At 51.4% G+C, this 128,582-nt stretch overlaps 5 protein-coding genes across 20 annotated transcripts; 3 read left to right on the forward strand and 2 right to left on the reverse strand.

The window, feature by feature from the left end:
• The first annotated feature begins 7,776 nt into the window (after positions 1-7,776).
• On the forward strand, positions 7,777-17,376 carry GIPC1 (GIPC PDZ domain containing family member 1). 6 transcript variants are annotated; one of them, XM_081133977.1, is made up of 10 exons: positions 7,955-8,040; positions 10,255-10,309; positions 11,110-11,201; positions 11,757-11,845; positions 13,753-14,073; positions 14,752-14,937; positions 15,008-15,188; positions 15,945-16,057; positions 16,393-16,474; positions 16,590-17,376. In XM_081133977.1, exons 5-10 carry the CDS (start codon positions 13,786-13,788, stop codon positions 16,739-16,741), a joined length of 1,002 nt encoding a protein of 333 aa, XP_080990103.1. In that variant the 5' UTR covers positions 7,955-8,040; positions 10,255-10,309; positions 11,110-11,201; positions 11,757-11,845; positions 13,753-13,785; the 3' UTR covers positions 16,742-17,376. The 6 variants fall into 6 exon arrangements, with proteins under 6 accessions (XP_080990100.1, XP_080990103.1, XP_080990105.1 ...); XM_081133975.1 differs by lacking the exon at positions 11,110-11,201 and adding an exon at positions 8,289-8,464 and having other exon boundaries at positions 7,985-8,040; XM_081133974.1 differs by lacking the exon at positions 11,110-11,201 and having other exon boundaries at positions 7,777-8,040.
• A 1,853-nt stretch (positions 17,377-19,229) lies between these two features.
• Positions 19,230-22,392, forward strand: PTGER1 (prostaglandin E receptor 1). Of its 2 annotated transcripts, XM_081133980.1 has the most exons (3): positions 19,230-19,596; positions 20,494-21,446; positions 22,023-22,392. In XM_081133980.1, the coding sequence occupies exons 2-3, from the start codon at positions 20,514-20,516 to the stop codon at positions 22,287-22,289; spliced, it is 1,200 nt and encodes a 399-aa protein (XP_080990106.1). In that variant the 5' UTR covers positions 19,230-19,596; positions 20,494-20,513; the 3' UTR covers positions 22,290-22,392. The 2 variants fall into 2 exon arrangements, with proteins under 2 accessions (XP_080990106.1, XP_080990107.1); XM_081133981.1 differs by lacking the exon at positions 19,230-19,596 and having other exon boundaries at positions 20,406-21,446; positions 22,023-22,389.
• Positions 22,393-22,886: 494 nt separating this feature from the next.
• On the reverse strand, positions 22,887-46,121 carry PKN1 (protein kinase N1). Of its 5 annotated transcripts, none has more exons than XM_081135071.1 (23): positions 45,890-46,121; positions 45,330-45,536; positions 41,464-41,767; positions 39,975-40,126; positions 38,398-38,533; positions 35,610-35,755; positions 35,069-35,282; positions 34,136-34,330; positions 31,693-31,802; positions 31,459-31,602; positions 29,372-29,447; positions 29,149-29,290; positions 28,968-29,061; positions 26,755-26,834; positions 26,603-26,678; positions 26,417-26,508; positions 24,819-24,995; positions 24,570-24,632; positions 24,373-24,449; positions 24,063-24,205; positions 23,685-23,792; positions 23,514-23,594; positions 22,887-23,164 (listed from the first exon to the last, which is right to left on the reverse strand). In XM_081135071.1, exons 4-23 carry the CDS (start codon positions 40,005-40,007, stop codon positions 22,961-22,963), a joined length of 2,391 nt encoding a protein of 796 aa, XP_080991197.1. In that variant the 5' UTR covers positions 40,008-40,126; positions 41,464-41,767; positions 45,330-45,536; positions 45,890-46,121; the 3' UTR covers positions 22,887-22,960. The 5 variants fall into 5 exon arrangements, with proteins under 5 accessions (XP_080991197.1, XP_080991198.1, XP_080991194.1 ...); XM_081135072.1 differs by having other exon boundaries at positions 45,269-45,536; positions 45,890-46,117; XM_081135068.1 differs by lacking the exon at positions 45,890-46,121 and adding an exon at positions 44,800-44,864 and having other exon boundaries at positions 45,269-45,357.
• A 9,119-nt stretch (positions 46,122-55,240) lies between these two features.
• DDX39A (DExD-box helicase 39A) lies at positions 55,241-63,150 on the forward strand. 2 transcript variants are annotated; one of them, XM_081137254.1, is made up of 11 exons: positions 55,241-55,344; positions 59,211-59,422; positions 59,519-59,646; positions 60,267-60,359; positions 60,724-60,907; positions 61,592-61,710; positions 62,057-62,188; positions 62,284-62,393; positions 62,496-62,640; positions 62,766-62,913; positions 63,000-63,150. In XM_081137254.1, exons 2-11 carry the CDS (start codon positions 59,215-59,217, stop codon positions 63,014-63,016), a joined length of 1,284 nt encoding a protein of 427 aa, XP_080993380.1. In that variant the 5' UTR covers positions 55,241-55,344; positions 59,211-59,214; the 3' UTR covers positions 63,017-63,150. The 2 variants fall into 2 exon arrangements, with proteins under 2 accessions (XP_080993380.1, XP_080993381.1); XM_081137255.1 differs by having other exon boundaries at positions 55,275-55,398.
• ADGRE5 (adhesion G protein-coupled receptor E5) lies at positions 63,124-79,737 on the reverse strand. Of its 5 annotated transcripts, XM_081137249.1 has the most exons (20): positions 79,241-79,731; positions 76,055-76,105; positions 75,747-75,878; positions 75,105-75,260; positions 71,840-71,968; positions 71,139-71,285; positions 70,421-70,567; positions 69,831-69,874; positions 69,651-69,728; positions 67,589-67,766; positions 67,400-67,507; positions 66,969-67,192; positions 66,214-66,390; positions 65,286-65,477; positions 64,780-65,006; positions 64,573-64,639; positions 64,357-64,448; positions 64,113-64,281; positions 63,914-64,012; positions 63,124-63,827 (listed from the first exon to the last, which is right to left on the reverse strand). In XM_081137249.1, the coding sequence occupies exons 1-20, from the start codon at positions 79,278-79,280 to the stop codon at positions 63,798-63,800; spliced, it is 2,487 nt and encodes an 828-aa protein (XP_080993375.1). In that variant the 5' UTR covers positions 79,281-79,731; the 3' UTR covers positions 63,124-63,797. The 5 variants fall into 5 exon arrangements, with proteins under 5 accessions (XP_080993375.1, XP_080993376.1, XP_080993377.1 ...); XM_081137250.1 differs by lacking the exon at positions 71,840-71,968 and having other exon boundaries at positions 63,128-63,827; XM_081137251.1 differs by lacking the exon at positions 70,421-70,567 and having other exon boundaries at positions 63,128-63,827.
• Between the last annotated feature and the right edge of the window lie 48,845 nt (positions 79,738-128,582).

Consider the following 128,582-nt stretch of genomic DNA (forward strand, 5'->3'; position numbering starts at 1 on the left):
TCCTGTGTTTGCAGAGCTAACAAGTCGGGGGGGGGAGGGATAATTAAGAGTAAATAAAGCATTAAATATGCTAGATAGTGATGAGAGTGATGAAGAAGTATAAAACAAGTGGTTAGAGAATGTTGTTATAATTTTAAGTAACAAAGTCAGCAAATACCTCACTGAGAAGGTGACATTTGAGCAGAGACTTGAAGGAGGTAAGGGGGAAAGCCAGGTGGAGAGTGAGGGAATAGCATTCCAGGCAGAGGGAGCAGCTTGTGCAAAGGTCCTGAGGTAGGAGCCTGCCTGAGTTGTATAAGAAACAGCCAGGAGCCCAGTGAGACCACAGCAGAGTGAATGAGGAGAGAGTGAGAGGAGGGGACATGGGAGGAGAGAACAGTGGGGGTGATTGGGCAAATGGTGTAGAGGGGGCTGGGGCTGTAGGGAGAACTTTGGCTTTTCCTCTGAGTGAGGAAGGTTTTAAGATTGCGAGGTTTTGGCTTTTTGTTTTGACTTAATTTTTCTTTGCTGGGGGTGAGGAGGTGGAGTGTTATTTAATTGTAAGATAACTTCAAGTCCCTGAAATATGTCATCATCAGTCTCTTGAAATTTCAGTGTACCAACCTTCCATCTTAAAATAGCACAACATGAACATTAGGCATCTATATTTTCTATTAGAATCTAGCCCTTAAAGTGCAGGGACTCCTGTTCCCTCCCACAGACCTGAGAACACTTTCACAGTCTGCTGATTCCATACTTGTCCAAGATGGGGTGGGGAAGGGAGACTGAAACTCTGTGATTATTCAGTCAGACATCTCTTTTTTTTTTTTTCCTCTAAATATGTTCTTGTTGATTTTTAGAGAGAGAGGAAGGGGGAGAAGGAGAGAGAGAAACTTCAATAAGAGAGAGAAACATCCATCAGCTGCCTCCTGCCCACTCCCTACAGGGGATTGAGCCCAAAACCCAGGCATATGCCCTGATGGGAATCAGTGGGTAGGATGATGCTCCATCAACTGAGCCACACTGGCCAGAGCAGACATCATTCCCTTTTTGTCATGAGGGGAAGAGGGACAATCCTGGAACACTCAAGAAGGTCCCCCTCCAGAGCCAAGTTTCCTTGAGGTCACCACAATCTTTGCATCCCCAGTGCCCAAAGTGACACCTGGCCCAGAAGTGACCCTCTGAGTGTTTGTTGAATGAGTCATTGAGTGACAAAGTGATTCAGACAAGAGGATCTGCAACATTTGTTCTATGACCACTCACATCAGGGAGTATGCAGAGGAAGGACAACCCAGGCTGGGGCTCTGCTGGGGTTCCCCAGGAAGGGCCTCCCCCTCCAGCTCCTTCAACCCCTACCTGGGAGGAGTGGATGTTCTCTTTGGCTCCAGAAAAGCCCCTCTTTCCTGGGCCCTGCGCCTACTTCATGAGTCATGTATTCGTCATTGGGTACAGCTCCTGAGGGCCAGCTCAACACTAGGCGGAGGGGATCCAGTGAGCAACAAACGCAGCAATCTGGGGTACCTTGTGAAACTCAGTCTTCTGGGAAATACAGACCTCACTATAACAGAGGTTTTAGTGTCCTGAGGCTGTCATAACAAAGCATCACAAACTGGGGAAACTAATACAAGAGGAATGTATTCTCTCACGGTTCTGGAGGCCAGAAGTCCAAACCCAAGGTGTGGGCAGGGTGGGTTCTTTCTGGAAGCTCTGAAGGAGAATCTGTCTCAGGCCTCTCTCCCAGCTCCAGGTGACCGCGGGCCATCCTTGGTGTTCCTTGGCTTGTAGCTGTTTGCTCCAATCTTTGCCTCTGTCTTCACATGGCCCTCCCCTCTACTTGTCTCTGTGTTCTCTCTATTACAGGAACATGTGTCACTGGATTCAGGGCCCACCCTAACCCAGAATAATCTCATCTCAAGATCTTTCATTATGTCTGCAAAGATCCTTATTCTAACTAAGGTCACTCTCCCAGGTTTGGGGACAGGAAGGAATCATTTTGGGGAGGAGCATCATTCAGCACATTACACTGAGCAAGGAACTTTTTCTATGGCCAGGAGCTTGGAGGGCAGAGGCCCAACAGGCCGTGGACACACAGGCCAGGGGACAGGAGCTTGTTAGGGCTCAGGGATGAGCCATCAGAGCTGAAGTCAGATGGAGGAGGCCCCTTGGCAGAAGAAGGGTGTGGACCCAGCAAGCCTGGGGAGCTTGAGGCCTGGTGTGGTCTGAAGAGAAAGCAGGAGAGAGTAGGGTGGGGCATGCCTAGGATTAAGACAGGCCAGGTGTCTGGGCCCTGCTGAGACAGGCCTGGGTGCCCCAGGCAGAGAAGCCAGTTGAAAGAGTTTGAGTCAGGAGGCAGCATGATTTCCTTTTGCCCAGAAGTTGGCGCTGGGACCTGGGTTGTTTGTCTCACTGGGAGCCCAACTTTCTTTGGGAAGATTACGCTAGATGTCAACATGGCCAGGCCTGGCTCCAGATGAAATACTGCAGCAAAGTGTGTTTTTCAGGGCACATGGTCTCATGGTCGGGGGTGATTAGCAGAGTAGGGGAGCAGAGGCGGGGGGATCTGATTTGAGTGCTCACAGGAGCGCTCTGGCTGCTATGAGGGAAACAGACTTTGGGTGCAGTGAGGAAAGAGCCTGGAAACCAGAGAGTCAATTGCTGGAGATGATGAGGCTGGACCAGATGGGGCCAAGGTGGTGAGAAATAGTTAGGGATGTATTTTGAAAGGAGATCTGCCCATCCAGAAAATGGCACTGCTGCTAGGTTTTATCGTGTCTTCCTAAAATCCAGTAGCCAAAGGCAGGTGCCCAAGCCAGGGCTGAGACCTGAGGCCACAGGACCTAGCCTAGTCAGGGCCACCTCTTCTGCTTCCCCTCCAGGCCTGTTCTGCTCAGTCCAGTCCTGCCAGGCTTTAAAGGGAGTCCAACCTACAGGCCACTAAGAGCCAGGCAATCAAACTTGGAGATCAGTCTGTCAGGGCAATATGCTTTAGCACCATTCTTCCTCAGTCTGCCCTGTCCCCACATCTTAGAGTCAGGTTCAAATTGAGGAAGATGAAACTCACACCCCAAGACGGGTGTCACGTGTGCTGGGGTTGGAGCTGAACCAGTGGCTCCCCCTCTCTGAGCCTCAGTCTCCTCCTCTGTAGAATGGGAACAATATCCAGTGGCATTACTCCTAAAAAGCTGCCAGCACAGTGCCTGGCACACAGTAAGAGCTTAATAAAGGTTTCTACTTCTATCACGTTTCTATTATGACTATAGTGTTTATTCATTCCTGTATCCTCAATGCAGTTTAATAACAGCAGCGAGCTGAGCGCTTACTACCTGCCAGGCACCACTGTGGACATATGACACAGAATAGCTCATTTCATCCTAATATAATTGTAACAACTTTATTTTATTTTTTTAATATATCTTTATTGATTTCAGAGAGAGGAAAGGAGAGGGAGAGAGAGATAGAAACATCAATGAGAAAGTTGTCATTGATCAACTGCCTCCTGCACGCTCCCCACTGGGGATCGAGCCCGCAGCCCGGGCATGTGCCCTGACGGGAATCGAACCCCAATCACCTGGATCCTAGGTCGATGCTCAACCGCTGAGCCACGCCCGGCCAGGCAATTGTAACAACTTTAGAATGATCATACCCATAGATTGAGGCACATAGGGGAAGGGGCTCGCACAGGGTCGCATAGCTGGTGAGCAATGCGGGTTAAGGAGAAATATGACTGTATCCTGCCTGACAACCCAAGGGGGATTAGAGACGGAATAAAGACACAGGAAAAGTAAAAGCAGAGAATGAATAGAAGAAAATGAAGAATACCTTTGTGATTTAAAAGTAGAAAGGGCTTCTTTAATCAAATTTTACAGGCGCAAACCACAAAATAGATAAGTTCTATTACATTGAAATTAAGAATTTTCTTCTAATGAAGTGTATCAAGGGTTAAGCAGATCATCACATGATGAAATGGGAGAATATATTTGCAAAGTTGAACACTGTAGCTATCTCATAGGGTCGTTAGGAGAGTTAAATGGTTTAATAAATATAAAATTCTTAGAATAGTGTCTGGCTCTATCTAAACATTATCTATCATTATCGAAACTGACAAGAGCTCTATATCCCAGTTCTATTCAGTAAAACTACACAAGCACATATGGAATTTTAAATTTTCTAGTAGCCACATTAAAATAGTAAAAAAAAAAAAAAAAAAGTAAAAGCGAAATTAACTTGAATAATACATTTACTTTAGCCCAATACATCCACATTATTATGATGACATGTAATCAGTATAAAAAAGCAGTTAATGAGATGTGATATTTTACAGCCTCTTTTCTTTCCACTAAGTCTCAGAAGTCCAGTGTGCATTTCACACAGCATATCTCAATTTTTATTAGCCACATTTCAAGTCCTCGTGTTAGACAGCTCAGATTGGACAATGTAGATTGAGACTCTGTGAGGAACTCATGCAAACGGACAAGAAAAGATAGGAAGGTCAAGTGCAAACAGGGCAAAAGTTATGAACAGATAATTTACAGAAGAGGAGAACCAGAAGGCCATCAAGCAAATGAGGACATGCTCAAAATTAGAGAAATATAAAGTAAAGCAAATGAGATATCACTTTACAGTGAGTCAGAGTGGCAAAAATTAGTAAGCTGGGAAATACCAGCAGCTGGCGGAAATGTGGGGACCTGGGACACTCCTGTACTGCCAGTGGCTGTGATGGGGGCAGCTAGTCTGAGGGGCCACATAGCAATTGAGTGTGCCCTGTGACCCAGCATCTCTGCATCCAGGTCTCTCTCCTAGGGAGATTTTTCCAGGCCCCTAAAGGGGTATGTCCATGGCTGTCCATACCCCTTTGTGGTATGGGGAGCTGGAGGCTGCCTGGTTACCATCCTTGGGGGATAAACGAGTAAGATATGAGGGATGCATGCCCAGCTGGTGTGGCTCACTTGGTTGAGCATTGTCCGGTGCACTAAGAAGTCACTGGTTAGATTCACAGTCAGGACACATGCCCAGGGTTGCCCACTAGATCCCCAACAGGGGGTGTGCAAAAGGCAGCTGGTTGATGTTTCTCTATTTCCCTTTCCCTTCCTCTCTTTCTAAAATCAATAAAAGCAAATTAAAAAAAAAAAAAGATATTAAGGATGCATCTCATGGAGCATCAAGCATGAGTGTCCTTGACCCAACATCAAACCCGTGACCCTTTGGTGCACAGGATGAGCCACGCAGGCCAGGGTTAAAAGATGCACATTAAATGCATTGGAAGTTTGCCTCTGGGGATGGGAGACAAATGGGGGTATTTTCCCACAATGTTTATTTTGAAAATTTCAAAGCTATAGAAAACTTACAAGAATAAAATGAATACCCATATAGAAGTACCGCTCTCCTGGATTTAGTAGCAGTTGTTACTATTTTGCCACATTTGCTTTCTCTCTCTCTCTCTCTCTCTCTCTGTATATGTATTAATACTGTTTCTCTATCTCCCTCTCCCTTCCTCTCTCTAAAATCAATAAAAACATATTTTTTAAAAAGATATTACAGATATTAAAAGCAGTATGTGCTTATAGGTATTCACTTTATTCTAGAATACATATTATGATACTGCATATAAAATACTATATACATATTTTTAGGCAGGACAAAGTATTTTGCAGGTAATGTTGTGTCCTTCACAGGACATTACAGCAGGGGGCACATGAGCATTGCCTGTCCCATCACTGGTGACGTTAACTTTGATCACTTGGTTAAGGTGGTGACTCCTAGGTTTCCCCACTGGCACCTTTTCCCCATTATAATTAACAAGTAATCTGTGGGCTGGTCCTTTGAAACTGAATATCGACTTTCTCATCTTTGAGCCTTGCCTGAATCATTTATTTTTTTATATTTTATTGTTTTAATCTTTATTGTTGAAAATATTACAGATGCCCCCTTTTTACCCCCATTGATCCCCTCCACCCCATACCCACCCTACCCCCAGGCCTTCCCCATACCAATGTCTGTGTCTATGGGTTATGCTTACTGAATCATTTATTCATCTACTGGCTGCGAAATGGTGATTTTTCTAATTCAACCTTTCCTTCTGCATGCAATAGTTGGCAATCCAGAATTTTTTTTTTTTCTTCCCAAAGTGACTTAAGTAACATTCAAATCTGAGCTCCTCACCAGCTGGGTCTCCCAGCCTCAGTTTTCAGGCATGCCTCTTGAGCTCTAAGAGGGTAGGAGGTGCTAGGCACTGCTTTGTGCCCTTGGTCAACTCCCTTACCCTTCTCTGGACGCTTCCTCATTAGTCAACAGATGGATTCAGGTGGACTCTGGCTCAGGGCAAAACTGTTCCTTTGGCCCTACATCCTGCCCTGTCCAGGTGTGTAGGGGGCAACTCAGATGCCAGGTGCAACCAGGGCAGTGGGCACAGTCCCACAGAAGGCACTGGGCCAGCCAAGACAACCAGTTGCTCAGTGGGAGTGGCAGAGGTCAGCAGAACAGGAAGAAGAGGACAATAGCTGAACCTGTTGCCATGGCAATCTCGGTGCTTGCCAGCTGGGTGGGGCCCGCCCGGCAGCCCTCAGCAGCTAAGCCCAGGGCCCACTCTCACCTTTCACTTTGCTCCTCTGCTGGGTCCTGGGATGCACAGCAGCTCACTCTGGGGACTGCAAAGACCCAGTCATTTAATGAGGCTTGAGCATGGTTGTAGCAATTAGAGGCCTCCAAGGAACTACAGTTTCCAAGAACACACAGTGAGCTCCTGGTCTAGCCCCAGCTGCGTTAGTGGCCGGCTTTGAAGTAGAACAAGGAAATAGCTTACCTGTCCTGGGAACTGAGCGTCCTGGCCTTTGCTAGGTGCGTTTGTGTCTTTGTTTCTCTGATCTCCCACCTGAGCAACCCTGGTTATAGGCCAAACCTGGAGATGGTGAGATTACCTGGTCCTTTCATACACACATGTGTGCTCTGTACCGCGTGGGGTGGCAGGTTGTTCACAATCAGATGGAGGAAACTGAATCATTGAAAGGTCAGTCTCTGAGGGCAGGGGCTTGGGTTGCCTGGGTACCATTTGTACGCCAGCACCTAGTATGTGCTCTATAAATGTTTGCTGGTCTAATCAACAAGTGAACAGGCCATCTCGCCCTGTCTTCCATTCCATTACATCCTTTCACACTGCTTTGCTAGCTCCTACGATATTGCACTATCCTAATGGGCTTTATCTCTCTGTCTGGTCTCCAGGTCATTGTACACGCTGTTCCCTCTACCAGGAGCACATTCAGCTTACTCGTGTGTGTGTCCGTAGAGATAGGACAGAGCCTGGCACCGAGCAGGGGCACATTAAATATTTGATGAGTGAATGAGTGAATGAATGAATGCCCTTGTCCATTGTACACCGCAGGAAGCAGAGACACTCAGGACCCTCCCTATTCATCTCAGTCCTCCGCCCGCCAGCCTGGAATGAATGCATCTTTTTATCCGCTCCGAGGATGGCCGGGCTGGGGCAAGGGCAGGCTAGGCGGAGAACTGAATTGGGGGGCTGCCCTCGGGCCCCTTCCCAGGCCTCCTAACGGGTCCGCGTTTCCGGACGTTGTTTCCCTTCTCTCCCCAAAATTCAACCTCGGTCACCTGGCTCCCACCGCCAGTCCCCTTCCGGTTACCACACAGTACCCGCCAGAAAGACGGACACTCAGCCCGCAGCGCATGGCCCAGGGCCCCCAGCTTCCCATTGGTCGCTCGTCTCTTTCCTTCCCCTCGATTCACCGGGACCCAGCTTCAGCTCCCCCCTCCGCGGTCCTGCGGTGGTATAGCCCGCCGCGGCTTAGGCGGGGCGGGAAGGTCCACTGCGCTGCAGCGCGGGGGAGTCGGGAAGAGCCGGCCGAGGCGGAGGGATTCCTCTGGAATGTTTCCGTAAGATCTACCAGACTCGTTGAGGCGCGGCATGGATTGGCCGCGGGCTCCTGGAGGCCACTTCTGATTGGTCGAGAGCGGCCACTGGCCCCGCCCCCTATTCGAGGTTGCGGGAGAGGCCCCGGCCCGAGTTTGCAGTGGGCAGAGCTGGGCGCGCGCAGGGAGGCGGCGGCGCAGGTGAGTGATCCCCTCTGGCGGGTCAAGGCGCTGCAGCTCCGGGGACCCTATCGTGATCCTGCAGGAATCGGGCTGATTGTATGGGGTGGGGGCGGCCTCATGGGCGCGGCCCGAGTCGGCTGGGCAGGCAGGGGGATGCCTGAGGCCCCTTCCCAGCCGGGAGCCTCCCTTCCCTCTTGGGGCAGGGGCCAACGCCTCCGGCCGCTGGGATGAGGTCTCCAGCCACACCCCTGCACCCCTCTACACAGCCCCCGCCCAGGCACGAACGGACGCGGGATCGGTATTTCTGAGCTCTACCCAGGCACCTCCCGGAGCTGGCGGCGGCTCAGTCCTCCAGGGCCCAGGGGGGCTTGAGAAGTACTGAGGTCCCGATAATAATAATGAAAAAAATCACCCTAGCGTTGATTGAACACTTCCGTGTCAGGTATTTACCGTGCAGATCATTGAATTTAAACACTTCATAGAAGGCCCTCTTACTCCTTTTAGTAGTGAAGCAGCAGACCCAGAGAGGTGGAATGACTTGCCCAAGGTCACACAGCTAGTAAGTGGCAGATCTGGGACTCAAACCCATACCTCAGAGGCCAGAACTGGAGTCTCAACAACTATACTACATGTCCAGTGGCCCCATGGCTCAGATGTTCCTGAGCAGCTCCTCCACCTGCTGCTGTTCCCCCCCCCCCCACACACACACACAAACACTATACATACTATCTGGGCCACACCTGCTGTTCTTTGCTTTTCTCACACTCCCACCTCCCCCCTAGAGGTCACCAGACACCAGCTCCTTAAGCAATAAGCTGCACCCATGCCCCTTCTTCCCTGAGTTGGAAGACAAGGCTGGAGTACCTGGGTCCTGAGAATAGAGTGACATCTTCAGGGAAGATAGGCAGGGGGCCAGGATGCTGGGGTCCCATGCCTGCTGGGTCCCCCTGGGAAGCCTGGGCCCATGCCAGGGCAGTAAGCATTCTCCCCGGAAACACCCAGGAGCTGGTTTTTCAAGACTGAATCAGAGGCCTCCCGCCCTCCTCTCCAAAGCAATATCCTGCTGGACAGGGGAACCTGGGTGTGGTACCCGCCACTAGCTTGTGTGAGCTCCTAGGAACCCCCTTCCCCCGCTTCCTGCCCCCCATTATGATTCTGTGTGGCTGTGGGGTTGCTAAGTTTCAGGCCTTTCACAGGGAAGAGAGGGTGCGGATGCTGGAATTCCAGCTAACCCAATCTGTGCCAGGGCTGAAACTCTTCTCAGGCCCTATGTTCAGGTTTGAGGGGAGCCTAAGAACAAGGGGACAGGGTGGCAGTTCTCCACGGCAGACTTGTTCTGAGGATTTAGGGGCTCAGAGAGCACTCAGAATGAAGATATAAGATACTTTCATTTATTGTACAAATATTGAGCACCTACTCTGTGCCAGGTACTGTTCTTGGTACAGAGGATTCAACAGTAAACAAGACAAAAATCTTTGCTCTTGGGGAGCTGTCATTCTAGTAGGGGAAACAGGCAACAAACAAGCTAACAGGTAAATAAAGAAGATACCTACAGATGATGTGCTATGAATAAAATATGAGGGGCTGGCATGCTAGAGACTCTGGGCAAGGGGGGTTCTCAGAGGAGGTGACTTTGGAGCTGAAGCCTGAATGACAAAAAAGGAACCAGCCCTGCAAAGATCAGGCAGAGGGCACAGCCAGGGCAAAGGCTCTGAGGCTGGACCAAGCTTGGAATACAGTGGCTGGAGCAGGAGATGCAGTCACAGTGGCAATTCTGCGAGTCAAGGGTCATATTAAGGAGTTTGGAGCTTTTTCTCTGTGAGGTGGGAAACTGTTGTAAGATTTGAGGCAGGAGAGTAACATGATCTGGTTTACATTTTAAAATAGAGACACGGAGTTAAATAACAGCCTAAGACTGGAAGACAAGAGTTCTGCCAGGGCAACATGTAATTAAGTTCATGGGCCTGAGCCGTCTGGACCCTAGGGGTGATTCTAAGATGGTGGGGCAAGCTGGGGAGGCTGCTAGGAGGAGGTGGCCTGGAGTAGGCCTTGGCAGGCAGAGAGGACTGGGATGTTCCTGGGCAGGATGGGGAGGAGGCAATATAATAATGACAATAACAATAACAGCTTCCTTAAATTGAATGTTAGGCAAAGTGCTAAGCAGGTTACATGCATAATCTCTTTGAATCCCCACAAGCACTCTGAGAGACTGGAATTCTGTTCATTTTTCAGATGAGGAAACTGAGGCCCTGGCAAGTGAAGTGAGTTGCCTACGGCCACACAGTTGGTAAGTGGTAAGGGTGGGATTTGAACCCAGACCACCCTGCCTCTTCTGGCCTGGGAGGCAAATTCATTAATGACCCACTTTCTTCACCACTGTGATTCCCCCTTGCAGGTGAGGACATGGCTACCAGCCTGAACCAGGGCACTGAGTGTGAGCAGAGAGAATAAGGAGCTTAGGAATTGGTGAATAGAATGTGGGGTCCTGAGGAAAAGAGGACATTTGAATCTTCTGTTTATAGATGGAAATAGTAATAATCACCAATCTTTATAGAACCCTTATATTGTGTGCCAGGAACTGTTCCAGGCACATGTATGATTTCCTTAGAACTCAGAGAGCTTGAGACACTTGCCCAAGGTCACACAGTTACTAAGTGGGGAAGCCAGATTTCAGACTCAAATTCTTAGCATTCTACCTTCCACTGTAGGGTGGGGGAGGGGAATCAGGGGAGGTGATGATGAGGGTTTTGTTGTTTTTTTAAATCATTGAGTGTAATGGAATAACTTGGGGAGGCAGTACTGGTTTATTCATTCAGAATTTATTTTTTGTCAAATATTCAGTTAGTGCCTAATGTGTGCTAGATCCAATGATGGGTACTATCATTGAAAGTAACCAATAAAAGACTAGTCTTCAGAATATATAGTGTTACTATCCAGAATATATAGAGTTCCCACAAATCAATGAGACAAGTTGTGTAATTATTTTTAAATGGGAAAAGACTTAAACAGACAAGTCACAAAAGGGAAAATCTAAATGGTTGATGAATGTATTAAAAGGTATTCAGCATCATTGTCTCTCACAAAAAGGTAGAGAGACAATAACTGTCTCCATGGATAGATGAAGCACCTGCCCTGTGCCCAGCTCTATGCTGAGAAGCAAGGGATAGGGGACCACAGAGGTGAGGCTTGTGTTTTTGCTGGGGAGACAAGACCCTCTTGAGGGCAGAGATTACACCCTGTGCCCCTTTGTCTCCCCAGAGCCAGGCATTGGGTCTGGTGGGCTGGTGAATATTAGGATAAATCATTCAACAAATATTTATTGAGCACCTATTATGTGCCAGGCACTGTTCTCTGCACTGAGAGTGTAGAGATTAATAAGACAGACAGAATTCCGTGCCCTTTCAGAAAACAGACAATGAACAAGATAAATGAATGAAATATATTTTCCACTTGAAAGACGTGAGAGTGAGTTGTATGGATACCAGGGAGCACAGTCAGTGCGAGGCCCTGAGGCTGGACTATGCCTAATGTGTTGGGATGAGGCCTATGTGACTGGAGGAAGTGAACGAGGTGGAGAGTGGGAGGAGATGAGGGCAGGGAGGTCACGGGAGGGGGAGCAGATCTTTAGGGACCCGTGGGCTGAGGGGAGGACATTGGCTTTTACTCTGAGTGAGTTAGGAGCCCTGGAAGGGTTCAGAGCACAGGATAGATGTGATATGGCGTATGTTTTACAGGATCACTCTGGCTGCTGTGTTGACAAGACACTGTGGGGGGGCAAGGGTAGAAGCTGGAAGACCCGGAGGAGGCAACTGCATTACTCTAGGTGAGTGGTGATGGGTCTGGACCAGGTGATACTAGAGGAGGTGTTGGAGAATAGATGGATGGATGAATGAATAAACGGATGAATGAATGAGGACAGGTGCTGCCCACTGGGCTCGACTGAATCTAGCACAGCTCGTGGAATAGGCAATCTAAAGGGAGGGAACATGAAGTCTTTTACACAGAAAAATATAAATTGGTATAATTTGACCCTCATCGCAACCTGGCCAGGGATAAAATGTCCCCATCTGCAGGCCAAGCATCTGAGGCCTAGGAAGATTGAGTCACTTAGGGGACAGGCTATTAATTGGGCTTGTGAGTCAGACATGAGGATGCAGCCGGTTTCTATGACTTTGGACATGTCACTGAAAAATAAAATCTGAACTCTCCCAGTCTATAAGGCCCTGCAAAATTCCCTAATGTCGCCTCTTTTACCGTCCCTCTTCACACCCTCCCAGTGCTTACTCCACTTCATCTACTCTGGTCTCTGGCCGATCTGTGACCTGAGTCTGTGAATCTGCTCAGAACCCTCCATGGCTGCCACCTCATGCAGAGCAAAAGCCCAGGTCCTCCCTGCAGCGCACAAGGCCCTGCTATATCTGCCTGTCACCTCCCCACAATCTCCTCCTGCTGTCCGCCTTACTCACTCTTCCAGCTACATGGGCTCCTCGCTTCTCAAACATGCCAAGCACCTCAGGGACTTTATACTGGCCGTTCCCTCTGCCTGGAACGTTCTTGCCTTACATCCTCATGTGGTTGCTTCTTCCCATCAGTCAAGTCTCAGGTTCAGCTTCACCTGCTCAGAGAGGCCCTCCCTGACCTTGTCTATTGAACTTTTCTTGTTTTATTGTCTTCATGGGACTATTAGAAGTTACATTAGATATTTATACCTCCTCCTCTGAATTGCATGCTTCTGGACAGTATGACAGGGCCCTATCTAGCCAATATAGCACGTAGGAGTGAATTAGGAAAAAGCAGCCCTTCCTCCCAGCATACACATCACGCCAGGGTCTGGTGCTTTTGCACAGTGAACAAACTGTGTAACTGCACATGGTGGCCCCAGCCAGGGACCTTCCTTATTGAAGGCAGTATCTAAAATGGTGAATGGAATATTTTAAATACCCAAAAAAATGTTTGTTGGAAGGGAGGGAGGGAGTAAGAAAGAAAGAAACAGAGGATTGGGGAAGAGAGGAAAGAAAACTAGTGTATCAGTCAGGACAGGTTGTGCTGCAGTAACAAACAACTTAGTGGCCAAACAAAAATCTTAGTGGCCAAACTCAACAAAGGTTTAATTTTTATTCCACGTCTATTGCAGCTTGTCAGGAACTTCCATTCACTATAGTTACTTAGGGCCTGGCCTGATGGAGCCACCACCATATCAATTGTGGCTGGTCACCCTGCCAGGGAGAAATAGACCTCTGAAGGCTCTCCCTCTAGTAATTAAATGCTTCAGCCAGAAATGTCATGTGTTACTTTCTCTCACAACTCATTGGCCAGGACTAGTGACATGTCTGCCCAGTCATAAGGAGGTCTGTAAGTGCCATCTGCCTATGTGCTTTGAAGGGAGAATTGGAAATTTTTTGCACAGCACTAATGACTGCAACTTCTAGAAAAATAAAGAGAAATTTAACTACTCCATTTTCTCATCCTTTAAATGGGTGTAATTATCACATAATATGAGCCCTACAACATGATGTGGTGTAACAATTAAATAAGGTCATGGAGCAGTTAGCATGGGTTGTAATAGATATTAGCTGCTAATATTATGTATGAGTGTAAAAGTGCTAGAATGGGGATTGGAACTGAGGCCATCTATTCTCTGACTATGTCATTGGGCCATTAGGGTGCTAATGGGGGGGAGTGGGCCTGGGGCCACTACCCAAGCCCTAAACCTACTTTGCCACCCTGCAGATCTTTTGGGCGTGCCCCCTCTTCCCGCTGCTCATGCCACTGGGACTGGGGCGGCGGAAAAAGGCGCCACCTCTGGTGGAAAATGAAGAAGCTGAGCCAGGCCGTGGTGGGCTGGGCGTGGAGGAGCCAGGACCCCTGGGTGGAGGTGGGGCAGGAGGCCCCCAAATGGGCTTGCCTCCCCCTCCCCCGGCCTTGCGGCCCCGCCTTGTGTTTCACACCCAGCTGGCCCATGGCAGTCCCACTGGTCGCATCGAGGGTTTTACCAACGTCAAGGAACTGTATGGCAAGATTGCCGAGGCCTTCCGGCTGCCAGCTGCCGAGGTACACACCAGGGAGCCCCAGGAGTCCCCATGGTGGGCTAGAGGCCTGGACATGCATTCTGGTCCTGAACTGTGGCTCAGGTGCCCAAGCTGCAGATGCTAAGGTGCACCACACTGAATTATGGGGATTGGAGGTCAGGGTTGGATGCTGAGTTTCCATCAAGTATTGGGAAACCTGTGCCTCAGTGGATTATGGGAACTGATGTCCAGGACTGAATGCTCCATTCCCATGACACATTGAGAGGCTTCTACCCCAGTGGATTGTGGGGATCTGGTGCAAGATATACTTCTCCATGATGCATAGGGAGGCCTGACCCCAAGGACTTTGGGCTCGAGGAAAGAGAGGACAGGAGGTATTGAGCAAGAAATAGCTACAGGGATCTTAGTAGGTTGGGTGGGTGTCTATGCTCTTCATTCCTTCCACAAGCACTTACTAAGCACCCACAGTGGGCCAGGCTCTGTGCCCTGGAATCAACAGGGAGGTTTTGCAAAGACAGAAATTCCAACCCTAGACGAGCTTGACATCCCAGTAGGGGCCCTGCCCTGGCTTGGGGAGGGGGGCGGTCAGGCACTGGGGTGGGAACCCCCAGGCCTTTCCAGACTCTCCTCCCTTCTTCAGGTTGGGGTTGCAAAGGATGAGGGAGGGAAGGTGAGAGTCGAGTGTCTCCTACCTCTGCAGGTGATGTTCTGCACCCTCAACACCCACAAAGTGGACATGGATAAGCTCCTGGGAGGCCAGATTGGGCTGGAGGACTTCATCTTTGCCCATGTCAAGGGGCAGCGTAAGGAGGTGGAGGTGTTCAAGTCGGAAGAGGCGCTGGGGCTCACTATCACGGACAACGGGGCTGGCTACGCCTTCATCAAGGTGCCTGAGGTTAGGGCGGGCCATAGGTCCCAGGGGCGGAGCCACAGGGCTGACACCCCTCTCTCCTCAGCGCATCAAGGAGGGCAGCGTCATCGACCACATCCAGCTCATTAGCGTGGGCGACATGATCGAGGCCATCAACGGGCAGAGCCTGCTGGGCTGTCGGCACTACGAGGTGGCCCGGCTGCTCAAGGAGCTGCCCCGAGGACGCACCTTTACACTGAAGCTCACGGAGCCCCGCAAGGCCTTTGGTGAGGGGCTGCCGCCTGGACCACCAATATACTCCCTGTTCACTTGGGCCCGGGTTGCAGTGCCACGAGCCACCAGAAGGTGGCGCCCCAAGCCCAGCAGGCCGAAAAGGAAAGCGTGACAGCCCGCCCTGCCTTGGGGAGGGGATGCTGGCTCTCAGCCTAGCCTGGGAGGAAGGTGGGGACGACGAGGAAGTTGCCCCCACACCCAGCTTCCAGGAGCCATTAGCCCAGCCAAGTGCCCCCAACCCTGGCCAGTTCCCCCCCCCAAGCCCAGATAAGCCAGGCTTGGCTGCCCTGTGCCAACCCCCTCTACTTTTCAGTCTGGCTTCACTAACTCTCAGGAATGGGCTCCAGGCCCCTAGGGTGGGGGTGGGGGACTCTGAAACACTTCCCCAGGCAGCTAGGGCTGGTCCGAGGCCCAGCAGCTGTATCCCCATGGCCCTGGGGAGAACAGCTAGAGATCAAGGCCCCACCCCCTTCCTGACCCTCAAGCCCTAGTAGTAGATGTGGCTTCCTTTAGTGTCCCCTTCAGCCTTTCCCATTCCCAGCCCCTGGCTGCCCCTCTCCTATCCATGCCAAGCCTGAGTCAGGAATCCTGCCCTCCTGGGATCAACCTCAGCCCCCAGCTGCCCCTGGAGCCTGCAGGAGCTTGGAGAAGGTAGAGGGGGGTGTCTAAGACCAGGATGTCTGGGTTTCTGTCCAGAACATGCTGGAATTGGGCTTCCTCCACTCTCACACCTCCCCTGCCTCCCACAGACATGATCAGCATGCGTTCAGGGGGTGGCCGTCCTGGGTCCGGCCCCCAGCTGGGCACTGGCCGAGGGACTCTCCGGCTCCGATCCCGAGGCCCTGCTACAGTAGAGGATCTGGTGAGTGTTCCAGCTGGACCCCAGGCCCCCTTCCCTGCACAGTCATAGGTAGCAGTATCACCTTTTAGCTGAGGGGCTCCAGGCACTGGATTCAAACCCACCTCTGCCTCCTCCCAGCTCTAGGACCTTTCTTGGGTAAGTGGGCCTTATTAGTTTCCGTGTCTGTAAAATGGGGGGTAATAATACTAATAATGTCGGGGTTGTCTTGAGAATGAACTGTGGGTTAATATACATAGTTAATAAAGTGGAAAAAGGGGCGTGACACTTAGAAATACAATTAGAGTTATATTTACATTATTATGATGCCATTTTCCCTCCTCCCACCCCACCTCCAGCCCTCTGCCTTTGAGGAGAAAGCAATTGAAAAAGTAGATGACCTGCTGGAGAGTTACATGGGCATCAGGGACACAGAGTTGGGTAAGTGGTTGGCACTTGAATCTGTAGGGGTGGGAGGCTTCCAGATCCTGTGGACTGAGTCTGCCCTGAGCACCTCTGCTATCTGTACCTCCACTCTGCTCCTCCCACCCCACAGCAGCCACCATGGTAGAGCTTGGGAAGGACAAGAGGAACCCAGATGAGCTGGCCGAGGCCCTGGATGAGCGGCTTGGTGACTTTGCCTTCCCTGATGAGTTTGTCTTTGACGTCTGGGGTGCCATTGGGGACGCCAAGGTTGGCCGATACTAGACCTCCCACTGGACCTTGCAATGACCTGAGCCTGGGCTGGTGGGAGCCCCTGGAGGGGGGACACCACAGCCCAGGCTTCAGCATCCGGCTTAGCCTGGCCCTGGCCCAGCAGTCTCAGGATGATGTGGCGCGGAGGTGGAGCCGAGCCCCTGCCCCACTCCAATCGGTACCACCTCCTCCCTAGTTTCCAACCTGGCTGGGGTCCCCAGCTAACCCCCCCATTCCCACCCTGTTCCCCACCTACCTCAGCCAGGTCAGGCTCTGTGAGGGACCAGCCAGATTGGGCAGCCAGACCCCGCCCGCAGCACTTTCCACAACAGCTGCCAAACTGGTCCCTCTGTCTCCCTGGGGCCTCGGGTTCTGTTGGGGGGTCCTGACTTCCCTGGTTTCCTGACACAGGGAATCCAAAAGTGGGGGGCATCCCCCCTCAACAAATGCAATAATCCCCCTTTCCACCATCCCTCCAGAGGAGCTCCCTACCTCCACATTTGAAACTCGAGTCTGCTGTGAACCCCCCATCTCCCCACCCCACTCGTTTGTCTCCCTTGGCCCAGCCCCAGATGGACGGCATGAGGAACAATGGCGGTGGGCTTTTGTATCTGAACTTACTGTTGAACATAAAGACTCTGCTGTTAGACCTGTCTGGTGGCCTTGGGGTGGGAGTGTGGGGTGGGCCCAGGCTGGGAAAAATGTAGCAGCTGAAATCCATCCTCTTCGGGCTCCAAATGGAATTAGGAGCTGGCCCTGGCTGCCCGCCCCCTCCCACCCGTTCCGCCTGATGAGGCTCCTGGCTGTGGGCCACCAGGCTTCCAGGCAAGGCCTGAGCTTTTTGGCCTACTGAGGGTTCAGGTCCTGCTCCCTTTTGAACAATGCCTCCTGCCACCCCAGCCTGATGTGCACAGTGGGCACCAGGCTGCTGGCTACAGCCCAGGGCAGTGGGGAGCACCAGGGCCAGGAGGTGTGGAGGCCTGGCTTGGAAAAAGGAAGATGGGCGGTAGGGGGTTCAAACGGAGCCTTGGGCCTGCTGGGGCAAGTGCTATGGGGAGGAGCCCACCCCTGAAGCTGGGGGAACAGTCATGGTGCTCCCACACACCACGTGACTGGACGTGCAGGGTCTGTGGGTGTCCATGGCAGGCTGTGCTGTGCACTGGACATAAACCCGGCCTGCTTGTTTTGACAGCCCACTTCATCCTTGAGGATTGAAAGGGGATCAAGGAAGGGGGGGACCCCGGCCAGACCAGGAGGGAAGAGCCAGGATTGAAGGGAGGGGAGCCAGCTAGGCTGGAGGTCCCTGCACGAATGTTTAGGGGGTGAGCCAAGAGGGGAAACGAGCCCAGTCCACTCTGTTTCCACTGGGTGGGCAACTGGCCCCCTGGGTGGGGGGGTGGGGGCACAGCTGGGCTGGGCGTAGTGTCTCTCGGGGTTACTCCATGCATTCCTGGGCACCTGTGGGTGTTTCATGTGTCTGTGCCAGTAGGAGCCTTCTACTGAAAGGGTGTGGTGTGTCCCAGTGTGGAAAGTAGCACTGGGTGTATCAGAACGTTGACTTGTGACCATATTGAGGGTGTCTGGGTATAACTGGCAGTGTCTACATGAAGTGTGGCTGTGTGACTAAAACTGTGAGCATGTGTGTGTCTGGATATTCCTGTTTCTAGGGTAGGGGGTGACCAGAAAGTTCTCAGGGTTGCCACTCCTTGTGTCTCGGGTGGGGAGTGTGCTCATGGAACTTGTCTTGGACTATTAGGGGGTATCTCTGGGTGATATGGATATGGCTAGGGGGCTGTATTAGCGGTAAGGGTCTCAGGAGGCAGCATTTCAGAAAATGCTGAAAAAAGTGGCCAGTGATAGAGTCAGTAACTATGGGGATATCTCTGGTGCTGGGGGGTGCAAATGTCTTAGTGAGTTCAGGGTTATGATGATGGCTGACCTCAAGGCTCTGAGGAATGTGGTTGGCTGGGGACAGGCTGAGATGCTGGCTGGTCTCAGGGTGTTAGGGGATATGATAGTGTCTTTAGGTGTGAGACTGTGTGTGTGTCCCTACTTCTCGGCGCAGGAGGTGAGGCTGCAGCTATGTATCCACAGGTGTATCCCAGGTGTCCCTCACCATATCCTGAAGCAGGATCTAGGAGAGTACCCTGGTCACTGGGCCTCCCCCCCCCCCTTCCAGGGGTATGACTCTCTGCTGCACTGGCCTGGGCTTTAAGTCCCTGTGTAAATAGTGGGTGGATCTCCTGGCCTGGCTGGGCCTGACCCAAACTGGTCCACCTAAGGCATTGCCCACCACCACCACCCACCCAACATCCATGAAGGCTCTGGTAGGGCAAAGAAGTGCTGCTGCCCCCATAAGGGCTAGCCCCTCAACCTCAATCCCTGTGGATGCAGCGGCACCCCCTGCAGCCGCCCCAGCCAGCCCCTGGTGACGCTCACATTTTCCAGTGTTTAGATTTTATCCGCTTTATTAATGAGGCAGGCAAAAGGCCCAAGCCTGGAGGGAAGGGGGGTGCTCCTACCCTACCAAGGGGAAGGGGTCACGGGGGGGGGGCAGGACAACTCCCTGGGAGCCCCCGTTCATCATAGGGGGAGAGTGGCCCCTATCCATTGCCAGGAGTACGGGGGGGGTTGTCTCTGCCACCCCAGGTCCCCCACAGGCTGGTCCTGGGTGGAGCGGCCCCTGGAGGCCTGAGTGGACAGCAAGAGGAGGCAGGGAGCCGAGGAGGCAGGGAGCCGAGGAGCCGCCCCTGTAGGAAGGGAGGGAGGGAGCGGCCTGCTGGAAAGCTGGAGTGCAGCGGGTGGTGCAGCGGGCAGCAGGGACTGAGAAGCAGGCAATGGGGACCCAGTGTCGCAGGCACCACCAGGTAAGAAGGCTGGGGTGCAAGGGTCTCAGGTGGGACTGGAGGGCACAGAAGGATGGGGCCATTGTTCCCTTTGCCTATCCATCCTGTGTTCCTTGACTCTCAGCTCTATCTATCTATCTATCTATTCCTATCACTCTTATCTGTCCCTTCTCCTTTCCCTTCTGAATCATGGGGCAGTTCTGCCCTCTCAGCCCTCACCACCAGGTACTAAGGGATGGGTGATCCTGGGTCAGCCTGGAGGCCGCTGGGGCAGGGACATGGAGCTGGCAGGAGTGAAACCCTGGGGTATCCAGGGTGAGGCAGCTGTGGTCAGGGGGTAAGGCCTAAGGGAGAGAGAGACGACAATGGAGCTTAGAGATGGGAATGTGGGGGACGGATGGGGCTGTGGGGGACAGAGATGCGGTCACGGGGACAGAAATGGGACCATGGGGACAGAGACAGTGCAATGGAGAAAGATGGGCCCACAGTGGCAGAGGTGGAGCTGTGTGCACCGAGGACAAGACTGGAGTAAAGGTGACATGACTGTCAGAGATGGGGTAGTGGGGTCATGTGGAGCCCTGGGATCAGAAATGGATCAGTGAGTATCAGATGGGGCCAGGGATCAGGAATTTGCTATGGTGTAAATGGGAGGTGGGTCTGTGAGGCCCAGAGGCTAAAACAGACAGGAGGGCTGGAGCCAGGGGAGCCACAGTGAACAGAGAAGTAGGCAGTGAGGGCAGAGTGAGTCGGAGCAAGAGCTGGGATGGTAAGAGGCCAAAGAGAAGTCAGGAAACTTTGGAGTTGCCATGGGGTCATGTGGGCCCTAATGCTCCAAGAAGGGACCATCAGCTGGCTTCAGCCCAACAGTGAGCGCTGTGCCCTGGGCTAGCCTCAACTTGCCTTCCTCTTCCCCCCCAGCCCCACCCCCGGGACCTGACATGAACCTCTACCGGCCCCTCAACCTGAGCCTGGCAGGCGAGGCGACAACGTGTACGACGCCTGGGGCCCCCAATGCGTCTGCTGGGCCACCCTACGGCCTCGGGGGCGCATCACCGGCGCTGCCCATCTTCTCCATGACACTGGGCGCGGTGTCCAATGTGCTGGCACTGGCGCTGCTAGCGCAGGCCTCGGGCCGCTTGCGGCGCCGCCGCTCGGCTGCCACCTTCCTGCTGTTCGTCGCCAGCCTGCTGGCCACTGACCTGGCTGGCCACGTGATCCCGGGCGCGCTGGTGCTGCGCCTGTACGCGGCCGGGCGCTCGCCGGCCGGAGGAGCCTGCCACTTTCTGGGCGGCTGCATGGTCTTCTTTGGCCTATGCCCACTGCTGCTGGGCTGTGGCATGGCCGTAGAGCGCTGGGTGGGGGTCACGCGGCCCCTGCTGCACGCGGCGCGGGTCTCGGTGGCCCGCGCGCGCCTTGCGCTGGCTGCGCTGGCTGCCGTGGCCTTGTCTGTGGCTCTGCTGCCGCTGGTGCGTGTGGGCCGCTACGAACTGCAGTACCCCGGCACGTGGTGCTTCATCGGCCTGGGCCCGGCGGGCGGCTGGGGCCAGGCAATGCTCGCTGGCCTTTTCGCCGGCCTCGGCCTGGCTGCGCTGCTCGCCGCGCTCGTGTGCAACACGCTCAGCGGCCTGGCCCTGCTGCGCGCCCGCTGGCGCCGCCGCTCGCGATCGCCAGCCCCGACCCCAGGCCCCGACAGCCGCCGGCGCTGGGGCGCGCGCGGCCTCCGCTCGGCCTCCGCCTCCTCGGTCGCTTCGGCCTCCCGCGGCGTCCTGGGCCGTGGCTCAGCGCGTAGAGCCCGCGCCCATGACGTGGAGATGGTGGGCCAGCTCGTAGGCATCATGGTGGTGTCGTGCATCTGCTGGAGCCCGCTGCTGGTGAGGGGCACACCGGCCCCTCCAGCAAACCTTTTCCTGCTCCCGCCTCGGCCCTTACTACCTTTTCCATCGGAGGATATTTGGGTCCCGCCCCCTTCAAGCCCCACCTGTCAGGAAAGCCCGCCCTTTGCCCCCTCTCTCTGACGTCTACCCCTCTTCCAGAGTCCTTATCTTACTCCTTCTTGGGGTCTTGTTGCTCACCCCAACCCACACAAGCGTCCTCCCCAGCTCCACACCTCTAGGCCCTGAAACTTCATTCTCTGGCCCTCTTCCACCTTCCCCCACCACCGTTTTACTTCTCCACTTCAGTCCCCTGCCCTTTGGAACACCCGGGACTTATCTCCTTTCTAGCTGGAGCCTCCACCCAATTAAGGCCTTTGCTTCCTTTAGGGCCCCGCTTCTTCACGATCTTTCCATAGCTCTTTTCCACAGAGACACCCATTTACCCCTGTGATGCTCTGCCCCTCTTCACAACCCCCTTATCTTCCAGTCATGCTCCCATCCATCCCAGCCCCACCTTTCGCTGGTCCCCTTCTCTTGCACCCACCCCACCGCTCACGCCGGCTTCTCCCGCAGGTGTTGGTGGTGTTGGCCGTCGGGGGCTGGGGCTCCAGCTCCCTGCAGCGGCCGCTGTTTATGGCCGTGCGCCTCGCCTCATGGAACCAGATCCTGGACCCGTGGGTGTATATCCTGCTGCGCCAAGCCGTGCTGCGCCAACTGCTTCGCCTCCTGCCCCCAAGGGCCCGCGCCAAGGGCAGCCCCGTGGGGCTGGGCCTAACCCGGAGCGCCTGGGAGGCCAGCTCCCTGCGCAGCTCCCGGCACAGTGGCCTCAGCCACTTCTAGGCACACCCGGAGGCCCAGCAACTAAGCCAGACCACTCCAGGCCGGGCAAGGACCGCAGCGCGTAGCCTTCGGGGAATAAAGGCATTTTGCAGACCAGCCCAGGGCGGTGTGTCCCGTTGGTGCCGCAGCACGCCTGTGACCGCGCGGGGGCAGAGGCACAGGGTGCTCCCATGGAGGTGCAGTTCCCGGACTTGCCACGCGGGGGCCCAGGGCTGCCAGACGCGGAGCCCGAGCCGAAGGAGCATGCGCAGATTGGAAGCCGAGCGAGAGGGTCGCGGAGTGCTTTTTGCCCCTGCGGCTGCCAGGGGGGGGGACTCCGGTAGCCATTCACCCATTGCGGCTCTGAGCTCCCCCAACACAGCCCGAAGACCGTACCCCATCACAGCCTCTAACTCCCGACCTCCCTCAACATAGTCCTGAAACCCTCCCTGCGAGGCGTGTCCGTGCTCCCTACCATAGTGAGGTCCCCAAGTCCCCACCCTCCCCTGACCCCTTTCAAATCACGCCCCACTATAACCCAAGACTCTCCCCATTATGTCTCCCCACCTCTGATTATGCCCCTCCCTTCTCATTACTGTGAACAAGAAGAGCCGGGGATGCATGGAGGGGACAAACCCCAAAGGCATATTTAAAAACTAACAGCTGGGTGGGAGCAAGGGCAGGGGAGCGGGCTAGCAACCCCCAGCCACGAAGTCGAAGTCCCGGAAGGCCGCCTGCTCTGTGGCAGTGAGAGGCCTCGAGTCTCGGGGCGGGCTCAGCGTGGGGGCCTCCCCGGTGAATTCCTCGTCGAAGTTGCTGACATCCGTACGGCCTGACAGCGTGGGCACGAAGGGCGGCGGTAGGCGCCGGGCCAGCAGGGCGTCCCAGCCCAGGGTCTGCAGGGTGAGTGGGGGAAAGTCAGTGTGGGGGGCTGAGGCGCATAAGGCATGAAGGGCCAGCCCTTGCGCCCCATCCAACTCTGGATCTGTTGAGGTTCATCTAATGAGTCAAAAGATTGAGGGGAAGAGTAAGAAGGACTGAGAGCTCGGGAAGGATCACTTGATCAGTGGAAGAGCCTGGACTCATACACAGGGCAGTGGTTCCCACCAGGCCAGCCTGAAGTAGGTTTAGGAGGGTCAGTGAGGGTGAGGGAGGAGGAAAGAAAGGGGGCGACAATGTTGGAGGTGAAGCCATCAGGTCTTAGGGGGAAAGGGCCTTGCCCTTGGTGGAAGGTGGGTTCCTCACCCTGAAGAAGGGCTGTTTCTTCACATCCTCTGCATCCCTCTCGCTGGATCCCAGCCTCCGCTCTGGATTCCTCCGCAGCAGCTGGGTGGGTGGGGGAAGCATTGTATCAGTCCTCCCCTTCTGGACCTCGGAGCCCCTCCCTAGTCCCACCACAACTTAGAGGGTCCTCACCCTGCGCATGATGCCAATGGCTTCAGCTGACAGGAATCGGGGGTAGCGAACCTCATCGTTGACGATGCTATCGAATACTTCTTCCTCATCGTCCCCTGGAAAAGGGGACTGGGGACAGGGAGAATAGGGTGAATGAATTAAGCACCTCCTCTGGCCATGCCATGCCCAGCCCCACCAAAGCCCTCTGCTCTGGCTGTACCTCCACACAAAAGGTAAGTATCCCATTTTACAATTTGGAAACTAAGGCCAGGAAGAAGCCACCTGCCCCAAATCACACAACACATGGTGGAGGCAGATTCTGATTCCACCCCTGTGGGCACACACAGGTTCCAGTGCCATCCCAGGGACAAGCAGGGTGGGGGCAGCCTATGGCCTCACCTCGCCAACCAGCATCTCATAGAGCAGCACGCCCAGCCCCCACCAGTCCACCGCCCGTGTGTACGATGTATCTGTCAGCACCTCGGGGGCCAGGAACTCCGGGGTTCCACAGAATGTGCTGGTCCGGTCCCCATAGCCCATCCCTGGGGCAGCAGGGACATGTGAGGTTATTGGGGGGATAGAGGGGGTCCAGCCAGCCCTGTCCCAGGATCAAGGGTGGGGTTGTGAGATACCCTGGGTAGGGTTGGGGACTCCATTCCTTCCCCCTCCATTCTGTCTAATGCCCTCAGATCCCAGCCCCGCCCCTCACCCTCCTTGCAGAGGCCAAAGTCTGCGATCTTGACATAGCCCTCGGTGTCCAGGAGCAAATTGTCCAACTTCAGGTCCCTGTGAGGGGTTGGGGGGTATAAAGAGGAATGAGTGGGAATAGGGGCTCTGCCTGAAGCCTGAGTCCCCCCCAGTGGGCAGAACATGCATGCACGAGCATGTGCACACACATGCACACACCTGTAGACAATCTTGTGTTCATGGAGAAACTGAAGCCCCAGCACCACACAGGCTGAATAGAAGCTGCAGAGAGAGGTTGGTATGAGGGAGCCAGGCCTCCCAAGGAAGATCATATAAACCTGGCTGCCACATCCTCAAAAGGGACCCCCCTCAGGTTCCCCCAGACTCCAGGAGGTGGGGGGAGGTGGGGTCTATAAAGGAAGGAGTGAGAAGGGGGCTGAGGCATGGGGTGCAGGAGGCCAGGCTCACATGGCTCGGGGTTCGGAGAAGACATCACTGTGGATGTGCAGCATCAGGTCCCCACCAGCCGTGTACTCCATCACAAAGCACACATGCTCCGGTGTCTGGAAACAGCCAAACAGGTTCACCAGGAAGGGGTGTCCTGCACTGGTCACTGCTGCCAAGATCCGCTTCTCACACATCAGGCTGGGCAGGGTGGGGACAGGGGTCAGAGAGCACAGTAGCTCCCTACTCCCAACTCTCACACTCCCTAGAGTCTTCAAGCATTGGATATTTGTTGAAGGCCTCTTATGCCTGTGCAACCTTGGGAAAACTGCTTAACATCTCTGAACCTTGGCAGCCTCATCTGCTAAACAGGCACCTAGAATCCACCTGTCATCCTAGTAACAGTCCCCCAACTTCTCTTTGGGGAGATGGCAGGGGTGGGCTTATAGGAATTTTTTTTAAAATATGTTTTTATTGATTTCAGAGAGGAGGGGAGGGAAAGAGAGATAGAAACATCAATCAGCTGCCTTCAGCACGTCCCCTACTAGGGATTTAAGTCACAACTAAGGCATGTACTCTGACTGGGATCTGCTGGAATTTTTAAGGAAGAAGGGCTCAAGTTGGGGTGGAGGGAATCTCTGCCCTTGTAAGGGGACTGCAAAGCCCATATACAGGAAAATAGAACTGAGAGACATCATCTGAGCACCTGGATACAGCCACAGCCATGCCTGAAGGCAGCCACCCCTGGACATTTCTGATCCGAGCAATAAATTCCTCTATTTGCTTAAGCCTGCCTGAATTGGGTTCCTGATTAACAAAAGGATGTCAAGAAGACAGGGGACAATCTCAGTGTTTCTACCAAGCATTTACAGGGAGCCAGGCATTGTACAGAATGCTCTAGATTCAGTCTCTCATTTAATCCACCCGATTACTCTGCAAGAAAGGCATTAGTATTCCCCTTTTGTAGATGGGGAGGCTGAGGTTCAGAAGGGTCTCCCCAAGATCTCTAAGCATGTCTGTGGCAGAGATGGGACTTGACCTCAGGGCCCTGACCCCAAAGCAGAGGCAATGCAATGGCACCATTAAGAGCACAGGCTTCAGCCCAGGCATCAGTGGCTCAGTGGTTGAGCATCGACCTAGGATCCAGGAGATCATGGTTCGATTCCCGGTCAGGACACACACCCAGGTTGGGGGCTGGGTCCCCAGTCAGGGGCGTGCAGGAGGCAGCCGATCAATGATTCATCATTGATGTTTCTCTCTTTCTCTCTCCCTTCCTCTCTCTGGAATCAATAAAGATATACTTTAAAAAAAAAAAAAGAGCACAGGGTTCAGAGCCTGAGTCCCTAGGTTTGAATCCTGGACCTGCTGCTTACTGGCTGTGACCTCAGGCAACTTTCTTAACTTCTCTCTGCCATCACCAGACTGGGAACAATAACAGTATTTACCCCCTAGGGCTGCTGTGAGGAACAAATGAGTTACTGAATATAAAGTGCAGAGTGGATGTTTTCTAAGAGTTAGAAAAGTTAAGTACTAGCTCAATAAGTGTGAGAAAGGACTGCTCTGTCTCCCATTTCCCAGAAGAGAAGACTGATGTTCTCAGAGTGCCTGAGCAGGGTCCCCACCTCTCCACCTCATCTCGGGCCACAATGTCCCCTTTCTTCAGAGCCTTGATGGCAAACAGCTCCCCACTGGGCCGGAATTCAGAAAGCAGCACCTGGAACCATAGTGGGCAGGGGTAGCCTTAGCAACCAGCCCAGGGACCCAGGGGTATAGACTCCCAGCTCTTCAACCTCTTGCCCCCATCTCACCTTCCCAAAGTGGCCCCGGCCCAGCACTGCTAGGAACTTGAAATCCTCAAGGGTCAGGGGTGACTTCCTGAGAGGACTGTGGAGAGAGGATACTGGTGGGAACTGGGACAGTGGGCAGTGGTGGTAGGTGGTGGACAGGGGAGGGGTGTCACCTGCATAGGGTGGGGCCTGGGGTCTCCTGGGTCTCCGAAGGCAGTTCAGAAGTGGCGGTTGTATCCTGGATTGGCGAACTCTGTAGCAGAGAGAGGGGGTCAGATAGAGGGAGGCCAGAGACACCCCATAACCACAACAGCCACCAAGGCTCCTGTCACGTCTCTGACCTCACCTCTCCTCCCACTTGCCCCCTTGTTCACTCCCCTCTAGCCACAAGTCCCTCTCACTGTGCCCTAATAGACCAGGCATGTTTCCACCCTAGTACCTTTGCACGGACTGTTCCCTCTGCCTAGAACTCTCTTTTCCAGAAACCTGCACAGCTCCTTCCTCATCTCCTTCAGGCCTTTACTCAACTGTCACCTTTGTAGGTGAGTCAGCTGACCACTCTATTAAATAAGTAACAGAACCCCAACACAAACACTCTCTATTCCCCCTTTTCTGCTTTATTGTTTGCCCCAGCACATTTCAGGCTGTAAATGTATTTTATCATTTATCTACTTATTCCCTTTATTGGTATTAGCCCTCCAGAGCCACTTAATTCTTTATACCACATCTATATGTAACTTTGAAAAGAATCAAAATTAATATTTTTATGCGAAAAATTACCTACCGGTCCATCATCCTCCACAATAGATACATTTCCAAAAATTTAATCAGTACAAAAAGGTTCAACACGGTCCTTTCCTGCTTCAGCTGCCCTCCCTAGAGCCAGCTGCTATTAATGATTTCCTTGGTATCTTTCTAAATATATTTCATACCCACATGAGCAAAAGTGCTCGCACAGGCTCCATTTTTCTTGTACCCACTACTGACAATATTCTAATCTTGCCTCTCCCACTGTACAATCTGTCTTGGAAATCATTCTACGCCTGCACACCAGACTGGTATCATTTATCACAACTGTGTACTACTCCACTTTGTCATTTATTTAGCACTGGTTCCTCTGGATGGACCCTGGGGTTGTTTCTACTTTTTTGCCCTCACAAAGCTGTTATAGTGAGCATCCTGGTGGTGTATATGTGAAGGTCCAGGGTAGATGTCCAGGAGTGGGGTTTCTGGGTCAAGACAGTGCCCATTTCTAACTCAGCCAGCTAGACCCTCCCAAGTGGATGTAGCAATTGGCACGCCTCCCATGGGCTGCCTGTTTTCCTGCATCTTTCCCAGCCATTGGTGTTATTAACTTTTGGATTTTTTTTATTTTTGCCAAACTCATCTCATCTAATATAATGAGATATCTCATTTAATTCAATGCCATGAAGCATATATTATTTTCTTTTTTAATCCTCACCCAAAGATATGTTTTTAAATTGATTTTTAGAAAGAGAAGAAGGGAGAAAGAGAGAAAAAGAAACATCGATGTGAGAGAGAAACATCAATCGGCTGCCTCCTGTACACGCCCCAACTGGGGATCAAACACGCAACCTAGGTATGTGCCCTGACAGGGGAATCGGACTCACAACCTTTTGGTGTGCAGACAACACTCCAACCAGCTGAGGCACCTGGCCAGGGATTTTTTTTTTTTTAATGAGATATAAAATGTACTCAGTGAGGTAGGTAAAGGGACCAGATGTCATATTAGTTACCTTCCGCATGTGTCTCGACCTGGGTCCCCATGCCTAGACCAGGGCGGGCAAATGCTGTTTTTTCTATGGTTTGTCAGCTAATGATGGTGTTTATGTACATATATATATTATACATAAGTTTTTGAATTTTTATAAGAGTTTATTTGAGCCAAAACTGAAGACAATTACTGGGAAGCAAGATCTCAAATGCTCTCTAAAAATCAATGGAGCCTGGCCAGTGTTGTTCAGTGGTTGAATGTCAACCCATGAACCTGGAGGTCATGGTTCGATTCCCAGTCAGGGCACATGCCCAGATTTTGGGCTCAATCCCGAGTAGGGGGCATGCCGGAGGCAGCTGATCGATGTTTCTCTCTCATCACTGATGTTTCTATCTCTCTCTCCCCCTCTTTCTTCCTCTCTCTGAAATCAATAAAAACATATTTAAATAAATAAATAAATACATACATAAAAATCAATGAAAAAAATATCCTTGGTTCAAGGTTAACAACAACAACAAAGAACTGGACCTAGGTTCTGACAGAGAAGTGCTGTGTGACCCAGGGAAATTCCTGGTAGCCTCTGGGCCTTAAGCTCAGAAGGAGGCCCCTGATGCTGCCTAGCCGGGCTTAGGGGAGGAGAGAGATGCTCACCAGGCTTGATGGGCTGGAAGGAGGGCCCAGAGGGCTCTTCTGGGGGGAGCTGTCCAAATCAGCCCCGAGGTTCAGCTTCTCCATGGATATGTTGCTATAGTACAAAAAAGGAGAGTATATCTGAGACCCAGCACCCTGGAAAGCAACTGGAACAGCCGGGACCTCCAGAGCCTGTTCTTACCCTGTGGATCGGGCCTCAGGTACGGGAGAAGCCCCTGGGCTGAAGGTGCCTGTGGCTGTGGCACTGGGAATGAACCTTCGAAGCAGCCGCACCCAGGTGGCAACGTCGATGTTCATCTGCCTAGCACGTTGGAATGCCTTCCCTGGGGTGACAGGGGCAGTGTCACCCTCCATGACACTCTCGGGACTCCTGGCCTCTCCCCTGCCCCAACCTATCCACTCACCTTGCTGCTTGGAGAAGATTTTCTTCTGCCGTCGAAGCCGGGGTATCCTCTCAATGACAGGGTTGCGGAAGGTGACCTGGGGAGAGGAGACAATGGGTGAGGACCCTTGCCCACCTCCAGGCGGCTTAGTGGAGAAGCCCTTAGGAGCAGAGGTGTGCACATCCATGTTTTTTAGGGTCCAATCCCTGTGGCATCACATCATATTAAGGGGTTACAAACCAATCCACCACTTGGCAGGGCCACTTCCTAAAGTGCTATCTTGGAAACACAAGAAGCAGGCACCCAGGCCTTCCTCCAGGGGTGGGGAGGGAGTCTGACCCAACAAAATGCACATTCAACTCCAGCAAACAGGTCCTACATCATTTAGTGCCCCGATTCCCACGGGTGGTCCCAGACCTGCAAATCAGCATTACTGGGTAAGGTGCTAGAAATGCAGATCCTTGAGTCCCCCACCTAGACTCACTGATTCAGAAACACCAGGGGTGGGGCCCAGCGGTCTATTTCAATAAGCCCTCCAGGTGATACTGGTGCCCACCCAGGTGGGGCAACCACTGGTGTAGTTGAATTCTCCAAACTCCAACACATCTTCTAGAAAGTGCTAAAGTCCCAGAACTGTGTCACTTTATGTTCAATACAGTAGCCACTAGCCACATGTAGCTATTTAAAAGAAATAAAATTTAAAGTAACATTAACATTTCAGTTCCCCAGTCACACTAGCCACACTTCAAGTGGCTACTAGGCTGGCAGTTACTATACTGGATGCAGACATAAAACATTTTCTCCCACAATAGAATGCGATTATTGTTGGCTCATCGACAGAACTACAGAACGTTCTACTGGATGGCATTTTGAGGAAGCATAAAACAAAATCAAATGCTATAAACCTTGAAGACTTCAGAATTTGCCCCTGGGGCCACCCCCCACCATTCTCGCTTGGTTTTAGACAGTTCCTAACAGAAGGAACTGCCCTGCCACTGAAGTCAGCCCCTCTCTTGTTTCTTTCAGTGGTCCTGGATTATGAGATCACGTAAGAATTTTCACATGGGGATAAAGATATGGGAGGTATGTATGCATACATAAAACAGGGCACATAGATATGTTAGAGGCAAATTTTAAAAAATTTTAGGATAATTTTGGCCAAATGAAGGGGCCAGGGACTTTCCTTCTCTGTGCCTCAGTTTCTTCCTCTTTCAGCTGTGAATTGGGTTGTTGTGAGGATTAATGATTTAAAGTCAGCAAAGTAATTGGGACAAGGCTTGGCTCATACTACAAGGGGTCAGCTAGGAATGTTATTTAGGCCATGGCCTCTTGACCAGGGAATACTGGAAATGTCTGGAGACACTGTGGCTGCCACAACTGGGTGGTTGCTACTGGCATCCTGGGGGTGGAAACCAGGATGCTGCTCAATACCCTACCAGGGTACCCGATGGTCCCTGCAACTGAGAATGATCCAGCCCCCAATGTCTATAGCGCTAAGGGTGGGATACTGACTTGAACCCTAACACCACTGCAGAGGGAATCTCTCTCTAATCGACTATGGCTCTAGTAGCACATGTTGCCATGGGCCATGATATGTTGCCAAGTTTTGTTTTCTTTTCTGTCTTGACAAAATTCTGTGATTTAAATTTTTAAAAAAATCCTCACCAGAGGATATTTTTCCAATGGTTTTCAGAGAGAGTAGAAGGGAGGAAGGGGGGGGAGGGGGGGAGAGAGAGAGAGAAACATCAGTGTGAGAGAGAGACATCGATTGGTTGCCACCCACACGTGCCCTGACCAGGGCAGGGGACTGAGCCTGCAATGGAGGTACATGCCCTTGGCTAGAATCAAACTCAGGACCCTTGGGTCTGTGGGCTGACACTCTAATTACTGAGCCAAATCAATTAGGGCTGTGATTTAAATTTTTTTTTTTTTAAATCTTGCCTCAAAACAAAACCAACCCGAGCTTAGGTCATGTCACTGATGTGACTAATTAGATGTATTATTCTATCAAGGTTCTGAGATCAATTGAAAACATATATTCCCTTTCTAGAAAACTGGGAGCTGGAAATGCAGGAAGTATTTTCTCAGGGTCAGGGGTCCGGCTGTACCTCAGCCACCAGGCAGCCCTGGGGTTCCATGTCCAGCTGGACCTCATGCCTCTCGTTGTCCAAGAAATCCTCCAACTTCAAGAATTTGAGGGCGCACAAGCCCCGCTGGTCCCGCCAGAACACAGCCAATTCCAGTTCCCGTGCCTCAAGGGAAAGAAAGAGGGCCATCATTTGGGGTGCCCAAGGCCCAGAACCCTCCTCCTTCAGGCTCCATTTTCCCCCAACTTAGCTCACCCTCTCCAGCTCCAGCGTGAAGATCTGGTCCCAGGTGTTGGGGCCACATGGCTTCCAGGATGTCTGTCCCACCACTGTATTATCCAGCTTGAGCACAGTACTAACCTCACCTGGAATGGGGGAAGCGGGGTGGGGAGTGGGGGGAATGAAAGGGTCAGGAAATGCTGGAGCAGGGATATAGCTCTATATCTTATTAAATATATATGCATTTTTTTAATCCTCACCCAAAGATACTTTTTCCATTGCTTCTCAGAGAGAATGGAAGGGAAAGAGACAGAGAAACATCTATGTGAAAGACACACATCGATTGGTAACCTCCTGCATGAGCCCCAACCAGCTGGGGATTAAGCCTGCAACCAAGGTACGTGCCATTGGCTGGAATCAAACCTGAGACCCATCAGTCTGCAGGCTGATGCTCTAACCACTGAGAAAACTGGCTAGGGCTTATTATATATTTTAAAAATATTTTTATAATATTTCCTATCATAATATTCTGCTATGCTATCTTGACAAAACTTTACTGTTCTACCTTTCATATTAAGGCCTTTAATCCACCTCCAGGTGGATTTTTGTGTACGATGTGAGGTAGGATCCAAATTCACTCTTATTCTATGTGCACAATCCAGCAATATACTCCTAAATATTTACCCTAGAAAAATACATGCAGATATGCATCAGGAGATGCATAAATATAATAGCCCTAAACTAGAAACATCTCCCTGTCCACTAACAGAAGAACTGATATACAGGGTATCTCCCCCAAATGTATACACACTTTAACAGCTGATGGCTCAATTTAGAAAAATGAAATGTATTTTAATAACCACTACCTTTATAATTATTCAGTGTGTATATATTTTTTTGGGACACCCTATATAAATGACAATGTAGTCTTATTAGCTAAATCATGATACTGCTGATACTCAACTATTTTTTACCTAAAAAAATCCATGAGCCCTGGATGGTGTGGCTCAGTTGGTTGAGCATCTTCACAAGCACCAAAAGGTTGCCAGTTCAATTCCCAGTCAGGGCACATGCCTGGGTTTCAGGCTCGATCCCTCAATAGGGGCGTGCAGGAGGCCGAAGATTGCTGTTTCTCTTTCCTCTCCCTTCCTCTCTCTCTCTTAAAAAAAAATCAATTAAAAGCACATATATATGTAAAAAAAAAATTTGTTTTAAAAAATAACAAAAAGACATCAATTTGTTGTGTGCTCAGTTTAAAGACAATGCACTATTAAACAGGAGTAAAAATGAATGAATGAACTAGAATTCCACACCAATATGGATCTGTCTCCCAAACAATGTTGAATGAAAGAAGCCACTGCTATGGAATACATTCTGTATGCTTCCACATATGAAGTCCAAATATCAGGCAAAATTAAATTATGTTTTGAGATGTATACATGGGCGCTAAAACTACAAAGGAAAGAAAAAATAAAAAGAACCATAAAGTCAGAAGAGTAGCTACCTCTAGGACAGAGGAAGGGGCTAGAATTGGGGACCAGACCTGAGGGGGCTTCCAGAGAGCTCTATTTCTTGACCTGGGTGGTGGATACGTGTTTGCCCTACTGTTATCCTTTCTTAATACACACTTTATATATATATACACACACATACATATATATGTGTACACACACACACACACACACTAGGTGTTTTTTTTAAATTGTGGTAAAATTCACATAAAAGTTAGCATCATTTTTAGGTTGTTGTATGACCATCACCACCACTCATTTCCAGAACTCTCTCATATGCCCAAACTGAAACTCTGTCCCCATTAAACATTAACTCCCTCTCCTCCTCCCCCAGTCACTGGGAACCACCATTCTTTCCATCTCTATGAATTGTACTACTCTAGATACCTCACATAAGTGGAATCAAGATAGCATTTGTCTTTTTGTGACTGGCTTATTTCACTCAGCATAATGTCCTCAAGTTCATCCATGTTGCAGCATCTGTCAGCATTCCCTTCCTTTTTAAGGATGAATAATATTCCATCATATTGTTATACCACATTGTGTTTATCCATTCATTCATCAATGGACATTTGGGTTGCTTCTACCTTTTGGCTATTGTTGAGTCATCCTGCTATGAACACAGGTGTACAAACATCTCTTCAAGACCCTGCTTTCAACTCTTTTAGGCATACACTCAGAGGCAGGATTGCTGGGTCACATGGTAATTCCATGTTTAATTTTTTGAGAATCTGTCATGCTGTTTTCCACAGTGGCTGCACCATTTTACATTCTCACCAACTGTGCACAAGGGTTCCAATTTCTCCACGTCCTCCATAACACCTATTTTGTTTTGTTTTGTTTTGTTTTATAGTATCCATCTTAATGAATGTGATGTACTCATTAAGAGTGTTAGAGTGTTACAAATGTGGGGCATCCCAGGACCCCCCACCCCACCTCATCCCTCCAGGCTCTTGATGCCCACTCACTGGTGTTCTCGGCTTCTGCTTTGAGACTGCTCCGGCCACTAAGGCTTCCACTTCGGCTGTAAAGGCCCCGAGCTGGGCGGCCCAGGAAGGGAGTACGGCTGTCCAGGGTGCCAGGCCCTCCCGTTGAGGGTGAGGGGTTCCAGGGGATGGTCTCTGGAAGGTCCCTGCAGCCCACCACACGCACCTCCAGGGTCCCTAAGGGAGGGTCAGGCTCAGGGGGGGACTACAGTTGGGGCAGGTCGAAGGGAGGGGACCCCAGGACATACACAGAAATAGCCAACATACAAGTAGAAGTTGGTGAGGGACAACCAAAGTGGGGCAGGGGGTCTGATACAGGATGGCTGTGCCAGAAGTAAGAAATATGGGACCAGGGGGAGCAGGGGAGGCTGCAGCAGGCCAGGCTGGGGAGGGGCTCTGGATACCGGGGTTTAAGGACAGAAAAGGATGTAGCTTGCAAGTCCAGGCAAGGAGAAGCAGAACAGAACTAAGCTATGATTCAGACAGCTGATTTGAGGTCTGTGGCAGGGGCTGAGGCCTACAGTAGGGTTGGTCTGGTGAGGTAGTGGGGCTGGGATGGGGTCAGAGGTTCAGGGCTGAGGGTTCTGAGAGTGAATGGCTGGACTAGGGGGACTATGGCTGCAGGAAAAGACAGGGCTAGGTGGGGAAAGTGAGAATGGGAGTATGGGAGACAAGAGTCCAGGATCAGAGGACAAGGGGGGGGCAGGAAGTCCAGGGTGCATGGGGCTGTCTGGCTTAAAGAAATGGGGCCCAGGCTAGAGGGTTGGGGTGAATGGAAAAGCGAGGGAACAGTAAGATGGGAGTCTGGATCTCTGGGTGGGGGATGAGGGGTGGGAGTCTTGGGGTTGGGGACAATGAGGGTTCGGGAGTCCAGGGCTGTGGGGGTGGGTTCTGGTATGAGAGGTTGGGACCCACCTGTAAGCGGTGCGGGCTTGCATAGGGTGCTATAGTGCATGGCAGGGAAGGGCCCGGCCAGGCGGGCACTGAAGGCTGCAGACGAGGCTGCAACAAGTTCCTCACGCAGCAGCTGCCCCTTGGGGTGGTCGGCGGGCAGCTCCCCGAGTCGCCGCTCCAGCGCCTCTCGAAGGAGCCCCAGCTTCTGGTTAGACTCCGTCAGCTTCTCCTGGGCCTGCAGGAGGAGCTGGGTTGGGCTGGGGACGCAGCTGGGCTGGGAGTGCCCTTCTCCAAGCTCAGGCCCACGCTCCTCCCTTCAACTAAGTCCTACTTAGGGCTCCTTGTCCCTGGAGACCCCAAACCCAAACCTTCTTGGTCCTACCCCTGAGCTTCCAGAAAAGTAGGCGCCGTCCACGGAGTCACCGCCCCTTGATGAAGCCCCACCCCTTACCGTGGCGCTCCCAAGCCAAGGCCCCGCCCCTTTCCTGCAGCCCCACCCCTCACCGAAGCCCTACCCTCACTGAAGGCCCCGCCCTTCTCCCGCGGAGGCCGGGCAGCTCACCTCACTGACGGCCTTGCGGTCAGGGGCCTTAGCGGCGCTGAGCAGGCGCAGCACATTCTTGGCGCCCTCGGCCACCGCGTGCTCAACTCGGAAGTGGTGCCGCAGCTCCTCAATGCGCAGCTCCACAGCCCCCAGGTCCGGACTCCCTGTGGGCACAGGACACAGGGCAATGAGGCCAGCTTGGGACCCAGGTCTAACCATCCTTGTCCCAGACACAGTCGTCTGCAAGAACAGGTACTGGCCCCAGACATACTACCATCAACATGCATTAAGTTTCATCCAAGGGGCTGTCAGGCTCTTTTATCCAAATGCTGTCACTCAGACGGATGGTTCCAGGGACAGGGGCTGTCACACTGGGGCAGTCATATACACAGGCTTAGGGACAGAAACATTGTCAGAATCCCACTTCATCCCCAGGGACTGTCATGGGGACATCATGGGCAACTGGACAGCCACAAGAATACAGTCACACAAACACAAGGACTTTTTTTTTTTAAAGTAACTTTTATTCATTGCTGATGGGAATACAAGTTTCCTTCCCATGGAGGCAGTTTGGCCATGTCTATCAAAATCACAGCCCGGCCGGGCATGGCTCAGCTGTTGAGCGTTGACCTAGGATCCAGGCGATCGGGGTTCGATTCCCGGTCAGGGCACATGCCCGGTTGTGGGCTCGATCAATGACTCTCTCATCATTGATGTTTCTCTCTCTCTCTCCCCCTCTCCTTTCCTCTCTCTGAAATCAATAAAGATATATCTAAAAAAAAAAAAAAAAAAAAATCACAAATGTATTTACTCTTTAATTCAACAATCCCAATTCAGGGACTGTGTCCCATAGAAACACCTCTGCACTTGACAAAGGTACACAGTTATTCATGGCAGCCTTCTTTCTTAAGAGCAAAAGGCTGGAAACAACTCAATTTTGGCAAAGGGACATTGTCACAGGGGCAGATGGACAAGATCACAACACCCTTAAGAGACACGGTCCCACCATGGCAGAACTCCCAGGACTCTAACTCCAGCCCAGGGAAAATCACAAGAACATAATCACACTGCCACATAGATAAGGCATAGAGATAGGCAAAGAAATGCCATCACACTGTCACACAGGCACAACAGTGTCACTAATCCCCACAGACATAGAGACCCAATATCAAAAAGGCTGGTTGTCACACCCAGTGTGAAGTCACTGGAACGCAGTCATAGCCTGATACAGGACACAGCCAATTACCCAATGCACAGGAACAGGCACAAGTACATACTGACAAACAGGTGTAGGAAACTTGTCACCCAGAGGCACAAGGTCATGGTCACACTTATCCATGGCTGTGGGGGACAGTCTCACTGTCCTGTATAATGACCCAGACTCAGACCCTGGAACTCAGTCACAGGGAGTCATACTGTTACCCACAGGTGTATGACACTCATCTAGACACCAATAACACAGACAGTGTTACAGAAACCCTGACATTTATAGGCATGTCATCCTACAAACAGTCACACTCTTGCTTCTAGGCCTGATGTCTCATGGCACTCAGACAATCACTGAGACTGTTACACTTACAGGGGCAAAGTCATGCTGTCACCAAGGTGATATCACCCAGAGGCATATGGCCATGATCATACCATCACACACTATCACTAAGAAGACCACAAGGGTATTCACAATACAGATGGATAATCACAAGGACAGTCACACTAACCCCCCCCAAAGACACACAAATTGTCATCTGAGTTATAAGTCCTACTGCTATAGTCTGAATGTTTGTGTCACCCCAGAATTCCTATGTTGAAACCCAGTCCTGATGAGGCAGTATTAGGAAGTGGGTCCTTTGGAAGGTGATTAGATCACAAAGGTGGAGCCCTCATAAGTGGGATTAGTGCCCTTCTAAAAGAGACCCCAAAGGGATCCCTCACCCCTTTTTGCCACATGAAGATAGCTAGAAGACACTGTCTATGAACCAGGAAGTAGGCCTCACCAGACACCAGAATTGCCAGTACATTGATCTTGGACTTCTAGCCTCCAGAACTGTGAGCAATACATTTCTACTGTTTATTAGCCACCAAGTCTATGGTTCTGTAATAGCAGCCCAAACACCCTGACACCCACCAACAGCTGACACTCTATCTGTCATGGTGACACACAAACTATCATAGTTACTAGGACATACACTCAACTGCTGGTCCCCACAGTCTGTGTCACATGAATACTGACATACATCAGTAGCACAGACACAGTCACACAATACATCAAGACCCTGTCACAAGTTCAGGTTGACAATCAGGTTGTAACACCCCTCAAACATTCATTGACAGAGACACACATGCTGTGGAAACCCACAGTTCTACACAATAGGAACCAACATGACAAGGCAACCACTTAGTCCAAGTGTCTGCAATTTTTTCTATAAAGAGCCAGGGAGTAAATATTTTTTACTTTGCAGACCACACAGGCTCCATGGCCACTACTCAGCTCTGTTATCCCAGTGCAAAATTGACCTTAGATCATTGTAAATGAATGGGCATGGCTGTGTGCCAATAAAATTTAAAAAAAAAAAGGCAATAGCAGATTTGGCCTGTGGGCTATAGTTTCCCAATACCTGATCTAGTGTAAACCTTGAGTGGGACAAAATGGGAAAATGAAGCCCAGAAAGGGTTGGGAATGGGTTCTAGTCACAGAGTCAGTGACAGCACTCACCTCTCTGCCAAAGAAAGGAATCCCTCTCAGGGCTGGGAGCTGAGTTCTGCAAGTCTAAATGCAGGCTAGGTTGTCTCAAGGCAAGGGGCTCACCTTGGGCCTCATCTGGGGCTGCCTGGCTTTCCAGCTGGCAGGCCTGCAGTGCCCGGCGGAGCTGCATGCGGATGATGTCAATTTTGGTCTTACTGTCCTGTAGCATCTGCTGGGCTGTCAACAGTAGCTTCCGGTCCTGGGGTCAGAGGTGGTCTGTGAGAAGATGGCTGGACAGCTGGGGTCCAACCACCCACCCTACTGTCCACACAGTGCAGGCCTGGGGTGACCGTGAGACAGAGTGTTTGTGTCTGTGTGTTCCTGGATATAGAGGGGTGATGCAGCCCATGCGGCCTGAATCCTGGCTGTGCCACAGCTGTGTGACTTCAGGCAAGCCACTTAACCTTGTTTTTAATCTGGGCTTGTTCTTCAATCTGCAGGAATAGGATCATTACTAAGAGCACTGATCCCCACTGGGCTGAGGATTAAAGGAGCTGATCTGTATGAAGAACTCAGGGCTGTGCCTGGCACCAGCAGGCACTGTATTCATGTCAGCTGTTAGCCTGCTCTTAGCACACATGAACATCCCCGTGGCAGGTGTAGCCCTAACTGTAGCCACATGGGTGAGTCTCCAAGGATGACTGGGAGGGTGTATGAGGCAGTCTGCTATAAATGGGGCCCCAAGTGTTTGTGTGTGCAGTTTAAGGTATGGCAGTGACTGGGCATAGCCCAGGACCCTGTGTGCATACAAGTGCTGGAAACTGGTTGTGGATTTTTTCATCCACTTTGTGCTGTGTTTCAAAACCAGGCAAAGTTAACCTGTAGTGATGAAAGTATGGGTATTGACTGAAGGGGGCAGGAGGTAGCTTTCTGGGTGACTGGAAATGTTCTGGATTTTGATGGGGTGATGTATACACAGGTAAAAATTAATCAGGCTGTACACTTAAGTTTCCTACATGTTATGTCTGTATGTTACACCTTAAGTAGAAAAAAAAAATCTGTGTGGTCTATGTCCTTGCATTTGTGTTTGAGTGTACACATGAGCATGGGTGAGCAAGTGTCTCTAGCAGCGTGTCTCACTGTTCTTGTCTGTGTGAGCATCTCTGGGTATTGGTACAGACTTGTGACAGTGTCCCCTGTGTTGGTATGACTGGAGGGGTGTGTGTGTCTGTGTGACAACTCTGGTCTCTGGGTGTGAATTTAATGGTGTTATCTGTGGGTCTAGGTGGTTTCTCTACATGTTATGATGGTGTGTGTGTCTAGGCATTGCTGACTCTTACTCTAGATGTTATGACATGGGTATGGCTCTGTGTGTCTCTGGATGTTAGGATGATGACATGTGTGCATCCAGGTGTTGACTGTGTGGACATGTGTCAGAGAGATGCCACTGGCAGTGGGCTGTGTGTTGACCTGACCATGGGCACCCTCAAGTCTATGGGAGAAGACTAAGTGTGGGAGGACAGTCTCTGCCATGTATCTGTCTTGACATCACACAAGTCACCCAATTTCCCATATGCCCCTAGGAACTGTCTGCACCCCAGTCCTGCCTCCCAGCCACCCGTCAGCCTCTGCCCCCCGCCCCCCACCCACGACCTGTTTGTGGGCATACATGCACATGGGGGTGCCTGCTTCTGCCCCACCTTGGTGCTGCCGTTGCTGTACGTCTGGATCATGTTCTCCGCCCCCTGCTTCACCTTCAGCTCGATGGCCAGCTGCTTCTCCAGGCCAGCCACACGGCTCAGGTTGGTGGCTGAGCAGGCCGGGCCACCCTCACCAGGGGACTGGGGGGCATCTGGAGAGGGTGAGTATGATAGAGTCACCAGGACCCTCACCTCCATCTGCTTGGGAGGTTTGGCCCAGCTGAAAGGATCTGCCCTCTGTCCAGCCTGGATTCCATCCCCGGGCCAGGGCCCTGAGGATCCAACCACCCCAGACCTTTCAGGGAACTCCCTCAGGGCTGGGGTGGGACCAGCATGAATGAGCATGGGCAAGTGTCCAGGTGTGCCTGAGTCCTCAGTGTTGGTGGGGCTGTGAATAGAAATCCCTGATTCTTTATACAGCTGTGTGGAGTCCATGGGTGTGGGTGTGGTTACGTCTGTAACGCATAGGGTGTTGGCATGACGAAGCGAGTGTGTGTCTCCCTAGGCACTTGTGTAACTGTTAGATAGCAGGTGTTAAAAAGACTGCGAGATTCTGGATGCTGGGGCAACCCTATACATGTGTTTCCAACTGTTGGCACAACTATATGTTCAGATCTCAGGCTGGTACGACTGTGTCTGAGTGTCCTGGTGTGGGTACAGCCAGATATTCATGTCTCTGGATGCTGGCATGGCTCTATGTGACTCTCTGTAGAATGGTGTGACTGTGGGGGTGACTCCAGGGGCCGATGTGACCATATGAGATTCTGAGTGTTGACCTAACTCTCTCACTGTCTCAGAGTGTTGACATGTCAGTGTGGGTCCCTAGCTGTTGATATGCCTATCGTATGGAAAGGCTGGGTGTTGGTGTAAGTGGTGTTGAGTCTTCGGGTCTTGTCCCATTGTGCATGTAAGCCTCTGGCTGTTGATGGGACAGTATACATCTGGAAGGGCTGGACAGCTGTGTGTATGCAAATCTGTGGGGGTTGGTGTGACCATGTGTAAATCTCTGGGTGTTCGTTTGTGTGTTGGTGAGACTCTGTGCATCTGTTTGGGTGTTGGGTGGCAGTATGGAAGTCTCTGGACACTATGGTGACTCAGAGCCTTTCTGGGTATTCACATGATAGTGTCTAGGTCCTTGGGTGTTGTCTGGGTGTTGGTGTGACTGTGTGAGTCTAGATACTAGTATGATACCATGTAGGTCCTTTGGTATTGTCCAGGTGTTGCTGTGACTATGTGTGTCTTTGGGTACTTGTGTGACACTAAGTTTCTGGATGTTGTTCAGGTGTTGGTGTGACCACATATACCTTTCTCTGGGTGTTGGTCTTGATGTTGGCTCTAACTATATTTTGAGGCTGGAGGCTGTTGTGACCGAGTGTGTCTCCCTGGGGGTCAGTGGAGGTGGGGCTAGCCTAGCTCTGGGAACCTGAAGCTGAGCCCCTGGCAGTGGTACCCCTAAAGTCCTGCCTCCTCTGGGCAAGGCCCTGCTTACCATGGGTGGCAGCCACAGGGTCAGGCAGTACCACATGAGCGTGCAGCTCCTGCAGCTGCTGGTGCAGCAGGTCGAGCCGGCGTGAGGAGCCCCGCAGCAGCAGCTCCACAGGCCCAAGGCTGCGACCCAAGTCGGTGGTGGCCCGCCGCAGGTTCTCGGCACCTTCCTTCAGCTTTAGTTCCTTGCGGATCTCTCGCCGCAGCCGCTCCCGCTCTAGTTCCAGCTGCTGTTGCACTCCAGGAGCTGCCAGGTCTGCGCCTGCCAGGCCCAGCTGCTCCAGCAGGGACCAGCTGCGCAACTCACTCTGTGGAGGACAGAGCAGGGTCAGCGGGGCCAGGAGAATGCGGGGTAGACTGTCTTCAGCTAGCCAGGAGCCCCTCCTCCCGGCCTGGGGCTCCTATGACAGGGTCTGCTCGACATCCTCTGACCCCCAAAACTGGGAGGTGAGACAAGGCCCTGTCTCAGGGAACCCATAGGTACAGTCCTATCTTCCTTCATCTGTTTCTTACACAGTGGGATTCTGGAGGACAGGCCCCATTGCCCCACCACTGTGCTCCCCAAACTAGTGGGGGTCTCCTAGGACAGGCCCTATTTCCCTTACATCATCCTCCCAAACTAGGAGGCCCCAAGGATAGGCCTTGTCTCCCTTTCATTTCCCCTCAAATGACAAGGTCCTGAGGGTAGATCCCTTTCTCCTCTTTGCTGTCCCTCCAGACTAGGAGGTTCCTAAGAGTAGGCCCCATCTTCCTTCTGCTGCCCCCCAATCAAGGCAATATCAAAGGGCAGGCTTCTGCTGTCCCCCAAAGCTATGAGGTTGGGGTCCGGAGAACAGGCTCTTTCTCCCCTTTGTTATGCCTCAAACTAGTAAGTGCCAAGAACAGACCTCATCTTCCCTATGCGGTAACCCCAAACTAGGAGGTCCCAAGGAAAGGCCCCATTTCCCCTCCTCTCATCCTCTACAACCAGGACCCTAAGGAGCAGAGCCCTGTCTCCTTCTTCCTCTATCTCCCTGATGTGGGAGCCCCAGAGCCTCAGAGAGTTTCATTACAAACAGAAAACTCCAACCTATTTCCTCCTCCCCTCCGTCCAAAACTGACAGGTTCCAAGAGCAGGGCCTCTGGCCTATGCCGCTTGGGGTCCTCTTCTGCCCTCCTCCCACAGGGACCCCAGTCCCCACCTCCAGCTCCTGGTCCAAAGGGGGATCGGCCTCCGCCATCCTGGGTCCCGGCTGAGGGCCCTGCCCTCTTCCTGAACCTCAGCCCTGCCAAGCAGGGCCTCTCACTGGCCACTTCCTCTTTCCTGCTAGCTCCCAGCAACCCCTGCGCTGGGCCAGCTCCGGAGCTCTGGTGCATCTAGGGAACCTTTCCCCAAGGCCACCATCTGATGGAACTTGAAGGCAGGCTCCCCCAAGTGTATACAGGCTCCTGGAGCTGACTTGGGGTATGCACGCTCTCATATAACTACAGGCATGTGCACAGACCATAAATGTACACCAATATGCAAATACCCATGAATGTTTACATGAGCCAGCCCCTGCCTGCAGATACAGGCCGTTACAACTTCCGGCTTCCTCTCTGGGTGCCCACTGCTGCTGACTACAGCTTGGAGGCTAGAGGGCCTGGCTCGGCCAGGGGCACCTCCCTGAGATCTACATCATGAGAAAACGGCACTGGAGGGGTGGGGTGAATGTACCCCAAACCAGCAACCCTCTGAAGCTCAAGTATGATTTTAGTAATAATAATAGTAATAATAACATTAGTTAAGACAGGCTGCACCCTGGTCAACTAGTGAAGTCCGTGAGGCAAGTGCTATTATCGCCCCATTTTCAAGATGAAGAAGCTGAAGCCCAGGATGGTAACATAACTTGCCCCAAGGTCTCACAGCTAGCAAGAGACAGAACCAGGATTTAAAACAGAAATGCCCAGAATCCTAGTACAGGCTAGGTTGTCAGGTGCTCTTCTCCCACTGAGAACCCATTTCACAGATGAAGAAAGTCTTCCTTGGCTCCTGATTAAGCTTGAGGGCAGCTGCCCCCAGGGAGGGTTTAGGCAGACCAAGGGCCTCATTCCAATAATCCTACCAATCACTCACATTAATCCTGAGCAGCTACTATTATTCTCCCCCACTTTACAGGTGAGGAAACTGAGGCTCAGAGAGATGACAGAACAGTTCTCAATGTGAAGGGGGTAGGATGGGGATTTTGCACATTTGCACATCCACCTCTGGGGGCATTTGACATCATCCAGAAACATTTTGGTTGTCACAACTGGGGTTGGCGAGGGGGTGATACTGGCATCTAGTGGTTTGAGAGTAGGGTTGCTGCTCAACACCCTACAGTGCACAAAACAGTCCCCACCTCAAAGAATGATTCAGCCCCAAATGTCAATAGTGCTGAGGATGAGAAACCGTGGGTTAAAGGACACAGACTGACACCCTGGGCTGCTGACCATGACTGCCAGTAAGGATTTCATAGGAGCCCCACCTGCAGAGTGCTGGTCTATGTCTCTCCCAACCATGAACACCCTCTTAGTCCCATTTTTCTAATAGCAGAACTAATGCTAAGAGAGACAAAGACACCTGGCCCAGGACACACAGCAAGGAAGTGACAGCGCGGGAATTTAAACCCAGGGTCATCTAATACTACCCACTCCCAACCAGGCCGTGCCCACTGCCCATCCGCCCTCCTTCCCCCAGCAGGCAGAGCAGGGGTACAGCCAGGAGCAGAACCATCTCAAATGGGGTTCCAGGCAGAGAGGAGCAGGTGCCCTCTGGCAGCTGACGCCTGAGAATATGCAGAGCAGGGAGGGAGGAAGGCCCCTACCCAGAAGGCAGGAGTCACCAGAGGGCCAGCAGGGTGAACCCACGAATCAGGGGCCTGGCCCAGCCTTAGAGAATCCTGGCTCCCCCACCTCTCACTGAAAAGCAGGAGACTCCAGGTTCAGAGGGCCCACCTCCCAGATCTTCCCCTCTTCCAAGACCAACCAGGGACCTAGACCTCCACGTCCGGAGATTTCAATGCTTTGGGCGTTTCCGGAATCTGGACAGGACATCCGTTTGCCGGACACAGAACAGACAGGCAAAGTTAGGACAGACAGAGGGACAGGGTGGCAGGTCCAAGCAGCCACGAGAAAAGGAACAGGAGGGGGGTAAAAGCAGGCAAGAGATGGGAAGGGGAACCAGGGCACAGGTCCAGCCTCATTCCAGGAAGCACAGCCTCCATCCAGGTCATGTTTGGTACACACCAAGCACATGCATGTGATGGGGATTCCTAAACAACCCTCCCAGGGCCAGGGGGAGAGACAGGGACCCTGGCCCTCCCCAGCCCCAAGGTCTGACCTTGTGTGATCTGCAACACCATATACGCCCAGCTCCTCGGCAAGGCTGGCAGGCCATCAGCAGGACTGGGGTGGGGGACACAGGGTGACATGGGGGAGACACAGAGGGGATGGAGGGCAGGTGCAGAAGGAGACGAGAACCTGGTTACACAGCACCACAGGATGACTGTGGGATGGTGAGGCACTAAGGGGTCACAGGACACGTCTCAGATTTGGGTCACTAAACCAAAGGTCAGAAGTCACCCTGGCCCTGCTTGTCAAAGGTGGGGAAGGTGAGTTCAGGGCTGTCATGCCCACAAGGTGGCACAGGGAGTACATGGCTGGGCAGTAGGTTGGTGCCAGTCACCTGTCTGTGTGTGTGTATACATTTGTGTGTTGGGGGTGGGACGGTGACCCATATCTGCTCCCCATGCCCAAGTAGGATTCCGGGTATGAGAGAATCCCCAGCTTGTTGATCCAGGTATTCCTACCTGGGATCAGGTTCCACCTGGCAGCCCAGAGGGTGGCCCTGTGGATTCCCATTCCCCCCACCTAATGAGGTGACTCGGGCACTTCTGCCAACAGGTGCCAATCGTAGTGGCGTCGGGAACCTCGTAAAGCTCAGTCCGAAGGCGGGGGCCGCTGGAGCTTTGTTGTTCGGGGGAAGGGCACGAGCAGGGCCGGGTGGCCTCCTCCTCTCCCGAGGCGCCATGCCAAACACCTGCCCCAGGTGAAGCGGCACCTGCCAGGAATCAAACCCTGAGGGGAAGGGGGGCGAGTGATGGGGGCGACAAGCACTAGGACGCACAGCTAGCCTCAGACAACCGAAGTCGCACCTCCGTGGTGCCCCCTCAAATTCTCGGGGAAGGGTGGAGCTTAGGGTGCTGCAAGGGCCTCCGGGATCTCCTCGCTCCCCCCTCCCCCCCGTGCGTACCTCCACCTGCCAAGCAGGGGGCCGTGCTGGCTCCACAGGAAGGGCCCAGGGAGGGGACCCCAGGCGCTCGAGAGTTTCCCGCCCTGGCCACCCTGGTCTCGGGGATCCCGGCAGCTCGCGGGCGGGGGTGTCCGGCGCCGGGCGGCCGCAGGGCAGCGGCGGATGCAGGTGCGCCTACCTGCACAGCGTCGCTGGCCATGTCCTCCCGCCGCCCGCCAGGGGTCTCGGTGCCGAGGGAGGGGTGGTGGGGGAAGCGCGCGTGCGCCCAGCCCGGGGTGTGAAGGGCGTGGAGGGGGCGGGCACAGCGGGACCCAGGCCCAGCGCGAGGCCCGCTCCGGCCTGCTCCGCTCGGGCCGGCTCGGCCAGGCCGCGGCGTCCGCGCGCCGCGCCCTCCGGCCCTCACTGCGGCCGGAGCCGTCACGTGACCGCCGAGGTCGGCGCCCGGGGAGGGGGCGGGGCCGAGGGGCGGGGCTCCCGGCGGCCCCTGGGGCTGCCGGCGCGCGGTGCTGGGCGCCCCCTGACTGCACCACTTCGTCTGCCCCCGGGGCTTTTCTGGATCTGCGCTCTGCTCAGGGGTCCTCCATTTGAGTGCGCGGAAACCCGAAAAGAGTGAGCCCCGTCAAAGCAGGGAGTGGCGGAGGCCTTTGGCCTCCCTGGACCCCTCAAAAAACAAGTAATTCATCTCCCCGTGTTCGCAAACTCAGGCCTGGACCCATTCGGCCTACCAGGAATTCAAGTTCAAGTGCATGGGAGCTCCTCTCCCATTGCCTGCAGACAAGCTCTGGGCAGATCTGGGTTCAAGTCCCAGCGCCCCGTGCCCGGGGGGCGGGGGTGAGCCCCAAACTCCTAAGAGCGCCTCATCTGTGAAACGGGATTTACCCACCCATCTCTTGGGTGTTGATAAAATGAAATAGTGCGGGCCAAGTGCTGAGAACACAGTAAGCACTCCATAAGTGCTGCTGTCATTTTTGTTATTTCCGTTGTTATGAAGAGGATTTGAATCCCAACTGCGTCACTGCCTCGCTGTGCGCCGTGTGGATCCTGTGGCTGCCAAGCCTGTTTTCTCCGCTCTTCCAGGCTGCTGTACGCAGTTGGCACTCCATAAATGCATACTCGTGCCCAGGGGGAGGCGGAGGGTGGAGGCTTCTGCAGAACTTCCCCAAGGTCTTCTGGAGTCTCTGGAGAGTGCATCTTGGCTCATAGCCCGCCCCGCACTCCCTTTATTACCTACCGGCTCTGAGCCAAACTGCGTTCCCTGGAGTGCGAGGCGGGGAGCGCTCCCTTGCGGCTGTGCCCGCAGTGATGCCCTCCCGGGACCCGCCTATGCGTGGAGCGCTTCGGGTACCTTGGTGACTGCTGTGCGTGGTTTGCGTCGTCCCAGAGACCGTGGCGCGATGTTTTCTCTCTCTTTCTCCTTTTTCTCTTTGGGAAAGAAAAAGAAAGAGGAGAAGAAATTCTACCAATCCAGAATCCGCCCACTTCTCTCCCCTCCAAAGGTCCCCACCGGGTCCAGTTTCCCTCCATCTTCCCTCACATACCAGAGTCGTCTCCTTTCAGGTCTTTCAGCTCCGCCTATCACCTCATAGTCTTTTCCCCCCTTAACAGGCCAAGGGTGTCTTCCAACAACTGTCAACTCACATCCCTCTTCTGCTTAGATCCCTTTATTGCTCCCACCTTTTCAGAGTAAAAGCCAAAGTCCTAACCACAGCCCACAAGGCACTGCACAGTCTGCCCCTCTGCCCTGTCACCTTGTCACCTTCCCTCTCTCCTCCCCCCCCCCCACGTTCCACTGTTCACTCCTTCCAGCCACAGTGGTCTCCTGGCTCTTCCTTAAATATTTATCAATTCAATGAAAGAACCCTTTGAGCTAGTTCCTTTGCTCCAGATTTGCAGATGAGAAAACTGAGGCTCAGAGAGAAGCCCCTCATCCAAATTATGAACCCAAGATGTTTATGGCCCTTGCCCTGAGGAGCAGGATGTCTCTCTAATTCTCCAACCCACCCATTTTACAGATGGGGAGGATGTGGCAGAGTAAGATTCCCAGCCACCCTGACTAGGAATGGGCCTCCTGCTGCCTGCCAGTTTCCAGGCTGCCTCCCCAGATGTCCCAAATTCTCACTTCAACCATCCAGCATTGGTTTACTCAGTGATTATTTATCTATGCCTGTGGGGGACTTTAGTGACACTGGAAATAGTTGCACTCCAGGCTTGAAACTTGAGGACCAAGAACTAATTGTACAATTTTGACCAAATATGATAACTGCAGCTGCTCTGGCCCCTCTCCAATCAGCTCTGGGGCCTTGGAAACCATAAATCACACCTCACCCCCATTCCTGCCTGCTGGAAAACCTGTTCCAATCTCTCTTGAGCTCATAGGAAAAACTTCCACCCCTCACCTGGTCTACAAGGTGGTTCTATCAGGCCTCTCCCCACCTGGCTAGCTACATCCCCCCTTCACACTCCCTCACCCCACCCAGCAACACTGACCTCCTCTCTGTTCTTCAAATATTTTCAACTTACTTCCAATCTCAGGACCTTTGCGTTGGTTGTTCCCTGGTCTGAAATGCCCTTCCATCATATGTCCTTAAGGCTGGCCTCTTATGATCATTTAGGTCTCTGTTTAAATGTCATCTCCTCTCAGAGACCTTCCCAGATTACCTCCATTCCCTGTCACATATGGCCCATGGCCCTGTTTTATTTATTTTAAATGTCGCTCCTTTCTAAAATTGCCCAGTGTCTGGCTTATGCTCACTTAATCTTCGTGGAGTGAGTGATTGGATGCAGTGTGAAGGGAAAGGTATTCCAGGCCTGTGGAGGCTTTGAGGAAGCAGTCATCCCACTGTGGAGAAGGCAGAAAGGCTGGCACTGAAGTTGAGTTGTGAAGAACAAATTAGGAATTCGCAAAGTAGATAAAAAGGAAAAGGGTATCTGGTGGAAGGAACAGCAGGAGCAAAGGTTAAAGGTGGGTGAGGGAGAACCTGGCATGCCCTGATTCCTCGGCCCTCCCCTGCCCTCGCTCATTCTACTCTGGCTTCACAGCCTCTTCACTGCTCCTCAAACATCAGGACTTTCACACTACCTGTCCCCTCTGCTTGCAGTGCTTTTCCTTCTCATCTTGGCATTCTCTCTTCCTCACTTCATTTCCATTTTTGCTCACTTTCTTAGAGAAGTCTTCCCAAACTACATCCCCACCTAAAACAAGCCCCATGCTCTCCCTACCAAATTCTACCCCTCACATAGCTTGATTTTTCTTCCTTACAAATTTCAATAAATTTCACTCTACTCTTTTCTTTCTTGTCTGTCTTGGCCAGGAAGATATCAGTTCCCCCAAGACTGGAATCATTGCCTTTCTTATTCACTGCTGGGTCCCTGGTTCCTAGAACAGGGTTTAGCACAGAGAAGATGCTCAGTAAGTAGCTGCTGGATGTATAGATGGATGAACAAACATAGGGGCATGACTAGGGTGTGTAGTGCTGATGAAACTGGAGCGGGGGGGCAGGCTCCAGATGTTGCAGATGGTGGGGGTGGAGTTCAGACTTGACCCTAAGAACTGTGGGAGCCAGATAGATTCTTAGCAGGGGAGGAACTGAATGAGAATTGTTTCTCTACAGATAAGGCTCTTTGCTAACCAACTCTCCACCAGTAAGGACCAGAGAAAGAAATGGATGTAGATTTATCTAACAGCAGAAGAACTAAATGTGTCAACAAGGCTAAGGTCAAAAACAACTCCTTGAGAGGGGATAAAAAAGCAAGTAGGGCCCTGGCCGGTGTGGCTCAGTGGTTAGAGCATCATTGGCCTGTGCACCGAAGGGTCTCAGGTCCAATTCCTGGTTAAGGGCATGTACTGGGGAGGTTGCTGTATCTCTTTCACATTGATGTTTCTTTCCTTCTCTCTCTCCCTCCCTTCCTCCCTTCCACTCTCTGAAAAAGCAATAGAGAAAATACACTTTGGTGAGGATTAACCAAAAAAAAAAAAAAAAAAGCAAGTAGGAAAAAAATGATACCATTTGATACTGTTGATATCATTAATAGAAAAAGTCAGAAAGTAAAGCTATATATCAAGTTTGTGGATAAGTATGGATTAGTATGCTTATAGTGTGCCTTGCATCCTGGCTGAGGAGGATCAGGCTACTTGGGTTCAAATCCTGACACCATCACACACTAACAGTGAGACTCAGAACAAGTTACTTCACTGCTCTGTGCCTCAATGTGTTTATCTGTAAAAGGGGACGATAGTAACAGCGCCTACCTCATAGGGTTGCTGGGAAGCTTAAATGAATTGATTCTTGTAAAGCACAGAAGAGGGGTGTGGTCATTGTTCAGTCTCATTATTTTTATTGGGGATATTTCTGCAATGCAGGGAGGGGAATGGAGTTAGGGAGGTGAAGATAAGTGACTTCCACTTTAACTGTAATGTGTTATGTCATTTATTTTTAATTATAAATTATTTTGATTGAGGTGCAATTTACAGATGGTAAAGTACACAGATCTTTTGGTGCACAGCTCTGTGAATTCTTATATATGTATACACTCCTGTGGTCAATACCCAGTCCACTACCCTGATGCGTAGATTTTACACGTGTCCTTTCCCAAGCAACCTCGTCCTATAGATTCTATCATCATAGATTAATTTTGCCTCTTCTTAAACTTTGTACTGCATGGAATCATTTCATGATTTTTTTTTTTATGTCTGGATTTTTATGTCTGGATTCTCTCAACATGTTTTGTTTCTATTGAAATAAAATTCACATACCATATAATTCACTCTTTTTAAGTGTGAATTCTAGTGATTTTTAGTTGTTATACAAAGTGCTGAGATCCCAGAAAACCTCAATGTATTGTTCTTGGATTCCCAAAGAAATAACCCAGAGGACTGGCTGTGAAAGACATGGGTTTCTTATGACTTATATGTGCACCAGTGGTGGCTGACCTATGAAGTTGAACCAAGTCCCATCTGGCTGGAGGGTGGGTGTGGAAGTGGCAGCCTGCCAGTGCTTTCCCACCACAAGGTTTTATAGAGTACAGAAAACAGAGAAAAACAGGGCATGCAGGGGGAGGGGGATGTGTTTTCTCAAAAGCTGTGTGAGTTCAAAACTGCTATCTGTTTTCTTGACTGAGGAGCTGGCGAGGCTCCCAAGGTCTCACAGGCTGCTTACTGATGGACTTGAGCATGGGAAGGGGCCTCTGTTCCCATTTACATTAGTATATTCACAATGAACATGTTTTTGACATTCATTGATAATGTCATGAGTATCGATAGCTCATTCCTTTTATTTCTAAAGGTATTCCATGATGTAGAATGAAGTTTCTTTCTTCATTCACTTGTTGATGGACATTTGGGTTGTTTGCAGTTTGGGGCTATTATGCATAAATAATGTTCATTGTTGGTTATCTTTTTGTGGGCAAAAAGTATTTCATGTACTGTTATAGCTTTACCTAAGAGGGTTGTTTAATCATGAGGTAGGTGCCTGTTTAACCCAATGGGTCTCATCTGGGCTGATTTTGTCCCCTCCCCCAAGAAGAACATTAGCAATGTCTGGAGATGTGAGAGATTTTGGGTTGTCGCCATTGGAGGTGGGGTGGTTGCTATGCATCTGCTGGTCAAGACCAGGGATGCTGCTGAATACCCTACAATGGGACAGTCCCCACCACAAAGAATGATCTGGCCCAAACAGCAAGAGTGCTGAGGTTGAGAAACCTGCTTAACCTTATTACAAACTGCCGAATCATTTTCCAAAGTGACTTTCTCATTTTACGTGCCCACCAGAGTCTCTCCAGCCCCTGGCACTGTCAGTCTTTTTAGCTATTTGGGCAGGTGTGTTTTAAATCTTTTATATCTTAAAATAATTCTGAATTGATCAAGCTAATATGAAAAATGTTAATGTTTGTTAATCTTGGGTGGTTGTAGTGGGTATACCTTAGGAGGCTCTAATCTTTTCCTTTTCTGGATATATAGTTTGGGAGAGGTGATTGTTTTTTGAATCACCTGGCTTCCCCTGGCTGCATGGATGGTGGGCGTACTGGAGTGTTTTCGTTTTCCCAGACTTCTCAACTGGACTCAGCTCACTTCAGCGACCTCCTCCACAACTCATCTCAGATGATCTAATTACTCCCAAGCTTGCCTCCCACCTGCTTTCCTGGGGCACCTCCTCTATCCCCAGGGGAAATGGTTTTCTCCAGGCTTTGGTCTCTCTACTTTCACAGGATGCTGGCCAAGTCTAATGGAGGGAGATGGCCTAGACTTAAATCCCTGGCAGCCTTGGGCCTTGGGAGATTAACCTTCTCTGGACCTCAGGTCACCTACCTGACAATGAATATGCTAAAACACACCCCTCTTCGTAGGGTGCGGATTCAATCTGTGTATATATAGGGTGTCCTAAAAAGTGTATACACACACTGAATAATTATAAAGGCAGTATGTATTAAAATACATTTCATTTTCAAAATTGAGCTATCAGCTGTTACAGTGTGTATCCATTTTGGGGGGACACACTGTATTTAGATTTCTCAGGACAAGGCTGAGTACTAGGGCAGGGCCTAGGGTGAGGAGAGTGAAGTCATTTCCTCAGGTACAAAATTTAAGGGGGTGCCAAAAAACTCATGATACATGTTTTAATGCAATAATTTTAAAAATTTAATGCAAAAAGTTCAAATAAAGACAGCACCAGTAATCTTTATCTTTTTCTTCTGCCTCAGGAATCAACACGGCTTGGCATCATGCAGCACTGTTACTGATTCCTGTCTACTTAAAAAATAATTTCAATATGTTTTTATTGATTTCAGAGAGAGGGGAAGGGAGAAGGAGAGAGAGAGAAAAAAACATCAGTGTGAGAGAAGAACATCGGCCAGTTGCCTCCCGACCAGGATGGGACCTGTAACCTCGGTATGTGCCCTGACCAGGAATGGAACCTGAGACATTTTGGTACACAGGACAACACTTCAACCAACTGAGCCACACTGACCAGGGCAGAATCAAACTGTTTGAAATCTATAATGAACAAAATATCAAAATTTTAAGCCCTGGCTGGTGTGGTTCAGTTGGTTGAGTGTTGTCCTGTGCACAGAAAGTTCTCTAGTTCAATTCCAGGTCAGGGCACATGCCCAGGTTTTGGGTCTGATCCCAGGTTGGGTGTGTACCAGAGGCAACTGACTGATGTTTTTCTCTCACGGTGATGTTTCTCTCTCTCTCTCTCTCCCTCCCTCTCTCTCTCTCTCTCTCTCTCTCTCTCTCCTCTCTCCTTCTCTCTCTCCTCTCTCCTTCTCTCTCTCTCTCTCTCTCTCCTTCCCTCTCTCTCTCTCTCTCTCTCCCCCCCTTCCTCTCTAAAATCAATAAAAACATATCTTTGGATGAGGAATAAACAAAATAAAACGTTTTGATTTTCAAATAGTGCATTCAAGTATTATTTATCTTGATGACTGAGGTGTTTTTGTTTTATTTTTGGTGTCCCCTTAAATTTTGCATGCCTCACTCTCATCCTGGCCCTGCTAGTCACATAGCAGGTGATTTGTAAGTGCTATGGTGTAATTATTACCTACAATATCTACTTATAGTATGTAAAGCCTCCCTCTGGATGGACTGATTTCTCTTCATTGGGCTTTTTGGCTGAAACTATACCTCTAGTGACTTCAGCTTTATATGCGTTGTCTAGAAAATAGACCCCAAGATAGCCTTGACTAAATAAAGTTGAAGTGCTAGAACCTCCTTGAAAAACAGTGGTGGAAAACTGTGTCATGGGCTTAGGGAGACTAGAATGCTAGAGCAGGCTTATCTTTTTGACCTGCTTAGCTGCACTAGCCTCCCTTCAAACCCCAAATCAAAACATAGCTGAGAAAAGACTGACTATACCAGGCGTGGGCAAGGACTGAAAGTAACTGGAACTTTCACAGGGTGCTAGTGGGAGTGTGAAGTGTAACTATCACTTAGGAAAACTCAGGACCCACCTGAAACTAATACAAAATATTAAATGTAAACTGTAAAAAACAAAAGACAAAACACTTCAGGATCTACTAAAGCTGCACACATGACCTAGGGCCCACCAATCCACTTCCAGGTATTTACCAGGGAGCAGTGAACTTATGCTCATAAAAATACCTGTACAAGCTTTATTCATATGGCCAGACACTGAAAACAACCAAATGTCCATCAATAGTGAATGGAGCCCAGCCGGGTGTGGCTCAGTGGTTGAGCATCGACCTAGAATCCAGGCGATTGGGGTTCGATTCCTGGTCAGGGCACATGCCCGGGTTGCGGGCCCCATCCCCAGTTGGGGGCGTGCAGGAGGCAGCTGATCAATAATTCTCTCATCATTGATGTTTCTATCTCTCTCTCCCTCTCCCTTCCTCTCTCGGAAATCAATAAAGATACATTTTAAAAAAAAAAAGTGAATGGAAAAACTATATTGGTTATATCCTGGTATAACCATACAGTGGAATACTACACAGCAGTAAAAAAGAACGAAACATTGATGTGTGCAGCAACATGGACACATCTCAAAACATATTTTAATGTGTTTTTATTGATTTGAGAGAGAGAGACAGAGATAGAAACATCGTTTTGAGAATCGTTGACTGGGTGCCACCTGCACGCCCCCTACTGGGGGTCCAGCCGGCAACCCGGGAATCGGACCTGCAACGTCTTGGTGCAGCCACACCAACGGGCTCCAAACATTTTGTTGAGCAAAAGAAGCCAGACTGAAAAGAATTCATTGCATATTCCACTTATATTAAATTCAAGAACAGACAAAACTATAATGATAGAAATACATATAGTGGTTGCCTGGTGGGGGCGAGGAGGGTGGTAGGGTGGTGAGGGGTATGGTTAACTGAGAGGGACACAGAGGAACTTGTTGGAAATGTTCCATACCTTCACTGGGCAATAGTCACTCAGGTGACAATCTGTTCCCTTCACTGTAAACTTTACCTCAGTAAAGTACTAGGGGAAAACAACTTGATTTTGGTTTTGTGGCCTGAACCTGCACAGCCAATAGCACAGCGTCTGACTCCGGACGTGGCTCTCAGCAAACAGCAACTGTTGCTAAGACCATTTCTCTCACTACTGCCCCCCCCCGGGGCCACTTCCCCACTGCAGGGGCAAATGTCCTCTCCACGATGGAGTCATTCCAGGCTCCCCATTGTCCTCACAGCCTTTTCAGAGCCAATCCCCTGGAGGACAGGGAGGTCGCGATTATCGCCACTACAAAAGCCCTAAATTCCGTGCTCAGCGTAGATAGCACATTTCACGAGAGCTACACACTCATTGCACGTCAATCTGCCAGGCTTCGATTGCCAGTATCGAATATGGCGGCGCCCACCTTTTTCCAAACCCCGGTCACGTGACAGTACGCAGGCAGACGCAGGCCCAACCCACTTGGGCGCCTATTTTTAGATTGACCAATGAATCCGAGGCAAGAGGCACGCCCTCTTTCCTCTCTCCACTAATAGCATCCCGACATGTTTCTCAGAACCCAATCACCGCTTCCGCCTCTCTTGACTGATAAGCCAGCGGTCCAGTGAGCAGACCCTCAGTCGAACGCAGGCGGCAGGAAGCACTATAGCTCGTGTCCGGGGCGCGGGACCGGCAACCGTGGTCGGGCGACTCTCCTCGGAGCACGCGGAGGCGAACGGGGAACTCAGGTGAGCGGCAGGTTCTGGGCGCGGTGCCGCGGTGCGGAGACGTCGGACCTGCTGGTGAGGGGGCTAGGGGGGACGCCAAGGGTTGAGGGGAGAAGGATGAGGGGGCTCGAGACAAGGGGGGGCGGGGCGGTTGGGGCGCCCGCGCGCGAGGCTGCGGCCGTTGGACGCCGGGGCGCATGCGCCTGGGGCGGACGGCAGTTGGCGCGCGGGGCGCGGGGCCCGTTTTCGGGAGATGCAGTTATGGCGCCCGGCGCGGCGAGCCCTACTTAGGGGAGGAACCTACCTGTTCGATGAGACCTCGAGGCGTCTCGGGACTGTTTGGGGAGGGGTTCGGAGGGGTCTGGGGCCGCGAGAAACGAGTTTGTAGACGTGACGGGGTTCTCCAAGCCCGAGGGACTTCCCCTCCCCTACTCGGCTCTGTTCTTGCACCGCCTTTTTGGAGGATTTGTGGTTCCAGAGATTATGTCAAAAACCATGTTCAAGTAGGGAACAAAATGAAGTGGATATCCTTCCTGGGATTTGAGGATGAAAGGGTACGCGTGCGTGTCTGAATTGTCACTTGTGCCAGCTTCCTACTTCATCCGCTCCTGGGGCTTCAGCAGTTTCTTTCTCCCCCCTCTGGGCCGGACAAATCTTGCCATATCCTCTCCTGATCTAATTTGTTTTGAGCTTTTTACCCTGGCTAGAAAATTTTGTGCCTCAAACTCAGTATGTTCGCAAATCTGTCTACCTTTTAAAACAAAACGAGTTTGTTTGACCTCTTCGTTTCTTTTAAATACACCATCTCTTTTTTGGTCAGCTACATGAAGGCCAGCGTAGCAAATGCTGGCTGTCTTCTGCCCACAGATCCCCCAAGGCATGGTCCCACCTTGTAGAGTGGTCCACCCTCTTCCCTACTAAATAAATAAGGCCCCTATCTTGGTTAATCCTCTTTTCCTTGGTGACTGGTTTTCCCTGATGCTGGTCTCATCCCCAATTCCTACTGCTAGTTACTTGCTCTTGGGCAAATGAAAGGCAAATACTGATTGAGTCACTCAAATCTAAAACCTTATCAGAGATTCCCTAGTACAAACGCCCTGGACCTGACCAGTTCTTCCACCTTTGTCTTCTGCCGCTGTGTCAACCAGCCAGTCCTACTCTTCATTCCCCTAAAGGGTTTTGGAACTGACCATTTGTCCTGTTCTCCCTGCTGCCTAGGAAATGACCCCTTCCTGTCTTTGCCAGTCAGAATCCTCAGGGTGGTATCAGATGGCCTCTTTCAAGAATCAGATAAGAGTTCATTCTCACTTTAGCCTCTAAACTCTTCCTTGAGGCTTTGATTTTCCATTTACTCAGCCATTACTGTTGAGTGCTTACTTGGTGTATGCCAGGTCCTGTTCTAGGCTCTTGGCTGGCATGACTTGAGGGGTGCTTTTGAGATTGGGGCCAGCAGGAAATGCCTTTCTGTAGCAACATGCCTGAAGGAAGTGGAATTTGTGACCATTCTGGGCAGGAGGAGCAACAAGTGCAAAGGTGCTGAGGTATGTTTGAGGCCCTCCGTTTAAGGCCAGTGAGGGAGGGCAATGGGAGAGATGAGATCTGACTACAGATGGGATCAGGTCGTGTAGGGCCTGGTAGGATGGTGAGAACTCTTTGAGTTTTATTCTGAGCCCATTGGGAGCCTGTGGAGGGTTTTGAGTGGGAGTGACATTCTCTGACTTACCTTCTATGTAGGCTCCTTCTGGCTCCTGTGGGAGAGTAGGTGGAGGGTCATGAGAGATGGAAAACGGGGACACCATTGAGGGGGCTGTTGACATAATCCAGGCAAGAGATAATGGTACCCAGATTCTCATCCGACTATGGATAAACTGGTATTGTATTCCCATACAACGAAATATTCACACATGAAAAGAAATGAAGTACTGATACATGCTACAACATGGATAAATCTTGAAAGCATGCTGTGAAAGAAACTAGATACAAAGGACCACATATTATACGGTTCCATTATATGGAATGTCCAAAATAGGCATATTCAAATAAAAGAAAGACTAGTGGTTGCCAAAGGGGATGGGGGAATATGATGATAGTTAAAGGGTAAAGAGTTTGTGTGAGGTGGTGAAATGTTCTAAAACTGACTGTAGTGATGATTGTATATATCTATGATTACACTAAAAACCGTTGAATTGTACACTTTAATTGATGTAGCATGTGAATATCTCAATAAAGTTGTTCTAACTTTATTATTAGTATTACTTTTTAATCCTCACCCTAGGGTATTTTTTCTATTGCTTTTCAGAGAGTGAAATGGGGGGAAGGGGAGAGAGAAACATCGATGTGAGAGAGACACATTGATTGGTTGCTTCCCACTCTCTCCCTTACTGGGGTTGGGGATCGAGCCTGCAGCCAAGATACGTGCCATTGGCTGGAATCATACCTGGGACCCTTCAGTTGGCGGGCCGACGCTCTAACCACTGAGCCAAACCAGCTAGGGCAAGCTGTTCTAACTTTAAAAAAGAAAGGTAATGGCAGCTTGGGACCTCCAAGGTAGCAGGAGTGAGATCTGGCCTGATTGTTTGGGTGGGATTTGTTGGCTGATTGGAAAGGTGAGAGAAGAGACAGCCCTTGAGAGAATGGAATTGCCTTTTCTGAGATGGGGAAGCAGCCTGTGGGGAGAAATGGAGGGTTTTGCTCTGGGCATTTTGAGCTCAACTTACAAAGGGAAATGTGGAAGAGGTGGCTGGTAACAGTCTGGAGTTGAGGGGAATTGTCGCTGTTAGAGACAAGTTTGTGAGGCCTCAGCACAAAGGTGAATACTCGGGCCAGATGAAGTTTTGGAGAGAATGAGTGACAGGAGGGCCATAAACTGGGCCCAGGACCCTCTGCACCCAGCTCAGGAAGAGGGGCTCCTTCAGCACTTCTACCCTCTAGATTGGAGGCTGGGGTGGGGCAAGAGTGACAAAAGATAGTATTGTCAGGTTTGGGTCCCTGTAGCACATCTTGCACCCAGTAGGTGCTTTGTGTGTATTGGATTAAATAAAGCCAGGAGGTGAGGTAGCTTTGTGTTCCATTTACCATCTCAGCTTCATTTTTATTGGCCCAGGCCCAATGGGAGGCCTTTTCATGAGAGCATTTAATTATTCCCCAGTGCAGACCACAGAGAGCGGGAGGAGCCAGGGCTGGGCAGTCACTGCTCTCTCACAAACTCAGATCTTTGCAGCATCAGTTGGATACCCTTTGGATTGGTGGTGATTGATAGGGACAGGGTTCCTGTAGGCTAAGTCATCTTAGGCATTTCATTAGAACTGAGACCAGAATGCTGTGAAGGAGGCATTTGTGCAAAGGCCTGGGAAAAGCTCATTCTGATGTCAGTGGGCTGTAAAAGCTTGGGGTAGGGATTAAGTGAGTGAGCAACCAAGCAAGGCTGGGGTGATTTGAAAGAGGTGGTATGGAATGAGGTTGGCAGGGGCCAACGAGGTGGGTTGTGAAGGCTGTGGGAGGAATTGGGATATCACTCTTGAGAGCAAGTGAAGCCTTTATGGAGGGTGTGTGCACACATGTGGGTATAGCTAGCAGGGTGCAGGGAGAGCTGAGGTGGTTTAGATGAGAGAGGTAGAGATGTGGCCACAACAGCCTGAAGCTGGGGTGCTGCACAGATGGAGCTGATGAGATGTGCTGCTGGAGTCAGTGTGGGGAAATGATATCCTGTCTTGGCTTCATCAGCTGGGTGGCTTTCTGGGCTAGCCCCTAAGATGTGACCCCAGTGCATTGCCCCTCTTGGACCTGTGTCAACCACCAGCAGCTGCTGTGTAGCCTTCTCCTTTACTGGTGGGTTTTCCTGCTTGCATCTCAGTTGCTTCTCTGAGCCCTTCCTCCTTTGTTCTCAGCATTATGGCAGAACAGGATGTGGAAAACGAGCTTCTGGATTATGAGGAAGATGAAGAGCCCCAGGCTCCTGCAGAGAGCACCCCAGCGCCCCCCAAGAAAGATGTCAAGGGGTCCTACGTTTCCATCCACAGCTCTGGCTTCCGAGACTTTCTGCTGAAGCCTGAGCTCCTCAGGGCCATAGTGGACTGTGGCTTTGAGCATCCATCTGAGGGTATGACTCCCTGTTCCTCCCCCGTCACACTCCTCTGACGGCCCACACAAAGGGAGAATCCGGTTTCCAATCACTCGTGGGCTTTTTCTTCCCCAGTTCAGCACGAGTGTATACCCCAAGCCATCTTGGGCATGGATGTCCTGTGCCAGGCCAAGTCTGGAATGGGCAAGACGGCGGTCTTCGTGCTGGCCACTCTACAGCAGATTGAGCCGGTCAATGGACAGGTGGGTGGGCGTCCTCCCTCCCAGGCCTAAGCTACCTGAGGTAGCTTAGACTACAATGTCTCCTGTTACAAATTTCTGTTTCCACATTCTTTTTGTGGGTTTTTAAAATGAAGTACAGTACTTACTTTTAACAAAATCCCCCCCCAAAATAATAAGCCAAGAGAAGCAATAGGAAAGTGTCCACAGTTTTGCCATCCAGAAACATGGTTGTTATTTCACTGTGTACTTTCTAAATTGTCCCTGTTTTTGAAGGAGGGTTATACTGCACACAGCTTTGTTACTGCTATAGTTGCTGACAGGCCGTAACTGTCTTCTTATGTCACGAAAATTGTGTTCCACTCTCGGGGGATAATTGAAGTGAATACCAGTGTTCTGTTTTTGTCATGTTGGGACAACATCCTTGTGCTGTATGTGGGTGCACAAGCCTTTGTTTCCTTAGGGTACATGGTGAAGGAGGGAGGTTTAGTGAGAGGCGGTGGTATGGTTTCAGAAGGCCAGTGTAGTTGGAGAGCAGAGACTGAGCACTGGGCCTATCACTGGCTAGAGAGCAGTAGTGTGGGCTCTAGCTGGGGAAGATTTAGGATACTGCCTTGAGTGAGTCTTTCCTGCCCACCCTACAGGTAACGGTCCTGGTCATGTGCCACACTCGGGAGCTGGCCTTTCAGATCAGCAAGGAGTATGAGCGCTTCTCCAAGTACATGCCCAGTGTCAAGGTAAGCCCTCTTGAGCTGTTCCTGGCGCCATATAGTCCTCTGCAGCCTGGCTGGCCTCAGCTCTGGCCCAGCCAGCATTTACCAAGCTTGGCTGCAGCAGCTGCCTTTGAGGTTTGCTGTGGTTTATACTCCTTAAAAGCCTGATGAATTAGGCATGGCCTCCAGAGGCCTTCACAGGTCCCATCCCTGGGCTGCTTTTCCGTGGAGCTGTGCCCAGGCTCTCAGGCCTCTCTAGGCTTGGGGTGTTGGGGCCTGCTGCAGCCTGAGTTGGCAGCGCCACAGGCTGGGTGGCTGTCAGCATGGAATGGGGTGCATGGCTTCAGCCCTTAGGTGGGCAAAAGTGACTTTTTCTCCACCTGTATAGGTATCCGTGTTCTTCGGGGGCCTTTCCATCAAGAAGGACGAAGAGGTGTTGAAGAAGAACTGTCCCCATGTCGTGGTGGGGACTCCAGGACGCATCTTGGCACTTGTGCGGAACAGGAGCCTCAACCTGAGAAATGTGAAGCACTTCGTGCTGGATGAGTGTGACAAGATGCTGGAGCAGCTGGGTGAGTGTCCTTGCCGGGTCTGTGAGCACTACTGGAGACCCAGCCAGCCACACCTTCCCCTCACAGCTCCCCAGACTTCAGAGCCAGGTGGGCCCTGACAGGGCAGGCCAAGGGGTTCCCCAAAGTGGGGTCACGTGGGTGGCTGGCAGGTCTGTAAGTGCTTTTAGGGCAAGTTCTTGTTTTGGCCGAATGAGACCTGCTACTTCTGACCCCAAGCTGAGTTGGGACCACAGGACCCAAATGAGCCACTGTCCTGCACATATACACATTAACCCTAGGCTTCCATGGCCTCTTCTCCTGCCGGGTTAGTTCTAGACTCCCCTGCCTGCCCTCAGTGAGCCCTGATAGGGCCGGTCAGAGATGGGGCTTGTGTCCTGGGAGGCAGCTGCAGCTCTCACCCCAGCAGCTGTCTCTGCCTCAGGCTCCCTTCCCTGAAGCGTGGCTCGAGGTGCCCTGGCACGGCTGCTCCGCTCTGGCAGCGTGTAAGTGGATTGCAGCTCCTCCTGGGCCTGCACTTACCCCAAGTCCAGCCCCACAGGCATTGGGGACTTGCCCCTCCCTCCACTCCTTGCTCACACCGCCCTCATCTTGGTGCCAGTTTGGGAGGGGCTGGGACTGGTCTTGGGGGGCGGTCAAGATGTGGCAGGTGCTCATGCCCACCTTTTTCTTGCCCTTCCCACCCAGACATGCGGCGGGACGTACAGGAGATCTTCCGCCTGACGCCCCACGAGAAGCAGTGCATGATGTTCAGCGCCACCCTGAGCAAAGAGATCCGGCCTGTCTGCAGGAAGTTCATGCAAGACGTGAGTAGGGCAGTGGCCAAGACCTCAGTGTAGCAGCTTTGGTCCTCCTGGGTCCTGGGGCCCAAGCTGACACTGCTGCATGACACCCACACTGCCCTCACAGCACAACAATGCTGGGAGGCTTGCAGAGCCCTCCATCCTCTGTCTTGTCAGATTGGGAGCTGAGCTTGGTCCACACCTGAATCAGACCAGAGCTTAGATCCAGCTGTTGGGAGAGAAATGTTTACTGGGTACAGCAGCCTCTCTGGGAAGCATCGCAGCATGGAGTCACTCCTGGAAGGTTCTGGGCAGGCGAGGTGCCCAGAAGTAAGCCCAGCCTGCCCCTTCCTGCTCCCCTCCCCCCCAGCCCATGGAGGTGTTTGTGGACGACGAGACCAAGCTCACGCTGCATGGACTGCAGCAGTACTATGTCAAACTCAAAGACAGCGAAAAGAACCGCAAACTCTTCGATCTCCTGGATGTCCTAGAGTTTAATCAGGTGACATTGCTGTTGCCTGTTGAGAGGGGTTCTGGGCCTTTGGAAGGACAGTGCATTGGGACTCTGGCCCTGACTTCGCTGCCTCCCTCTGGCAGGTGGTGATCTTCGTGAAATCAGTGCAGCGCTGCATGGCCCTAGCCCAGCTGCTTGTGGAGCAGAACTTTCCAGCCATCGCCATTCACAGGGGCATGGCCCAAGAGGAGCGGTGAGTACATGCCGCCATGAAGACCTAAGGCAGGACTCTCAGAGGGAGTGCTACCCAGTAACTCTGTACCTAATGGCCACTTCTTGTTCCTCTTGCACCTAGCCTGTCACGCTATCAGCAGTTCAAGGACTTTCAGCGGCGGATCCTGGTGGCCACCAATCTGTTTGGCCGAGGGATGGACATTGAACGAGTCAACATCGTTTTCAATTATGACATGCCTGAGGACTCGGATACCTACCTCCACCGGGTGAGTGGCCCCACAGAGGTGTCACCTCCCTGATGACCCCTTCTTGGGGTGGAGACGTGGCCTGGCTTGTCCTCAGATCTTGAGGTTGTGTCTTTGACCTGACCTGTGCTCCTGTCTCCCTGCAGGTGGCCCGTGCGGGTCGCTTTGGCACCAAAGGCTTGGCTATCACTTTTGTGTCTGATGAGAATGATGCCAAAATCCTCAATGATGTTCAGGACAGGTTTGAAGTAAATGTGGCAGAGCTTCCTGAAGAAATTGACATCTCCACATACAGTAAGTGACTCGGGCAGGAGGGGTATACTGGGGCCCTGGGGGCCTCTCCTCCTCCTCTCACTGGCTTCCCCATGTGTGTCTTACAGTTGAGCAGAGCCGGTAACCACACATCTGATATCCCAGAGGCACCCTGCTTCCCACGTGCTGCTTCAAGGCCTCTTTCTAGGTGACAGTGGGGCTTTCTTTTTACTGTTTAAAAGCTGTAGATTTGTGTAAGAATAAATTTTTATTATGGAAGCCTGGCTCCCACCCATCTGTTTGTTACTGGTCTCTTCGTATTTCACAGACACAATGGGCCTGGTCCTTGAGCCCCCAGCCAGTCAGCAAAGCCACTTTCTATATCAGTGTGAAGTTTAATTTTAAGTCTCAACATTGAAAAGTTTATACAAAAAACCCCAAAAACCTTACACAACATCCACGACCTTCAAAATAGTGAGAACCCTCTGCCCAGGAGGCAGACTGGCTTCTGTACCGTGAGCCACAGCAGCAGGGCCAGCAGGGGCCCTGCCCTTTTCCCATCCTTGATCTCAGTCTTAGCTTAACAGGAAAGTTGAGCCCCAGTACCCTGGCCTGTTGTTCTGTAGCAAAGACAGATAAGTAGGAGACCAGGAGCCCTGTCTGTCTGGGCGTTGTGTACCAGGGCAAGGGGCTACAGCCTTGGGCCAGCTCCTGCCCACCCTGGGTCCCAGCTGGGGTGTGGCAGAGGCAGCCACAAGCAGGTCCATCAGTTCCAACTCCACCCTGGCTATGCTCCTGGGCTTGTGCCAGAGAACTGTTGATGCCCCTTTTTTGGGGCAGGAGGGCAGAGGGAGCCAGGGTGGTGGGAGAGGAGGGCACAGTCTTCAGCATGTGCAAAAGCTGCTGGCCTGGCCAGAACCTCGTGGTTACATTCCAGACTCTGATGGCCTGAGGACCTGGAGAGAGAGGAGCCAGTGAGGACTGAGTTTGGCCCAAGGTTGCCTTCTGGCCCCGGCATCTCCACATCAGGCTTGGCCCTTACCCTAGTCTGGTTGTTGCTGGAGCTGGATGTGGATGTGGTGAAATCCGAGTACTTATTCCCAGTGACCATGCAGGCCCACTTCTGGTACTCCTCTCTCACCTGCAGGACCCAAGATGCTATGTCAAGGGGGAGAGGCAGCCCCCAGAAGTAGGGGAAGGGGGAGGGTACCAGCCTCCCCATAACTTGTCCCAAAGCCCACCTTCTTGTTGAGCAGGCAGTGCAGCAGGAAGAGGAAGACACCCTGCAAGCAGTTGAGGATGGTGAAGGCATAGGCCAGGACCTGGCTTCTTGGGTTGAAGAGGAACAGGCCGAAGACCCATGTGCAGCCCAGCACCAAGAGCTGTGCGATGGCTGTGATGGTCAGCACCCTGGGGGGAGGAGGGCAGCTGCAGCAGGGGGCCACCCCACACATCCCCCCTTTCCCTGTCAGCTCCTGCCCTCACCTGGCCTTCTTTAATTCCTTCATGTCTGGGTTGATCTCAGAGAACTTCTGAGTGAGCTTCCAGACAGTTATCACAAAGATGACAGCATTGCACTGGATGGGGAGCAGAGAGTTTGGATTAGGGGTTGTCCTTGGAACCCGGAGAGAGCTGGTCTGTTGGGCTCAGTGATGAGCTAGGAGACTCAAGCTTTAAGGGGTGAGCGTGGGGGGCAGTTACCAATATGATGAATGTCACAGGTCCCAGGAAGCTCCAGAGGAAGCCGTGGGCGGGGTCCAGCCAGCAGCTGGATGAGAAGGTTCTGATCAGGAGCCAGAGGGGGACTCGAGGGGAGTGGGGCACTGTGTGTGGTGTTAGCCCCACGCCCCTGGCCTGCCCCTGGCCCTGTCCCCCAGCCCTCCCATCGGCCCACTACTACACACTCACTAGATAGTACGGCCGTAGCCCTTGCTCCAGGTGGCTGCCGAGATGGCCACAATGAGCCCGGGAACGCCATAGCCGATCAGGTAGAGCCAGTGTTTGCTCAGGCCCTGGCCCCGGAATACTCGCACCACGAGGAAGTAGAGCTCCAGGCCCTCGAGGCTCATCCAACAGAAAGCAGCCAGGAAGCAGTAATGCAGCAGCCCGGCCACCAAGCGGCAGCGCAGCCCGACCTGTTGGGCGGGACGACATAAACGCGGGGCGGGGACACAGGCTGCCATGCCAGTTCCCTACCAGAGCATTGTGGTGGGCGGTGGCATGGGCTGGAGGGTAGGCGGGGTTGGGGCGTGGCCAGGACCTGCTCAAGCTGGTGTGTGGACTGGGCCAAGTCTAAGGGGGGTTCTCCCCTACCTAAACCTGGGATGACAGAGTGGGCAGGACTACTACTACCCTGGGACTCAATGGCGGAGCACCCAGGTATCAGTTGAGTACTCCATGGGGAGGGGCCTCACCTCGCCTCCTTGGTTCTCAATGCCCGCTAGAAATATGGCAGAGCCCAGAAAGAGGCATATGCAGAGATGCAGGTGCATGGTGGTGCGCGAGCCCTGTATGGGCCGCACTAGCAGGAAGGTGAGGATACACAGCAGCAGGCAGACCAGCGACAGCGCCAGTCCCACTTTGGTTATCAGGGCCAGCTTCAGGTCCTAGATGCAGGATGGGATGAGTGGGGCTTGATCAGCACTCTGATGCCCTCTGCCCTCCTTGGTCACACAGCCCAGACCCACCTGGGACCTGCGTGGCCTGCAGGACTCAGATCAGGCTGATCACCTCCCCCCACCTCTTCTGCCTTCAACATCTGAGCAAACCTGCTGCGTCTCTGTCATCCTAAATAACCCCCCCCCCATACACACCCATGGGTGCAGCAGGGATCCCAAAAGTTCCCCAGTGAAGTCTTGACTGTCACATCCTTTTCCAACACTGATGGGTCCCCTTCTCTGACCTCATCTCCCGCCCCTATCAGCTCACAAGTCCTACATTTTAGTACTTCCTGGGCCCCTGGCCTGGACCACCTACCTCCTCTACTCTGCCAGGCCCATTCCAGTTTTGCACATGGCCCAGTTTGTTTATGGATCACCTGAGACCACACAGAAAGTTGTGCTCTAGCTTTTAGCGACATTTAACAACTGGATCCAGGTGGGTTGTCAGAGGGGCACTAGCTGGAACAGGGCCTCCAATGTTAGGCCACACTGTTTAGTTGCTGGGTCATGGGGGTGTGTCTATGGGTCCCAGGGAAGGGGCTGAGGGGGCATGATATGGAACCACCTGGGCTGTGCAACCATACAAAACCAGTTGGGCCACACTATCAAGAACCAGCTGCTTATCTCACCTATGCCAACCTTCCCATCTGTGGGCTTTTGAGGTGGCCCTGGAGCTGCTCACCTGTATATCATAGTGGGCCATAAGGATGGCAAAACTGCTCAGGTGGCTGCATTGGCAGGTGGTGCTCCCATTCATACTGCCTAGCCTCTGGCAGCCTGTGGTGGCCCAATACCCACCACTGTCGTCACCCTTCCAGAAGGCACAGATTAGCTCCTGCCGTGTCCCGGGCTTCTGTGGCTGTGGACAGGTGGGAGTGGTCAGAGATGTTAGCCTAGAGTCCACTCTTGGGTTCTGAGCTTGGGCTGGATCTGACGAAAGCTGCTTTTCATTGACAAGGATTTACTAAGCACCTACTGTGTGTGCCAGGCCAGGGCACAGCAGTGAACAGGGCAGACACAAATCCCTGCCCTTGTGGGGCTGATATGCTCATTAGGGAGACAGGCAGTAAGTAATAAACCTAAAAGATAAGTAAACTAAATAGTGTTTTAGAAGGTGATAAGTGCTATTAAAAAAATTAAAAGCGGATAGGAGAAAGGTAGGGCATTATTGATTACACATTGTAATTTTAAATAAGGAGGTCAGAGAGAGCCTAAAAGAGAAGCTGGCATTTGAACAAAGATTAGAAACAAGTAAAGGACTGAATCGTGAGGGAAAGGTGTCCCAGGCAGAGAGCACAGCAAGTGCAAAGGCCCTGTGGTATGCTTAAGGAAGTAGCAGAATGAAAGGGAGTGGGGAAATGAAGACTGCAGAGGGGCCTCCATGACCTTGGCTATGAGGTGAACAGTGGGGCTGATCCTCCCCACCCAAAGACTCACAGTGTGGGAGAAGTAGAAGGTGACGGGGGGGTCTAGTTTCTCCGTGTTCTTGTTGCTCAGAAAGACGGTGTTGACAGCTGAGAGGAGACTGAGCTGAGCACCTTTGACAGGACTTTCATGTATTCTTTCCAGCTGGGTTTTCTTCTCAGAGTCCAGCTCCAAGGAGGCATTGGCCACCAATTTCTGCATGTTCTTGCTGGAGAATATGCCTGCCACAGTGGGGCCTAAGGGACAGACATGCTGGCTGCCTTCTCCTGGCCTTTCTCCCACCTAAGACATCTAAATTAGGCTTGGCCAGTCCATGGTGATGCCTAGAGTCCCTCACAATGGCTCAGTTTCCAATTGTTACATATTTGGAGCCTCATCCCTAGCCACATCCCAACTCTCTCTTCCCTCTCCCATGGGTACCCACTCCGGCTCCCTGCTGTTACCTGAGTCCCCGACTACAGCTGCCTGAGTCCAGTTCAGCAGCATTCGTGCGTGGGTCTGGCCCATGGTGACGGTTCCCTTCCCTTGATCCTGGGTCATCAGGGACAGCTCTGAGGGGAGAGAGGCAGTGACTGGGGGCTCTGGATGCAAGATGGGGCCCGGCACTGGGGCAGGGCAGGAAGAGGCCTCACCTGTCTTCAAACGGGAATGGTAGGTGAAAGAGGGTTCAGGTATGGTCTTGGCCAGATTCCTCAGGACTTCTTCGAGGTATGACAGCAGGTAGGTGGCCATGCGGTGCCGGTCAGGCAGGGCCAGGGCCTCCAGTTCCCCAAGACCTTCCAGTAGGTCATCCAATGACTCGATGAGTTCCTGGGGGTGATGGGTGGTAGTTGCTGGGTCACTGCACCACAGGGACTACCCAAAGGACCCTGATCTCACTCCCTCACTAGGGAACACACTGGAGAACCACCCAGGTTGCCTGGGGGACAGACACGGGAATCATCTAGACACACAAGACAAGTATGGGAATCGAGTATGCGCCTGTGTGCACATATAACCATGGCACTTAGCATTTATCAGTCACTGACTTTCTGCCAGGTTCTCTTCCAAGTCTGCACTGTCCAGAACAGTCTCCACGAGTCATGTGACACCATATTGAAATGGTAATATTTTGGATCTATTGGGTTAAATGGAATCTTCATGTTAATTTCACTTGTTTACTTTTTTTTTTAATCCTTACCCGAGGATATTTTTCCATTGTTTTTCAGAGAGAGTGGAAGGGAGAGGGAGAGAGAAACATTGATGTGAGAGAGAGACATCAATTGGTTGCCTCCAGTATGCATTCAGAACGGGGCCAGGGATAGAATCTGCAACTGAGGTACGTGCCCTTGGCTGGAATCGAACCTGGGACCCTTCAGCCCACAGGCCGACGCTCTAACCACTGAGCAAAACTGGCTAGGACTACTTTTACTTTTTTAATTACTATTTTTTTAATCCTCACCCAAGGATTTTTTATTGATTTGAGAGAGAGAGAAACATTAATGTGAGAGAAAAATCGATCTGCTTCCTCCTGTATATGCCCCAACCAGGGATCGAACCTGCAACCTTCTGGTGTATGACCTGACACTACAACTAATGGAGCCACCTGGCCAGGGCTACTTTTACTTGTAAAAATAAAGCCACTGTGCCTGGCCGGCATGGCTCAGCAGTTCGGCATCGACCTAGGATCCAGGAGATTGAAGTTCGGTTCCTGGTAGGGGCACATGCCTGGGTTGTGGGCTCAATCCCCAGTCAGGGGCATGCAAAAGGCAGTCGATCAATGACTCTCTAAGCATTGATGTTTCTCCCTTCTTCTCTCTGAAATCAATAAAGACATATATATATATTTTTAAATATATCTTTATTGTTTTTAAAGAGAGGAAAGGAGAGGGAGAGACAGAGATATAAACACCAATGATGAGAGAATCACTGATCGAGCCCGCAACCTGGGCATGTGCCCTGACTGGGAATCGAACCCCCATCGCCTGGATCCTAGGTTGACGCTCAACTGCTGAGCCACGCCTGGCCGGGCAATAAAGACATATTTAAAAAATAATAAAGCTACTGGAAACTTTAAAATGACATAAGGGGCTCATATATTTCTACTGGGCTAAGTGCATATACTAAAACATCTAATGCTTACTGTGTGCCAGGCATTATTCTTTGAGCCTTTTCTTAGTTCATTTAAACCTTAACAACCACTGTATGAAGCAGGAGACAGACCCAGAGGGGGAGTCACTGGCCTGAGGTCACGGCAGTTAAGTGTGTGGGGGATTTGAACCTTTGTGGCTCGGCTCCAGAGGCAAGGTTCTTAATTGCTCCATTCTGCTGCCATTATATCCCTCTTGAGTGTGAGTGTGTATTCATGGGCCCTGTTCCAGCCACTGGGAGACCCAGGAATTGGGCTGTGTATGTACATCTATCTGTGTTTGTGTGATGGGGATATACAGGGTGTCCCAAAAAATGTATACATACTTTAACAGCTGATAGTTCAATTTTGAAAATGAAATGTACTTTAATAAACACTGCCTTTATAATTATTCAAAATGTGTGTACATTTTTTGGGGACATCCTAAATATGGTGTGTGTATATTGTGCATACAGCCACATGTGTTTCTCTGATCGGAGGTCCCTCCTTGACCTATCTCCGCTCACACTGAAGCATTCCCCAGCCACTCCACACTGTCCTGGGGTCCCCCCAGGTCATGTCCTTACCCGGGCAGTGTCCTGGGCTGAGGTGGGCTTCAAGTCTCTGCCCAGATCCTGGAGTTTTTCAAAGAAGTGGGAGAGACTCTGGGGAGAGAGATGAGGGGTCAGAGAACCTCACATGTGGGTGGGGGATCATAGAAGAAAATGGAGGCACCTTGCCTTCTAGTCCCTGCTGTAGTCACTCACCTGGCTCTTGATTCCAGGGGGCAGAGTCCAGGTGGGGAAGATCTCTGCAGGGGACAAAACAGCTGTCCATTAGGTATGAGAGAGTGTGTGTAATGTGTTGGAGGCAGGGTCTAGGGTCAGGCCAGGTACCTTCATATTGAGCAGTCCTTTATTCAGGAATCCAGGGCCCCTCTCCTCTCTGTCTCACCCCCTTCCCTGTGTTAGTGCCCCCTGCCCCCCATCCCTGGGCTGGAGGTGATGACACCTGGTGACTGCACATCCCTGAGTGGCAGACAAAGGGATTGTGGGAAGTGTGCAGAGGCCTGACACATAGCAGTTGAGCCACGTACAGATGTACAGGTTGTGAGATATTAAATACCTTTGTCCCAATTAGTTATTAGATACTGCTTGGGATCCCCCAGGAGCTTTCCCCTTGGTACCTCAGCTACTTCCCCAGGATCCACAGATCTTTTCCCATTCAAAAGAATTAAAGCCTGGCACAGCCGGGCACCCTCAGATTCATTCTGTTGGGTTCCTGCGGGTGCCACTGAGTATGTGATCAGATGGTTTGGGTTGTGGGTCTTTGAGAGTGTGGGATCTGAACTCTGAACCTTCACAGACAGTGTTGTTTCGGTCCCTGGAGGAACCAGGAATCGGCTGCCAACCAGGGAGACAGGAGCACTTATAGCTTCCGACAGTGTTGAGGCAGTTGGTGGATTTGTGGCAGGGGTTTTGCTCTGAGGTGCATTCATCCACATCTGAGAACAAAGCCAGAGCATGAGGCCCTCCACTCCCTGCAGGCATCCTTCCTGCCCCTTCTCTCAAATTCCTTAGTTCACACCGAGGACACCCCTATTAAGTCCCATTTACCAGCCACCTAGCCTGTCAGGATACAAATTTGTGATGACATTTTCCACTATAAAAGCACCATAAGCTCAGAGTGTCCCTGCAAGGTGGATAGGGTAGGACTGTGTGTGTGCAAGTGTCATCCCAAAGCTGTGTCCCCCACGTGTGGTGTAGATGGATTGCGCGGGGACCTGTGATGGACTTTTAACCAGGGAGGCTGTGACACTGATAGCTCCCCTTGTGTTGGTGCTGTGGGTTGTGGCACTTCTGCCATCCAGAGCTGCACTCCTGCCCTTACTAGAACATAATCAGAAGCTCAGCCCTGCCCAGCCCAGTCCTCTTCTCCTCCCTGCCTGCACTGAGGACACACCGTTGCTGAAAGTGCTGCCACCCCTCCTCTGCCAAAGCTTGTTATGGCAGCTTCCTTTAAGATGGCTCAGCAAAGTAAAGATGCAGTACGTTTATGGGATCTGAACTCCGAACCTTCACAGATGGTGTTGTGTGGGCCATTGGGGGACTCAGGAATCGGCTTCCAGCCAGGGCGGCAGCGACACTTATAGCTGCTCACGATGTTGAGACAGTGGGTGGATTTGTGGCAGAGGTTTTGCCCTGAGGTACATTCATTCACGTCTGAGGACAAAGCCAGAGTGTGAGCCCCTCGCTCCACTTCCTGCACCCACTTCTCATTGCCTGGCACTAAGGACCCCACTGTTAGTACACATACCACTACCTGGTGACCTTCAACTTCACCCTTAAAGCACCTTATGGTGGCCTCCCTGCAGGATGGACATGGTGGGGACCATAATCTCCAGGTTATAGGTGGCAAAACCAAGAGGGAAACTGAGTCATGGGGGCTGGACTTCTTGACCAAGGACTCCTGCCTTCTCCCTTCTGGGCCCTGGCCCTGGCGCCCTTTCTGGGAACCGGAAGTCACCTCCCTTTGCTGCATGTGACAGATGAGGAAGGGAAGGGTCTGGGGTACTCACAGGGGCTCCGCAAGGAAACCCAGGCCCAGAAGGCCCTGCCACCTCCCTGCTCTGTGGCAGGGCCTTTTGGGGAGGTAAATCGATAGGGAGGCCCTTGGCAGGCCGTTGGTGTGTCTCCTGTCTCCTGGGGCTGCGGGACCTGCCTAGGCTCCTTCCTCAGCTCCAGTCCAGCCTCACAGTATCTTCTGGGGCCTCTACCTTTGCATTGCTTCGGGTCCTCCGGATTGAGCTCAAACCCTGGCAGGCACTTGCAGGTGTAGCTGCCCTCGGTGTTGACACAGGTGTGACTTTTACAGATTCTGGGGTTCTGCTGACATTCATCCACATCTGCAAAGGGAGGGAGGGTGGTGGATGCCTGCAGCCATGGGCAGCCTTCAGGACTGGCAGTCAGCCACGTTTCCTGGCATAGAGGCACCTGGAAGGCCCCACTACCTGCTCCCAGGTGAGTGGTGCCTTTTCTGATTCACATGGAGGTATCCAATGGTTAAGCATGGTGGCCTAGATGCTCCATTGTCCAAATGTGGCCAGAAGTGGACCAAGTCCTCCCTGCCAGCTCTGACTCCCTAGACTCCTGGGCAGCTCCCAGCCAGGACAGGGACATCACTGCTACCTGTGTCCCAGCCTGAGGACTTAGGCAATGGCCAGGTGGGCCTTCCTGGAACGAAGTGCAGGAGAAATGCCGCATTCCCTGAGCAGGGCTTATTTTGGTGGCCTTTGTCCTGACTCCCCCATGGTGGGTGCTGCTGGCTGTGTTCTCCTTGGAATCCTGGTGACTCTGCTGAGACAGTGCTCTCCCATCCACGTGAATTCTGAGACTCCAGTCCATGGAGATGGACCGAGAACCACCCCTGAGTCTGACCCCACCAGGACAAGGCTTTTAGGCAAGGGCCCAGACTATGAAAATGTGCCAGATAGACCAGAGCTACCTGGACAGTGGGTGCCAGGCCATGATGGACAGTGGGGCTCACATCCAGCATGCAGCCTTGGGGCAGTGAAGGTGCCTATTCTGATCCCTGTGAAGGTAGCCCTGGGCTGGCAGGAAGTGATGAGAATCCACATGTGAGCAAGGCCATTGGTGGTCAAGGCCTGGTGCTGGAGCAGGGAGCAGGAAGCAGGAAGCAGGTGCTGATGGGTAAAGGGGCAGGTGTTTCTGTTCTCCCACTTGGTACACAGGCCTGTGGGCCTTGACAAGAGGGGCCCAGCCTCCATCTTTTGTCCTCCAGTGCCCCCCACCTCTTCGGGAGAGGGCCAAGCCTGGAGCAATGATCCCCAATGACGCCCTTTGTTCACCCAGCTCTCGGAGCTCAGGGCAGGGTGAGGGAGGTTGACATCACCCTGCCTACCCCTGACATGTAATCTTTCTGGGTCCTGGTCATTCAAACTGCCCACAGTCCCATGAACTGAAATTATTGGGGAGGGTCAGGGTGGAGGCTTGCTTGGGGAAATAGATGGAGGCTGAGTGGCTGAGAATTGGGGTCAGGGTGCCAGGAGGCATCTTCTCCAGGTGGGGGTGTCAGCCAGAGGCAGAGCCAGCTGGGTGAGGTGGGCCTGAATCTCCCTTCTCCCAATTTTCTTGATGGGGTTCCAGGGTCCATTATGGTCCAGGGAGTCTGAGAGGGCTCCTCACTTGGCCAACCCTGTGTTGGTTCCGGTGGCATCAGGTCTCATCCCAGCAGTCATTGGCGATGGTGAAGACATGCTCTGTGCCATGAGCTCTTGAAGTATCTTGAATGCCATCACCCTCATTTGTTTTATGCAATAAGATGCCAGGTTAGCAGGGAAGACATCCCAAACTTCTGGAAATGGCCTCTGCAGAGGTTTCTGAGCCTTGGGGCTCAGAGAGGGTTGGGAGACCAGGTAGGTGCCTGGGCTGGCCCTTTGATGCCTGGAGAAAGTGGGGCAAGCAGCTGAGGATGTGGCCTGGGTCTCCTGCTCAAAGCAGACCTCATGGACCATGACGCGAGTAGACCTGTCCTCAGGTGCGGCAAAGGCTGAAATGCTGAGCTGGGCAGGTACACAGACGGCTCCCTGAGCCCATCACGAAGCTACGTCTTCAGGTGGCAGGTCCTGACCCAAACCAGCAGGCTGCCCTCTCCCTTGAGGTCCCACCTCTCCCACCTCACTCTTGTCCAGCCACATCTCTGCCCAGCAGCTCTAGCCCTACCTCTCAGCCCTGGCCTGCATCTAACACAGCAGCACATCTCAGTACCCACAGCCACCACCCGCGCACAGCGCTCGCAATAGTCCAGGCGCACTGAGTGGGATCCATGACCACCATGTGCAGCTGGGCAGGTTGCTCACTGCACAAGGGTGTCCAGCCAAGGAGGCAAATGGGGGCTAAAAACCAGCTCACTCTCCATTCCCCAAACCCACTGTGTTCACCTGGAGACGAGGGACCTTTTTCCAATTCACATAAACGCTCTGCCCTCTGGCCAGGCTACATATTTGGGGCATAACACCCACCCACAGAGGCCCCTGTGGACCAGAAGTGCGGTGGATAGAGCCTCCCACTGATGCCCCCTTCCCTTCCCCCAGGAGGCTCTGCCACCTCCCCCTGCACACAGGGCAGGAGGGAAGGGGATGGGACCCTGGTTTCAGGTTCTACTCTCGGCAGCAGGGCCAGACTTCACACCCTCCTCAGAGTCCTCCAGGATCCTCAGCTCAGCCTCCTCCCCTCTGTATTCTGCACTAGCTCCCTCTCCCTGGGTGAGTCGTGGCTTCTGCCTGACCACTGCTGGCCCTATCTGCCCCTGTGGATGCCTAAAGCCCCTTCCCTTCCTGCCTGCTCCCCCTGGAAAGGGGGCAAAGCTTGGTGATGCTTGGAGGCCTGGCTCCTCCTGGGTCCCTGGTGAGGAAATGGGCCGAGACAGCTGTTCTCTGAGCAACCACCCTGAGGCACGGTCCCCTGGGATGTCCATCCTCGAGTGGGTGTGTTAGATCGGAATGATTGTAATCTAAAAACCCAAGAGCCACCACCAAGTTGTGCTCTATGATCTCATGTACCTTCCTAGCAATTCTGTGAGGTAAGTACCATTGTCACTCCCTTTTACAGATGGGTAAACAGGCACAGAGACGTGAAGAACGTGTTCGAGGTCACAGTTAACAAAAGGAAAAGCTACTTTTGTTTTTATCTGTAAAAGATAGGCACTCTTTTTTTTTTTTTTTTAACACAAAAATCACAATAATATTATCACATCTCACACATTACCACTGATTTCTGAATAAATGTCCTGGCCAGCATCGTATACACAGCTGTCTGGTAACAAAACCAGGATTTGTGTCTTTGGCTCTCACGCCACCCTGCTTCTCTATGCTGGTGGGATGGGCACAGGCACACTTGTCCCTACTCAGACCTGGGTGCTGCACCTCTAACCAGGACCCTGCACCCTTTATGCTGCAGGAATAGCTCTGGTGACTCCAAACCTCATGGACGGGGAGACGGAAGATGCAGGGTCATTCTTACCTTTACATGTGTTCTCACTCTCAGTAGTGAAATTTGCTGCCCCAGAAACAAGCTCATATCCTGGGCTGCATGTACAGTAGTAGCCCCCCTCTGTGTTCTTGCAGTCTGCGAATTTTCCACAGGACACTTTCGAGGATGGTCCGCATTCGTTGATGTCTGGAACAAAACGGGGTAAAGAGTCACCTCCCAAAGGCATGAGTGCCCTCAGGGCAGACAGCCTCGTGTCCTACTAGCATGGAGCCTGATGCATAATCAGTGTCTTCTGGGAAAGAATTAGACTCTCAGGCAACAGTGCTGCGGCTGGGCTGTGGCTGGAGCAAGCCATTCCTGAAACCCACTCAGTCAGCTCTGCTCTTCTCAGCTTTCTGCCTGTCACCCTGGATTTGGATACAGGAGGAAGTGCTGAAGTGGTGGGTGGGTGGAAGGTCCACATCCCCCTCCCCAGTCCTGGAAGGGCAAACTGAGGCACAGATTCCAGACTCCTGGAGACCAAGCTCCTCTCTCTATGAAGCTTCTCATTTTTCACCTTCATATCTTTTTCTTCCTCTTTTCTCTGTCCTGATGATGGTCTGAGAACAAAGGCTGAGGACCCCAACCACCATCACGTCTCCATGTGCCCCTCCACCACCCCAACCTCTGTACCATCACAAGGGTCCGAGTCGAAGGTGAAGGTGAAGATCTCCCCAGATGAAGAGTTGAATCCCTTAAGGCAGCGACAGGCAGTGTCATTTACATATTCGGAGTGCGGAGGGCACCATGAGCCATTGGCAGAGGCTGTGGGGATAGAGACCATAGTCAGATGATAAGGGCTGAGCCAGAGGCTGGAGGGGGCAACCCTGAGCACCTCCCCCCTCGCCCCTCTGCAACAGGCCTTTCTCCTGCCTGGGCTGAGAGGCGCAGGTGGGGGTTGGGACTCTGGCTATGGACTGAGTTACTCCCAGCAGACTCACCCCTGGTGTTCTGGGGTCCATCTTCCAACAGAATCAGCAAGACACACAGCGCTGGAACAGAGATGGAGGGTCAGGGGGAACACAGAACAGGGGAGGGTTAACAGGGGCCTGAGGGTGACACATCTGAAGGACAGGGACTGCTCACCCCTCCTAGGCTCGGGCTCTATCCATTACTGAAGGAGACACTGGGCCCACGGCTAGAGGGTCTGCTCCTATCGCCTGAAGGTGGCTTTCAGGAACTTAGGATGGGGAGGGGTCTGAGCCTGGCAGGGGTCTTGGGTTCTGCTGACCTGTGGGCAGCAGTTCAGGAAACAGACTGGAGCCAGGTGGCCTTCGTTCTAACCCCAGACCTTGTCAGGTGCCTCAGTCCCTCAGTTTCCCCTTCTGTAGAATGGGATGAAGAGGGGACCCATTTCCTAGAGTAGTGTGAGAGTTAAGCTCACAAGTACTGCCTGGTGTGTCCAAGTGTTTACTGTCATCATTTCTTTATGTAAAAATGAAGGGGGTTGGACCAGGTGTTATCCCAGATCCTCCAAATCTAAGGTGCTCCGGTCCCCACTCCCTTCCTCAGGGATACAGATGCAAGCACACTGTACCCATATCTGTCAGCCACAACGACCAGCTTGGGACCCTGTAGTGACATTTCACCCTGGCTCCCTGCACACAGGATGATGCTGTGGGCTCATGTTAGGGGTGGTGCTGCATGGGCACCCCAATCCTGCTCTTTCTGCCACTCAGGGCACCCCTTCCCAGGGCATGTCCTGGGGGTCCTCCTCAAGTTATCAGGGGTTCTAGAGATGAGGACCTCCTTGCTGTTCACCAGAGAGACAGACAAGGAGACAGAGATGGAGAGAAAATGAAGAGCAGACAGAGACAGGGAGACAGACAGAAAGAGGGACAGAGAAGGCACTAGAGACATAGAGAGGAGAAAGGTGACAGAGAGGTGGAGAGAAAATGAAGAGATGAGAGAGAGACGAGACACAGAGAGATGGAGAGACAAACAGAGAAGCAGAGTTAAGAAGACGGTTCTCGAGAGAGATGGACAGAGAAATAGGGAACTCCTAGAAAGAGAGAGAGATGCCAGAGATTCGACAGAGGGACACAGAGATAAAGAGACTGAGAGCGAGATACAGAAAGAGAAACAGAAAGAGAAGGGGAAGGGAGGGAGAGTGGAGGGCGACTGGGCAGCATGTGGGGGTGTGGGGAGGGCTTGAGGGATCCATCCAGTCCCTGCTGATCTAGAAATGCTGGGGAGGCAGCCCAGACCCTGATAATCCAGGGAGACCAGATAGGGGAACAGTAGATGGAGGGATGGGGGCCAGAGAGGTGTGGCAGGCATGAGTCATTTCCTGGGCCAAATGAGGGGATAACTCATGGCTCAGTCCCCCATGGAGGGGCTCCCAGGGGAATTTTGGGTCAGTCATTGTGACCACAGCTTGAGGAGCTGTGGGGGTGCAGACTGGCAAGTCCCCTGAGCACTCAGCCCCAATGTCCAAACTCGATACCCCTCAGGCCAGCAGAGGGCAAAGATCGCCCTCCCCAGGCCCTCCTAGATGTGGTAAACAGGTTGGAATTCCTGTCTTCCTCTTCTGGCCACAGGGTTTAGTTAGTTCTCCCTCGGTGGGAACCCAGTTCCTCTCTGTAGGACAGACCACAAAATGACCTTCACTGGCAGGGTGGGACCTGGGTCAGTTCATCCCCAGCTCCCAAAGCCCCAATAGCAACTTTCATGCTCACAACTGCCCTAGGAGGCAGAGGCTCTGCTTATGTCCATTCTGTAGATGGACAAACTGAGGCTTAGAGCCCAGAAAAGGCTTATGGAGAATCTGGTGTAGAGGGGGCTGGGAAAGGTGGAAGTGAGGGGTCAAGTTCCCCAGAACCTGCTGGGAGGGGTTCTTTGTGTTGAACTGGGCTTTCCTCCCTCACTACAGAAGCTGCTGGGCCAGACCTTCTCCATCTGGGGCCTTGGAAGTCACCCAAACAGGAGCCTGGAGAGGAGCTGCTGGCCTTCTGCTCCCAGTGCCATCTGGTTTGCATTCCCCTAGCTGAGCCCTGAGCAGTCAGATTCCTGCTTAGGGACCCTGTGGCAGGGGTGGGGCAGTCATTCTCTCCTTGCTCCTCCTGCTAGGACCCCACGGTGCATCCCCCCCAGAGCCACCAGTGAAATAATAATAGTAACATTAAAATAATAATAAGTACTGTTTACTTAATTCTTACTGTGAACTTAACCCTTAACTCAACCCTGTAAAGTGACCAGTCTTGCCCTGCCCCATTTCACAGAGGTGGGAAGTGAGGATCAGGGGCTCTGTGACTTGGCCCCCTGAACATCAGCCCCTTCAGGTGTCCTCCACACAGACTTGGTAAATTTCCTAAAAATCATCTAATTGTATGCATGCAACAGACGAATTATATGCTATGTAAGTTACACCTCGATAAAGCTATAAAAAACAGCTCACGCCTGTCACCCTGTGCCAGCACAGGGAGCCCCATCCCTGTGACCTGGGGAAGTTCTGATTGGCACCCCAAATGTCATTTCTTAACTCTCTTTGTTGCTTGGTTGCCCAGGCAACGAGCTGCCCTGATAACCGTTAGAGCTACCGGGGTGGGGCGGGAAGGGAGGCAGGGGAAGTCACAGCAGAACTCAAGTTCCAACCCACAGCTGAGTCCCAGCTGGGTCTGGGGGAGCAAGAGTGGGGTCTCTGGGGCTTCCCTGCCGCTGAGACGATGGGAGATGTATTGGAGTCACCCCATAGTGGAAGGGTCCCTGTCTTCAGCTCCCTAACGCCCGGCTATGCCACCTGTTAAGAGTGACTTCCTGAGGGGGTCACAGCACTCACTTTTTGCCCCTCTCCTCCCCCCGCTTTACTTTCCCCTCTTAGGGAGCAGCTTTCAAAGTGGATCCAGAAAGGAGCTTGGAGATTCCTCTGGGGGTGGGGGAACAAGCTCTTACAGCACCCGGGGGGTCCCTGCCCTGGGTGGGGTTGCCAGGCACTGCCAGCTGCTCTCCCCATGTGCCGGTGGCATCTGCCTAACCATGTGGCTTCCTCCATGTCAGGCGCCAGGACTGCCAGCTCTGCCTATTTCTCCACGGGTGGTGGTGGTGGGGAAGACGGGGAAAATGGAGGAACCGAAGGGGTGCTGCCAGGGGCTCCCTGGCCCCTCCCAGAGAGGTCCCCAAATTCTCACCGTGTAGGACGTGGAAGACGCGGAGGCGCCGACCTCCCATGGTCTGAGCTGCCGGCGGGGGAAGCAGAGGTTGGCAGGGCGATCCCGTGTCTCCAGGATGGGCAGCTGTGCGTAGTTTTGTGGTCTCTGGACCTTTATAAAGTGTGGGGGGGGAGCCACTGCAACAGGTCCCTCCCCGGAACTGGTGGGGCAGCTGGAAGCCAACAGGAAAATGCGCTCAAAACATAGACCCAGGAGCGCTGCGCGCGCGCGCACACACACACACGCACACACACACGCGCACACACACACACACACACACACGCGCGCACACGCACACGCACACACACACGCGCACACACACACACGCACACACACACACGCGCACACACACACACACGCACACACACACACGCACGCACGCACACACACGCACATGCACACACGCGCGCGCGCGCACACACACACGCGAGCACACACACATATGCACACACACACACAGTGTGTACCCTGCTCTCAGATCCTCTGCCAGCTGTCCCACCGTTTGAACTTCTGACAAACATTCTGACCCCCTGTGCTCTCTGGCACTTACCCCAGGGCAAAGGGGGGCAGTGAGGGCAGGGGTGGGGGAATCTTGTCCAGGGGGCTGTTTAGATTGGGAGGGGCCACGTCTGAAATGCCTCGGGGCTTACAAATTGGGGACTCCCCTGTGCTCACTGCCTTAGAATGTCCTACTCTCCAAGGCCAGCCCCTGAGCTAAGGGTACTCCCGCCCCCCTGATTTTCAGAGGAGGAAACAGGCACAGAGAGTCCAGAGTCCACATAGGGGCTGGAGGAGCATGAAGGTGTCCTTCATGGATCCCAGGCAGGCAGCAAGTAGAGAAATTTCAGACCACCAACGGGCCACAGTGCTGGAGACCGCCTTTCTGGGTGAGGGTTTCCCCTGGTGGGAAACTTACATTTCAGGGGTTTGTGGGCACCGAGTTAACCAACAGAGAATCACATGGTAGGAAAGTTGTTTCCTTTTTGAATAAGTCACATGACTGGCTTGTCTCTGGGGCCATCTAGTAATTTTTAAAATAGCCGACTACAGTATTTATAAAGAACTTAATCTGCGCCAGGCCTGACTCAGGTGCTGTGTCTATTTCAACTCATTGACTGCAAAACACCTATGAGGCAGGTGCAGCTCTGCCTCCCATTTACAGAGGGGGAAGCTGAGGCACAGCTAACAAGTAGCTCAAACAGAGATCCACAGGCAGGAGCCTAGTCCCCGGGGCCCAGGAGAAAGTCTCTACCGGGTACTAATGTGTCTTTAACACCTTAGTGGCCCTGAGGTTTATCCCGCTAGCATCCGTGGTTTTATGTTCCTTGTGTTATTATTTTTAAGTTTATGAGTCTCAGGGCAAAAAAAAGGTTTTCTAGTTATGACATCAATATATGTTTCGTTTTTAAATGAACAGATTCAAGGATGCAAGAGTGTAGAAAATTAAAGAAAATATTAAGTCCATCATATTTCGAAAGGGGAAGACTCTGGTCATGGAAAAATAAGGTCACCAATGGCTGAAGGCAGAGAGGCAACATCCCAGGGACAGTGGAGCATCCTAATCCCTAGAATTAACCCCTTCCTACCCACTGCCATTCCCTTCACCTGAACAGGGAAGGGGTTCCAAGGGGCCTGGGGAGGGAAGTGGACATTGGAGGAGGCTCGGAGGAGAGGGGGCCAGACCAGGTCTAGAGTGCATTTTGGCTCTTTTCTCAAAAAGCTGGAAACCCCAGGGCTGGACGTCCTGCCCTATAGGCCAAGGTCTGACAGCTGGTTCCCGGAGAAGCTGGGGGGGGGGGGGGGTGAGAGTCCCAGCCTGGGGGAGGGGGGATGTTTGGCTCCAGGGTGTTGTCCCCACACTGTCCACATGGCCATCCATTGTTTTGCCTTCTCATCCCTCAGGATGTGCCTTGGGCCCTTGGAGCAGGTCTAACCTGTCTGGGACTCAGTTTTCTCCTCTGATGAATGGGATTTAAATGCCTACCCAATAGCCTCAAGGAGCAGGGTGAGGAAGAACTGGCGTAACATAGGAGAAGAGGCTTTGAGATGTTTGCTACAAGCTTGGGGGAAGCACGAAGAGGAACATCCCTGCCACCACCACTATAATCTGGCTGTCACCAAGCCCAGTGACTCTGACTTCAACTAGATCCCCAATCCTCTCACTTCTCCTCATCGGCCCCCACCCTGATCTAGTCCCATTATCTCCCACATTGGTATCCTGGCTCCTGTCCCCCACACTCTGTTCTCCTCACAGTAGACCAAGTCTGCCTGGGACCTCCTGAGTCAGGGCACGTCCCTCTTCCGCTCAAGAACCCTCTGTAGCTCCCACCTCACTCAGTGTAAACCTCCAATAGTGCTGAAGGCCCTGCAAGTTCTGTCCTATCACCTCCCTGCCCTCAGCTCCTCCCTCACCCCCCTCAGTCACTTGGCTGCCATTTTCCTTGTGGAAAACACCAGGCACATTCCACCTCAGTATTTGACTTTTGCAAGGGTGGTTATCTCTGCCTGGAGCACTCTGGCCATGATAACCTCCTGGTTCCCTCCCTCCTGTCCTTCCTTCATGTTTTTGCTCAAACATTCCCTGACCTGTCTCCCAACTCTGATATATAATCATCTCTCATCCTCAGCAAGCCCAATTTCTCCCCACTTTCCCCATTCTCTGTAGCACCTCATCAGACCCCCATATGGAATTTACCTGCTTCCCTGTTTACTGCCTGCCCTCCAGCCCGTAGCCTGTCAGCCCAGAGGGCCGACTGTGACCCCTCTGTGTCTCTGCACCTTGCAGGCTTCCGTAGTTAGTGATACCACCCCTGCTGGCGCTCCCCACTGAAGGAAACCTCCTCAGGCTCCCTGATCTGGCCCCTGCTGGAGTGTCAACATTATTTCCCCTCCTTGCTTGAAGTTCTCTGGAGTTCCAGCCCCGCTGACCTACTTGGCAGCCCCCGGACAACCTTGTGACCTCTGTTCCACATGGTATGGGGCAGGGATGTGGGTCCCCATTTGTCAGATGGGAAACGGGCACCTGGGGGGTTGGGCAACTGGCCTGAGATTCCCCAGCTAGGAAGTGGCTAAGCCAGGATTACTCAACCAATAATAATAAGAGTATTATTATATTATATTGTATTACTATTTTCATTATTACAGCTGCAACAGGAACAAATCTTCATGGTGGGTGATAGTAGTCATCCTGCACCTACTATATACCTCACTTTCTTCTAAGCACTTCACAGGGATTGAACTCACTTATCTTTTCAGGAGCCCTAGGAGGCAGGTACTGTGATTTGCATTAGACAGATGGGGAAACTGAGGCACAAAGTGGTGAAATGACTTGCACAGTTACAGGGCACCCTCCCCCCATCTCACATCAGAGGTCCTGGGCAAAACCCATCTCTTCCAGTTTTGAACCATGTGATCTCAGGTAGGTTAAGTAACCTCTCTGGGCCTCAGTTTCTCCATCTGTGAAATGGTCAGAACCTCAGTGAGCATAGGTGAGGGTCATAAGAGAGTGAACAAATTGCAGGGGCTCAGAGTGGATGTGCTGTCAACATCAGCAGTGACTGTTAGAATAACCACTTTCTCTGCAATGCCCTTTGCTGCGGGGAAGACAAAGGGACCCCAATGTCCTGCCCCCTTCTTGTGCCACCAGCCCATGCTCAGCACCCTTACAATTCCCAGGTGAGGCAGGGGTCATATGGGGTCTATGGATGGAGGGGGGCATAACAGGAAGCCCCCTGACTGGGAGACAATGGCAGAGGAAGGGGCCGGGCCAGCCCCCACACGGATGAGCCCAGCTGCTGGCTCCAGGAGGGCGGCACAGCTATTGTGAGGCCAGACAGCTGTCCCCAAGCAGGAAGTCCCAGAGAGTGAGGAAAGAGGGTGGGAGGCTGCTAGCCAGCCCTGACCCCAGACCCAGGGGCAGGTGGACAATGGACCCTTTGTCTCCTCTTGCAGGCTGGACACCTGGGTTCCCCCAAGCCAGGCTTTCAGAGTCTACTTGACCAGATACTCCTGGTCAGACCCTGCCCAACCCAGCTGGCATCCTCCTGACCCCTCCCCCCCACCCAGCTGAGTCCAGGGAGTTGGAGGCAGCACAGAGCTGGGCCATATATATAGTTCCCTGGCACTGCCAAATGAACTCCTAAATATAGAGGCCAAGCTATTTGGGGCCTTGGCCTGGGGCAGAGTGGGGGTGGGGGCACCGCACGTGTGCCTCCCTGGCCTGCGTCCCCAAGGCTTGCCTGGGCCTCTCAGTTTCTGGGGCTGGGCAATGTCTGATTGAATGAAGATACAGACGAAACCTGGTGGTGGAGCCCAAAGTGATGAGAGGAAGCAAGAGGCTGTGACGCCTTAGAGTAGCGATTTTCAACCTTTTTCTTTCTTTTTTATTTTCTACCCCCCTCCCTTAGCCTTTTTCATCTCATGGCATACAAACTAATTACTAAAATTATTTGGTACACTAAAAAACTTATTTTTTGCTGATCTGACAAAAAATAGGTGTAATTTGGATTCATTCACACTGGATGGCTGTTGTGTGGGCTGCTGTCATTTTTTATTTGACAAACTGAGGGAAAAGAAGCCGGTGGTCTTGACTAAATAGTCAGGTATTGCATGTTTTAAAAACTCTTGCTGCACACCAGTTGAAAATCTTGAAAAATCACTGCCCTAGGGGACACAGTTCTGAGGGGCAGAGGGGGAGGGGGAGTTTGTTGTTGGGGTCCCAGCACCCAGTTCCTCTGCCTTCTTCACCCCAAAGCCTGCTGTGGTAGGAAATGGGGGCTGAGCTGTCACCTCTGAGTGTTCTCTGCTTCTAGGAAATGAAGGCCTTCAGGAAGCTGCAGGGACACCCCCAAAGCTCAAACAAACCCCAGCTCCTAGCAACCCACTTCCCCTTCCCCATCAACACTGCTGCTGTGGTCACGGGGACTGGCATGGGGGGCCGGGTCACGGACTGGGGGTGGGGTTGGGTTATAAATAGCTGGTTTATAAGCAGCTGCCAAGACAGCCAGGCAGGGATCCCCCAGACAAGCGGAGAGGGCTCCTAATGGGGCAGCTGGACCTCAGAGTGTCCCTAGCTTCACCCCCTCCCAGCGATTGCCAAGATTTGGGGAAGTAAGGGCGAACTGAAGGGTGAGTTGTTTATCAGGGGCAACATCAACGATCCTTAAGGCAGCCCAGGAACACAATGGCCATTAAGACTTTAATGGGCCTGGCCCGGCGTCGCTCAGCTGTTGAGCAGCCGCCAAGGATCGGGGAGATCACAGTTCAATTCCCGGTCAGGGCACATGCCCGGTTGTGGGCCCGATCCCAGTCGGCAGCATGCAGGAGGCAGCTGATCAATGACGACTCTCATTATTGATGTTTCTGTCTCTCTCCCTCTCCCTTCCTCTCTCTGAAATCAATATATATTTAAAAAAAAGAAAAAGTAATGGGCAAGAAGCATAAGCTATAAAAAAAAAAAAAAAAAAGACTTAATGGAAACTTAATGCTTCCTCAGCCACTGGATAAAGTGGATTAGAATATTACACAATTGTGAAAAAGAACCCCAGGGGCATACAATGAGATGGCTGGGTCTGAGCAATATACCCCTTTCTCGATTTTAAAAACCGAGTGAAGTGCAAACATCTTAATTTGCTTGATGGATTTTGTAGTAGAATCTTATTTTTTCAGCTTTACTGAGGTACAATTGACAAATAAAATGGAAATATATTTAAAAGGTATGACCTAATGATTTGGTTGTAGTAGAATCTCGAGCAAAAAGAAAGTCCCCAGAGCCCCATACAAAAGCCACCTTTGTCTTAAAGCTCCCACATGGAGAAAAGGAAACAAGACTTCGGCGTACAAATGTACAAGAAACACACAAACAAATGAATGAGAGAATAGGAAACAGAATTCAGGGCGGTGAAGGGAGAGAGCAGGGTCATGTCCCAGTTCTTGGTGGGGGGCTGATGGGAGGGCCTTCTAGGGTTTAAAAAAATAAATGATTAAAGTAAACTAAAGTTGGTCATGGGTAGACCGACAGTCACCAGAATTATATTTAATTGATTCCGTGAACCTGGGACCCTGTAAAACTTATTTTAGAGTTTTTAAAATGTTTTAAGTCTCTAATGAGAAGTGGTTAGAGGAAGCACAGGAAAGAGATGGAAAGAGGTGCCCAGGGTGGGGGTGGCCGGAGGAGGGAGGCCCAGCTGGGGAAGGGGATCAGCAGGGGTGGGGGTGGCGGTGGGCAGTGGAGGAACTGACAATGGCCAACAGGAAGCTGTGCAGAACAGAGGTGGGAACGCTCAGTGCTGTGTTGGCCTCTTTCTCGAATCTCTCAGCCTCTTCCCCATTCTGCAAGGGCTCCTGGGAGTGGCAGGCTGGGAGCTGACAGTGCCCAGTGATGATGGGTTCCAGCCTCCCAGGGGCCCTGCAAGGGGGTCCTAGGAAGGGGGTTTAGGCTGAGTGCCCAGGTCAGCCTCTCCCAATGCCTCAGTTTCCCCAGCTGGGCCCCCTGTCACAGGTGTTTGGGGTCCTGAGCAATGGTGCTGATGGTCATGACCAGTCTTAGAAAGAAGCGATATATTCTGAGAGCCAAAAGCTTCAGTGAGACTATGGCCATCCCCAGCACTCTATCAGATTGGGGTCACCCTTCACCAGCTGTGGAAAACATTTTGGTGCTTCCTCAGAGTTAAACAGAGTTCCCCTATGACCTAGCAATTCTGCTCTTAGGCAGGTACCTGAAACAACTGAGAGCAGGGACTCCTACAAATACTTGTACACCCATGTTCATTGCAGCATGATCCCCAGTCGCCCAAATGTGGAAACAAACCAGTGTCCGTCACCGAATGTGGAGAATGTCAGGAATGGGAACACTAAGCAGGTTAGTGAAGGGGGAGGGGATGCTGGGGGGGCTATGGCTGAACAAAATGTGGTCCATCCACACGGTGGAATAGTATTTAGCCACAAAAAGGAATGAAGTTCTGATAGAGGGGGTGGTCACCCAACATGTGAATGTGCTGAATGCCACTGGATTGTTCACTTTTAAATGGTCAATTTCATGTCTTTGTGAATCCCACCCTAATTTTTAAAAGTCCTAAGTGGGTGATGGCACTGTCGCCAGTTCCACCTTGGGCATCTCTGCTGTCACAACCTCTCCTTTGTGGCTCACAGGTTGCCCCAGGAAAGACAGTTCATCTTTCTACAGTCTGAGGTGAAGTAGGCATTACCCTCCTCCTTTTACAGATCTGACAGTCATGTATTCACTCAACAAACACTGCATGCCAAGCACTGTTCTGGGTAATGGGGTGGATGTGTGAACAAGCCAGAGCAAAACCTCTACCCCATGGAGCTAACATTCCCATGCGAGAGATCATGAACCTGATATATGAGAATGTCAGGAATGGGAACACTAAGCAGGTTAGTGAAGGGGGAGGGGATGCTGGGGGGGCTACTGCCAAACTATATAGGGTGGTTGGGGAAGCCCTCACTGAGAAAGTGACATTTGAGGAAAGACTTGAAGGAAGTGAGGAGGGAAGAGCCCTGAAGATATCTGGGGAAGAATGTTCCAGGCAGAGGGAGCCCGTGCAAAGGCACTGAGGCTGGAGAGTGCCTGGTATGGAAAAGCAACGGGGCCTGTGTGGCTGAAGCTGAGTGAGCAAGGGGGAGAGAAGTGACAAATAAGGCCCAAGAGACAATGGGATGACACTGTATGCAGCAAGCAATAAAGTCAGAGGTGAATTCCAAATATTTAACACCCAGTTAGTCTGGAGTTGTCAGCCCTGTGTGGGTTCTCTCCTGTACCCCTCATTTCTGATGGCTTCCACTGAGTGTCTGGGGGACTGGGACCCTCCACGGCAGCTCCCCTTACCCCAGGGACAGCATGGTCCTCCCCACACCTGATATGGGCTAGAAAGGCCCATGAGCCCTTCTATAGGGGGGGATAACTCAGGGTTACATATATACAGGCAGAGCTGGGGATCCTGATGCTCTCTGCTACCCTGGGGTGGGAATGTGGACTCCGAGTGACTTCCTGCATCCCACAGCCATCATCACTCACCTGGACCAGTGCAATCACTGCCCTGTTCCCCACTTCTACCTTCACTCCCCACAGCTGCCAGAGGGTGCCTGTGAGCACCCAAGTCAGGGACTATCCCTCCTGTGCTCAAGAATCCTCCATGGCTCCCACCTCACTCAGAGCAAAAGCCCAAGTCCTCTGGCTTGACCCTGAAGACTGTGCCCTGTCCCCTCTCTGCCCTCCGTATCTTTTTCTGTCCTCACACACTCTGTCCCGGCCACATAGGCCTCCTCACTGTTCCTCAACACTTCAGGCATGTTCTTGCCTCAGGGCCTTTGCATGGACTGTTCCCTCTGTCTGCACCGCCCTTCCTCCCCCAGACATCCACACATTGCCCCCCTCACCTCCTTCAGCTCTTTGTTCAAATGTTATCTCCTCACTGAGACCTTCTCACCCCCTCCTTAAAGTTGCAACCGTCCCCAGTCTCCTTTAACCAGCTGTACTTTTTTTTTTTTTTTAAGCACTGATCTCCTTCGGAGTCACTTGTTTCCATTGTTCACTGTCCTCCTTACTCCAGCACACCTGCCACTGCCATGGCTGTGTCCCCTGCACCTTCAATAGAGCCCCATACGCAGCTGGTGCTCAATAATGGCTGCATAAATGAATGCCAAGGTCTGAGTTTATTGCAGCTATATCTTTGACACCTTTAAACACCTCGGTAACTTTTTTCTGTTTTATTTTCCTTTTTCTCTTTCTTTTTTAATGAAAAGAGCAGTCTCTTTGATCCATGGCTGGAACAGAGGCCGAGGCTTCAGCTGTCAGGGCCCTGGGAGCGCAGACACAGGCGGGAGAGAGCGCAGCCCCCTACACTTGGCTCCTGGGCGCCCCACTCCCCTCACCCTGGTCCCAACTCTGAGCCTTCAGCAGGCGGTACCATTAACCAAATTTACTATCACCCCCATCTGCCATGGTCTTTTCTTTTTTCTGCTTTCCACTTATGGAAATGGCCCTGGCTTCCTCTTGTGACAGTCGAGTAAGATTCCTTTCAAAATAAATTCATTTAAGAATAAGAAAAAAAAAGAAAAGCAAGTCGATTGAAGGAACAACCTGTGGTTCATGGAGAGAGGAATGAGTGATGTCTGTGAGCTGCCAGTCAACTGCAGGAGGCAAGGATGGGGCTGCAGGTCTGGGTTCTGTGTGCAGGTGTGACAGTGCCTCGGCCAAAAGTCCTGTAGGTGATGCCATCAGGAGCTGGGGAGGGATGAGCGTGGAGCTGGAAAAAGAGCATCATTTTTTTCCTGAGGGGTCCAAGGAGGGACTTTTTCTGAAATCATTTCCTGTTGGCACTTCTGTATCTGGGGGCGTGGGTGTCACTGAGGTTTTTCGTGGCCCCTGGTGTGAGTCTTGACGCCGAGTGATGAAGTTCAGTGGCAATGCCTTCGTGGAGGGGCTTCCACCACGCCTGCCTCTTGCCCCCAGCTTCTGCCTGGCTCAGGAAGCTAGTCCCGAGGAACCCCCAGCCTGCCTGGGGCCCATGATGCCAGGCAGCCCAGGCTTTGGCAAAGAGACTAGTACCCACACCCTGAGCTTTCCTTAAAACAGAGTTGTTAAAATCTCTAGACAAATCGCCAATAAGCACATGAAAAGATGCTAAATATCACTAATCATCAGGGAAATGTAAATCCAAGCCACCACGAGATATTGTAACCAGAACCTGAGTCTGGCTTCCTGACCCCCAAACACCAAACTCATTAGACAGATGTTGGTGAAAAAGGAAAGAGATTTTATTCAAGTGCTGGTCACATGAGAAGATGGGGGACTCTTGTCACAAAGTCCATCTTAATGTTTTAGTGCAGGCAGAGGTTTTTATAAGGAGGGAGAGGCAAAGCAGAGCAAAGAAATCAAGGGGGGGTGGGGGTCGATAAGATCTCTATGCACAGACCAGCACAGTCCATTCTGATAAGGACCTTGAAGTGGGTCAAGTGATGGTCTGGTGTGTGTCATTCTGGCCTTTGTCATCCTGGTTCTACGTCATCCTGGTTCTACGTTTGAAGGTCAGCAAAGCTCCCGGAACTGGGATGACTGAAGGCGGGGGTCTGTATCTTCTGAAGTTAGTCCCTAGGATTCTTACACAAACATGCTGTTTATCTACAAGCTGCATATAAGTCAGACATCTACAGAAACAATGTCAAAAGGATGGTGGGGTGGGTTACAATCCCCACTGTTACAATATCACCTCCTTTTATTAGGACAGCTACAAACAAACAAACAAACAGAAAATAACAAGTGTTGGCAAGGATGTGGAGAAATTGGAACCATTGTGCACTGTTGGTGGGGATGTAAAACGGTGCAGCTGCTGTAGAAACTGTATGGCAGTTCCTCAAAAATTAACCAGAATTAGCACATGATCCAGCAATTCCACTTTTGGGTATACACCCAAAAGAATTGAAAGCAGGGTCTCAAAGAGATATTTATATACCCATGTTCATAGTAGCATTACTCACAATAGCTAGAAAGTGGAAGCAACCCAACTTTCCATCGATGGATGAGTGGATAAACAAAATGTGGTTGTATGCAGACAATGAAATATTATTCAGCCTTAAAAAGGGAGGAAATTCTGACACACACTACAATGTGGATAAACCTTGAGGACATTATGCTGAGTGAAAGAACCCAGTCACAAAAACACAAATGCTGCATGATTTCACTTACGTGACATATCTAAAGTATCAAATTCATAGGAAAAAAAATAGACTGGTGGCTGCCTGCTGCGTGAGGGGGGGAGTTAGTGTTTAGTGGGTGTAGAGTTTCAGTTTTGCAAGATGCAGAATTCTGGAGGTTGGTTGCACAATAGTGTGAATGTACCTAACACTACACACTTAAATGAACTGCACACTTAAAAATGGTAAATTTTGTTATATTTTTTACCACTTAAATTTTTTTTTAAAAAAGGAAGGAAATTTTGACACATAGTACCACATGGATGACCCTTGAGGACATTAGGCTGAGTGAAATAAAGCAGTCATAAAAGGACAAATACTGTATGACTCCACTTTTATGAGGCCCCAAGAGGCGTCAAACTCAGAGGCAGGAAGTGGGATGGTGGGAGCCAGCGGCTGGGGGAGGGGGCTGGGGAGTGAGTGTTTAATGGGGACAGGGTTCCAGTTTGTGAAGATGAGAAAGTTCTGGAGATGAATGCTGGCGGTGGTTGCACAACAGCGTAAAAGTACTTAATGCCACTGAACAGTCCACTTAAAAGTGGTTAAGATTGCAATTTTATGTTACGTATATTTCACCACATTAAAAAAAAAAAAAAAATCCAGGGCAGGAGGCTAACAGTGCCACACACTATTTTCTTTTCCTTTCTGCCCAGACAGTAACCAGGTGAGAAGGAAAAGCTCTGATGCTTTAAAGCCTTGAGATTTGGGGTTTGCTTGTTACTAGAGCAGAGCTGAGTCCACTCTGACTCGGACGTGGCAGCTGACACCTGAGTCCTCTCTGTGGGTGCTGATGCCCTCAACCATGAACCCCAGGGCTGGGACTAGGGTGAGAAGTGAGGCACTTGCCTCGCGAGCAAACTTTAAGGGGCGCCACATAACTCAATAGTCAATACAGCTATTATTTGGATGCAGTGTTTTAAAAAATCAAAAATAATGCAAAACGTTCATGATGATTGAAATAGCAAAATGTTAGATGAAGACGGGATTTTCCGCAGCAATGTGCCGAGAGATTTTAGAACTGAGGCAAAGGGAACAATCAATATTTATGCCTCATTCATCTCACTGTAGTCCCTGCTCTGGTGAACACCCATGACACTGCCTGGGGGCCTTCTGTGGCCCACGTGGCTGCAGGTCAGAAATGAAAGGGAGTTAGCATCCCTGGGAAAATCCCTCCATCACTTTTGGTGGATCAATACCCCAGGTCCCTCGCTCCTCAAGGATGTGTCCTACACACTCACTCAGAGGTCCCTGGAGGGGCTGAGCTCCAGGTGCCCACCGCAGAAATGTGCTCATTCAAACTCTCAGGATCTGCTGCCTACGCCTCCCTATCTCACTTCACTTCTTCTCTACTCATGCTTTGCAAGATCCCCTTCTCATGAAGTACCTGCGCTCAGTCCTTGTCTCAGGCTCTGCCGCCGGGGAAGCCAGCACAAGGCAGATGTCTATTACAATTTCATTTCAACCTGGCAAACACTATAACTCCTGATTCATCTCCGAATCTCTGCCAAATCTGCTGTCAGTGATGTATTGCTGTGCAACAAATTGCACCAAACGTAAGGGCTTAAAATAAGAGCAAGCAGTGATGATCTAGTTTTTGTGGGTCAGGAACGAGGTATGGCTTCACTGAGTTCTTCGCTTCAGTCTCTAATGGGCCACAGTGTCATCTGAGGGCTTGATGAGGGAAGGGTTCACTCCCAAGCTCACTCAGGTGTTGGCAGGATTCAGTTCCTTGCTGGCTGTTGAGGAGGTGGCTCTCAGCTCCTTACCACATGGGCCTCTCCACAGGGAACCTAATCTTGAAAGTGACATTTCGTCACCTTTGTCTTACTCTAGTGTTAGAAGTGAGTCATGAGGCCTTGCCCACACTCAAAAGGAGGGGATTACACATGGAAACCAGGAGGTGGGCCGCCTTGAAGTCTGTCCACTAATTTCCCCTTCTTAGTGTATGGTTCCACACCAGCTCAGTTGTTTAGGCCCCAAGCAGGATGTCATCCTGTTCATAAGGCATTCTAACTGCTCCAAATGGCCCTCCTGATCTCACCTCCTTCTTTTATCCTTGTGTTGACCTTCCTTCTCTTCTTGAAAGCTCAGTCCCACCTCAGGGCCTTTGCACCTGCCGTTTCCTCTGCCTGGAACTCTCTTCCTTCAGACATCTGCATGGCTCCTCCTTCAAGGTCTTTCACCACACTGCTGTCCATGTGTCAGCTGGGGCTGCAGTCTCATCTGAAGGCTGGATCAGGTAAGCACCCACTTCCAGCTTTAGCTTTAACATGAACTCCTTAGCCCTGGCCAGTGTGGCTCATTTGGTTGGGCGTCGTCTGGTGCACCGAAAGGTTGTCGATTCAATTCCTGGTCGATCCCAGGTTGCGTGGGCTCTATCCCCAGTAGAGGGCTTGCAGGAGGCAGCTGATATATGTTTCTCTCTCTCCCTCTCTCTTCCTCTCTCTCTGCAAATCAATAAAAAATCTTTTTAAAAAAACAAAAACTTGACTTCCTTAAATATGCACTCCTGGTCCACTATTTAGTCCTGCCTATTAAAGAGTTAACTCAGCGGGCTTGGGGTTCTCTAATCCTGCACCTTCCAAAGGAAGGCCTGTCTGCATGATGCCCTTGTCTTTCTCCTGGGAGGTCATCTTTAAGGCCCTGGAGTGTCTTGCCTAGTAAGAGTGTCTGTACACCTCAGACCTTAGACCACACCAGAGAGTCATGCTCAAAATATGATTCATGGTGGAGGCCTTGGGCCACCATGCACTAACAGCTTGTCCTCTGAAGAGGCTGAGGTCAGTCACATGAGTGGTCAACCTGGCCCATGTGACCAGCTGGCAATAAAAACCCTGAACACTAAGGCTCTGGTAAGTTTCCCTGGTTGGAAATACTCAGTGCATGTTGTCACACATTGTTGCTGGGATAGTTGAGAGCTGGGATTCCACCAGGAGGGGATACCTGGAAGCTCATGCCTGGTATCTCCTGAGTCTCCCACCCATGTGCCTTGTCCTTTACTGATTTTAATTGGTATCCTTTCTCTGTAATAAATTGTGACCTGGCGTATAACAGCTTTTCTAGGTTATGTGAGTCTGAGTGAGTCATTCACCCCCGACCCAAACCCCCATCCTCCCAACCACCCTCTTTTGAGATCATTGCCATTGCCAGTCACTGAATGGTATGTTCTTCCTCATTTGCTGTTTCCTGTCTCTCTCCTCTGGATCAAACAGAAAACTGAAACCTTGTCTACAGCTCTCGTGAGAGGCAGAAGACCAGAGTGGTCAGGGGTTAGGTCCTAACTCTGCCACTGTCTGGTGGTGTAGCCTGAGTGAGTAACATCACCTTCTGTGCTCCAGTCTGCCCATCTGTAAAATAGGAACATGAACACGAGTTCCTCTTTCATAGACCACTGAGAGACGGATGGACTGGTTTATTAAGGCCCAGAAAGGCCTCTATAAATACTAGCTTCTAAGTGCTGGTCACTCTGTCTCCCCAGTAGCTAGAGCAGGGGTCAGTGCTCAGTTAAGGACAAATGAGTTAAGATCCCTCTGAGGCCTTTGACATGGAGAGCAGGAGGGAACCAGAGATGCCCAGATGGTGGACAGGAGGACTGGAGAAGTGCCAGGGAGGGTTGGACACTCGCCCTGTGGCTCTGGCCACACACAGGCCCTGCCAGGGCTATTTGGGACTGCTAGGGGAGCCAGTTTTGTGGAGCCACTGGGAAGGAGGTCCCAGGAAGTGGCAGAGCTGGATAGAGAGGCAGAGGGTGGAGAAAACCAAATCCCACGGTCAGGGCTCCTAGGAGGAAATGTGTGGGAGGGCTGGGGGCGGGGTCAGGGCTGCTGGAGCCATGGATGTGGTTGTGGTTGTGGCTGTGGCTGGGCAGGGGAGGGCCCCAAAGAAAGGCTGGGCTGGGCGGCAGCCAGTCTGGCCTGGCCTGGGAAGATGCCTCCCTTCTGCTGGGTGCCCTGGAGATGTTGCTGGGCTTCTGGACACAGCCCTATCCACCCCCACGGGAGGAATGTGCCCCTTCTCCACCCCCTGCTTCCAGACTCTTCCACATAAGGCTTTCAGGGGTGCTCATGCCATATGAGTTCAGGACAAAGGAATCAGAAGCACATGATCTGAGTCCCCAGGGAGGAGTAGTTCTGGAGACAAGACTAAAAGGAAGAGAACAGGGCCAAAGGGGGAGCACTGAGATGTGGACATGAGAGGCAGGGGGAGGAGGTGCCTGGCTCTGAGCAGGATCTGTCCCTCACGATATCCATACCGTCAGAGCTCTCAAATCAGGGCCATGCCTTGGTTGAGGATGAGGGCCACTGTAGACCCCTGTGCAACCTGGGCCCCTCCCTCTGCCTCTCTGGGCCTCAGTGTTCTTCCTAGTGGCCCAGGCGCTCAGGTTAAAACACTGGAGTCATCCGTGTGTCCCTGTCTCGGTCCCTCTCCATCTCCCTACGGCTGCATCAGCAAACTCTGAGGGCTCTGCTTTAAAAATCTCACCAGAATCCAGCCACTCTGCACCTCCTCCACGGCCCTACCCTGGACCAGCCCCATTATCTCCCACTTGGACCAGTCCAGTCACCTCTGCCCTGAGCTTTCAGCTCCCACTCCACCCTCCCTACAGGCTGTTCCCCCATCAGTGACCAGAGGGCAACCGCTGCTCAAGAACACTTGGTGGCTCCCACCTCATTCAAAACAAAAGTCCAAGTCCTCCTCATGACCCACAAGGCTCTGCATGTCCTGCCCTGTCCCCTCCCTGCCATTATCTCCATCCACTGTCCCCTTACTATTTCCTCCGGCCCCACTGGCTTTCTACCGCTCCTGGCACACTCTCACGCCTGCACTCCCCCCACCCCGCCTTTGCACTTGTGGTTTCCTCTGCTTGGTGCCTCCCCCCTCCCCCCCCAGATCTCCACACAGCTCCCGCTTCGCCTCCCTCAGGTCTTCACTCAGCCATCACCTCCTTAGAGAGCCTTCTCTCCTCCCCGCCCCCTGACTGAAAACTGCACTCTCCTGGGCCTGCTTTATTTTTCATACCACGTCACCATCTGACACCCTGTAGGTTTTAGTTCTTGATCCTGTCTCCCCAGGAGAATGTCAGTCCCACGAGGGCAGGGCTTATTGTCTGTCTTTTCCCTGCCCCGTCCCCAGTGTTCAGTGTTCAGAACAGGGTCTAGCACTGCAGGTACCTGTTGATTTAATTAACTGGTAACTGTCCCATCTATGGATTTATTGGGGTGACTTTTTTATAGCTTTATGGAGGTACACTTTACATAGCATATAATTTGCCCGTTGTGTGCAATGCAGTTAGCTGATTTCTAGCACATGCACTGAGTTGGGCAGCCGTCCCCACACTCCAGTGTTCGAGAGCACTTTCATCACCCAAAATTTCCCTGTTCTCCCTTTGCGGTCCATCTGCACTCTCTTCCCCTGCCTCTGGCAACCGCTGATTTGTTTTCTGTCTCTACAGCTTGACCTTTTCTAGAAATTTCACATAAGTGGAATCATACAAGACGTAGCATTTTCTACCTGGCTTCTTTTACTCCATACAATGTTCTTGAGGTTCTTCCACATTGCTGCGTGCTCTCAGCAGTTTGTTCTTCATCGTTGATGAGTAACATTCATTGTTTGGGGGCCACATTTTGTTTATCTATTCATCTGTCGGTGGACGACTGGCTTGGTGCCACCTTTTGGCGATTGCGTGGATGCTGCTGCTGTGAACACTCCTGTACAGGTTTCTGTGTGGACATGTGCTTTCACTTCTGGATCATATTGTAAATGTGTGCTTAATGTTTTTTAAAACCACCATATTGTTTCCCAAAGTGATGGTACCATTTTATATCCCCACCACGAGTGGTTGAGGGTTCCAGTGACTCCACCCTCACTAACACTAGGAATTGTCAGGCTTTTTAATTTTAGCTTCTCTAATAGGTGTGTGCAGTGGTATCTCATTGTGCTTTTAATTTGCATTTCTCTAGCGACTAATGATGTTGAAGATCTTTTCGTATCCTTATTTGTCACCCAAATAGCCTCTTTGCTAAAGTATCTATTCAAATCCTTTGCCCACTTTTTTAAAAAATATGTTTTTATTGATTTCAGAGACAGGAAGGGAGAGGGAGAGAGAGATAGAAACATCAGTGAGGGGGGTCATTGATGGGCTGCCTCCTGCAGGCCCCCTATGGGGGATTGAGCCTGCAACCCGGGCATGTGCCCTGATTGGGAATCGAACCGTGACCTCCTGATTCATAGGTCGACGCTCAACTACTTCGGCCAGGCCCTTTGCCCATTTTTAAGTTGGCTTTTTGGTTTTATTATTGAATTGTTTTTAAAAAATATTTTTTACTTGCTTGTTGCTGGTATATAAAAATGGAATTTGTTTTGCCTGGCTGATGTGGCTCAGTGGTTGAGCATCGACCTAGGATCCAGAAGATCACAGTTCGATTCCCGGTCAGGGCACATGCCTGGGTTGCGGGCTCCGTCCCCAGTGTGTGTGGGGGGGGTGAAGGAAGCAACCGATCAATGACTCTCTCATCATTGATGTTTCTATCTCCCTCTCTCTACCTCTCCCTTCCTCTCTCTAAAATCAATAAAAACATATGTTTAAAAAAATGGAATTTGTTTTTATATATTGATCTTGCATCTAGGGAATCTCGCTAACTTCATTTAATTCTATTAGTTTATCAGTAGGTTTTATATAATCATGTCATTCAGAAATAGTGAGGATTTTATTATAGTGCATTGCGGTTTAAAATTTTCTATTATCTTTTCTGTCTTTGTTGCCCTGACTAGGTCGTCTGGTGCAATGTTGAAGAGAAGTGGTGATAGAAGCCATCCTTTTCTTGTTCTAATCTCAGTGGAGAAATCTTTCATTATTTCACAATTAAGTTTGATATTTGCTGTGGGTTGTTGTTTTTTTAATCTTCACCCAAGGATATTTTTCCCATTGCTTTTCAGAGAGAGTGGAAGGGAGAGAGAGAGAGAGAAACATTGATGTGAGAGAGACACATCAATTTGTTGCGTCCTGCACACGCCCAGACTGGGGCTGGGATTGAGCCTGCAACCGAGATACATGGCCTTGACTGAATTTGAACCCGAGACCCTTCGGTCCACGGGCTGACCCTCTAACCATTGACCAAAACTGGTTGGGCTGCTGTGGGTTTTTTGGTACCTACCTTATATCAGAGTTTAGAAGTTCCCTTCTACCTTACTTAAAGAACTTTAAACATGAATGGATGTTGCATCTTATTATTGAATTTTGGGAGCTCTTTATATATTGTGGATACAAATCCTTTATTAGATAGATGATTTGCGCAAATTTCTGCTGGTTTGCGGCTTGTCTTTTTGTTTTCCTGATGTCTTTCCAAGAGCACAAGTTTTCACTTTGATCGTGCTTTGGTGACAAATCTAAGAAATCCTCACCTAAGTCAAGGTTACAAAAACTTTCTCTTATGTTTTCTCCTAGGAAACAGTTTTATAGTTTTAGGTTTTACATTTAGGTCTACAAACCATTTAGTTACTTTTTGTATAGGATGTGAAGTAAGGTCTAAGTTTTTTGGTGTTTTTTTTTTTTGGCAGGTGTCTCTCCTATTCTTAGGAAAATTGGAGGGGGGATATTGCTGTTTCTGGTAGAGTTAACGGTTGGCACATGCTCCCCTGGCTGTAATTCTCCTACCATGGCCAGGGCAGGACTGCAGGAGAGAAAACCATAGGAGCCTGTCCAAACAGGACGCTGCCCAACCCTCAGGGCTGAAATCCAACCTCAAGGGTCCTTATCAGCACTTCCATCACGGCTCTGGCCCTACCCTTTCCTATGGCTCCGGCTTAGGCAGGACAGAGCAAGGTGCCAGTGAGGCCCCGGCGGACCTCTGTGCCTTCTCCACGGGGGCAGCCCCAGCCTCTGCAGCCTTTCCCTCCCGGGTCTGGGATGTGGGCGACCCAGCTTCCTCCTCTGCTCCATCTCGAAGCTAGACCAGGCCTCCCTGTGCCCCAGCCACTCCTGTTCCACCAACTTAGAGAGCACAGAGAGCAAACATCCTCAGCAGCCCCGCCCAAGTGTGTCCTGGATTGGAGTAGAGCTGGGGCTCCTTGTCTCCTGGGGTAGGGGGCAACCCCAGATGCCCTGTCCTCCTAGCCCCTCACCCCACCCATTTCTCTCCCCATGAATGATGGGAAAAGACAATAAACCAAATCACAGACGTGGAGACCATAGGGACTAGAGACCCAGCCTGGGGTTAAGGACAGCTCGCTTTGAGGCCAAATCCAGTTGTTTCTACATAAATATCTCTCTGTGTATACACTTTGTCAGTCTGACCATCAGCCTGACCACCTGTTCTCCCTGTGAACACCTGAATCAGGTCAGATCCCATCTCTCTGCTCAGAACCCTCTGTGACTCCCATCTTACCCAGGATAAAATCCAAAGTCTTCCCTAAGGCCCATAAGGCCCCGCATGATTTACCCCGTCACCCGCATGCCTCACCTCCCACTCCCCCCCTCATTCACTCCCTCCAGCCACACAGACCTCCTCACTGGTCCCCAAACACACCAGCCACAGTTGGGCCTCAGAGCCTTTGCACTGACTGTGCCCTCTGCCTAGAATGCCCTTTCCCAGATATTGTCATTCCTTCGGTTTCAAGTCTTGGCTCAGATACCACCTCCTATTTCAAATCTCAGCTCCCTTCCCCCATCCAACCCTGTCCTTCCCCCCTGCTTTAATTTTCTGTATAGCACATGACACCTTCTAATATCCCTGTAATTCACATCTTCACCTAGAGTGTGAGCCCCACAAAAGCAGGGGTTTTTCTGTATTGTTCACTACTGTATCCCCAGCACCCAGACCATGGCCAGGCACACAGTAGGTGCTTAATAAACCTTAATAGAACCAATTGTCTCCCCTCTCTTCCACCCTTTGTCCATGAGGTGGCTGGCTTTACCTCCAGCACCACATGACCCAGGCCTGGCCAGTAGGCACATTCCATCCTTTCTGGCCACAGTGATCGGTCCCTAGATGACATGTGATCCCAGTCTGTCCAATGAGAGGTAGCCCCGAAGTTTCTGCTAGAGTTATTGGCCAAGTGGCTTTCTTGTTTTTCTCTGGAGTTTCTGACAAAATATAAGCCAGGGATTGCTAAGGTCATTTTATGCCCGTGGGAAATGGCTGCCTGAGAGTGAAGCTCCCACAGGAAAGCTTAGTTTCAAGGGGCGAGATTACTTTGTTTGCCTCTACATCCAGTTATGCTTGAAGTCAACACACCTTAGACTTTTCAGTTACAGGAAACAATAAATTCTTTTGGCTTTTTTCGTCAGTTTGGGTATGGATTTTGACTTGCAACTAAAATAGTCCTGACCAATTCTTCCTTCCTCCTCCTCTCCCTCCCTCCCTTTCTCTCTCTTTCTCTTTCCCTCTCCCTTATCCCTCCCTCCCTCCCTCCCGTCCTTCCTCCCTCCCTCCCTCCCTCCCTCCCTCCCTCCCTCCCTCCCTCCCTTCCTTCCTTCCTTCCTTCCTTCCTTCCTTCCTTCCTTCCTTCCTTCCTTCCTTCCTTCCTTCCTTCCTTCCTTCCTTCCTTCCTTCCTTCCTTCCTTCCTTCCAAGGCTAACTTAATCCTATCCCATCCTGGCCTGAACCACCATCCCCCAACACACAGCCAAATCAAAGCTGTACTTTTCACCTTCCTACCAAATAGCCCTCCTCCCACCACTCCCTCCGGAGCCTCCCCAGGCATAGCCCTCCCCCGTGCCTGCGGGTGGGATGCTCACTAATGTGAGTGTGAAGCCCAGCTCTCCCACTAGAGACTTCACCTCTCTGGGCCCCAGTTTCTCCATCTGTAAAATGGGAGCAGGATATCTGACCCCAGTTCCCAGGTCTGCCTCCTCTCTACCTCTTCTGACAGTAGTCACCTGAGCCTCACTCTTACCTGCCCTGCTGGTTCACTGTTACCAAGCTCTGCCCAGAATCTTGAGTGCATCCTGTGACCTACAGAAGAAGATCCCACCACATCCTGGCCTCTGGGACCACCACAGTCAGGGCCCAGGACCCTGAGGGGACTGTTGACATCACCATTTTACAGATGAGGAAACTGAGCCCCAGATCACTCTGCCAGGATCTAAACAAGGCTGTGTTTTCTCAGAAGGGTAAATGCATGATAGGTTAGAGAGTTCCCAGGGAGGGAGCGGTTCCTGGGGAGAGAGAATAGTCAGAGAGCTTTATGGAGGAGATGACATTTTAGATCCAGAGCTTCCCAGACACAGCACCACTGGGCGGGGAGTAAGCCAGGCAGGGAGACCTGCAAGGGCAAAAGGCCTGAGGTGGGAACCGGTATGGTGTGTTTAGGGCCCAGCGAAGGGGTCAGGAGGAAAGCAGGAGGGAGATCAGATCTAGTACTGACATTGCTATGAGCCCAGGCAGAGGGCACTAGGAGGAACAGGGTGGCTGGAGGGGCTGGGTGAACTCCCACTGGGGGCTGTCACCTGGGTACCCATCAGGGCCTCCTCTCTGTGAGGGCAGCCTTTCTTGAGTGCTTCATTTTGTTCACTCTTAGTGCCTAGTTCGTTTCGGCTTTGGCCCCATTTAACAGATGAGGAAATAGGCTTCAAACAAGCCCTCCCTTGGTCAGAATCGCCAGCTTTTCAGGCCTTGCCACCACCCCCCCCCTTCCCGCCAAGTAAAACAGGATCTTAGGAGCCCTGGGCCCAACTAGGGGTCACTTGGGATCCTTAAAACCAGCCCTCAGCTACCTCTTCCAGGAAGCCTTCCAAGTTAATTTGGCCAAAGACCTCCTTCCTCTGAATTCAGCCCTTGCCTGTGCCAGGCCCAGAAAGTGGAGGTTTTGCAGGCAGGCTGGTGGTTTTGGTCTTTCTGACTCTGCCTAGCCCACCACACACCTCCATGCAGAAAAACTGAGAAGCTGAGGGAGGGAGGCTTTTGGGAGGGAAAATATTTTGGTTCTCAGAAGGCTCAAGAATTGCCTGACTCCCAGTCGATTAGGAGTAATTAACCCTTCGCGAGGTAGTAATTAAGTCTGTGCCTCTAAAACCATAATTAGAAGCTCCAGGAGGCTCCACCCCCTCCCCAAGAGCCAGGCAGCCCCCAAAGCTGAGGCAGCAGGGACTGGGGACAGGGCTCTGTTCTCCTCTCGGGGCTGAGGGAGACCCACATTATCCCTCATGCCCCCTCCCTGAGGACAGGGAACCAGGGAACAGCATTTATGGAGCCTGTGCCCATCCCTGCACAGTCCCTTTTGGGGTTGTCAGACCACACAAGGGGACTTTCCTCTTGGCAGGGATGAAGGTGGGGATTGGGCTGGGCTGGGGTCTGGGATGTGGGGCCGGCAACAACCCTTGAGGGCTTTTCTCTCTGGCCAAAGAGAGCTTAAGCAGAAACTCCTGCCTCAAATGAGGGTGAGGACACCAGGGACACAGGCTGGCCGCAGAAGGATTAGGGCAGTCCTGCCGGGGCTCACAGAGGCCAGGGGGTGCCCTCTGGTGGGAGCCCTCACCACAGTCAATAGGCATTGGTCAGGCTGTGTGGCTCCTGGCTCTCCCAGGAGGGCAAGGAGGGGGCTTTGCAGAGCCGGCCCCTGACCCAGTGCGCATGGAGTGCCTGGTGTGGGGCAGCTGGCACACAAGGAACCCTGGACATGCAGGCCCACAGGGGCGCCTGCTTTGCCCTGTCCCAACAATCTAACCCAAGGAGCTGTCTCAGGCCAACTCCAGGTCCCCCAGCCCTAGGCCAGCCACCACCCAGTTCTCTCTCCTGCGCATGCCCCTTGGTGGTGTAATTGCCCCCAGTATCATCAGAGGCACAGGCTGGGGAGAAGGCGGTGGGGCGGGTGGGCTGAGCTCTTTCTCAGGGAGGGAGACCTGGTGCCGGGCTGTTGTGGGGGGAGGGTGTGGCAGGGGGGTATCTGTGTGGAGCTGGGTGGTGCTGAGGAATTTATCAGGGTGAGGTTTATTCTCCCCTCCGGAAGGTGGCGCTCGAGTCGTCTCCAAAAGGAGAGCTGACGTCCCACCCCACCTCTCCAGACACCTCTCGGCTCTAGCCAGCCAGACCAACTTTCTTCCCCTAATGCCCCAAGCTCCTTTCTGCCCTAGGAACTTTGTCCTCAGTGCTCCCCACTGGATCGCCATGCCCCTCTCTTGAGGCTGGGGCCTATCTCCCTTCAGCCTCAGGACGAACATTGTGTCGGAGGAGAGCCCTCCCCACTCACCTCATTTAGAGCAGGCTGCCCCTCTTGTTTCGTCTCTCTGTTTATTTTCTCCTTTAAAACACTTCTCTCTGCCAGCAGTGGCCTCCAGAGTTATTGTCTCCTTCCTCTTCTGTCTTCTCCCAGGCTACAAATTCCAGAAGGGCAGGGAGGTTTACCTGTTCTGTTCCTTTTGTGTCTGAACCCAGAACAAAGCCCGGTACACAGTAGGTGTTCAATTAAGTGTTTGGTGGTGGCGGTGGTGAATAAATGGACAAGGTTAGCGTGCATGGAGCGGCTGGGAAAAGGCGAAGGTGGAAGAGAATTTCGTAGGTATGGGCTGTGTTGTACACTGATGCCCACCCCGCCCCCCGCCCTGGAAGTAAAACGCCCTCGCCCACCGTCTCGGGAGGCGCACGCACCTCCCCACAGTGGCCCACAGGTGGCGCTCGTTCCCCGCGCTGCAGCGGCGCGAAGCACAGGTGGAACCTCCGACTGCGGGGTGATGCGGGAGGCACCGCCAGATTTAGCCTCCTCCCCGCCTGCCTCCTGGGGTCAGCCCCGAGTTTGGACGCCAGGCCCCGGAACTCTGCGTCTGGTTCCAACTCCTGGGGTCTGGGAGGCGCGGGGATGGCAGCTGAGTGTTGAGGGGGACTGAGAGCTCCGCCCCTCTGCCCCACACAAGCCCCAGCTCCCCACAAAACTAGTTAAGCTGCCCGTGCCTGGGGGAGGGGTAAGTGGGGGGAAAGCGCGTACTATGCGCATGTCCTGCCTTTAGAGCGAGGCAGAGTGCAGGGTCCTTATTGGGCCCTCGGTGCATACTTGTGAAATAATGAATAGGTGAACCCCCATTTTACAGATGGGGAAACTGAGGCTCAGGGAGGCTGCATGGAGTACCCAGGTTCACGAAGCCAAAATATGGTGAGGCTGGGGTTGGAGCTCCAGGTGTGTCCAACTCCAGGGTCAGCTGGTTTAAAAAACATTTAAAGGCCTGCCAGCTGGCATGGTTCATACATTGAGCATCCACCTATGATCCAGAAATCACGGTTCATTCCTGGTCAGGACACATGCCCCGGTTGGGGGGCTGGATCCCCAGTAGGGGGCGTGCAGGAGGCAGCCAATCAATGACTCTAATCACTGATGTTTCTATCTCTCTCTGCCTCTCCCTCTCTCTGAAATCAATAAAGACATTTAAAAAAACAAAACACATTTAAAGATGGATTTTTTAGTTACCCACAGTGATAAAGAAATCCCTCTGGAAAGCTAAAGACTTCTGTGACCCTCCTTACTTCAGTCCCCAGACAGCAGGTATGCCCTACCTCTGCATTCACACACATACTCGGGGCAGGGTTGCGTCTGGATTTCTAGCTGGGTTGCTGGGCATAAACTTCCCCTTTCTGAGTCCATTTCTTCATCTGTAAAGTGGGCTTAATGGTCATTAAACCATCTCCCCAGCTGGCTGTGAGGACTGAATGAGTTATACCCACAAAAGTCTTTCAAGCAGAACCTGGCACACATGGGCTGTGCCCAGACCTGTGGGTCCCTTCTGGTGGTCTACACATCCTGGTGGGAAGCACACCAGGCTTAAGAGGTCCTGGTGCAAGTGCGTATCTGTGGCCTGAGGCCACCCAGGACCCCACTGTGCATCTGTGTTTGATGTGTTACCCTCAGCTGTTTCCACGTGGAAGTCAGTGAGTGTGCCAGGGTGTACTGGCAACTGGCTCCTGTAGACCAGGGTTCTCAACCTCAGCGCTTCACATCGGTACCGGATCACTCTTTGCTGTGGGGGCTGTTGTGAGCACTGTAAGGTGCTGAGCAGCATCCCTGGCCTCCACACACTAGATGCCAGTAACACCCTCTATCTCAACCGTGACAATCCCAAATGTCTGCAGACTTTGCCAAACCTGCCCTGAAGGGCAAAATTACCCCTATGGAAAACCACCGCTGAATACCCTCCTGGTGTGTGCACACACTGGCCAGTGCACGCTTGTGAACTTCTGCCCTGGGTGCCTCGGTTAGGCTTCCTCCAGGAGCAGATCCAGACACAAGGATCACAGGGTGCTTGGCTTATTTGGGAGATACAATGGTCTGAATGTGTGTGTCGCTCTCAAATTCATATGTTGAAATCCTACCCCCAACATAATAGTGTTAGGAAGTGAGGTCTTTGGGAGGTGGTGAGGTCATGAGGGTGAAGCCTTCATGAATGGGATTATTCCCCTTATAAAAGGGGCCCAGAGAGCTCCTTGTCCCTCCCACCATGTGAGGACATAGCAAGAATGTAGCCATCTACATGAACTTGGAAGTGGGCCCCCACCTGAACCCCACCATGATCTTGGACTTCCAGCCTGCAGATCTATCAGAAACAAATGTCTGTTGTTCATAAGCCACCCAGCCTATAGTATTTTTGCTATAGCAGCTGCAGCTGACTAGGACAGGAGATGTTCACAGGGAACTTGGAGAGGGGGAGAAGGAAAGGAGGCAGCTGGGTCCCCCTGGGCCCTCTGGGATTCCATGTGGACCATGCACTGGCCGGGAGAGGAAGCTTGGGTATTTACCCACTAAGTCCCTTCCACCTCCTGCCAAGGGCTTCTCCTGGGGCGTTTATTCCTGAACTTGTGACTCCTGGCCACAGGCATTACTGTGGTCAGGGCCCAGATGTCTGGCTCTGTAGCATCTGTGCCAAAGGAAGTGTGGATGTGGGGGGGTGGTCATTCCTGGGGTGTCTCTGGACTGCCTGAACAAGACTGTAGGAGCCCACCCCGATTTCCGCAGCCGGCTGTGTGTGTATGTGGTGCGCCAGTGTGTGTTTCTCTGCCATGCGTGTGTTTGCGTCTGTATTTATCTGGCACGAGTGTGCTGTCTTTGTTTTCCCTTCTGCTTCGTCTCCGAGAATGTGGGGGAAACTTCTGTTTTTAATCAAGGGCCAGGGAACTGTCTGGTCGTCGTCGCCACAGTAGCAACGGTGTTATTAATTGGGCTGATTGGAAATTACCTTTCTGAGCCTTCCATGACATAGGGCCAGAGGAGGCTTGTCCCGGGACCCTCACAGAGGGAGCAGCAGCAGGAAAGTGCCCCGCCCTCTCCCTGTGTGCCAAAAAAGGAAACTGAGGCATGGCTGTAGGAGGCCCCTCAGTTTGCAGCCAGGGGAAGGGAATTAACATCTCCTAGAAAATAATTATGTGTAAAGCCTTTTACATGCATAAAAGCTTGGTGAAGTCCCTTACACATAGGAGAAAATGACTTCTCACTCCCATTTACAGATGAGTAAACTGAGGCTGGGGTGGGACCCAGAGCTCGTGTGAGGCCAGAGACTCAGTCTTCAAGGCTTGATTCTTTGTTCCTTCAAATGGTAACCACTTCTGAAGTTGTCCGGGGCTGTTTGGTCCTCCTCTGTGCCTCAGTTTCCCCTTCTGGTCATCATAAGGCCTTCCCTGTTAGCCAGCCCAAGGGAGGCTTAAAAATCCATGTTGCCTGGCAAGGTGCCAGCTTTCTCATACTTTCCTTCCTTCATTGCTGCAGGCCCAGGGGCCTGGCTGGCTCTGTGAACACAGATATTAATTAGTGTTAATTAATAACCCTCTGTGGGGTGGGGGTGCTGCCTGTGGATCCCTAAGCTCTGACAGACTGAGAGGCTGACTTGGATCCCTGCTGTGTGGTGGTTGGAGCCTGCGGACAGGCAAGGGCATGCACCAAGATCAGGGCCCAGGGATGGCATCCCCTGGAAGGCCTTCACTGGCCAGGGTCGCCTCCGGGGCCTAAATCTGGAAGGCCGAGACCCAGGCCCTGTGTCTTCCTGTAGTTTCAGAACCTCATCTGGGCTGGAGGGCACCCTCACCCTATTATCTGGGAGATGGAGCCTGTGATCCCCGGAAAGGTCACATGTTCAGCTCAAATCCCCATTCTGACACCTACTGAAGTATGTGGCTTACCCTCTCCTGGCCTCAGTTTCTTCATCTATGACATGAGGGTTGTTGGAAAATATTAACGACCATGTGCATTTCATGGCAGTTACACACTGTCCCTGTGGAAGTCAGTAACCAGTAGCCACTGTTGTGACAAAATGCCACTAGGGCCAGCTCTGTTGCTTACCAGCTGAGTGACCTGAAAATAGGCATTCAGTGTACTGGATATCACTTTTGTCATTTGTTAAATGGGACTAACACAGTATGAACTTCATGAGGTTCTTGTAAAAGTTAAGTAAAATATGCCCCTAAAATGCTTACAACAGTGCTGGGCATGTTATAAGTACACAATGAAATTGGTGAAACCAAGGGAGAAAAGAAACAGCTGTGATTGGGCTAAAGCTTAGAGGTATGGGGTCCAGGTAGGAGAATGTTCCATCCTAACATTGGGATGGAACCCCCCAATGGGAGCGCCCCAAGAGGTTATCTCAAATGTGGGCTGGAGCTGCCCAGTGATGCTACAGTCTAGTTGAAATGATGCTTTTGTTCCAGGGAGATCTGCAGAAGCTTTCTTAACCCATCCCTAACCCCAAACCCTGAGGAGGCTGGGAGATCCAGAGTGCAGGTGATCTGGGAGGTGAGTCCGGGAAGTGTGGGGAGGGGAGAGAGGGAGTGAGGAAGGGAAGGAAGGGTGTTGGGTGGGGGCGTGTTCACGAGAGTCTCCACTGGGCAACTGGGGTCCGGTGCTGCTGGGGAATGCTGAGACAGAGCAGAGCACATCGCTCAGAGTTTTCCCGCAGGGGCGAGGGAGCTGGGGTACTTATCCACCCCCCACTCCCACTCCCACTCCCACTCCCACTCCCACTCCCACTCCCACTCCCACTCCCACTCCCACTCCCACCCCATCAGTCACTGGGCAAGAGTTGCTACAGCGGTGGACTTGCTCTCTGGCATTTTCTGTCCGCCCTGGGGATGGCCGCAGCAGCTAGGGGCTGGTTGATGGACACCATGGGGTCTTTGTGCCCAGGAGTGCCATGGGGATGTGGGTGGGCACTGACACTCTAGGGAAGACAATACACAGAATAAGTAAGTCCCAGGGCATGTTTGAAGCGGTACCTGTTCAAGAAAAAAGGACAATTAGAAAAGGGCAGAGGTAAGGCGATGACCCTGCTGGCGAAGCCCCTAACACCGAGCGCAGCACCCAGTAGGGAGCTAATACATGTTCTGTGCTCCCCTCTAGCCCTTGGAGCGACAGCGAGAGGGAAGCCAGTGTGAAATAGATGCCTGGGCGGGGTGGGAGGGAGGGAGGGAGGGAGAGGCTGGTAATGATGTGAAAAGTAATCGGCCCTTCTCTCAGGGAGGCGGTGAAACTCTAATTAGAATGAAAATGTGGTTTAATGAGGATGAAAACGGTAATTGTGCTGGGCAGCTCAGTCCCTACGCTGCCACTCTCCCAGGGGGCCCCTTCTGGGTCTCTGAGGGGCTGGGCGTGGGTGAGGACTTGGGTCTGAAGAGGGGTGTTGATGGGCCTCGGTTTCCTCCCAGAGGGTCCTCCCAGATGCTGGGCAGAGCCCCACCAGCCCCCGGGGCTGGTCCCAGGTGCCCAGGCCCCATTTTTCCAACCCACACCTTGTGCTCAATAACAATACAGCAGACAGTGATGTTTCCTGAGCATTTCTATGTACCAGGCACTGTTCCAACCCCTTTACAGATGCTAATTCATATGACTGTTAAAATCATCTCCATTTTACAGATGGCAAAACTGAGCCACAGAGAAACCATTGGCCCCGATAGGAATATATTAAAGAGTGGATGAGACGGCTTGCTTCTGAAGCACAGGAAGTCCTCCCATCACGTGGTCCCCCTTCCTCAACAAGCTCATGCAGTTCACCCACTGAGTACATCACCTGCAACGCCCAGGCAGCCTTCACCTTCTTGCAGCAGCACTCTGATGTGCCCCACGACCTGTCCTTCGACAGCAGTGACTTGGCGATGCTCAAGTCCCTCCTTGCAGGGCTGAGCCTGCCCAGCAGGGATGCAGAGCTGACCAAGGCCCCCACGAGGAGGGTGAAGACCAGAACTCGGCTGGCTCCCTGGCCCTGGTTAGCGTCTCCCTTTTCACCCCGCCGGCCACAGCTGAAATGGCCCGTTACATGAAGATGCTTTCCCGGAGCCAGACCATCAAGGATCTGCTAGAGGTTCTGAGGGACAGATGAGAAGTCCCGGCAGAGACCCGAGATCCTGGGCTGCTCCTCCACCAGCACGCAGCAGCTCGTGCTCCAAGGAGGAGTTGTGCTGCAGCCTGGCCTGCAGCCTGGCCCTGGGCTCCATCCAGAACAACCCCAGCATCACAGCCTGCTTCTTGCCACATTCATGTATCGCCTGGGCAGCTGGGGTTTTGAAGTGGTGCAGACAGCCCTCAGGAACCTGCCGGAGTACACCCTCCTCTGCCCAGGGCTCCCGGCTGTGCTGGGCATGAATGGCCAGGTGGACACCAGCGCCCAGACCTCCGAGGCCCCGAGGCTCCTGCGCATGGAGGCGGTGATGCGAGCCTGCCATAGCTGACCGCACGCCAGCCCCAGGCCCCTCGACTCATCCACTAGGGTTCCCCAGGCGAAGCCTGTGGGGAGGAATCTGCCCCAACACTGTTCTGCCTGCAGTGACAGGGACTCGGCCCAGCTGGAAGAAGAGTGTTTCATGGCAAGGGGCAGGTTTTATTTATTTTTCAAATTTTATTTTATTATTATTTTTAATCCTCACCTGAGGATATTTTTTCCATTGCTTTTTGGAGAGAGTGGAAGGGAGAGGGAGAGGGAGAGGGAGATAGGGAGAGAGAGAAACATCAATGTGAGAGGAAACATCAATTGGTTGCCTCCTGAATGTGCCCTGACCAGGACTGGGGATCGAGCCTGCAACTGAGGTACATGCCCTTGGTCAGAATCAAACCCAAGAGCCTTCAGTCTGAGGGTCGACGCTCTAACCACTGAGCAAAACTGGCTAGGGTGAGGGGCAGGTTTTTTATTTGTTTTTTAAAAAATACATCTTTATTGATTTCAGAGAGAGGAAGGGAAAGGGGGAGAGAGATAGAAACATCAACGATGAGAGAATCATCGTCATCGTTGATCGGCTGCCTCCTGCAGGCCCCCCACTGGGGATCAAGCCCGCAACTCAAGCATGTGCCCTGACCGGGAATTGAACCGCAACATCCTGAATCCTAGGTTGATGCTCAACTGCTGAGCCACGCCCGACCGGACGAGGGGCAGGTTTTAAATGAAACATTCTGAACTCATGGGGAAAAAAAAAGAGTGGATGAGAAAGGCAGGCTCAAGTAGCCAGAGGCCTCCTTCTTTCCTTAACCAGGTGGATGCTGGGGGCACCAAGGGTTTACCAGCCATCAAGGCCAGGGGACCCCTCCTGCCTGCCTCCCACTCGCATAGTTTCTCTGACTATGGTGCCACCCATCTTGCTCTATCTACCACTTGGGATCCACTAGAGGAGGTGGGTAGGTATGGATGGGTGTGGCTTGGTAGAGGAATGGGTATAGCTGACGGGCCTTGGGCATGGCTGGATTTACCAACCCCCTAGAATCCAGAGGAAGCAAAAGCTGAGCCATAACAATGGGCTGCAGAACTGGAACACAAAGCTGGGGCTCCTGACTCCCAGGCCTGAGCTTTCTTGCCATGGAAAGCTGGGGGGTTATTTAAGTGTTGGTCTGGATAACATGAGGTTTATAAAATCTAAGGGTCTCCACTTTTGCTTCTGGAAGCACCACCAAATCCTCACCAGCCTACAGTGAAGACTCATCAGAACAGAAATATTCACTGAAGCCAGGTGGGCAATAAAAGCAGGCCTGTCTGGCCCTGGCCAGTGTGGCTCAATTGGCTGGAGTGTCGTCCGTGCACCAAAAGGTTGCGGTTCTATTCCTGGTCAGGGCCCATAGACAGGTTGTGGGTTCAATCCCACTCAGGGCACATTTGTAAGGCAACCGATTTCTCTCTCTCTTTCTATCTGGCCTTTCAAAGTGGCCCCAGAGTGGCCCCAGAGACAGAAAGATTAGATTGCTTACTACATATATGACAGACAAAACACTGAGTCTTAATATACAAAGAGCACTTACAAATCAATAAGAAAAAGACATGCCAAGTGTGAAATTGGCACAGGGCGTGAAAAGGAGGTTTACAAAAGAATGACAAAAAGTCCACAAACTTCTGCAAAGATGCTCAGTCTGGCCACTCATCAGCTAAAGAATCACTTTTAATTCTCAAGCTTACCACTAGCATGTGTGAAGATTTGGGGATGCACACACGCACTCGTGCACTCTCATGTGAGTGTAAACTGATACGATCTTCTTGGAGGGAAGTCTAGATATTTGTGTTAAACATTTAAGTGTGTGAGCTCTCTGACCCAGCAAATCCATCTTTAGGAATATGCAAAAATATAAAGAGTAATTCAGGGTGCTTAAGGGCCCCAAAGTCAGACAGTTGGGGTTCAAATCCTGGCTCTGCCACCTGCAAGCTGTGTCACATCAGGCACATGACTTGATGTCAGGGAGCCTCCATTTTCTCACCCATACAATGGGTGTATCATGAATACTCCATGAGGCAGTGTGTGTGAAATGTGTAGTTAGTCTCTTGCCAAGCACATAATAGGTGCTATCATCATCGTTATGAAAACCTTTAAGGAAAACTGGAAAAGAATGAAAGTGTCTGTGCCTAGGGGGTTGACACAGTAGAAAATGAAAATGATAAAACCTATATTCACAGACACTGTGTAACCTCTGTGATATATTAGTTAAGAAACAAAATGAAAACAGATTTCAAACATCATGTAGAGCAACATATATCAAGCATTTTGATCAAGATTCAAATAATAATATATATATTTTTACATTGCAATGTAGTCTACTTGGATTCAGAACAGAAACAAAAGTTTCATGAAATAATACCCTTTCTCTGTGCAGTGGGTTCTGATGTTTTCTATTTGTTTTTGTCCTGTTTTAAAAAGCAGATCATTCTCACAAGTACAATATTTTTTCCTCTTCAGGATCCTGTTTGATGTCATCTGGACCACTAGGGAAAGGTGGTATCTAGATAGTGACAAAGAAAAGGGTTGGGGGACAGAGGAAAGTGATGGTGCTTACCCACTGGTTTGATTGCATCCCCACTAATGGGTTGCTGTGTATATGTGTGAACTCATGTACATGTGTGCATGAGTGCATGTATGTGTGTATTTATGCATGTGTATGCCAGGGCTGGGACAAGGGTGAGGTGAATGAGCAAAATTTAAGGTGTGTTATCAACATAAATTCAGTCACCAAGATACATATATTAATGCACTAATTTTTTTAAATCAAGATATGAAAAATCCATATGAACAAAGCACCAAATTTTTAAATACAGCCAGAATCTGACCCTGATTTGCAAGAATCACCTTACCCTGATCTCGATCCTGAGTACCTGCGTGCATTTGCACGTGTTTTCATGCCCTTGGGTATCCATGGGTGTGAACACACATGTGTTTGCATGCTTCTGTGCACTCGTGTGTGTGAAGTGTGAACTGTGTATGCATGAGTGCAAGCACGTATGCATTTGCTGGCAGGTGTGCATGTATGTGTGTATACCTGTGTATGTATGTGCACACCTGAGTGTACAAAGAAACATCCAGAAGATACCCTCAGAGTGTTGACCATACTTCCTTCCAGGAGGCGAAAATTCAGGTATTTTCCTCTCTTTGTACTTGCCCATATTTTCTGCCCCTTGTATGTGTCATCTTATGATGAGAATAAAAACCATAAAGCCACTTTCACTATGGAAAGAAGGTCATAGGGCAGTGGTGCCTCCTCAGCGAAACCCTCCAGGAGAGGGGAATGGGAGAGATCTCTGAATTTACTGACCATCAAGAGCTGTTGACATTCACTGGGCATTTCACCCTGGGCCAGGAACGGTGCCAAATGTTTTCAATGTGTTATATCTGTGTTCTTGGTCCACAGCTGAATCCATGGCAGGTGGTGCTAAACAAATAGTTGTTGAATTAATGAGTGAATAAATGAATGACCTCTCGCCTGACCCAGGGACCGCTGTGGTCATCCTTTGCCTTTCCCTCTATCTACAACACCCTCTTGATAGTCCCTACCTGGCCAGCTCCTTCTCATGATCCAGACTCCAGTTAATGTCACCTCCTCCAAGAAGTCCTCTCTACTGTCCTGTCTACACCAACCCATCAGCCCATTTAAATTCTCTAAATAGTGTGTTTCCTGTTTTTATTGCTTATCTCCCTGCTGAGGACAGACCTCACCTCTCTCATTCATCACTGTGTCCCCATGCCTTGCACTCAGCACCTGGCACATAATAAGTGTTCAATAAATATTTGTCGAATAAATGAATGACACCCTCCTGCCATTACAAATGAAGAAATTGAAGCACAGAGGTTCAAAGTCACCCACCTGCCCAAGGTCACTGCATTTTTTAGGTGGTGGGACCAGGATTTGAAGCCTTGTCCTTCTGATGCCATCAACCTATGTCACCAACCAGGAGGCTGTCCTCTCTGTCAGATGGCACCAGACCCTCTGTCAGATGCTCTCACGTGTCATCTGGGTCCCTGAGGCTGTTTGCAATTAGACCAGCTGCCAGGAGAGGCCCTGAGGATTATGGAAACAATAGATTCAGTTTGGTGAGCACGTACTATATGCCACTAAGAGGACATCAGAGAGGCTGTGCTATGTGCTAGCGTTCCACAACTGATACATGGGACATGGCCTGTACTGGGGGTTAAATTATGCCCCCCAAAAGATATGACCAAGTCCTAACCCCTGGAACATGTGAGCGTGGCGTTATTTGGAAATAGGTATTTGCAGATGTAATTAAGTTTAGAATCTCAATTTAAGAGCATCCTGGATTATACAGGTGGGGCCCCAATCCACTGACAAATGTCCTTAAAAGAGATAGGAGAAGACACAAGAAGAGAACGATGCCACGTGAAGATAAAGGCAAAGATTGGGGTGATTCAGCTCAAGCTAAGGAGTAACAGGAGCCCCTAGGAGCTGGAAGAAACAAGAAGGATCCCCACCCTGGAGCGTTTGGAGGGAACACGGCCCTGTAGACACCTTGATTTCAGACTCCTGGCCTCCAGAACTATGAGAATAAATTCCTGTTGTTTTAAGCTCCCTCAGCTTGTGGTCATTTGTTATAGCAGCCATAAGAGACAAATAAATCTATTCTTCCACATTTCAGCATAAATGTTGCCAAATGTGCAGAAAAATTGAAAAAAATGCCCAGTGAACACCCACTCATACACCTACCACCTAGAGTCTACAGTTGACAGTTGGCTATATTTGTCATTATCCATCTTTCTATCCACCTATCCACCCATCTTATTAAGAAAAAATTTTTAATTAAGAACTTCTTAGGGCAGTTTTAGGTTCACAGCAAAATTGAGTGTAGGATACAGAGATTTCCCATGTATCCCCTGCCCCCACACCCGCAAGCCTCCTCCATTATCCACACCCCACTAGAGTGGTGCACTTGTTATAATCGATGAACCTACACTGACACGTCTTCACCCAAAGCCCAGGGCTTACATTACAGTCCACGCTTGTGAGGTGCAGTCTATGGGTTTGGACGAATATAGAATGGCACGTATCCACCCCCGCAGCCTCATACAGAGTATTTTCACTGCCCTAAAATTTTTCTGTGCTCTACTTATCCATCCCTTACTTCTCCCAACCCCTGATCTCTTTACTGTCTTTATAGTTTTGCCTTTTCCAGGATGTCATCTAGTTGGAATCATACAGTATGTAGACTTTTCACTTTGGCTTCTTTCACTTAGTAACATGCATTGAAGTTTCTTCCATGTCTCTTCCTGGCTTCACAGCTCATTTCTTTTTAGCTCTGAACAATACTCCATTGTCTGGATGTACCACAGTTTATTCATTCACCAACTGAAGAAATATCCACCTCATTTTTGAATGTATTTCAAGGAAAGACCCTATCTCTTCCCTCATTTATTTAAACACAGTGGCCAAAGGGATCTTTTAATGGTCAGAACATGCTCCTGCCCTACTCAAAACCTTTCTGGGGTCCCCACCTCACCCGAGTGAAACCCACACGCTGCACTACACCCCCCGTACCCCTTTTCCCTCTCCCTGGTCCCCCACATCCTCCTGATCTACATCAGTCTGCACAGTCGCTATTGGCCACATGTGTGTACTGAGCACTTAAAAATGACAGGTGCGAATTGAGATATGCTCCAAGCGAAAACATACAGGATTTCAGAGACTTAGTACTGATAAAAAGAATGTAAAAATATCTCATTAATCATTTTTATATTGACTACGTGTTAAAAGGATAATATTTTTGCTATATTGGGTTAAATAAAATATATGGTTACAATTAATTACATCTATTCCTTTTCTAGCTTTTAAAATGCTGCTACCGGAAAATTTTAAATTACATATGTGCCCGCATTTGCGGCTTCATCATATTTTTGTTGATTGGCGCTGGCCCAGGATGTTCACGCCAAGTGAAAGGAGGTCTTAGTCACTCAACAAGTGTTCGTTGAATGAATGAATGAACGAACCCAAGCTGAATGACACCAAAGAGGTGGCGCTAAGTCAAAGATTTATCTGCCCCTGGAGCATGACGACCTCAGCTCTTGCCTCTCTGGAGCCACCTGGGCTCTGGGGCCCTTGAACGGGGGAAGTGGGCGCAGATAGGCCCCCAGCTCAGCGCAGCCCCAGGATGGCTGCTGGTTGCTCCTCTCCAGCCCCTGGGACAAGAGCAAGTCTCAGTGGCTGGGACTTCCGGGGACAGTGCAGGAGGGACGAGCAGGGAGTAGAAGCGGAGCCAGGAGCGGGGCTGCGGGCAGGCTCCACCCAGCCAGGGTCCCCTCCGGGCTGGACTGGCGGGAAGGGGCCGGGCTGCCGGGCAGGCCGGACGGAGTCGGGGCGTCTGCTATCGACCAGCATGGGCGGCGGCAGAGAAGCTTTCAGACCCACCAGCGCGTCCCGGCGGGGACAGAGGTCGGGGCTTCCCCCTCCCCTGTGTGGGAGAGGCCACGGGGCTTCCTCTCAGCCCCACGCGCCGCCCACCAGCGAGGACTGCAGGCTCTGACCGCAAGGAGTGGGAATCCCAGGGCTCCTCAACCCACTGTCACCGGGCGGGGGAACCACTTTCCCCGGCACCTGCTCGAGATCACTGGCCTCCAGGAGGCCCTATATGCGCGTGCAGCCGGGCCTCCCAGCCACCAAAGCCTGACCGTACCCACCCAGGAGGCCCCAGACCTGTCCCATCTCTTTCATCCCCTACCCCCAACTACCAATATTCTGATTTCTATCACCATGGGAGACTTTCATACAAGCAGAATCACAGGGGCGCCCTCCTTTGTCTGGCTTCTGCACAGCACCAAGCTTTCTGAGATTTATCAAGGGTTCCTGTTCCAGCAGCTCGTCCCTCTTGATGGCTGCAGAGTATTCCAAGGTATGGATGGGCCTCAGTTTGTTTATCCAGGCTCCTGTCGGGAGACATGTGGGTTGTTCCCAGTTTTTTGGTGATAATAAATAAAGCTGCTATGAACATTTCCAGCAGATCTTTGCTCCAACATATTTTCATTTCTCTTGGGTAAAATACCTATGAATGGAATTGCTGGGCTGTATAATAAATGTATAACTGTAAAAATCAACAAACCAACAAACCTGGCAAACTGTTTTATGAGTACCAGCAGTGGGTGAGAGTTCCAGTTCCTCCGCATCTCACCAGCACTTGGTATTGTCAGCCTCCACTTTGGACATAGTGATGGCTTATAGCCTGGACTGCTGCGTCACCTCCGCCATGAACCCCCACCTCTGCCTGCCTTCCTGTCAGTTCTTTCTCCCCTCAGGAGCCAGAAACATGGTTTGTCTTTAATATTTCCTCTCTCATTATAGAAAAAGTGCAAAAGTAGAGAGGAGAATGTGAAGAGCCCACACGGTGCCATCACCTGACTTCAAGGATAATCCACATTTTATGCATCTTGTTTCATCTCTCACCTCCCCAATTTTTTTTTAATGGACTGTTTTAAAGCAAATCCCAGATACCATTTTACTTCTGTTAGTATCATAAGAATCTTCTCAAAATGTAAATCAGATAACATCATGCCTTCCTTGAAATTAGCCAGTGGTTTCTCACTGCTCTTGGAAAAAGATTTCTTCCCATGGCCCTCAGGACTGGCTGCTGGCCCCTCTGCCTCCATGTTCAACTGCTCCCCCTTCTTCAGTCCCTGCTTCAGTCACACTGTTCTGACTATATGCCAAGCTTGTTCCTGCCTCAGGACCTTTGCACATGCTGTTTCCTCTGCCTGGAATGCTCTTCCCCCAGAGAGCTGAGTGGCTCCTGCAGCAGGCAGCATCTAAGACGGCTTCTAACAGTCCCTGCCTTTTGATCTTCATGCCCTGTACAATTCCCTCCCTTTGAACATGGGCTGGACCACTCGCTTCTAACCAATAAATCATGGCAAAAATGATGGTTCCAAGATTTGGTTCTAAGACTGTGACTTCTGCCCTGTTGAACTCTCCATCTTGCCAGCACTCTCTCTTATCCTCCTGCTTGTTCACTCTAATGAGCCAGTGGCCAGGTTGTAAACTGTCCTATGGCAAAGGACTAAGAGTGGCCTTCAGCCAACAGCCAGCCAGGAACTGAATTCTGCCAGCAGTCCCATGTGTGAGCTGGGAAGTGACTCCTCTCCAGCTGAGCCTTGAGATGATCATAGCCCCAGTGGATGTCTTGAGTGCAGTCTCATGACGCACCCTGAGTTAGAGGACCAGCTAAGCGGCAGCCAGATTCCTGACCCACAGACACCATGAGATCATCAACGTTGCTGTTTTAGGCCACTAGATTTGGGAGTAATTTGTTATGTGGCAATAGAAAACTAATACAGCTCTCTCACCTCCTTCAGCTCTTTGCTCAAAAGTCACCTTCTCTGTGAGGCCTTCCCTGGCCACCTAATTAAAATTGCACCCCCATCATCAGCCATCCCCATTCTCTCTCCCAGCTTTATTTCCCTTGTAGAACTTATCATCTATTTTATTTAATGAATTCATTGTCTGCCTCTTCTCACTGGAACATGGGCTCTGGGAGAGCAGAGGCCTCTGTCTGTTTTGTTCATTGCTGGATCCTTAGTCTTAGAACACTTCGAGGCACATATTAGGCCTCACTGGATTTAAAGATACATACAATACTGACCCAGAAATCCCACTCCTGGGTGTATACCCCAAAAGTTGAAAGCATGGTCTCAAAGAGATATTTGTACACCCACACTCGTAGCCTTTTTAAGGCTGAAGAATATTTCATTGTACATATTCACCACATTTGATTTATTTAGTCATTGGTCGATGGACAGTGGGACAAGGGTGCTCCCTGGGGTCCCTTTTATAAGGGCACTAATTCTGTTCCTGAGGGCTCCACCCTCATGACCTAATCACATCCCAAAGGCCCCATATCCTAATATCATCAACTTGGGGTGTAGGATTTTAACATATGAATTTGGGGGAAACACATTCAGTGCACAACACCCCCTTACCCCCTCAGTGACATCACTTTCACAGCTTGAAATTAATTAAGGTAGGAGAATATACACCATGGAAATTGTCAAACTTTACAAATCTCAGCTGGTTTACATCATTGCTTACTTCCTAAAGATGGCCCGTCTCAGCTGACATCTTCCCACCCACCTTTCAGGACAGACAAAACCCCTTGCCCTCAGGTGGGGCAAGACAGGAGGCCAGTCTGGGGGAGGAGGCAGATGAGAAACAAGCATCAAGACAGAGGGCGACAGAAGGGTAGGGAGAAAGTGAAGGACAGGGGCTGCTATTTTAGATTGAGGGGTAGGGAAAGCTCCTGTCTGCCCTTTGTGCAGACCTGAGTATCTTCCTACTTCCCACCCCTCCCCAATCAGCCACTTGAGTACCACCAAGTCTTTTTGAGACCAGAATCTTTTTTCTCACCTCTTCCCTCTTCTCCCACCCCACTGAGTCCTTAAAGCCCTTGCCTAGCTGCCCTGAGTCTGTCCTGCTCCCTGGAATTTTCTTTTCTCTCTCTCTCTTTTGGTGTCCTTAATTGGGAATCGAACCTTTGACCCTTCCATGTGCAGGCCAATGCTCCAACCACAGAGCCACACTGGCCAGAACTGGAATTTTCATCATGCAGAAATGTCTCAGCTCTGGCTCATTTCTGCCCATTGAACTCATCTTTCACCCCAAATCAGCTTCTTTGCTTGCTCTGGGAAACCTCTTTGCTCTTATTCAAATGGATGCACATGGGAAGTGACTCGGAGGTCACCCTGTCCTTTTTTGGTAGTTCATGGTCAACGACTCACTCTGTCCACACCCAACCTCACAGCCACTAAGGGGGCTCCCTAGGCTGGGGGCAGCCCCCATCCCACCACTGGGCAGACCCAAGGCTTGTGTGCCCCAGCATGAGGGTGGGTTGGGGAGGGCATCAGGTGTACTTCCTGTGGTCCAGCCTTCCTTGCTCCACCCTGCCTTGGTTTCCCCATCTGCTCACCCAACCTCTCCCAGAGGAGGTTCTGGAGAAGAATTTCCAGGCACAGAAGGATAAGGCAAAGCCATCTCTCCTGTGCTCCCTCTCATGCCAGTATTGGCCTAGGCGATCAGGAAATTCTAGATCTTTCTCAGACCAACACTCCGCTCAAACTGGACTCCCAAATGATGGTGATTCCCCCTGAGCTTGAACTGGGACAATTTTCATCCTTCTAGCACCTGGGAACCCCCCAAACCCCCTGTTGTGCCCTCCCTGCCGCCCCCCCCCCCCGCCCCTGCAAATCCCAAAGCTGAAGTCAGAAGCCTTGTCCTCTGTCTATAGATGGGGGGAGGGGGCTGGCAAATTTTAAAAGCTCATTAAGACCTGAATTCTTTTTATAGATGAGGTTTTCTGCGTCTTTCCTTTTCTCCACCCCTCCCTGCTTTCCCAGCACCGTATTTATTTGGGTTAGAAAAATAATGAGGTCCCTGAGGTCGTACACAACACATCGGCTCTCTAATCAAAGTATTGCTGTGGAATTAAAAATATATAGAAATATGTGTGTGTTGGCGCATGAGCCACTGGCCATGGACACAGGGCATGCTCGTCCATTGCCAGCCAACCCCACCAGACGGGCTTCTGGAGAGGGATATAATTAGCTATTTTCCAGCAAAGTCTCTGGGGTGGAGAATGGGATGGAAATGCCCACAGCCCTCCCAAGTGGGGGGCTGCGGGATGGAGCGCAGCGCACTTGGAAGGCATCTTGGGGTGAAATGAGAAAGAACCGAGGCTGGATCCCACCGGGCCTGATGTGGCCAGGGGTGGAGCCTCAGGGGTACCGTGGTGGGGAGGCCAGACCGGGTGTAAAGGGCAAGAAAACCATCAGAGAGGAAGCTCCCCAGGGGTGCACCCCACCTCAGGGGCCAATGGACCCCACTAATAAACCCCAGTGTCATGGGTTGAAGTATCCCCCTGCACTCCAAAATTCCTGTCCACCGAGAACCTCAGCAATAAGCTCTTTTCAGAAGAAATCAGGTAAGGCTCTCAAGATGAGATGCTCTGAGCAATGGGCCCTTAATCCAGCGATTGGTGTCTTTATAAGAGAAGAGATTTGGACACAGAGAGGAGTGATGTGGCCACAAGCCAAGGAACATCTTCGGCCACCAGAAGCTGGAAGAGGCCCGGAAGGATCCACAGGAGGTGCAATACCCTAAAGACACCTTAATCTTGAACTTTCAACTCCCAGAACTGTGAGTGGATATATTTCTGTTATTTTTAAGCCTCCCCCTGCCCCCCCAGTTTGTGGTCATTTGCTACAGCAGCCTCAGGAAGCCCCCACCTCTAAAACCCTCTGTGGACCTGGCTCATTTGGAATTAAATGTGGATTCCTGACTGTGGCCCCAGGTTCCTAGGCAGGTGGCTCCTGCCTCCCCTAGGCCTTCTTGTCCGCAATTCTCCCTCTTGCCCTGTGGTCAGATGAACACCTGCCTCTTGGCCTTTGCCTGTGCTATTCCACCTGCCTGCAGCTCTTCCCAGCATCAACTCACTTGAATCTCAGTCTACACATCAGGCGTCCCCTCCATCCAGCTCCATCTCAGTTTTACTTTTCTTTATATCCTTTATCACGATGTCACATCTTCACTCACGTTTGTTTAGTGTCTGTCTCTCTGGGACATCAGCCCCAAGTGGGCAAGGATTTCTTCTCATCTACCCTGGTGCCCAGAACAGAGTCGGACATGGGAGGCACTTGATCAAATGTGCAAAATGAATCAGTGAATGAGCAATGACAAAGGACCTCAGTGGCCCCCATTACTCCAGGCCTGGGGCAGCTCTTCCTCCAGCCTCTACCAGCTCCACCTTGCCCTGGAGGCCTGTGGGAGGCCTGTGGGGGTTCTGGTTTCAGAGGGTGGTGTTTCCTCTAAATTTGGCCAATCCTAAAGCAGAGGGATTCAGCACATCTTCAGTCTGGTGGGGAGCAGAGGGGCCAGGGCCTGGCCCACGCCTCCCCTCTCACCCTGGCCTGCCTGGGCCAGAGCAGCTGGTAACATTTACAGTCTTAGGGTGGCTTTGAGGGGGGAGGGGGAACCATGGGAGTTTGCAGAGCTTGTGTGTGTGTGTTTGTGTGTGAGAATGCGTAACTGAGGATTTGTGTGAATGTGTGTGATTGTGGGAATTTGAGGGGGGGTGAGGGAGTGTGAGCGCATGACTGTGTGAGCACGTGTCGAGGGACGGGTGACCTGTTTGCTCAGGGCACACATGGACCTTGGTTCTCTCCTCCCTCAGTGGCCCGCATTGCTCCACTCATGCTGCCTCCTTCCCTAATTCACCCCTTTCTCCTCGGGCTTCCCTCTTTCCTCCTCCCTCCAATCTTTTCTGTTTTGGGACTTTGACTTCACATTTGAGGTTCTGGGGCCTATCACCTGATCCTCTGTCTTTCTCCCCCACATTCCCCAAGGAGGGTCAGAGGGCAGGAAGGCAGGGCCACCACCTCAGAGTCTTCCGTACCTGGGGAGGTCTCAGATCCCCCAGTTGCACAGGGGAGGCCCGGGGAGGCCCTGGGAAGAAGGAGGTGGGAAGGGGAAGGGGAAGGGGACAGGAGGCAGGGTGGGCGGGGCAGCTATTGCCTGGGCAGATTCTTCCACCCTCCTGCTGAGAGACTGCACCTGCCCCCCAAGGGGGACTGAAAACTGCCCCTCTGCCTGGTGATTCTCAGCCCTGGCTGCACATTAGGGTCACCTAGAGGAGCTATAGTATGTCTCCTGTCCTGGGGTGACCCTGTTGCACCACTAGCTGGACGTAGCTGAAAGTACAGCGGGGAGGCAGAGCCTAGGGCAGAGCTCCCAGTCTCTGAACTACTGACAGTGTGGACCAGATTCTCTGGCATTGGGCCCCCTTGTGTGCATTGTGGTGTGTTGAGCAGAATCCCTAGCCCCCACCTATCAGATGCCAGTAGCACCCTCTCTCCCAATCATGACAACCAAATACCTCTCAGGACATGGCCAAATTGCCCACGGTGGACAGATTCAGATCCGCCCCTGTGAGAACCTCTGGGCTTGGGGACAAGTGGGCCTCAGATGGGCACCATAATGCAACCCTGTACTGTCTTCCAGGGCCCCCAAAAGCTCTGGGTTGGGAGGGCTTTCTTTTTGCCACATGCTCCCCGCAAATCCCTAGGGTAACAGAGGGAAAGTGGGACGAGGCTTGGAGAGGACCTGAGAGCCCAGGATGACAAGCAGTGGGGGTGAGAACCCCCTCAGCTGCCCTAAGCACTGGCTGGCTCTGAAGGAAATGGTTTCCACCTGCCTTCTCAGCAGCACTGCCCCAAGGCTGCAGATTAAGAATCAATTAAGAGCGGGATGGAGGATTTGCCAGGCGGAGGCGGGGAGAGCTGGGGGCACTGGGCTGCAAGATGGATGGGGGTGACTGGCAGGGGTTGGGGGCTCAGTGGGCCCCAGGCAGTGAGGGGGAGGCTCTCTGAGACTGCAGTCTGGAGTGCTGGTAAAACAATGCCCGTTTTATAGGTTGTTGTGAAGATTTAAATGTGTACAGATTTAGGTGAATAAAAATTCATCTTATTTTATTTAGCTAACACTTATCTATCACCTGGTGCTAGATAAGTGTTTGCTAAATAAAAATAAAATGAATGATGGGGCTAAGTCCCACCCCCAGCTATATATGGCTGATGGCCACGTGGGAGACACTGCTGATGGCCCTACCCAGATCCCCTTCTCTGGGCCAGTGCCTCCATCTTCCACCTGCTTCAGGTATTGGCTGCCAATGGCTCCCACCTGCCTTTTCTCTGGAGAATATCTTCTGTTCATAGGAGTCCCCTTTCTCTGGAGATGCCAGGGGGGCTGCTCCCTCCCCCAGGTACAGCCCACAGCCAATGGCTATCTGCTATGAGGGTGAGAAAGGCCAGCCTCCATGCCTCAAGTTAACAACTGTATAATGCAATTCATGCTCCAGAGCTCCCAGAGACATCAGGATGGGGCTGGGCCCAATTAAACCCACTACCTAGCTGAGCCCCTGCTCTGCCCCGTTCCTATTCCCATACTCTCTCTCCCAAGAGTCCTCCCCCCAAAATCACAGGCATCTGAGTCCCTGTTGTGCTTCTAGGTAGGTGCTATGGACTTAATGTTTGTGGTGCCTCCAAATTTATATCAGATGCCCATCGACTCATGATGGGGCTGGGTCCTGATAAACCCAGCATAAGATGAAAACATCTGAAGTCAGAAATGCATTTAATACACCTAAACCTACCAAGATCATAACTTAGCCGACCTTAAAGGTGCTCGGAACACTTACATCAGCCTACAGTTGGGCAGTTATGTTGCGTTTCATCTCAAGAGCAATTGCCTCCCTCTTCTTTTCAGCAGAAACAAGAGACACAGGTGGGCATTTTTCAGACATGATGGGGAATGAAAACATAAAACACAATGACCAAAAAATCCCAGCAACACAGGACATTGCAGAGTAGTGGTTTTTCACCCTGTGATCACGTGGCTGGCTGGGAGCTGCAGTCCACTGCCCTGCCTGGCATCGCAAGAGGGTATCTGCTGGGTATTGCCAGCCGGGGAAAAGATCACAATGCAAAATTTGAAGTTCAGTTTCTGTTGAATGCGATATCATTTTCACACTATTATAAAGTTGAAAAATCAAGAGTCAAACCATTGAAAGTTAGGAGCCACCTGTACTGAAGTCCTAAAGCCCAAGGTGATGGCATTAGGAGCCGGGAGTCTTTGGGAGGTGATTAGGGTTAAAAGAAGGCATAAGGGTGGGGCCCCATGATGGGATTAGGGTCCTAATCACCAGAAGAAGAAACCCGACCTCCCTCTCCCTCTCCCTCTTTCTCTCTCTCTCTGCCACATGAGGACACAGTGAGAAGACAGCCACCTGCAAGCCAGGAAGGGGGCCCTCACCAGGAACTGAATCTGCCATCACTTTCATCTTGGACTTCTAGGCTCTGGAACGGTGAGAAGGAAATGTCTGGTGTTTAAGCCATTCAGTCTATGGTGTTTTGTTATAGCAGACCCAACTGACTTAGATGGTAGGGAACCTAGCCTAAGATGGTCATCTTAATAATATGCAAAGCCCACTATGCACAACAGCTCGAATGCAGTCCCCAAAACTGAACCCCATCCCCTACAAGCTCCAAGCTGACTTCCTTCTCCCCTTACAATTCCAACTCCTATTTCTAATTACATCATACTCCTGTCCCTGATCCTCACCTCTCTGAATTACCCTTGCCCTCTTCAGCCAAGATGATCCTTTTTGATTTCTAATTATTTGTCTGATCAGTAATATGTTCACATGTTCAAAAGTTTCAAATACACAAAGAGGTGTTCTTTGAAAGCTCTCCCTTCTTACCCTAGTCTCCCACTGGCCCAGTTTGCAAACCTCCAACAGATGTCCACTATTATCAGAATCAGATAATCTTGCCATAGTGTCTTTTTGCAAACACAGGCAAAATACAAATTAATTTTCCTATCCCTTTTTTACAGAAAAAATAGCAGACTTTATGTTCTATTCTACACCAAAAAAAATATTTTTAAAGAATAAATAGGGTCATGGGTTTCCTCAAAATTCTCCTAAGCTTTGATCTGGGCATCTGGGGCAGGGCAGTTCTTAATGTGTGACTTGTTGTCATAGTGCAGAGTGTTATGTGTCCCTGCTCCCATACCCAATTGCATTAGCAACTCCAGGCATTGTGACAGCACCAAACTCCTGCACAATTCCACCCCTCCTCCAGAGGTGGTATTCTCTCTCACTGAGAACTACTGCAGCCCTTTTCAACCTCTCTTTGGCCCACCTCCCTTGTGCTCCCTCCACTCTGGCCACACTAGCTTCCTCACTGTTTTCTGAACACCCCAGACATGCTACTACCTCAGAGCCTTTGCATAGTCCACTCCCTCTCCTTAGAATTCTCTTCCTCAGATACTCACATGGCTCACTTTATTCCAATCTTTGCTTCAATGTCACCACTTGAGAGGGGGATTCATTAACTATACATTTAAATAAACTCCTTCAAGTGTCATTATCTATTGCTATTTTGATGAATTACACCAAATGTAGTGGCTTAAAACAGCATTTATTATTTCACAGGTTCTGAGGATTAGGAATCTGAGACTGGTTTAACTGAGTGGTTCTGGCTCAGGGTCTCTCATGAGGTTGCCATCAGGATGTTGGTTAGGACTGCAGTCATCTGAAGGCTGGACTGGGGCTGGAAGAGCCTCTTCCAAGAGGGCTCTCTAATATGGCTGTTGGTGGGAGGCCTCAGTTCCTTTCTGTGTGGGACTCTTTAAAGGACTGCGTGAGTATCCTCACAACATGGAGTCTGGCTTTCTCTTGAGCAAGTGATCTGAGAGAGAGGCTGAAGCTCTGCCACATTCTATCACTTGTGTCACATGCTACTCATTAGAAGATGGTCACTCGGCCAGCCCACACTCAAGAGGGTGGTGGATGGGGCTCCATCTCTTGAAAGGAAAAGTATCAAAGAAGTTGGGACAATTTAAAATTTTATTTTATTAAAAACATTTATTGAGATATAATTGACATATAACATTGTATTAATTTTAGGTGTATAACATAATTATTTAATATACAGACTGTCCCCATCTACGATGGTTCAACTTACACTTTTTCTACTTTAGGATGGTGTGAAAGTGGTATGTATTCAGTAGAAACCAGCTAGGCTAAGCTGTGATGTTTGGTAGATTAAATGCATTTCCAACTAAAGATATTTTCAACTTATGATCAGCTTATCAGGATATAACCCCATCCTAAGTTAAGGATCATCTGTGTGTGTGTATTTATGTATATATATAATCGAACTGAGAACCATAGTAAGTCTAGTTAACATCCATCACCATACATAATTGTAATTCTTTTTCTTGTGATGAGAATTGTTAAGATCTACTCTCTTAGCAACTTTCAAGTATACAACACAGTATCATTAACTATAGTCACTGTGCTGTACATTCCACCCCCGGGACTTATTTGTCTTATAACTGGAAGCTTGTACCTTTTGACCCCCTTTGCTCATTTTAAAACCACCACACCCTACTGCGTTTTTCTTTTCTTTTCATATGGCCACCTGAAGTTATATATCACTCATTTCCTTATTTGTGAGTTCTGTCCTTTACTACTAGAATGTAAGGTCCCCAAGAGCAGAAAGTCTCTTCTTTGGTCCCCAGCACAGAGCGGCTACTTAATAACTAAGCTTTACTTTGGGTTCCTCAGAAGCAAAACCTGAGATAAGAATTCAAAACCAAGTTGTTTATCTAGGAGGTGACCCCAGGAAACACCAGTAGGGCACAGGGGCAGGTGGAAGACAGCTGATGATGGATGTATCATCAAGTACCACTGTGGGCACTTGCAGCTCAGTCATACTGGGGACTTCTGGGGATACGGTGTAGGACACTGTCGAGGAGTGAGGGAGGTTGCCCATGTGCTCACCAACTCCTGTCAAGTTGAGAGGTGCTCCCAAGGTATAGGGATTATTCCCTGGCACTTCCAGCCCACCACACTCGGGGCACAGAAGCCGTCAAAAGCTTTGAAGAAAGCCCTCTGGCCAGGAGCTGCTGCAGGCAGCATTAGTTGATGGCAGCAGGAGCCTGTTGAAACTGGTGAGGCCAGGATATGAATTGGGCATCAAGACCTTTTGCTACAAAGGAAAACAAGATGGCGGCACAGGTAACAGCTGCGCCTGCCGCCTCCCGCAACCACATCAAAATTACAGCTAAAATACAGAACCACCATCACTCAGAGCCTCCTGAGATCTGGCTGCACAGAAGCCCCACAACCAGGGAACTGAAGGAGCATCGAGAGCGGTAGGAGGGGCGGAGACGCGGGCGGATCGGGGCTGAATCGTGGAGACATGGCTGCGGGCCCACACCCAGTGCCATGGTTTAAACCCGGGAGGGAATCTCGGCAGTGGAGTTTTCCCGGAGGAGGGAGGGGTCCCAGCCCCACAGCAGGCCCCCAGCCCAGAGCTCCAGGGCCAGGAAGAGACGTCCCCACAACTCTGGGCTCCGAAAACCAGCGGGGACTGTGGCTGAGGGTCGCGGAGGCTGCGGGAGCCCCAGCAGCTCCTCTTAAGGGCCCGGCACAGACTCACTGGGACGCTCCCTCTGCGCCCAGCGCCGGGCAGCAGCTTGAAAGGACCCGGGACACTCGGGGAGGAACTAACCTGCCTGAGATCCGGGCGAGAGGTGGAGGGGCGGCTTCCTCCCAGGCAGAAGGGCTGGCGGAGGCCATGGCTCCTTTGGCGAGTCCTCCCCGCACACAGCCGGCAGGCAGGCGCCATGTTTGAATCACCAGCACCTGACTCACACCTTTGGCCCCGCCCCGTGATGCCCGGAGGCCCCGCCCCTCCCCACCTGCAGCTCATCCAGGCCATTTCCAGGGGCTTTTCTGTGCAACTGGCCTCTTGAGCCTCATGCTTAGGACTTTCCTCAAATCTCTCAAACAAGCAGCAGCGGGCCCCATACGGCTTGATAAGCTGCCCCAGGCCTGGCACTAGCGGCAGCTGCATTGGTTCGTAGCTTGGCCTCTCCTGGACACCTCCAAGCCCAGCACAAGTAGCAGCCAACTACGGTTTGCTGTGTAGCTCATGCTGGGGGGCCCTGGGCAAGGCACTGGCAGCGGCTGACTGTGCACCTCCCCAGAGGCTCAAGAGAGAGTGCACCTGGTGGCCAGACTCGACCACACTGAATTACAACCCTACCACATCCACCATGACACACTCAAGGGGTGCACTTGTGAACACCAAAGCTCCACTGAAGTAAATCCTGCTCCATAGGGGTGTCTCCAGCACAGCAGCTCTCTGGCTGTAGTTGCAGCTGGTCCTCACAGCTGCTTGGTCTGGGGGTCAGTTCCTCCCAGTGACACCAACAGCAACCAAGGCTCAACTACAACAGAACAGTGCACACAGCCCACACAGGGGAACACCTAGGAGGCCCAGCTCAGGTGACTGGGGAGGCTGAGCCCCTGGACCCTACGGGACACCTACTACACAAAGCCACTCTACAAATTCCAGGAGACATAGCAGCTCTACCTAATACATGGAAACAAACACCTGAAAGCAGCCAAAATACGAAGGCAAAGAAACATGTCACAAAGGAAAGAACAGAAGAAATCTCTAAAAAAGGAACTAAATGAAGGAGATCCAAGCAAGCTAACAGATACAGAGTTCAGAATAATGGTTATAAGGGTGCTCAAGGATATTAGTAAGAGTATGATGAAAATAATTGAGAAAATCGATGACATAATAAAGTACCAATTTGAAATGAAGGCTACACGAACTGAAATGAAGAATAATTTACAGAGAATCAATAGTAGAGTAGAGGACGCTGAGAATCAAATCAGCAATTTGGAACATGAAGAAACAAAAAACACCCAACCAGACGAGCAAAAAGAAAAAAGAATCCAGAAATATGAAGATAGCATAAGGAGCCTCTGGAACAACTTCAAGAGGCCCAACATTTGTATTATTGGGGTGCCAGAAAGAGAGGAAAGAGAGCAAGAAATTGAAAACCTATTTGAAAAAATAATTACAGAAAACTTCCCCTATCTGGGGAAAGAAATAGACTTACAAGTCCAGGAAGCACAGAGGGTCCCAAACAAGAGGAACCCAAAGAGGCCCACAGCAAGACATTAAAATGCCAAAGGTTAAAGAGAAAGAGAGAATCTTGAAAGTAGCAAGAGAAAAGCAATTAGTTACCTACAAGGGAGCACCCATACGACTGTCAGCTGATTTCTCAACAGAAACTTTGCAGGACAGAAGGGAGTGGGAAGAAATATTCAAAGTGATGAAAAACATGGAACTACAACCAAGATTACTCTACCCAGCAAAGCTATAATTTAGAACTGAAGGTCAGATAAAGAGCTTCACAGACAAGAAAAAGCTAAAGGAGTTCATCACCACCAAACCAGCACTACAGGAAATGTTGAAGGGTCTTCTTTAACAAGAAGCTAATGAACAAAAGAATCTGATGAACTAAATAGATCCAGAGACATTGACCTTGACGCATGTAA

This window comes from Miniopterus schreibersii (assembly GCF_964146895.1).
Source record: "Miniopterus schreibersii genome assembly, chromosome: 4".
NCBI classification, from domain to species: domain Eukaryota; kingdom Metazoa; phylum Chordata; class Mammalia; order Chiroptera; family Miniopteridae; genus Miniopterus; species Miniopterus schreibersii.

Excerpts from the sequence above, each read along its gene's own strand:
- GIPC1 (XM_081133974.1), top strand. The coding sequence starts at position 13,786 with ATGCCACTGGGACTGGGGCGGCGGAAAAAGGCGCCACCTCTGGTGGAA. Across the intron at positions 14,074-14,751 it reads TCCGGCTGCCAGCTGCCGAG|GTGATGTTCTGCACCCTCAA; the intron begins GTACACACCAGG and ends CTACCTCTGCAG. Across the intron at positions 14,938-15,007 it reads CTGGCTACGCCTTCATCAAG|CGCATCAAGGAGGGCAGCGT; the intron begins GTGCCTGAGGTT and ends CTCTCTCCTCAG.
- PTGER1 (XM_081133980.1), top strand. The coding sequence starts at position 20,514 with ATGAACCTCTACCGGCCCCTCAACCTGAGCCTGGCAGGCGAGGCGACA. Across the intron at positions 21,447-22,022 it reads TCTGCTGGAGCCCGCTGCTG|GTGTTGGTGGTGTTGGCCGT; the intron begins GTGAGGGGCACA and ends CTTCTCCCGCAG.
- PKN1 (XM_081135068.1), bottom strand. The coding sequence starts at position 45,320 with ATGGGAATCCACAGGGCCACCCTCTGGGCTGCCAGGTGGAACCTGATC. Across the intron at positions 34,331-35,068 it reads CAAGCCCGCACCGCTTACAG|GGACCCTGGAGGTGCGTGTG; the intron begins GTGGGTCCCAAC and ends ACCCTCCCTTAG. Across the intron at positions 29,291-29,371 it reads AATCTTCTCCAAGCAGCAAG|GGAAGGCATTCCAACGTGCT; the intron begins GTGAGTGGATAG and ends CTGTCACCCCAG.
- DDX39A (XM_081137254.1), top strand. The coding sequence starts at position 59,215 with ATGGCAGAACAGGATGTGGAAAACGAGCTTCTGGATTATGAGGAAGAT. Across the intron at positions 59,423-59,518 it reads CTTTGAGCATCCATCTGAGG|TTCAGCACGAGTGTATACCC; the intron begins GTATGACTCCCT and ends TTTCTTCCCCAG. Across the intron at positions 60,360-60,723 it reads AGTACATGCCCAGTGTCAAG|GTATCCGTGTTCTTCGGGGG; the intron begins GTAAGCCCTCTT and ends CCACCTGTATAG.
- ADGRE5 (XM_081137249.1), bottom strand. The coding sequence starts at position 79,280 with ATGGGAGGTCGGCGCCTCCGCGTCTTCCACGTCCTACACG. Across the intron at positions 69,875-70,420 it reads AAACAACACTGTCTGTGAAG|AGATCTTCCCCACCTGGACT; the intron begins GTTCAGAGTTCA and ends TGTCCCCTGCAG. Across the intron at positions 63,828-63,913 it reads CCAGCAACAACCAGACTAGG|GTCCTCAGGCCATCAGAGTC; the intron begins GTAAGGGCCAAG and ends CTCTCTCTCCAG.